At 44.0% G+C, this 109238-nt stretch overlaps 6 protein-coding genes across 9 annotated transcripts; 4 read left to right on the top strand and 2 right to left on the bottom strand.

Annotated features, from left to right (window-relative positions):
* The first annotated feature begins 940 nt into the window (after window positions 1–940).
* Window positions 941–9202, top strand: LOC144277180 (zinc finger and BTB domain-containing protein 8A-like). The gene is made up of 3 exons (XM_077837820.1): window positions 941–1766; window positions 6355–6518; window positions 8061–9202. The coding sequence occupies exons 1-3, from the start codon at window positions 941–943 to the stop codon at window positions 8388–8390; spliced, it is 1320 nt and encodes a 439-aa protein (XP_077693946.1). The 3' UTR covers window positions 8391–9202.
* Window positions 9203–13198: 3996 nt separating this feature from the next.
* LOC144277321 (zinc finger and BTB domain-containing protein 8A-like) lies at window positions 13199–24412 on the top strand. The gene is made up of 4 exons (XM_077838043.1): window positions 13199–13367; window positions 14422–15392; window positions 18476–18645; window positions 20797–24412. The coding sequence occupies exons 2-4, from the start codon at window positions 14453–14455 to the stop codon at window positions 21127–21129; spliced, it is 1443 nt and encodes a 480-aa protein (XP_077694169.1). The 5' UTR covers window positions 13199–13367; window positions 14422–14452; the 3' UTR covers window positions 21130–24412.
* Window positions 24413–33144: 8732 nt separating this feature from the next.
* Window positions 33145–39859, top strand: LOC144277327 (zinc finger and BTB domain-containing protein 8A-like). 3 transcript variants are annotated; one of them, XM_077838053.1, is made up of 4 exons: window positions 33145–33346; window positions 34345–35336; window positions 37629–37798; window positions 38986–39859. In XM_077838053.1, exons 2-4 carry the CDS (start codon window positions 34376–34378, stop codon window positions 39310–39312), a joined length of 1458 nt encoding a protein of 485 aa, XP_077694179.1. In that variant the 5' UTR covers window positions 33145–33346; window positions 34345–34375; the 3' UTR covers window positions 39313–39859. The 3 variants fall into 3 exon arrangements, with proteins under 3 accessions (XP_077694179.1, XP_077694182.1, XP_077694181.1); XM_077838056.1 differs by having other exon boundaries at window positions 37629–37744; XM_077838055.1 differs by lacking the exon at window positions 33145–33346 and adding an exon at window positions 33795–34094.
* Window positions 39860–45152: 5293 nt separating this feature from the next.
* Window positions 45153–59382, bottom strand: ZBTB8OS (zinc finger and BTB domain containing 8 opposite strand). The gene is made up of 7 exons (XM_077837817.1): window positions 59252–59382; window positions 54376–54400; window positions 51102–51223; window positions 50799–50881; window positions 50332–50384; window positions 48662–48698; window positions 45153–47445 (listed from the first exon to the last, which is right to left on the bottom strand). Exons 1-7 carry the CDS (start codon window positions 59337–59339, stop codon window positions 47359–47361), a joined length of 495 nt encoding a protein of 164 aa, XP_077693943.1. The 5' UTR covers window positions 59340–59382; the 3' UTR covers window positions 45153–47358.
* A 4826-nt stretch (window positions 59383–64208) lies between these two features.
* On the top strand, window positions 64209–74973 carry RBBP4 (RB binding protein 4, chromatin remodeling factor). 2 transcript variants are annotated; one of them, XM_077837810.1, is made up of 12 exons: window positions 64209–64350; window positions 65786–65933; window positions 66670–66815; window positions 69227–69400; window positions 70352–70467; window positions 70589–70749; window positions 70853–70979; window positions 71103–71180; window positions 72517–72593; window positions 72696–72753; window positions 72842–72952; window positions 73912–74973. In XM_077837810.1, the coding sequence occupies exons 1-12, from the start codon at window positions 64215–64217 to the stop codon at window positions 73975–73977; spliced, it is 1398 nt and encodes a 465-aa protein (XP_077693936.1). In that variant the 5' UTR covers window positions 64209–64214; the 3' UTR covers window positions 73978–74973. The 2 variants fall into 2 exon arrangements, with proteins under 2 accessions (XP_077693936.1, XP_077693937.1); XM_077837811.1 differs by having other exon boundaries at window positions 64210–64350; window positions 65789–65933.
* Window positions 74974–76590: 1617 nt separating this feature from the next.
* Window positions 76591–86785, bottom strand: SYNC (syncoilin, intermediate filament protein). Its single transcript, XM_077838130.1, has 4 exons — window positions 86736–86785; window positions 83273–84242; window positions 79785–79909; window positions 76591–76651 (listed from the first exon to the last, which is right to left on the bottom strand). Exons 1-4 carry the CDS (start codon window positions 86783–86785, stop codon window positions 76591–76593), a joined length of 1206 nt encoding a protein of 401 aa, XP_077694256.1.
* Window positions 86786–109238: the final 22453 nt, after the last annotated feature.

Consider the following 109238-nt stretch of genomic DNA (forward strand, 5'->3'; position numbering starts at 1 on the left):
GGACTGGGTAGTGAAGAGAAAATTCTGGTGGTAAGGACATAGTTGACTGCTGCTTATATTTTCTTTTAATATAAATTGATATTAGAATACCAAAAATGGGATAGCACTTTTAAAATATTCTATTTCAAAATAACAGTGTTATTTCAGTGGCTAAATGCTGACAGTTTTATGTTCCAGCACCACCCACCCTTTATAAAAGACTCTTCACTTTGGACACTTCTAAAAAACATTACTCAACTAGATTTTTTTTGGTCACTTCTTAGGCAACAACGTTGAGAAATTACTATTTGTGTATTAAAAGTTACATTTGTGTAGCGCCATTCATCCCACAGGAATCGATAAGACCTTTCCAATTTATATATTCAGGAATAACTTAACCCACTGGTAAGTGTTACACAGCAGCTTTTTACAAAACACATCAATAATGCATGACAATTTAGAATAGGAACTGAGCAATAAAATTATCCACTGAAAATGGAGGGTGATTTTAGGAAGGCGGAATGTAAATATCCCAGTGGGAATGTGACATGACTCTACAGGCTAGGACCATTTAACTCCTACAAAAAAAGGAATATTAGTGATCACAAATGGTCAGGTTCTTCTCTGAAAGGCAACACCTTCCACTGAGAGTCCCATAGCATCATGCTAGTTCGTTGTTTCATTATTGGTTTTGAAAAAAGATTACCACTTACTGAAATGACAACATCACTTGTGGCAGTACCTGGATTTTCCCCAGTTTCTTAACCAAGTACTGACAAAACCCAGTCCTGCTTAGTTTGTGAAATCTGTCAAGATCACATCGTGAGGTGGAATGGCCACTGGAATACCCACAGAGGTAAAATCTTTGCTCTGCCAATCAGATTACTTCTTTCATGTTGCACATTTTATAAACATAATTTTCAATTTTTCTTAGAGTAGTGCTTGTTTGCCCTTCTCTGGAATGGAGATTTCTTCTCGTCCATCTCGCCTCCTACAGCAACTGAATGAGCAGCGCAGGCAGGACTTATTCTGTGACTGCAGTATCCTGGTGGAGGGGAAGGTCTTCAAAGCACATCGAAATGTGCTGTTCGCCAGTAGCGGTTATTTCAAAATGCTCCTTTCTCAGAGCTCAAAAGACATGAGTCAGCCAACAACTGCCACCTTTCATATGTTCTCCCCTGATACTTTTATGGTCATTCTGGACTTTGTGTATTCAGGCAAGTTATCTCTTACTGGTCAAAATGTGATTGAGGTCATGTCAGCTGCCAGCTACCTACAGATGACAGATATCATTAGTGTTTGTAAGACTTTCATTAAATCTTCACTAGACATCAGTGAGAAGGAGAAGGATCGCTACTTCAGTCTTTCAGAAAAAGATCTGAACGGTAATGGAACTGAGAGTCCAGGCTTATATAGCACAGAATGGAGAGTAGAAAGCAGTCCCCCACATTCTCAAATGGACTCTGACGTAGGGGTATCTATGGTGGGTGGAAATTCCTGGAGTAATTGCACCTACTACTCCGCTTCACAAAGGAACACCCAACGATCTAACTTGATCAAACAGACTCAAAGACGGCATTCCATAAAAAAACGTATGAGGCAGCTTGGATTGCCACAGTCCACTGACGTCCCCCCTGGTAAATCAAGGAAACTTGGAGATAGAGCTTCAGAGCCTACTAACCACATTTCTCAATCTGAAGAGCAAACTCAGCTTGATACAGAAGTTGACTTTGCGGATGCTGGGTATCAACATGGTCTGGGGTCAGAGGTGTTGCCAAGGAGCTTGCTAGAGACCCAGCAGGAATATGAATCATCTAGATCAGCCAACAAGTCTAAATCATCAAAAGCAGATGAGCTGTATGCAAGTATGCCCACAATTTTAGGTGTTATGGGGAGTTGGATTGAAGGTAAGAGTGAACTAAACATTTATTCCTTCACTATTAGGGGGTTCTTAAATGTTTTTTTCTGCTGAATTTTTGGTCCAGAAATTGATTGAACATTTAACTCAATAAAAATGATCAGCTCTAGAAACTGAAAAATTAGTTACAGTTATGCACTACAGTGAAATCTAGAATCACCTTTTTAACTAATGCCCGATAGTAACTCCATGGTTATATTTTCAGATTGCAAATCATTCAGACATTCCCATATTGATAAATCATTGTAATGGCTTTCAATTCCTGATAAATGAGGCTCCCAATAAAATAACTAAAGTTGCCTTTTATATTGCTATGAACAGATTTTTATTTATTTGTCCATATTAATTTATAAATTGTGTCAGGCTCATTTTAAAAATTGCTATGAATCATCATGTGATAATTCTTACAGTAGCAGCGGCCAGTCAGTTTCTCATTCTAGAAAGACATTATTAACTTTCTATCTTGGATTCCCTTTTAAGGAAGTGCTGTTGCCTCACTGAAAACTTTAAAAATAAGTTCCCTATAGAAAGGATTATTTTAATAACAATTGTCCTGCATTTGTTACTTCTAAGGACAGACGCAACAGACCTTTACCAATACTGAATGCCATGATTAGTTAGCAGTGCTAATGGGGTGCTGGAACTAGGGGTGCTGGGGGTGCAGTAGCACCCTCATCGCTTGAAGTGGTTTCAGACATATATAGGGTTTACAATTTTGTTCAATGGCTTTCAGCACACCTATTACTAAAATTGTTCCAATGCCACTGAGTGCTAATACCAACGTCTACAGGAGGAGTTGTAAATTGATGGACTACTACATGGAACAGCTTCTAACAGAAAGATGATCCTATCAGAAGACTAAACATCTAGTTGATAACAATGAGTGAAAGAGTGCATTGTGTTAAATGTAGCTGATATGTGTCTTTGACTAGAGCAGAATGTAAACTGGCCACTAATTAGTTTAAAGAGAGTCTTCAAACTTGTAGGTTCTCTCAGGTATGCTGTAAAGATAGCTGAAAAAATACATAGCACTCCTTCAGGAAAGAATATTTCATGTTGTTGACCTTAATTTCTTAACAGGATTCTGCAAATGTATAGTTGCCATGGGGAAAAAGCACCTTTCAATTGTTATCAATGCATGTACAAATATGTTATTATATGACCCTTACAAGCAGAAAAACAACTGTACCAGATAGTGCAAAACCCTGTTGTGATTCTTTACTACTTAGAGTTTTATAGGCTCTTTTTGACTTCTTAATTAGACAAGATTTCCTGCTAATTGTTTGAATTTGAGGAAAATTAATAATTTGTTTTTGACAAATCATCCAGTTTTAGCAATTAAGGGTGGACTGATCCTCCAATCTACATTGTCATATCTCAGTGGATGACTGGTGCACTTCACTGACCTTGGGTTCAATAATAAAAATAAATGTAATCAATTTTTTTAAATTATAAAGTATACTATATATATATATATATATATTTTAAATCCACACAAATTTCCCTTTAGGGAGAAAAAGGGAGAATGAAAGAACCATACATGATAGATGCTAGTCACATCACTTAATGCGCTACCAGAAGGCACATACACCACAGTGATGTGTGCGATATAAGAACCTGTATAGGTTGGAGTTGCTACTTTAAAGGCATAAAGTTCTGTTCTACAACTAACTGAGCACATCATTACAGGAAAGGCAGTCTTAATAAGGAGATCAAACTACTGTACCTTTGGTTAGAGTTTGTAATACCATATCTAACTTTCAGGTGCTAAAACTTGTCAAGTCCTAGGTTTTTATAGCTTTTGCTGCTTTCAAAAAGGGAGTACCATGGAGTTGCAACAACCTATGCCCAACTTATAAAGAGTTCATTTGTCAGGTAATTAATACATTTGAAAAGATTATATATAATGATGTCTTGATGACTCCTTGCATAAGTCATTCCTTTGTCTTTATATATTTTCAGGATTTTTTCCTATTATGTAGCTTGAATTTTCCTTTGATAAGAAATTAAGGGTGTGGACATACAACTCCAGGTAGACCTTCTATATACTTCCAAAATTTAAAAAACACTATATTTAATAAGATCTCGATGTCTTCTTTGGCACTTCATTCCCCTGTGTATGTGACCTCTTTTACTAGACACTGCCTCCTAGAAATTGACCAAACCCTTTGCAGTGAGAAAGGGTTCAGTCATACTCTTCTGTTGCAAATATGCATCAGGCTGTTCTTATGACTGATATATTCTAAATCCAAAGTTTTCAAACTGCAGGGCGTGCCCCCCTGGCGGTGCGGGGGGACAAGGAAGGTATTCTGGAGGGGCATGAGAAGTTGCTCTGCCTTCAGAGCTGGGTGGCCAGAGAGCAGGAGCTGCTGGTGGGGCACCCAGCTCCGAAAGCAACACTGCCACCAGTGGCACCGCAGAAGTAAGGGTGGCAAGCTGCTGCCCAACTCTGAAAGCAGTACCACTGCCAGCAGCAGCAGAGAAATAAGGGTGACAATGTCATGCCACCCTTCCTCAGTAATGCAATTTGTGCATATGTGCGGTGTACTGAACTTTCACAGTAGACAGAGCTCCAGAGAGAATGACACTAGCAAACTGTCTCTGATTTGACGGGCAAACTCAGGAAAGTGGTACAAAACTAAAACTAACTTGGCTGCAGAATAAAATGGGTTTATGTTTTTTTGTAATGCAAAGTTAGCAGCCATTTCACTGTTGCCCACAAAAAAAAAAAAAAAAAGGGAAATATATGTGTTATTGAATATGCCTGGCAATGCTGTAGTTTGAATTACTCATCTGGTAAGACAGAGAACAAGCTGTATAGAACTTCTCAAATAGGACAGGAATTGACCAGTTCCTTCTCTGTCTCACCTGCTAGCAGGAAGGTAAGTACATTTTTCAAAGTTTTCCATGAACAGTCCACAGTTCTTTTAAAAAAAAATCAAAAGGATAATAATGGTCCTTTCCTGTTCATTTATTCTCTCATCCTTCTTTGGTATACAGACTACTAAAGCAAGATTTGTCACTTCATCTCCTTGAGCTGGTAGGGACTGGCAGCATTGCAGAAGCAGTATGTTCAGCCTCGGGGTTACCCTCATGATTGATACAGTAGTGTCTGACTCCAGAAAATTCCTTCTGCCTTAGTAAGTGTTACAGGGTCATCTTAGTCAGACCTGCATCAGATGCATGGCAGTGCCTCAGTTTCCTCTCTTCTGTGCCTCTGGGATAACCACGCAAATAGAATTTCAAAACAAAATCTCCCTTCTGTGGTCTGGTTTATTAATATACCAGTTGAATTCCAGTATTTGCACTGGAAAGTCTTTCCTATCCATACCTCATCCTCTGACTTCTACAGCCCTCCCACTGAGGTCTGTGAGTAGTTATTCCATTTTAACCGGGTTCTCGACAGCCTTTCTGCCAGGGTCTATGAAAAGTTATTTCAGTCTTTCTTGGCTGCGGGGGTCCACAGTATTTCTAAGCAGTCCCTGCCCCACTCAGGCTCTCTCCCCAGTCCCTTGGCAGTGGAGGCTTAATAGCCATTCCTCTTCCAGTCTGCCAGTGAAGAAACTCCCTGATCCCCCATCCAGATCTCTTTCAGACTCTTCTGTCAAAAGGCCTTGCTGTCCTCCTAGTCACATGTCTCCATACTATCAAAGGGACTGAAGCCCTGCAACAAATGTTCTGGTGAAGCTTGCCCTTAGTGGCCCACCATGATGCTACACTTGGCTTCAGAAGGTTGCCATTAGGTACATCTTGAGGTGAATTAAGGGATGGATGGCAGCAGGGAAGTCTTATACTGAGGATTGAGAGACAGAGTTTCATGATTTAAGTATTTCAGAGAAGACAAAAACTGTCATCATCTTACTGGATTTCTTTTTCTATCACTTACAATCTCCAAGACTTTTCTGTGTGAACAGAAGCTATTTTTTATCTATTTTATTCTGTTTGCTTGATTCATTTACTGTTGTCACTATCTAGTGTTCATTATATGACAATTGCTTCTATAGTAACAAAATCCAATGTCAGAAACCTTGGATTGTGTCAACACTACTGTACACAATACAGCAGGGAGTAAGGCTGTCTAGAAAAAGACTTTCTGTGTACAAATATGCTGGTAAAACACTGTGGGGAAAATATCCCAGATTGGTATGTGACTAGTTAATGAGGGTTTTTATAAAATATATTATCTAAAGGTATGCAAGTAAGACTGTGATTCTTTCATGCTGTGGGTAATTGTTAGAAATTCAGTGTTGATTGGAAAGATCTGCAATTATTTCAGCTTTAAAAAAAGTTGTTTTCCTCCTGCTGTTCATAGTCAAAATATCATTTATACATCAGAAAATCTGATAAATGTGGTAAGTCTGATACACTTCATTTGGGTTTGGAACTTTAGTTATTGCTTTTCTCCCACTACTAAAAAGAGCATGAAACTTTTAGAAATTAACAGGACTGTTTTGTAACAGATGATGTGAGGTTCAAGTGCCCATTTTGTACCCATATGGTGAAGCGGAAAGCAGACCTAAAGCGTCACCTTCGTTGTCATACAGGGGAGCGACCCTATCCATGTGAGGCATGTGGGAAAAGATTCACCAGGCTAGAGCATCTGCGTAGCCATTTTCGAACAGTATGTATATTTTTTAACATATAAGAGGTTTTTTAAAAATGTTTGTAGCATAAACCTGCCAGTCACTTCTGTAAATAATCAATAGGGTGAACTTTAGACTATTTGCTTCTAAACATTTCTAAATAAACTATTGTGTTGTGATTATTGCTTGGATTTGAAGAACTCTGATTATTAAGATGAGCATGGTGCTTGTGTCTTCAGAATACCATGGTCAATTATTGTACGTTATTCAAATACTGAAAAAGAACACATTGAATAACTAATGCTCAAATTAAATGATAGAATGTTTTCCTGTTCCAGTCTGGTATTTTAAAAGGTTTCCCAATGTTTATCTTTCTCCCTCTTGCAAAATGTTATGTCCCTGAAATGACCCCGTTTGTGGGCAAACTCCTTTTAAGCTTCTCTGCATCATTCTGACAAAACACCTCAGTGTCAAAATTCTGTTATTACAGTTCTCTGTCTCTTTTGAAGAAAGACCACTAATTATTCACAACTGTGAAGTTGTTTGTGAAGTGGACATTTTATTTTTTTTATAGGGATTATGATGAGACTACCAACCAAAACAAGATTTAATTCCTAGTTTTCACAGAGGAAAAAAAGCACTGAATGTTGTTGACTAGCTCCCATCTCTTTCCAGTAATTTTTGCATTCTTTCCCACCCGAATCATGTGGTCCTAGTAACAGCCTTTCATCTCAACAACACTAGTTCACATCTATCTCATTTTGATAGTGACCAAGAGACATACCATTCCAAAGCTGTGTGGTGATCTATGATGAAATTAACTGATTTTCTCAGTACTGTTCAAAAAAATCAAAACCAACATTTGTACTAATTGAAAATCTTGTTGGAAGTCCCAGCATAGAGACTGAGGACTTAGTAAGTGTGGAAACTGAGTTAGTCTCTCCAGGCCAGACTCAAGAGCTTTTATTACTGGATTGTCTAACCTTACAGAAGAGTTAGATGACGTAACTATAGAAATTCCTATCTGCCTAACCCCACTTCTACACCATAGCTTCTGTTGTTGCTACAACTGGTGTAACTCACCAGTGGCGAATTATAAGTAGAGCCTGTCGCGGATACAAATTTATATCCATGGAAGGATAAATTTGTATCCACGCAGGACTCTAATTATGAGCCCTAATTTACTTAGTGTAGACCAAGCTATTGGCAAGATGAGTAGTGCTGGGAAATTTGTGCCACTCCTGTTTTTGGATTAATAGAGGACTTATACCAATAGTGCTGACAATCCAGCATTTTTTTCAGAAGCTCTACATCCTATTTAGAACGTTCAGCAGATATCTTTCTCAACTTAGATGCGGATACAGTACTCATTATACCGTGCAATTGATATTCTTCTCAAAGATTCTTCCCTGAATATGTAACATATTTATTAAAGTACATGATGTAGTTTGTCTCTCCTTTGAAAGGAAACTGGTTCTATTACATCACAGAATTGTTAAATTTAAGATATAGAATCTGAAAAATAACTTGTATTTTTGTGCTGCTATTGGATAATATTTTTTATAAATTTAAATTTTCAGATTCATCAGGCTTGTAAGCCAATATGCAGAAAGTGTAAGCGCCACGTGACTGACATGACAGGGCAAGTGGTGCAAGAAGGAACAAGGCGCTACAGACTGTGTAATGAATGTCTGGTTGAAGCTGGCATAGAAAGCATTCCTATTGACTTGGAGGCTGAACAATCACTTGGGTTTTCACCAGAAGAGGACAAGGATTCTAGGTGGCACTTTGGTGAAGAACACAGAACTAAGGAAGTTGTGGAGGAGGACTCTGTTGGCTTAGTCATCCAGGAAGTTGATGATAGTGAAGATGAGACTGAGAAAAAGGAAGTAAAGCCACATATTAGTTAGTTGTGAATTAATTGAGAATTAGTAAATCTCACCATTACATTAATTTTTTGTGTCTTGTCCAGGAATCCCTATATCCCCAGACTCTGGTTAACAAGCAAAGTTCTGTCATTATGACTGTGATACGATCTTATTTGCATGCTTTGTATTCTTCAAGACACCAAGATCTGTGACATTGCAAAGAATTCCAAGACAGAATAATGAACAATTCACCTTTGAACTACTAGAGGGATGAATAACTTTTTTATTAAAATATTCCTTAAAGACTTTTAAATGAAGGAAAAAAAGATTAAATTCTCACCAATATTTGCTCTCTCTTTAAGAAACATTACACCATTTAAAAAGCAATCATTTTTGCACAAGTTCTAAGTGTAGTTACTCTTGTTCATATTTTTTCATTGGATGCATTTTTCATCCAGCAAAACAGAATGAGAATTAAAATACTCTGCCACTGTGAAGCAGGAAGGGAATTAGAGGTTTCAGAGTAGCAGCCGTGTTAGTCTGTATTCGCAAAAAGAAAAGGCAGACTTGTGGCACCTTACTCACAAATTTATTTGAGCATAAGCTTTCATGAGCTACAGCTCACTTCATCGGATGCATTCAGTGGAAAATACAGTGGGGAGATTTGTATACATAGAGAACATGAAACAATGGGTGTTACCATATACACTGTAACTAGAGTGATCAAGGGAATTGTGTCACTCAAACTGCTCTGTAGACAAGGGATCCATTAAACTTTTCTTATGTTTTGTATTTTGAAAGAATCTCAGTATAAGCATATGGTACTTTTATTTTCTTATTTTGAAAAAATCTGTTACAACTCATTCATCAAATTTATCTTTCAAATAAATGAGTTTATGTTAATCTTCCTTATTACAGCAATTTGTGTTTATTAGCTGCAGAACTTTTATTTAACAAATATTACATAACATTTAAAGAAAAAATATACCGTATTTGAGTTCTTGGATTTTCAGGACAAATATACTTTACATAAGGCAGAGCTCTTTTAACTTTTTCTGGTGTTAATTCTACTTTTATGATACCTAAGTGAAACCAAGAAAAAGACACCTTGTAAAATGTATGCTAATATTTTTTATATTAGCAGCTAACTGAAGAGAAGGAGATTTTAATCTCCTTTTTCTAGAGCTAGTTTACAAGATAAGACTATCTGTCTGGCCTCTGAGCTACTACTCCTCATATTGTTGCAAGGAGTTCCACCCCCAGCAGAGCTCTTCCTACCAATCAATCCTCTCTGACTCCCAACTCCAGGAGAAACTTTCTTAGCCTAAAACACTAACTCAAAATTGGAGAAATATGAGACCTAGCACTAAATAAAACAACTATACAAACTAATACCTACGTGGTCTCCTTTGCAGAAAATTTATGTACAAAGTAAGAACAAAAATCTCCCTGTCTGCAAGAAGCCCAACAGTTCAGAATGTGGGCTATTCCTAGCAGGTTTACTGAAACCCTTAGCAGGTTTACTGATTGAAATAAGAGCTCTAGGAAAGTTGTCTTAATCTACAATCCCTGGGACTCTGAATGCAAAGGGTACAGATGCTAACATCTATTCTGTAATGTTGAGTGAAAGTGTGGATTGATCACCAGGGTCCTGTGTGACAGATTAGTGCCATGGAAAAAGTAGTCATGCTTTAAGGAGAATGGAACCTTGCGCGCAGAAAGCAAAAGTATTCCCAAAAATCTTCCTGAATATTCTAGTCAGGCACACAAGCACTAGTTCCTCATCCCCACAACCCTTGCTATCTGTGCACAACTATGTGATTGGATTTTCAGAACAGTTAGACACAACGTGACTCTTGAAAATTTTAACCAAAACAACATGTAGATATCTATGTGCTTATCTACTGGTTTAGATGCACCCTGTTCAGTTCCTGATAAGTGATGAGCCCCCAACTCCATTGACGTAGATGTGAATTCTGGGTGTTCAGCATCTTTCCAGATCTGGGCCCAAGTACTAGGGCTTTGAAAATTCAGCTGTTAATTTCCAACCTAGATTAAACCTAATATAGAAAAGTATTGAGTGTACAAACAATTGGTTTCAGAGGGAAGTTCTCCCTACATGATGATGATTTTTAGCATAGTTTTAAAAAAGAACTAGGTAAGTTCATAGAGGTTAGGTCCACCAATAGCTATTAGCCAGGATGGGCAGGGATGCAAAACCATGTTCTGAAGTGTCCCTAGCCTCTGCTAGCCAGATGCTGGGAATGGGTGACAGAGGATGGATCACTTGATGATTACCTGTTCTGTTTGTTCTCTCTGAAGCACTTGGCATTGGCCACTGCTGGAAGACAGGATACTGGGCTAGGTGAACCATTGGCCTGTCCCAGTGTGGCTGTTCGTATGTTCTTAAAAAATATCAAGATATCATTTAGAAAGATGAGTACTGCTTACCTAAATTTACAGACTAAATTAAACTGTAGAAAAATGAACTCACATGCTACAAAAATCTGAGGACACATAAAAACGGTTTAAAATTTTGAATGGATAGGAATGAAAGATTCTCAAGTATTACACTACCTTTAACATGTTGAGTAACCTTTAAACACTATCACAAGGTGCCCCAGTTTTTGTGGAAAGAGAGAGCTTATTCTTCCTGTTCTATGACATTACTTCGTTTCTGCTGCATAATACAATGGTTCTTTTGTTGCAAGTTTAGTTGAGACTTATGGTCCAAGGCCCCAATCCCGCAAACTGCTCTAGGCCTGCACAAAGCCCCACAAACATCAGGAGGCTCCTGATGGGTGGAAGGGGTCTACATGCACAGAACAACTTGGAGGATACAGATTTCAGAGTAGCAGCCGTGTTAGTCTGTAACTGCAAAAAGAACAGGAGTACTTGTGGCACCTTAGAGACTAACAAATGTATTTGAGCATAAGCTTTCGTGGGCTACAGCCCACTGCATAGGATGCATGCAGTGGAAAATACAGTAGGACGATTTTATATACACAGAGAACATGAAACAATGGGTGTTACCATACACACTATAACAAAAGTGCTATTACCAGCAGGAGAGAAAAAAAAAACCTTTTGTAGTGATAATCAAGGTGGGCCATTTCCAGCAGCTGACAAGAACGTGTGAGGAACAGTAGGGGGGAAAAATAAACATGGGGAAATAGTTTTACTTTGTATAATGACCCATCCACTCCCAGTCTTTATTCAAGCCTAATTTAATCTGATATTCCTTCATTTGTATTATACAAATATTTATAAAAAGAAAAGGAGTACTTGTGGCACCTTAGAGACTAACCAATTTATTTTAGCATGAGCTTTCGTGAGCTACAGCTCACTTCATCAGATACATACCGTGGAAACTGCAGCAGACTTTATATATACACAGAGAATATACACAGAGAAAATATTTATAGGTTTCAGAGTAACAGCCGTGTTAGTCTGTATTCGCAAAAAGAAATGGAGTACATCTGATGAAGTGAGCTGTAGCTCACGAAAGCTCATGCTCAAATAAATTGGTTAGTCTCTAAGGTGCCACAAGTACTCCATTTCTTTTTACAAATATTTATGATGGCACACTACAGAACCAGGAAACTGAAGTTGTGGAGAACAGTAGTTCTGTTAAAGCTTCCAGTACCACTGTTTTCTTGACAAGTTTCAGAGTAGCAGCCGTGTTAGTCTGTATTTGCAAAAAGAAAAGGAGTACTTGTGGCACCTTAGAGACTAACCAATTTATTTGAGCATAAGCTTTCGTGAGCTACAGCTCACTTCATCGGATGCACGTTTTCTTGGGTCTATCATTTTTTTGGCACTTGCAGATTGATTATGCAGATGATTTTTGACCTTACAGGGCATATCCATATTCTGCAGTCTTCACTCGTAAAACCCCCCATTTGAGTAAATATGAGTTGTTTTGTTTGAGGAATTTGTGAAGATGATACTAATCTAAGTACTTTGTGTTAATTTACTTTACCACAAACAAAGAATTATTTCTCCTTTTGTCACCAGCTGCCCATCATTTACACATACATACAGGAACTCACAAAGCAGTACCCCTAAGGGTTGAGTTAGCAACTGCAAGTTGTGTTTTTTTAAACAGATACAGAAAGAATGTGCTCTGTAGAACTAGATATATGATTTTGCATACAAGGATTACACTGATATGTCCAATAAATTTAACATATGTACAGTCTCTGTATCTTTTCTTTGCCAAACAAAATGATATAAAATCTGGCCCTTCTGCTGGCAGCTAATGCTTTCATCTCATGTACAAAATCATATTAAACTTTTATTATGGCAGGAACTGGGGCATCCCACCAACCCTGGGGGCTCAGCTAAGAGCGAAAAGTAAGGAGTGGGGCATCACAGATTCTCTTGAAGTGTCTGGAGTATGGGAAGGATGCGAAGTAGAGCAAGCAGGGGGTGAGAAAGGACAGGCCCTCAAAACTCTACTGAAGAGCATGTCAGGAAGAGAAAGAAATGGGATATCAGGGCCTAAATCATAAAGCGTGAGGGGATTAAGAACAATTTGAGGCATTCTGGTGCCTTGAGGGGCAAGTGGGCGTGAGGCAGGACAGGGCATTACACTCCCTCAGGGGAAGAGGCGGGTGTGTGGCAGATGGATCTTGGGCACCAAAACCCCTATAGTACACAAAGGTGTGAGAAGGAAGAATCTAGGGCATCACGTTTCCCTCCTGGGGAGCATGTGGGGCTGTGGGTGTGAGAAGAGGAAAGCGCCACCCTGGAAGGGAAGCTCAGGCAGCGGAAGCTGCTGGGTTGTGCCTGCAATCGGAGCGTTGCCCCTTTAATTGTGTCCCCAGCCCTCGGGCGTCTCTGTCCAACGCCCACGTCAGCAAATACCTTTTGTTTCTCTCACGTTCGGGCTTCCAGGGTTTGGGGCGGCGGGACCCGCCACTTGCACTGAAGCCACACGGAGCCCGGCCCGCGGGTTTGGGGATCCCGCCTCCTGCTCTCTCCGGCTCGGCAGCTGCCGCCCGCGGAACCCAGCCGGTAAGTGGCGGCGGCGCAGCCCGCCGGCAGACCGGCCTGGGCGTTGGGGTGCGGGGGCTGAAACGGCCCCAGAGCCAGCCGAAGGCCGGGGGCGGCGAGCCGCTCCCGCGGGCTCTGACACGAAGCGGGCCGGGGCCCTTCGGCGGACGCTCCCGGGCCCAGGCGCTCTCCGGAGCCGAGCTTCAGCCCCGCGTGAGCCGCGTTTGCCGAGAGACCGAAGCGGGCGCCATTTGCAGCCCCGGGCGCGGCTGTGAGGGGCCGGGGACGGCAACAAAGGGCTGGCGGGAAGCGGGTGCGGGGCGAGAGCAGGCGGAGGGGGAGACGGGTTCGCACGCAGGCAGCCAGACCGGGATCGGGGCCGAGCGAGGCGGCGCGGGCAACGCCGGGCGCGGGCGGCAGGTCTCGGGGGGGAAGGGGGGCGGGGGCCCGGCGGGAGCCGCACAAAGCGGGAGGCTTGAGCCTGAGGAGAACCCCCGCCGGGGCGAGCGGGTGTCGGCGCTGCAGCCGCCCGGGCAGCCCACAGGGCCCTGCCGGGCTTGAGCCCCACGGCGCCTGGCCCGCTGGCGGCCGCCGGCTGCCCCCAGCTCCTGTCGGGCACTGGCGCCCCGGCCGCTGGGGAGGGCGGCCGGCACTGCGGGCTCCAGTCGCTAGGCGCTGCTGCCCCTGGTCGCTGGGCGGGCGTGTCTCGCGCCGTCGGGCGTCCCTGGCTCCCGATGGCTGAAGGACCAATGCGGACTGGCCGCGCGGGTGAGTGACAGCGCCCTCCGCCAATGTCACGGCGCGGGAGCCCGGCCCGGCGGCTTCGGTGCCCGTGGCGAGTTTGCTGCCGCGGCTGCTGGCCGCGGTTTCGGTCTCCCTCCGTGCAGAGGATGTGACCGTCGTGGTGCTGGTCTCGCCCCTCTCGTCCCTGTGCTGATGTGGGCTGTTCCTTCGGAAAAAGAAGGAATGGTCTCCGTGCATACTGTATTTCCGAAAGACCGCTGCTTTTAGAATTGGGTTCCGCAACTCTGGTTTACATGTAGCATGTCAAGATTGTAATTATTCTTTATTGTAGAGCAACGCTTCCTGTTACCCTTTTTTTTGGAATGGAGATTTCTTCCCATCAGTTTCATCTCCTGCAGCAACTAAATGAGCAGCGCAAGCAAGATTTATTCTGTGACTGCTGTATTCTGGTTGAGGGGAAGGTTTTCAAAGCACATCGAAATGTGCTGTTTGCCAGTAGTGGTTATTTCAAAATGCTCCTTTCCCAGGGCTCAAAGGAGACAAGTCAGCCAACGACTGCTACCTTCCAGGCATTTTCTCCTGACACATTTACAGTTATTCTGGATTTTGTGTATTCTGGCAAACTCTCTCTCACTGGCCAGAATGTCATTGAGGTCATGTCAGCTGCTAGCTATCTTCAGATGACTGATGTTATTAGTGTTTGTAAGACCTTCATTAAGTCATCACTGGACATCAGTGAGAAGGAGAAGGATAGATATTTCAGCCTGTCAGACAAAGATGTAAATTCCAATGGTGTGGAACGCTCATGCTTGTATGGTGCTGACTGGAGAACAGAAAACAGTCCCCCTCATTCTCACTTAAATCCTGATCAAGGGACTTGTGTGATGAGTGGAAATGCTTGGAGCAATTTCAGCTACTATCCAACTTCTCAAAGAAATTCGCAGCAGCAGCTGGCCAAACATGACCAAAGGCAGGATTCCATTAAAAAAACTAGACATTTAGGATTGCAACAATCCTCTGACATTCCCCATTATAAATCAAGCAAGCTTGAAGACCGATCCTCAGACCCTACTAGCCACATTTCTCAATCTGAAGAGGAAGTCCAAATTGACACAGAAATTGACTCTGCCCATGCTGGGTACCAATATGGTCAGGGGTCCGATGTGATGCCAAGGAGCTTGGCTGTGTCACAGCAAGAGCATGAATCACCCCATTCTTCTAGCAAGTCAAAGTCCTCAAAAGCAGATGAGCAATATGGCAACATGCCCTCAATTTTAGGTGTAATGGGGAGCTGGGCTGAAGGTAAGAGTTGGTCATTTGTACCTCTCCCCTCAGTTTCTTTCAAAAATGTTGTTGAATCTTTACTGTATGAAAGTTACAATGGAAAATTTATATAACAATCTATTATATCACCAGCTCTGTCAATGGGGAAGTATGTGTGACTGCACCCAAAATGCAGGGGGAGGGAATACATTCAGCTGCATTGCCTAGAAATGCAAGATTGGAAAGTAACATTCCCTAAGTGGTACAACTCTGTTACGGCTGCCTACAGTGTCTTTCTACTTTAAGTCACTAACTTTTGAATTGGTTCTCAAGCTTTGGAAGGATTCCAAAATGGGGTGAGTTTCACAAAATTAGAGCTCTCACTTCTTTTCCTCTCCCACTGTAATTCTGTTGCATTAACCCCTATGCCCTTAGGTAGACACAGAAACAAAAGCCATGTATTAAAGGTATACTAGGGATCTTGGGATAGGTTCTCAGCTGGAGTAAATTTGTAGCTCCATTGACCTATATTCCCTTTATTTTTGCTATATCTTTTTTAAGATATGGTGACCAGAACTGAACACTATTTCCTAGTGCAGGTGTACCATCCGACAGTATTATCTTTTTACATTATTTTTCAGTCCCGTCCTTTTACATTCTAATACTTGTTGCTTTACCATTGACTTCTGCTCAGTATGCAGCATTGCTGAGCTGTCCATCATGATATCCAGGTCTTTCTTTCCTGAGGGTTTACAGTTAATGTGGAGCACTGTACGGTGTACACACAGTTCCAACTCATGAACTATGAGCTGTTTGTGAAAGCACACTCTCAGTAGTTGATTTTAGCCACAATTCTCTTTTTAGTAGAGAGAATATCACAAGAGGCTACTAGTTCAAGCTGGAACCAACGTGGGGTTGTTTTTTTCCTAGGAAAGGTATGTAGGGTCAAAGTCTTAAGTTCTTATAGAAGTATTAGAATTTTGGCAGAGACTGGCAGCTAAATCAGGCCAGCCTTTTCAGGTCTCAAACTTTGTGATTTTTTTTTTAAATTTATTTCTGTTGATTAAAACTTCTCATATGTCCATGTTCCCAAAACATCTTTTGAAATTATACTGTAATAATTGGACTCTCTCGTGAGTTTTTGCTTTATCACCTCTTCCTTTGGTCATAATTATTGTGCATTACTAATTGTAATGTAATGTTCTGCTAACTACTGGGCAATATAGGCAAAGTCTTCCAGAGAATACATAAGTTTACAAAATTCAAGTTTTAAGTGGCAGGCAACCAAACACTAGAGATCAGATATATGATCTCTTACCAACCAAAGATTCCTGTGGAAGGTGAAGGGTGTCAGAATGCAGTTTATTTTATCTTGTTTCACATTCTGGGAAGGCACTGGCTTCTTTGCTCCTCACATTCATGCAACAGAGCAGAAGTAGGTGTTGGGATTCTGTCCAAGACCTCTTCCACTTGACTTATCCAGAACAACTCATCCAATTCTAGAAGAAAACTTCATCCAGTTTTCTGGAATCCAAAAACTCAGTCTGACTCTAGCTGGTCACTCAAGTTACTTTTTTAGGATGTAACAGCTCTATGCCCACACTAGCTAGGCCCAGACACAGGGGTTTTAGGTACAAGATTATACCATGATTCTACATCATATCACACAGTACACAGTTTCCTAGCTACTAACATTTATGCTTCTTGAATCTAATCGGTTTACACATTGTACGGATCGAGTAAGGACCAATCATGTTGCAGATTGTGTAAAGACCAATCACTTATGTCCTCACCTGATTTACATTTCAAGCTTATCAGTTCAGCATGTTCCCACTTATCTCATCTAGCCCAAAAATACCATCTCCAGCATAGCTTGTCACACCCTTGTTTACAGTTTAGCCTTGCACTAAAATCAAGCTATATGCAAGTTTACTCATGCCAAGCAAAATCTATGCCAATAGTAGGGAATCTTGTTCCTCAAAACTACTTTACTGTTAATTGCAATCACCAGTCAAGGAACACTCCCCCTATCCCCATCATGCTTTTTTTTTTAAAGAGCCTGTGGAGGAAGCGAGGAAGGTCATGGTGATGACAACTTTATAATGTGGTGGAAGGGCATAGCAATAGGAGAAAAGATACCTGTGTTCTGTTTCCAGCGGTACTGCTGACTTGCTGTATGATCTTAGGCAAACCATTTAGGTCCCAGTCCTGTAAATACTGAAGTCAATAGGACTATCCACATGCTTAATTAACTGTAAGTATAAAAAAAGGGTTGTGTGTTTTTTGGTTTTTTTTTATTAAAGGATTGGGGCCTAAAGCTGTTTATCTGTAAAATGGGGATAATAATGCTTATTCCCTGGTGAAAACCATTATGAAAGTGCTATGTAGTTGTTTGCCATTGTTAACCTAAAAATTGGGGGCGGGAATTAATTCCCTGACATATTTTGTTAATTACTGCTTTGGCATTTCAAGCTATTTTATTTTTGAGGCATGAACTTTGTATATTTACGCCTCAGTTCTTCTGCCTTGATCTGCTGGCAGTGGAGCTGTACAGTATAACTACGAAAAAGAAAAGGAGTACTTGCATCTGATAAATTTGTTAGTCTCTAAGGTGCCACAAGTACTCCTTTTCTTTTTGCGAATACAGACTAACACGGCTGCGACTCTGAAACCTGTCAGTATAACTAGTAGAAATGCTAATCTTTCAGACACTAACATTACAAAGGTAGTTAATTTTGAATGGCTGAAATAGCTATCTTATCAAACTCCATTGTTACTATAATCAAAGTGTTTGTCCAGGCTGGCTTATAAACACTAACCCTTCAGTGGCTCCCTAGTTTCATCCTGCAAGTTTGGTCACTATCCTTTATTTTTATTCTTATCCATTCTAGTATAGCCAATTGTTGAGTCCTTTTCTTTTATTCCACTGCTACATATTTAACATGAAAAAACGATGACATCCTGTGGAACTGAAGGGTTGACTTTGAAAGATTTGTGATGTTAATTCACTGCTTTTTATAGTCAACATAACTTATAAATTAGAAAAAGTATTTTAGAATTTGTCATATTATTAGATCTGTTATGATATTTTTCAGGTTTTTAATAGGATTGTTTTGTAACAGATGATCTGCCCAGGATGAGATTCAAGTGCCCATTCTGCACCCATGTGGTGAAGCGAAAAGCAGACCTAAAGCGCCACCTTCGTTGCCATACAGGAGAACGACCTTATCCATGTGAGGCATGTGGAAAAAGATTTAGCAGGCTAGACCACCTAAGTAGCCATTTTCGAACAGTATGTATTTTAGACAAAGACTGCATGGTTTCATTTAATGCATGTACAAGTGTATGTCTTGGAGTATAATGTATGGATGCATATTATTTTACATTACTCAGTCTGCTTGGCATGATTATGCCATTTTTTTTTTTTAAAGCAAGGTTAATATAAAATGGCACTCTTGGTTTAAAAACATGTCAACGTGAAATTTAATCCTTTTGAAAAGGGATGAATTTCATCCTTGTTTAGAGGGCCTGCAAAAGGGCTATGTACAATTTAAGACCTCCAGATAGGGTATAGGCCTTGTGTGAGCCCTTTGGAGATGGGTGAATGTTGCTCAAAAGGAACTGAAAGTAGTATTTGGCACTACTCCTACCCCTTTCCATTTCTTTGTCTTAAAAATCACTTCTCCCTCTTCCCTGTTGCTCTGTGAAAGACTCCTATAAATGAGGAAACAAACTGACTAACCAATTTGACTATACAAAAAGTAAAACTGAAAATACAGAATTTTTCTTAAGTGTTAGTACAGTAATAGGTAGACTTACACACAAGTGTAGCTCTTTTAAATTTTGGCTTTGTTCCTTTAATCCCTATTTAATTGTCTTTTAAAAATAAGTTCAGGAATAAGGTAAAACTGGTGGTACTGGGGGAAATAAGCTGTAATATTTGAGAAGGGATCTGGCAGGGTGGATGGAGAACCTAGAGCAGGGTGGGCAAACTTTTTGGGCTGAGGGCCACATCTGGGTGGGAAAATTGTATGCAGGGCAGGGGGTTGGGGTGCAGGAGGGAGTGCAGGGTGTGGGAGGGGGTGTGGTGTGCAGGAAGAGGCTCAGGGCAAGGGATTGGGGCAGAAGAGGGGTGTGGGGTATATGAGGGGGCTCATGGAAGGCGGTTGGGGTGCGGGGTGCAGGAGGGAGCTCAGGGCAGTGGATTGGGGTACAGGAGGGGTGTGGCGGGGGCTCAGGACAGGGGGTTGGGGTGTGGCGGGGGCTCAGAGCAGGGGGTTGGGGTGCGGGGTTCAGCAGTGGGCGCAGGGCAGGGGGTTGGGGAGCAGGAGGGGTGCAAGGTGCAGGCAGGGGACTTAAGGCAGGGAGTTGGGGGGTGGGGATGCAGGAGGGGTTCGGGCTCCGGCCTGGCACCGCTTACCTAAAGCAGCTCCAGGGTGGCAGCAGTGTGCACCCGGGCCAGGGCAGGGGCCTCACGCCACACCACCCCAGGAAGCAGCTGGAACCACTTCCCTGTGCCCTTCCCCTTCTTCCTCTGCCTTCCCCCCAAAAAAGACTACCACTCAAACCAGAGGACTTCATTAACTGTCAACTTACCTCATTTCAGGCCCAAAGCTAACTGTTTTCCACACACATTTGGCACCTTCTCGTTTATATTGTTGAAAAGTTACAACAGAAAAATAATAATGAAACTTGTTATTTACCCTTAAGGAATTAATCCGACATCCATCTTAATGAATGAATAATTATTTTGTGTCACCTATTTATTAGGTTCATGTTTTTGGACCCTGACAGGTTGAAAATTATGTGTGTCAGTAACATATAGATCTGTAGGACGATTACAGAAAGATGAAATCAGATGATCTGTGACAGAAATCTTTGGTATACATACACACAAGCCTGTATGCTCTCCCTCTTCGTATTTTTATTTAGTAAATTTTGTATTTGAAAGTGAAATCTGAAATTGTTGAATGAGCACAGTTCTGTCATACTACTTAAGTAACAAATCACAATTTTTTGTTGCAGATTTTTTTAAATTCCCAGTTATGAAATAATAAAGCCAGAACTCAGTTCACTGGGGGTGGTTAGAATTTTCCTATGCTGCCTGGATTCTTAACATTAAAAGTTTAATTTCTCAACCAGGCCTGTCCTTGAGGACAGAATTATAAACTTTAAACTGAGACAGAACTTTTCAAAAAAGGCAAGTGCTCTGTAGTGTTGAGATCACAACACAGGGTTTTCAGCTCCCCTGTGAATCTCCTTTTGGGCTACTCAGTAGGTTTGTTTAAATCAGCCTAAATTAATTTTTTTTATAAACCTGTGAAGCACAAAGTTGTCAAATGATATCTGACTGCCTCTTCACAAAACAAGAACACAGAACTTGTTTGGCTATCCTACTCTTATGGAGGAAAATACCAGCTTTTATCCATTTCAATTTTCACAGATTCATCAGGCCTGTAAGCCAATCTGCAGAAAGTGTAAGCGCCATGTGACTGAGCTGACAGGGCAAGTGGTCCAAGAGGGGACAAGACGTTACAGACTCTGTAATGAGTGTCTGGCTGAAGCCGGCATAGACAGCATCCGCATTGACTTGGAGGCTGAACCACAGCTTGAATTTCCACAAGAAGGGGATAAAGATTCCAGGTGGCACTACAGTGAAGACAACAGATCGGATGTGGAGATTGTGGAGGATGGGTCTACTGACTTGGTCATCCAACAGGTTGATGATAGTGAAGATGAAGCAGAAGAACAGGAAGTAAAGCCAAATATTAGGTAGTAGTGAGTGAACTGAGAATTAGTAAATCTCCCCTCTTACATTGACTTCCAGTGTCTTGACCATTAGCCCCAACCAGCCTGTTGTTAATATACAAAGATCTACTATATTGGCTTCTTATGAACTTGTCTAAACTTGCATGCATTTATGGACATGCCATTGAGTCCATTTTGAATTTTGTTACTCAAAATATCAATATTTTGCTTCATTAGAAAGAATCCATCCTGCGATGGAATAATGGATGAACAATGAAACTGAACTACTACGATAACTTTATAGCAGACAGTGGGTCCCTTCTCAAACCTTTTTCGTTGTGGGGAGGGGTAAAAAACACTTTAAAATTTCACATTTCACTGTAAATTACCCTATTTTAAAACTTTTATAGGCGGCGGGGGGGAAGAGAGCGCGGAGTTTATATCCAGTATCGCCTGGTGACAGCTAAGTATAACAGGGTAGCCCAGTATAGAACATAAACAAAATTTTCTTTAAAATCCAGAAATGAGGGTGCCCTTCCATGGAATTTAATAACTTCTTGATATCAAGTTTAGAGAAGCCAGGAAAAACTTTCAGAAATATTGTATATAAAATGTTTTAGATGTGATAGCACATATCTGGAAAAGCACTTTTTTGTAAAACTTCTAATAAGAAAAAAACAGTAGCAGACCATTCATTCAGGAAAACTTTTTCCCAGAAAATAAACAAATGGATATAACTTCTAGTCAATGCATCACAGATCAAGTGATGTCTGAGAGAAATCATTCATTGATACTGCTAAATGTCTTATTCACTTTGAAAATCGGGAATACTCGTTCTTTCCATCAAAATCCACTCAGTCTTTTGTTAACTACCGAAGGAAAGCAATTTTTTAAAATAATGAATTTTTGTACTTCTCAAAAGTGCCAAATTGACATGACTGAGAATTGTATGTAGTGTAGTTGTAGCTGTGTCAGTCCCAGGATATTTAGAGAGACAAGGTGGGTGAGGTAATACTTTTATTGGACCAACTTACGTTAGTGACAGAGACAAGCTTTCGAGCGACACAGAGCTCTGACCTGAAGAAGAGCTCTGTGTTGCTCAAAAACTTGTCGCTCTCACCAACAGAAATTTGTTATAATATAAAATATATTATCTCACCCACCATTACTGAGATTTGTTAGTTATAAGAACAGGTACAACGCTACCAATGGCAGTTCAAGCTTCCCAAAACTATTGTAAAGTAAACACCTTCAGGGGTGAAAAGGGTTGTTTTAGCCTTCATGCTAGTTCCTTCCTTGTCCCCTCATTACATTCTCAACAATGGTCTCACAGCTAACTAACCTGTACACCTGGTAATTAGAAACTGAACTAATGCAAACTAATTTTAATCTAAGCCACCGAATATTTTGGTCCATAGTGATCTGTACTCAATTTGAACTGGTAAGTTAAAGGTAATGTTCCCAATGTCATTCAGTCACCAAGAGGACCTTGTAATCTTCTTTTCCTAAGCTTTCTCAGTGAACAATATACCCTGAAAACATACATACAATTTGTTACTTTGTCTACAATTAGAATACAAGAGGTGATTAGTGCCAACCAGAGAATGTTGTTGAGACAAAATAAGCCACTTTTACTCTCTGATATAGTGAGTTAACCAGCACTGCAAACATGAAACAAACACATGCATGCTACTAGTGTGCTTTTCTACAATCTCATTTTGGACAGAAATAATCTGTAGTTGGATGATTTAAAGATAATTGGACATAATTATTAAAAGCTTCATCCTGCCCTCATGGAAATTACAGGTGTTATCATTTATTTCAGTGGGTGCAGGATTATGCCCTAAATTTCTATTTTCCATAAATCCTTGCTTGTCTGAATTTTTCTCTGATAGTAAATTGCAGGTTTTATCTCTTTGCACTATATCAATAAGCATGCTTGCCTGACGTCTAGATTAACTACAGCAACGTTACAAAAGTGTACTATTGTAACTTCTCTACCCATTTACATCTTTACATAAGTGGATTTCAAGTAGTGCTTTTAAAGATGCGTAATCTTAATTTAATATCTGCATTACCTGAGAGAGCAGCATTTTCTTTTTGGGATGTTGATAGCTAGCAGGAATGTTAAATGAAAACCTGGGCAATGCCTTCCTGGAGATCATAGACTGGGTCCTAAATTTCTATACTGGCAGAGGCTGAGAGCAGTCCAGAAGTAGCATGCTCATCTTCTAGGGAGAAGAATACCCTCTTTCACCTTTGTCTGCCTCAGAAACAGTGTTCACTGCCTCAAGAGAAAGCCTTGTCCGTTCTTTTTCATATGGCAGAATGGGATGACCAGAGGTGGGCTCTGATAAAACAGGGAAGTGAAAGGAGATTGCTTATGGGCTCCTATAGCTGATTTTAATTTTAATTATAATTATTCCAGATTTTCTCCTGCTATCACCTGTTTAAATTTGTTTTATGTTCCTTTTCACGCAGAAATTTGCACAATGGGTTTGCTCTGAAACTGCACAGAAAACTCTTAAAGTTTTCCACTTTCCACAAAATTCCTGTAGTGGCTGGCAGAGGCAAGAAATCCAAGCAGACTTCTTCCATTTCTGCCAGAACTCCTAATATACTACAATTAAAACTTTGTAAAATATTCCATGACCAACCTGAACTAACTTTCAGACCTAACAAAGGAATGAAAATAGAGAGACTGAATGGCTTCAGAGAGCAGTTAATTTAGTAATTTGCTCACAGAAACCTGATTTACAGGTAAGAGGGAAAACTCCTGTTCAATCAGTAGTCAGCCACAATAAATTCCAGTTAGTAATAAATTCCACTGTGCCAGAATATTGAGCAATCATAGGAAATGATGGGGAGAGGGCTTTAGGGCCACGCACATAACCTGGGCTACATCTGCTGAGGATGACATCTAGTGTGTAGCCTATTGCAATGGTTTTCAAACGGCAGGTCGTGACCCAGTACTGGGATGCGGCGGCTCTGGTCAGCACTGCTGACTGGGCCGTTAAAAGTCCTACCTGTTCTGATGCTTCGCTGTGCCACAGAAGCAGCCAGCAGCAGGTCCGGCTCATAGGCAGGGGGGTCACGGGTCTCTGCGCGCTGCCTCTGCGTGGGCAATGGAACCTGGGGGGTGGGGGTGCCTGTGGGCGAGCGCCACACAGCTGCTTGTGTGCCTCTGCCTAGGAGCCGGGCCTGCTGCTGGCCGCTTCTGAGGCGTAGTGTGGTCCGCAGTGCCAGGACAGGCAGGAAGCCTGCCTTAGCGCTGTCGCTGACCAGGAGCCGCCTGAGGTAACTCCAATCCCCAGCCCTGAGCCCCCCCAAACCTGGAGCCGATTCCTGCACCCCAAACCCCTCAGCCCCAGCCCAGAGTCTGCACCCCCACCCCTACCCCACCCTGAGCCCCCCAAACTCAGCCCCCACCTGCACTTGAATCCCTGGCCCCACCCCAGAGCCCTGACCCCCTCCTGCACGCCAACCTTGGCCCGGAGCCCCCTCCAACACCCTGAACCCCTCACCCCAACCCTGAGCCCCTCCCACACCCCGAGCCCCTCCTCCCCAGCTCAGTTGGGTCACGGGCCATCAACACTTTTCTTCAACTGGGTCGCCAGAGAAAAGGTTTGAAAACCACTGGTCTATTGGGTATGTGGGGTTTTTCTTTTTAGAGCATAGACATGCTGGTCTGAGTCAGGATATTTGATTAGGTGGACATTTATCTATCTCCAGGAGTGGTCAATAGCAGATGCTTCAAAAGAAGGTACAAAACCCCTGTAATGGGCAGGTCTGGAACAACCTGCTCACATGAGGGAAATTTCTTCCCAACACTAGGCAGTTAGTGGCTGGCTGTGTCCTGACGCACAAGGGTTTCTACAGTTTTAAATACATTTATCCAAGATAATGTAACCAGATGTTTTTATCTGTCATGTCTAGTCCATTTTGAAAATTTTATTAAGCTATGAGACTATCTTGAGGCAGTGATTTCAACAGGTAAACATGTTTTGTATTTTAAAGTATGTTTTATACTTGCCTTTTTAATTTGATTTATTCACATATTTTTGTACTGCAAAACATGGTAAACAGAAGTGCCTGACGCTCTTTATCATTCATCATTTTACATACTTTATCATGTTCCCTCTGTTCCTTTTCTAAATGTAAATGGTCCTAATTTTTTAAACATCTCCTCTCATGAAAACCTTTTGCTTCTAATCACTTTCTTTGCATGTTAGGTAGTAATGTCATACAATTCTTCTCCAGGAGCCCCCTCTCTTTATGCCCAGAAAAAAAACCATAGCCTGGCTGAGCAAATTTTAATGGAAATGGGGCTGATATCCTGCTGGCTTCATAGGACTGTTCAATAGAAAAAGTAACCTATCTGGCAAAATCAACTGATTGTAATACTCCCTTCTTGGTACTCTGCCAGACTACAGATAAGTCAGCTGACTTCCTGCACTTCTAAACATCTTGAGAAGCTGTTCACAATTGTCGCATTGACTTCCTCTCCTGTCAAGGACATGACTGGGATGTTGGCGGTCATGCCTAATGGTCAGAGCTACGGGAGTAGCCAGGCCTGGAGGTTAGAATGGAGCCAAGTTGGAGTCAAAATTCAGGGCCACGGGACATGTAGGGACAGAGGCAAGAGCAGAGCTGAGGGGCACAGCCAGGGGTCAGAAGCCAAATGTCAGATCCAATGGGTGAGCCGGAGATTTGGTCAGGAAGCGGACCCAGACTTCTCAAGGGCAGGGACAGAAGCGGGTACAGCAAGCAGGATCAAGTGCAGTTGCAGTTAGGGAATGCGCTGAGCAGTCAGCAAGGTCTGGGTATTGCTGGGTTAAACAGTAATTAGCTCTACCCCTCCATCAATTAGGTAGCCTGTTAAGATCAGCTGTGTCCAGTGTGGTGTTAGGAGACTGTCCCTGCTGCAACTGGCTCCTTGACAGTACTTCCCCCATCCAAGGGCGTGGTCTTTCTGGCTCCTTACCTTTCACCATGAGTATGAGCTCCAGAGCATGGACATTCCCTTCTGGTTCCCAAGATTGTTCTTTGTGGCCATAATTCTCCCCCTCCACCAGGTAGTAAAGTCAATCTCGGATTCGCTTAGACTCCAGGATTTCTCAGACTTTGTATTCAGCCTGACCCTGAACCTTCATGGGAGGATAGTGGAGTGGAGCAGCCAGGGAAAGGATTTTCTGTGTAAGGTTTCAGGGGGTCATGTGAAAAACTGGGTGGACTTTCAGGTATTTGGGCAGCTAGCTTTGGCATGCTACCCAGCTGATTTGTTCAGTAATCTTGAATGGACCCATGTATTGACAGTCTAATTTGGCATATGGGCAGGAGGATTTGAGATTTTTAGCAGACAGACTTTATTCCCCCACAGTAAGTGTTGGTGCAACTTGGTGGCTTTGGTTAGCATGATGCTTGTATGTTTCCTTGGCAGCTTCCAGATGCTTTGTAAGTTCCTGGAGAACTTGGTGAAAGTGGATAATGAGATCTGTTGCAGCAGGAACTTGAGTCTGCAAGAGTGACTAGATTGAGACAAGGGTGAAAACTAATGGGTATAAAATCGACTGTATTTGGAGGTAAGGATCGAGTTACTGTAAGCAAATTTGGCATATGTCAGGAAAGTGACCCAGTCTTCTTGGCGGTAGTTAAGGAAGTATCGACAGTATTGCTCGAGGATTTGATTTTACCTGCTCTATCTGCCTGTTGGCCTGCAGGTGGTAGGCTGAGCAGATGAAGAGTTTAATTCCAGGAGTTTAGAGTTTGCCCCAGAACTGGCAAGTGAATTGTGGGCCCTGATCAGATACTATTCTAGATGGCAATCTGTGGAGATGAAAAACATGGTTTTGGAAAAGGGAGGCTGTTTCCTCAGTGGTGGAGAGAGTGAAAAGAAATAGTGTGCCATCTTAATGAAGAGATCAACTGCAACCAGGATGACAGTGTAACCTTGGGAGCGAGGTTGTTCTACAATGAAGTCCAACAAGACCACACAGCAGGGCTGAGGTGGGGTGGGCAAAGACAAGAGTAGAACAAGCAGTTTAGCATGTGGGCACTTGCTCCAAAAGCACAGGTTGCAGGAGCTGACTTTTTTTTTTCTTTTCTTCTTCCCCTCCCCCACATCACTACTCACCCCTGGCCATCAGAAACTTCATACCACCAAATTCTGAGTTTTATGGAAGCCAAAATGACCAGCCACTGGCATACCCTGGCAAATTCTCAACACTTCAAGTCTGGGTTGACATTTTGGAATGTAAAAGCACTTCTCATGATACAGTAGACCATTGAGCAAATGGAAATCCGAGTTGAGCAGGGTGTCAGAGGTATCCCGCCTCTGACAGATTTTGGCCGCTTGCTGGTCTTTTGGGAGTAGCGTCTGAATAAGGGACAGCAAATCCTGGGCTGTGGTTCCACAAAATTAACTGATCGTAGCACAGTGGCTCGGGAAGCAGTGTTCAGTTCGGCATATTTGTCTGTGTGGGAAAGGGCATCTGCTTTCCCATTTTGTGACCCAGGGTGGTAGGTAACGATGAAATCAAACCTGATAAAGAAAAGTGGCTAATGGATCTGCCATTGATTAGGATTATGGGCCTAAAAGATATTCTAAGTTCTTTGAATCAGTAAGACCTGGACTGGGTACCAACCCCCCTCCAAAAGATGTCTCCATTCTTCGAATGCTCTTTTGATTGCGAGCAGCTCCTTGTTCCAGATATCATAGTTTTCTCAGCAGTGGTTAGTTTGTAGGAATAATATACACAAGGATGGAGTTGGTTATGGGGGCCTTCATTTTGCAAAAGTACAGCCCTGATTGTGAAGTTTGAGGTATCTGCTTCCACAGTAAAAGGTTTGGCAGAGTCTGAACGCACAAGAACAGAAGCTGAAGTGAAACCTTTATTTAGCTGATCATATCTAATCATATCTCTGCCAATCAGACAAAACAAAATCATTTTTGGAGGAGTGCAGTTATCATTGACGCTAGCTGGGAAAAGCCTTTCAAGAAGTGCCAACAAAAATTGCTAAACTTCCTTGACCTCCTTTTGGGGCATTCCACCTAGCGATGGCAGACACTTTCCATGGGTCCATTGTTAGGCCTCCTGGAGAAATTATGTAACTGAAGAACTTGTCAGTGTCCTTGTCAAATTCACATTTTTTCAGTTTGGCATAGAAGTCATTCTGGTGAAGTCGGACAAGGAAAACATGTTGCTCATGTAGCTTCTGGTCTTTGAAGAGAAGAATATCATCTAAATAGAGAACAATAGAACCAGCATGTCCCAGAAAAATTTGTTTTCAAAATGCTGAAATGTGGCCAGAGTGTTACACAGCCCAAATGGCATATCTAAATACTCAATGTCCATATTAAGTGTGGAATGCTGTCTTCCATCTAGCATTGGCCGCTAAGAGCCAGAATTCCACAGCAAGCCTGGTGACTGGCCTATTCACCTGGCATAGGTTCTGAAGCACACTCTCGGAAGTGCAGGGACAATTCAGGTAATCGAAAACATGATCTTGGTCTGCAACCTCTGCAAGGTGTCCATTACCTCTGTCAGGAAGAGAGAAGCCCTAATGGATTCAGCCTCACAGCCAAGCCCAGTCTTTGGTCTTTCTCTCTTGAGCTTCTCAAACTGTCAAGGACACAACTGGGCCATGGGTGGTCAGGCCTAATAGTCAGAGCCATGGGGGAAGCTAGTCTGGAGTTTAGAGCAAAGCTGAGCTGGAATCAAGAATTGGGGCCATGGGACATGTGGGTGCAGAGTTGACAGCAGAGGGTCAGAACCAGGGATCAGAAGCCAAATGCCTGAGCCAATGGGTGAGCTGGAGACTTGGTCAGGAAGCCAGAACCACGGGTGTCCGGGATGAAGAAGAGTAGGAGCTGCACTGGGCACAAAGAGCAGGTGAGGCAGGAGCAGGCACAGAAAGCATGACCAACCACAGCTGCCGGCAGGGAATGCACTGAGCAGCCAGTGAGCTCTGTCACCGAATTAAACAATAGGTAAGTCTGCCCCTCCATCAGTCAAGAAGTTCTAGCTATCAGACAGCCCCTGTCGGGATCAGCTGTGTCTAGTATGTTACTAGCAGACTGCCACTAACTCCTACACCCACCCCAATTGGGTTTCTGTCCTCTTCACTCAAACTGCTTTCACCGAAGTCTCCATTGACCTCTTCCTGAGCAATTCTCCATGCCAGTATTCCATCTTGTTTTGACTTGATCTTTTCCACTCCCTTTTGATACTGTTAATCGCTCCCTTCTCATGGACATTCTATCCTCCCCTGGTTTTCTTCCTACTTTTTTTGACCAATCCTTCAGCATCTGTTTCAGCAGATTCTCTTCCTTTCCACTACTGCCCTCTATGGAGGACCCCCATGGCATTGTCCTGAGCCCCCTCTTCTTTTTCACCTACACTTTGTCATTAGACCTCATCTATTCTTCTGTATGCTGATTGCTCTCAGTTCTAGTGTGGCAAAATAGACTCCTCTTCCTCTATTCAATCTCTCATCACTCACTGGCATTTCATTGTAGGTGGCCTGCACTCCTTTCAAACTTCGTTGCCAAAACTGAATTCTAAACCTTTTCTCCACCCCACCCCCCATCTCCATTCCTGAGCAACACCTCCATTCTTCCTGTCACCTAATCTGCAATCTCCAGGTCACCTTTAATATATTTTTTTCACTGTCTCCCTGCACATACGGTCCATAGCCAAATCTGTCACTAAAATTCTGTCTTTCCTATCTCAGCAGCCAGATCACTTGTCCATGCCCTAGAATTTGAAGAAAAGATTGGGGAAAATGACCACCAACCACAAGAGGAACGAGAGACAGTGAGCCTCCCTCTGACTTCTTAAAAGTGTATCCTACTTAGTGAAAAGTATAGAAATCAATGCAATGAATGGTGATTTAGTGGGTTAATGGACATAGTCCACATAATTCTCAGTGGAAAAAATTGGTAGATACCACTGGTAAGTCTACAAACCTACTGTTTTCTCACACATATCCCATTGTCCTCTATATACCCATCACTTTTTATAAAGGCTAGACACACACCATGTTTAAGGGCATGCCCCAATTGCTAAATGATTAGTTGGGAAGAAGCTTCAGCTTTGAGCAATTTATTTCATAATTGTTCACTACAGGGCTTCTTGCTCCATCCTCTGAAGCATTTGGTGATGCTGTTCACTTTGAGTGACTAGACGGATTATCTACTGGTTAGATTCAGTATGTTAATTCCTATTTTCCTCTGTCTCCCTCTTTCTCCACATCTCTCTCTCTCTCCTTTCTTGGCATAATCGCAACCATGGTCACACAGGAGTACTAATTTGGAGCATCTTGCAGTATGCAGAGGAGGATCATGCTATTTGAACTATCTGTACAGTAGCTATGGTTCACAAGCAGGCTGGATGTTAAATCTATAACAGTCTCAACATCTGAAGATCTTTTAGTATGCAGATCTCAGCTTCATTGTTTCCAGGACACCTCTAACAAAATATGTTAGAAAGCAAATGCAGAGAATAGCCTTCATAATAATTTTTGTTTCCTAGCCTCAGAAGAGATGTTTGTTCTTGATTTTTCTTAACAAGAAACTGTCGTCATTTTAAGTAATGAACATACTTTGGACTTATATAACCTTTCAACAGAGTGTTTTAAAGTGTTTCAGGAATTGTTATGTAACTAACATCCTTCAATTCCAATCAGATTAATAGTTCCACAAAGGGTAACTTACTTAAATTGACTTTTAAAGATGAGTTGCAAAAAACAAAACAAAACCGGACACTAACTGAATATAGTGATATGCTGAATTCCTTACATACTAAGGATAAGAGGAGTGTTCAGCAAAGTTATTTTGAATGCATCAGTTGCCCTGAAGCTGCACATTATTATTCCTTCTCTTTTACAATGTATTATATTATACCTGCTGTATAAGTTCACTAAAAGAGAGGCCTTTTCTAGACTAGGAGAAAAAGGTGCTTTTTCTCCATCAAGTTATCTTAACTCTATTGAAAACCCCACTTAAGACTGGTTTCCCTTTGCACTGAGCAGTTAGCCAAAATTCAGGGATTTGCAGAGTTTTTAGGATCAGAAATTGGTGATATTGTTTTGCAAAAAAATACATAATATCTTGTTTCCCTGAACACCGTAACAAACAACAACAGTTTCTTTTCTCAGAAATCCCCAAGTCTGCCACTCCAATCCCCAAGAAACCACGTCCCTCTGCTTCCTTTCAGGGTCATATTTGCAACTCCTTGTCCCATCTGGCTTTTTGTCTCCAACACACACTACCTGTAGCTCATATCCTCACCTAGAGCCTGCATTTCCAACCAGGGTTAGCACTCTATACAAGTTTCAGAGTAGCAGCAGTGTTAGTCTGTATTCACAAAAAGAAAAGGAGGACTTGTGGCACCTTAGAGACTAACCAATTTATTTGAGCATAAGCTTTCGTGAGCTACAGCTCACTTCATCGGATGCATCCGATGAAGTGAGCTGTATGTCACGAAAGCTTACACTCTATACAAGTTAGCCTTGACCTGCCATGTGATGTGGTAGCTGGGGCAGTAGCCGCAAACCTTGTAGCTATTCTTACTACATAAAGGGGCTTGATTGCCCCTCCTTTTGATCTTGAAAATGCTTGGCACACCCATTGGCTTCAAGGAGGCCTGAGATGGTCTATAGACTCAAGACTCCAACACAGGTAGCCATAAACACCTTTCAGCATAATTTGAATACAGGTTTTAATATTTAGGCTATAACTTGACCTGCAAAAATCAAACTAAAGGTGTTTGACTGTATCTATGTTGGTATTAAGTGGGGTTTTCAATTGATTTAAACTAGCTCCATTAAGCTAACTTAATTCGGGGAGGGGGGGGGAAAACCCTTTTCTCCTAATCCAGACGAGGCCACAAGTAAGGATCAGAGAAGTTAAGATGGGCTGTGGGGTTTGAAGACTAAATTAGGGTACAACAAAATAAGGTAAGTAAAACCATTTGGCTTCTGTGGACTATGGGGGTCAGACAACACTAATACATTGCATGATTTTGTTCTACATACAGTAGGAGGCACATGTGTGATTTCTGACCATTTAAAAATAAATTTAAATTATACACTGAGTGCCCAAATAGTTTATTTTGTGTCTTTCAGCGTTTATAAACACTGAATCTAAAAAACAGTTGTCAGTACAGTACTTAAATACTTTTCAAACTAACTATAACATAGATTATAGGGATTCCAGCTGAGACGAAGCATTAAAAAGGGAATCAGCTGTCAATTTCTTAATTTATATAGAACATTTTAGGAATGATCAAGGAAGATGGTCAGAACACTACTACTACTGCGGGAACACTACAAAAGAAGGGCTGCATGATCTGAATACCCATTTGCTAAACCAAAATTATGGACAGAATGAAAATGACCCTTTTATAATTCTAGCAAGAAGTGTACAGCTGAGAACCTGAAACTTCCAAATCTCATCTACTAAACTGTGCTTCAATACAATCTCTCCCCTCCCTGTGTGTTACTAAGAATTTTTGGGTCATTATTTTATACAGTGCATGCATGTCAATTGTCCATACTTCTGCAAAATCAGAACTAATCGTTATGCTAATGAGCAGAGGTTTTTATACCATGTTACTTGTCCAAGAACTGTTTCCAGTATTGTTTTTTCAAAGAAAAGAAATACCCAACATCAAACTAGCACTGTCCTTTATTATGCACATAGTGACACCTGAAATACAAAGTAAGAAGGATAAACTTTCGTGAGCTACAGCTCACTTTCCGATGAAGTGAGCTGTAGCTCACGAAAACTTATGCTCAAATAAATTTGTGGGTCTCTAAGGTGCCACCAGTCCTCCTTTTTGTATTTGACACGTACACTCTCCCCACCCAAGAAACCCTGGATATTCGACATTTTCACCTTGTTCAACAATGACCGCGCTCCACCGATTGCGGGAAACCGCGACCTGGGCTCCCCGGGGGGAGGGAAACCGCGCGGGCCAAGGCGAGCGCAACCCGAGCGAAGCGGCAGGAAGCGGCCGGGCTTGTGCCCGCTGCGAGCGGAGCGTTGCCCCTTTAATTGTGTCCCCAGCCCTCGGGCGTCTCTGACCAACGCCCGCGTCAGCAAGTGCCTTTTGTTTCTCTCCGCTTCGGCCCTGCGCGTGCGGGACCCGCAAACTGCGGAACAGTGACACGGAGCCGAGCCCGCAGCACCCCCAACCCCGCCCCGGCCCGGCTCGGCGGCTGCCGCCCGCCGAACCCCGCCGGTAAGTGGCGGCGGCGCTGCTATGGCCCCGGCCCGGCCTGGCCCAGAACCGGCCGGGGGCAGCGGCGGGCTCGGCGGACCCGAGGCGGGCTGGGGCCCTGAGGCGGGCGCTCCCCGCAGCCGAGCCGCGCTCGCAGGGAGACCGAGGCGGGCGCCATTTGTAGCCCGGGCGCCGCTGTGAGGGGCCGGGAAGGGCAGCCGAGGGGCTGGCGGCTGCGCAGCGGGACGGAGACCGGGCAGGGGCGGCAGGTCCCGGGCGGAGCCGCACGAAGGGAGGCTGCTGGCCGCGGGGCTTAGAGCGCCCCGTCCCGAGCCGCCTGGCGCGGTGGCCGGGTCACGGGCAGGCAGCCGGGCGAGAGAAGGCGGGGCGGGGGGGTTTCCCTGCGTCGGGAGCCCGCCCGCACCGATCCCCGAGCGGGCGTCTCGGGCCGTCAGGCGGCCCGGGCTCCCTGTGCTCGAAGGGCCAATTCGGACGGGGCGTGCGGGTGATTGACAGCGTCCTCCGCCAATGCCGTGGTGCGGACGCCGGGGCGGTAGTTTCTCTGGCCGCTGAGATTCGTGCAGCTGGCGCTGGCGCCCTGGTCCTGCCGTGCAGAGGGCGCAACCGTGCGAGTGACCGGGGCTGGAGTCGTAGCCCGGTGGCCTTCTCTCGGGCCTGAGCCCTATTGAACCGTAACCCTCATAGCTGTGAAAGGGATGGGTCTTCTTTCCCGTTGCTGAATCCGCAACGGGGCTTGTAAAGTTTTCCCGTGAGTTTTTTGTTCGGTTTTAGGATATAAATGCACAGAGCTGGAGCCTCCAACTGCGGCATCTCAACTGCTCTATCAAAATAGTGTCTCTTCTCTCTTCCTTATGCTAACGCGGGCCAACCCTGCGGGGCGGGGGGGGGACTACATGGTCTCACTGTATCCCTTTATTAAAGAAAAATGTTCTTGAAATTGTGCAGTAACTTTGGGTTTACATGTAGCATGTCAAGATTGTAATTATTCTTTATTGTAGAGAGACGCTTCCTGTTTACCTTCTGTTTGGAATGGAGATTTCTTCCCATCAGTTTCATCTCCTTCAGCAACTAAATGAGCAGCGCAAGCAAGACTTATTCTGTGACTGCTGTATTCTGGTTGAGGGGAAGGTCTTCAAAGCACATCGAAATGTGCTGTTTGCCAGTAGTGGTTATTTCAAAATGCTCCTTTCCCAGAGCTCAAAAGAGACTAGTCAGCCAACCACAGCTACTTTTGAGGTCTTCTCTCCTGCTACCTTCACAGTTATTCTGGACTTTGTATATTCAGGCAAACTGTCTCTCACTGGGCAAAATGTGATTGAAGTAATGTCAGCTGCTAGTTATCTGCAGATGACAGATATTCTGAGTGTATGTAAGACATTCATTAAATCCTCACTGGAGATTAATGAAAAAGAGAAGGATCACTACTTCACCCTCTCAGCCAAAAGGGTCAACAGTAGATTAGACTGCCCACCTTTTTATAGGTCAAGAAGGAAAGTTAAAAGCAACCCCATCCGTTCTCACTTAATTCCAGATCAAAAGGCAGGCACGGTGAATGAAAATTCCTGGACCAATAGCAGCAACCACTCATCTTCACAAATGAATGTCCAACAGCAAGAAACACAATTATCCAAAAGAGGCCAAAAGCTTGGCTCAGTGAAAAAACGCCAAAGGCGTCTTGGACTGTCACAGCCCCATGATTTTCTGAAATATAAATCAAACAAACCTGATGAGGCTAGTGGAAGTTGCAGTGCTTCAGAGACTAACTGCACTTCTCAATCCAAAGAGCAAATTCAGTTTGACACAGAGAATGACACTGCTCATACTGGGTACCGATGTGATCAAGAATCAAAGGTGATACCAAAGAAATGGTCTGTTGCTCAGCTGGAACAAGAACTTTCAAGAACTTCCCCTGTGTATATGGATTTAAAAGCAGATGAACTGTATACCTCTATGCCCACGATTCTAGGTGTAATGGGTGGTTGGAATGAAGGTAAGAGCAGATATAATTGTATACGGTGTTTGTCTTGAGACGTTTCTCAGGGTTCTCTTGAAAAAGATTCTGGGTGTCTGCAAAACCTTGGGAAAGACACAATCATGTGTATATGCCCAAACTTTAAGCTTCATTACACTTCCTTAATTCAGTATAACACCTAAGGAATAAGGAGAGAGAAGCAATATAGTCTAGTGGGTGGGCAACTAAATTCTGAGCCAGAAGACTTGAGATAGATCCTCAGCTGGTGTGACCTCAGTGGAGCTATGAGACAGTTTTACACCAGACTGAGGATCTGCGCCCTAAACTGAGCCAGTTTCTATTCCTGGTTCTACCACTGATCTGCTGTGTGACCTCAGGTAAGTCACTTCATCCCTTTGTCCTTTCCCTCTTCCCCCCTGCTTTATTGGTCTTGTTTATTTAGAGAGTTCCTGCCCCAAAGAGCTTGCAGCTTTTCATGCTAATGTACCTATAGCACAATGGAACCCCAAACTTGGTACCACTAAGTGCTACAGTAATAGCTTGTGCATTTAAATTATTAGACCTACATCCTTCATATAAGTACACGAGTTATCTTATTGACTTCAGTGGTACTGTTCAGATGCATAAGTGTTTGCAAGATGGGGTTCGAGGTTTACCGTATGCAATCAACAGTAGAGATAATATAACAAGTACAGTATAAGAAGAAAGCAATCAGTGTGACCAAAAAAATTAACAGTAATTTGCACTAAGCTATAATCACATTATTGATGATCCACACTTTGCAAAATGCAATATTTACTATTAAACATTTGAAGTCTATATTCATTCATATTGCATATATTTAAGAAATTTTGCAATTCACAGTAAGTTATGCTTGTCAATAATTCTGACGGCAAAAGCTACTGAAACCGTTGAAGGTTCAGAAGCGTTCCTCAATGAGTTACGCTGCAGGAAATGTCTTAAACATTAGTAAAATAAGGAGTACCAAATGGGAGAGGGAAGAGAAGAGTTCTCTATATTCATGTGTACAATTTTAAGGGGAAACAAAACAAGTTGTTTTAAAAAACAACAATGGGGTCCTTATGACCAAAAGTCCATATTAACTGTTGTGGCAGTATGATTGCTGACAGGCTTAAATCTGCTTAGATCTGAGTCACAACTGTGCCTAAAGGAAATTTAGAAAACAGCTTAGTATAGTTTAGTAGTAGCATGGTGCACCATCACAAGTAAGAACCAGACTTGATTCTTGGGTTTAGCCTTTTCCTGAATTGGCACTGGATTGCCATTACTCCAAGGGAGAAGCACCACATTAGCCATTTAGCTGTTTCTGTCTTGAATGTCAGGCAGATCCCTTCTCCATATAAGGCAGAGAGGGAATTGAATGTGGGTCTCCTACATCTCATGAGTGCTCTTGCGACTGGGGTAAAAGTTATGATAGTTATCTTTCCTCCCACATGGGAGCTATTTGGTGAATTAATGTCAAATATGTGAATAATTTCAGGTTGACTGAAACTACATTTTTTGACAAACTACTCATCTGAAAAAAATTCAGTCAGCTCTACCTGGTACCAGCCTACTTACTACCTGAGGGATTGCCTCTCTCTCCATGCCTGCTGCAACTGCTGTGGTCATTAAAAGTGCTTTAGCTAGACCCTCTTCCTACCCCCTCCCTGCCCCCCCCCATTATAAAAGAGAAGAAATGTGAGGGCTCAGACTTAACTTGCTTCCGCACCCTTGGTCCAAAATTGTCTGAATTTTATGACTTTCTGGATATACTGCAAAAGACCTCTGTTTAGGAGGACTTTTGGAGAGGCTTAGAATATGCTTTCTTGAGGAACAGGGAATAGGTGGCTGGCAAAATTCTGTGTAATTTATTTTAATGCTGCTGAGATCTAATTGTATTTTTTGTATAAATTATATTAAGGCACCTTGAGTCTTGGAATGTCGTCTTTATTTCAAATTAAACAAATATTCATCTGGATTCTAAAACATTATCTGAAGCAAAAGTCCAATCTGTAAGCATCTGAAAACCTATGCATGTTAAGGCACCGCTGTATGTAAATAACCTAGTTTAGGGTCAGTCTGTCTAGGACAGAATCCGCTATCTAGATCAGTTCACCAAGTATTTGACTTTTTATTAAGTTGGAAAAATAATGCAGTGAGAGAGCAGAGAAGGAGGGTTGTGGTTGTGTTTTGGATTCTTTTCTCTCAAGTTACAGATTATAGGAAAAGCTAACTTTGCTTCAACAAATTTGTCTAGGGAAGAGACTATTGCTGTTTACCTAACTAATAGGATTTTCTCTGTAACAGATGATCTACCTAAGATGCAATTCAAGTGCCCCTTCTGCACCCATACAGTGAAACGGAGAGCAGACATGAAGAGGCATCTTCGATGTCACACAGGGGAACGACCTTATCCGTGTGAGGCATGTGGGAAAAAATTCACAAGATTAGAGCATCTACGTAGCCATTTCCAAACAGTATGTCATTTGACTAAAGACTGGCTTTCTTGAAAAATGAAATTATGTTCGCAACAGCAGTTTGTTGTCCAGAACCAGCCCCAGAGAGTCACTCATCTTACTGCTCTTCAGTGGCCAGTATAAAATAATTTAGTCGTCTCACTTGTCTCCGTTTAGGAACTGGACAAGCATCTATATCACAACACTAACCATCAAATTTACCATTAAAATTAACGTCTTTGGTGGTAGCATAACCATGGCTTTTGTGGTAAAGAGAGAGACTGAACTACTCTATCTTGCCCCTAAATGTTAAGATGGATGAGGCCTTTTGGCACAATGAAAAGAAACTTGTACTGTAGCTGCATGTGCTGCACCTGTTATGTGCACAAATAGGACTGTACTCTCAAAACTTATGGACTTATTCTTCAGTGGAGACAAGTGCCTTTTACATGTAAGATAATATTTAGAAATAACAAACTGTATGATAACATAGCATTTTCTAAAAAAAACACTAAAGCAGTATTTAAAAGAAAGGGCCATAATAAGCACAACGGGTACAGTTTAGAAAAATTGTCTTCAAATGACTGAGATTGAGTTGTGGAGGAGAACAAAGTAGCCACAGATTGAAAGTAGAAAGCAAAAACTAGCTTTTAATCTACTTAAGAGTTGGAAAATGTGAGTGTAAATCACATTTGAAGTGCTGAAATAATAGTGTGGCATTTTCATTACTTTTTTTTAAGTATCCCATCTTTATTTGTCTTGGTGCACACATACACAATGCCTATGTGAATACTTGGACCCAGTTAATAACTTGGTTTCTAGTTTAAATAAAAAGATGGTTGTAGCACAGAAGCAGTGCATCCTGTCCTAGGTATGCATTTTGTTGCATAAACACATCTGGAAAGAAAAAAGCTTTCCCCTTTTGATAAGCAGATAGAATACTCACTTTATTCGTTGTGTAAGAAACAAGATGAAAATCAAAGATAGTTAATGATCCAGTGTACTTGTACTATAGACTTTTAATAAATGAGTGCAGATCTGTTGGTTCTTGCTCTAGAAGTCTCATTTATAATCCCCTTACTTACTTTTAGGGTGATCTAATGCATTTCTCAGTTTATAAAAATATTACTGTAGATGTTCTTAAAGAAAAAACATTGTATTAACCCTTCTTTGGATGAAAGCTGATTTTCCATTTTAAATCTCTATAGATACATCAAGCCGGCAAACTAATCTGCAGAAAGTGTAAGAATCATGTTACCGACTTAACAGGACATGTGATTCAACAAGGAACAAGGCGCTACAGACTATGTAATGAATGTCTAGCTGAAGCAGATATTGACAGCATTCGTGATGACTTAAACGCAGAACATCCTCTTACTATCTCTCTAGGAGACAAAATTTCTGGGTGGCACTTGGATGAAGAGCACAGATCAGATGTAGAGATGGAGGATGAACCTGATAAATTTGTCATCCAGCAAGTTAATGATGATAACACAGATGAGACAGATGAAAAAGTGAAATCAAATCTTAGATAGTTGTATTTGGAGTGAAATCTATTAGTGCTCATCTCATCACGGACTTACTACATCTTGCCAATTAAGAGACTATGATCTACTTAATCATGAATAGATCCTTTTTAACAATACTGCATGGGAGCAAAATAAGGTCTACAATCTAGTGTGCACATAGTTCCAGACATTCCTTTGTGTCCATAGGAACTTCTTTCCAACTACATTTTTTGCTACAATGTAAAGATCCCTGAAAGTTGGCCAGAAACTGAACATCTGGAGAGCTATTAAAATGACTTATTTTAAGGTAAGCCAAAGACCACCTCAAAGTTCTTATTTAAATGAAAGCGTGAACCATTTTTCTTCCTTTATTTCAAAGCCTTTGTTAGAACAAAGTTGTTTAAGATGTTCTAAAAGGCATTTCTTCATAGGTTTAATGTTCTGCCAGCTGCATCAAAGTAAGAACTACTGAATCAGTTACTATGAAAAACTTACTAAAGCCAGTAGTTAAAATACATATTTTCTGTAAATACTGTATTTAATCTATGTACACTTACGAAAAATGTACATTTGATACTTGTAATAAAATTTTAAAAACTAATTAGAATCTGACTAGTCTGCTTACTAGAATAGCATTTTCTCAAAAAAATGCTACCCATTACTGGTTACAAGAAAAGGCATTTTTAAGAATATCTATATAGAGTAGGTTACGGGATAGAACAGCTACATTTGGATGGAGTGAGTTTGCATCCTCAGATGAACAGGATTCACACTACTGAAGCTTTTTAATTTAGACTACCTATAAACAGAGTTGCTTTAAATAAGAATATTAGAAGAGGTTTTTTTTGTTTTGTTTTTTTTAAACAAAAAAAAGTGTTCAGGACTTGCATTAAACTGCCAGAGGGGATTGGTTAGGCACTATAGGGGAGATTTTCAGGCACCTACAATTTAGGAACACAAGTCCTACTTTCAATTGGACTTGTGACATAAATCCTTTCATGCATATTTGGAAGTCTTTGTTTTCAGTCTATAAGATGTCCAAAGGCCATTGGGCACTCAAAGCAAAAACCATAGTATATTAAGTAAAGTGACAAGTGAGACTCTGAGGGCTAAAACATAAAATTTAAAATACAATTTAAATTTTAAAATTTTGTAAACTTAAATACAGATCATACTTCAAGAATTTGATTTGACTACACAAGGCAAATGGCAGTAGAGAATTGAGCCCCTAATCTACATTGCTGAGCTATGTAAAAGGCAACTTTCCCTGTTTCTGGATGTCTTTTTAATCCTTAAGAACCATCTTTGTAGAATGCTCAATTATGTGGACTCAGCAAAACCTTTAGATCCTAGAAACACTAAATTCTTAGTGCTAAGTGCTACAACACTTCAAAAGGGAAATGCAAAAAAGAAACACTAGCAGTGCAGAATGGGGGAGCTCATGAGTGGGGAATGTCAGCCATATCAAGAGAAGCCATAGCTGTCTCCCATACCCACTTCCTAGTTTTCTCTTTTCTCCCAACATAACTGCATCCGATGAAGTGAGCTGTAGCTCACAAAAGCTTATGCTCAAATAAATTGGTTAGTCTCTAAGGTGCCACAAGTACTCCTTTTCTTTTTGCAGGAGAACAATGACTTTCATGAGTTAAAGGTAAACAAAAGGTTCTTGAACAAGCTTTGAAATAGGAGGCTATAGACTAAGTATCAACAATGGGCCTGATTCTCAGCAGTATCCCAGCCCCCTTCACACTGCTCCAGTGACCTAAAGTGACAGCAAACCTGGCAGAAATGGCCTTTAGAGAATTACACCCTGCTGGCCCCGGGACAGTTCTATGCCACTATTTCCTTATAGCCCCCAGTGTAGGAAATGTCAGGACAGAGATGGAGTGTGGCCAGAGCATGCTTGTGCTGTGGTTATCATCAGGTGCTGAATTGCCCCTACGGGGCATATCTATTGCAGCTGGAGGCTGAAAGTAGACATGATATGGCTAAATTTCAACAGGGGCCGAACAGGCCTTCAGACAGTCGAAGTGCTAGTCCACACTAGAAGTGCTGCAGCTGCGCCTCTGGTGAAGACACTCTATGCCAACGGGAGAGAGCTGCTCCCACCAACATAGCGCTGTCCACACTGACACCACTCGGGGTGAGGAGGCCTATTCATGCTCCTGAGCAACGTAAGTTATATCGACATAACCTGTAGTATAGACAAGCCCTTAGAATACAAGGAGTGCAAGTAGAATTTGAACCTGTTTTTGGCATGTCCATTCTCCATTCATTAAGGCCTATATATTTTAAATGAGTATTTAAAATATAAATTGGTTTGTTTCTTACCTTCCAAAGTTTTACCCAGCAAGTGTCAGCCTCCTAAAAGCAAAGCATTTTCTTGCATTATTACAATAACATTTTCATATAGTATCTTTTACATACTCTCAAAACACTTTTACAGTTAAATGAAAGTTACATAGAAAACTGGAAAAATTAACTTTTAATTTTAACAGGTATCAATTATGGAGATATACTTCCAGAAGAGACTTAAAAATAGCTGAAGTTCAGGTGAAAAGATACATAAGGCTGTTCTAAACTCAAGGAGCTGCAAATGTGGTTCTTACCTACAATAGCAAATTTCTTATCCATTGTTCAGCTGCTCCTGTGCTTCCAATGCATAGACCAATATAGACCACATGCATACATCTTTTTAAAAAACTATATTATCAAATACCAAAGTGGCTAGATTTTATGGAGGGGCAGAGGAGACCAGTGCTAAGATAAGTGAATAAAGGGGAAAGAGAGAGAGAAAGCATGTGAGGTTGTTCACAGTAAATCAATAGAAGGCTTTGAAATCAGGATCCAAATTAGTCAATGGGGTAATTCTATTGAAGTGAGTAGATGGAGTTACTTCATGGATGAGTTGGGCCACAGAGGACATTTTTTCCACTATGCACTGAAACAGATGAGGATCTAATAGTATCTGTGATGAGTATGGGGTTACACTTGTTTTAATGTGTGAGAAAGTAGACAGAAGCATTCTGCACAAGCTGAAATCTATCAAACCTACACTATCTGTAAATGCATGAACCATGCTCTTTTCAAAGATTCAGCCTTCCCAAAAGGTAATGCATATATTTAAAAATAAATATGAAATACAATTAAGAGTATGCCCCAAAATAAAAAAGTGAGACACCTATTTATGTTTAATCTGAGCAGGAAACTTTTATTTTTTAAAAATAGAGCATTCCTTTTGCATCTAAAACTATTTATTTTTAACTACCAGACTGGAGAGGTTTCATTTTGTTAGATACATATTTACATTTGTGTAGTCATTTGTCATTAATAAAATCAACTACTTTTATTTTAAAATAGTGAATTTTCATAGTTTTCAATTCTTTACAGATAAATACACTTTGACAAAAGATTTTTTTAAATTTAAATTATTGCTATATTGTATATATATTTGAATTCCTTTCAAATGTACTATAATAAGTATGGCATGAGTGAAATATAAGTGGAAAAAAGACTGTCCTTTAATATTAAAGATATAACAAATGTCAAATTTCACCCACAAACACAAGCCCTTCTTCATCTGCAGGGGAGCTACATATGCACCTGTGAAGTCAGCACTTTCCACCCCTCCCAAAAAATAAAAGTTATTGCATTTAAATATTTTAAAATATAACATGTTTTCAGAGTATAGATTTTTTCAAAGCCAGAACCGGTTGAGTATGATCAAAAATCCGACAGATCTTTGGAGTTTGAGGAAGGGGGCTCAGTCCAGTTGTTGGTGAAAATGTGTACGTCATAGGAAAACATCAGAATTGGCAACCATGTTGATAGTTTCAGCAGTCTAAAGACTGCATGGGAACAGAAGCTGAACTACCTTCCCCATTCCTTGAGAAGGTCCCCGTGGAATAGGCCTAAGCGACCATCCCGGCTTGTGGAAGAAGCTTGTACTGCTATTGGCTGTGGTGCATTTATTTTTACAGACTGTTTCACTCTCCAGAGATTTTGTTCAGGAACCAAAATACACTGAAAAAGACCTTTGCGGAGGGTGCCCATATAGTGGTGAGAGAGAGCCCTCATTTTCATATTTGCAAGCAGAGCATTGCACAGGAAATCCATTTCAACTTTAGCAGTGAGGTGGGCCCATACAGATGCCAGGGAGTGCCAGTTCGCTCATTCAGGGCCCAGCTGAATGATTCCAAGAGGCACCAATTTCAAGTCTCTCCTGACTTTTTCAGATGGTTCCACTGAATGCCCACCATTTTCCATGTTTAGAAAAATAAATTAATATCTAACATTTCACATTTTCTCCACAGAAAACATTATTCCCCCCCCCCCCCCCCCCCCATGATTTGAGCTCAAGCACCACCCACTCCCTGCCTCTCACAGGTAGTGCCTTTTATTGCAGGAGAAATACCCCAGCCTCCTCTTAGGACACCCTGCCCTTCTTACAGCAACAGCCCTCCCTCCTGCCCTCTGCTTAGCCCACCACCCTTCACAGGGGCTCTGGCCACCGTCTAGGTACAGGGGCAGGAGGCCCCCCCCTCAAATACTGTCATACAGAGATAGTACCTCTAATTCCAGCACCTATAGGTGAGGCTGCACCCCCTGGCTTTGATTTCCATCAGGCAAGGGTTTAGTTTTGTTCAATGACTTTCAGCACCCCCCCCCCCACCCACCCACCACATACTCTAAAAATTGCTCCAGCACCACTGGCCTCACCCCACCTCCCCCATTCTTACCTCTAGCCCCATCACGGGCTAGCCCTTGCCACCCTGCCCCCTCTATCCCCTCAGGATGGGCCCCAACCTCCCCTACAGGGCCTTCCGCTCACGCTTCCACTGCTGCTGCCCCTTTAGCTTTCCTCACACTGGGGACCGTGCTACCCCCCTGCCCCATGCCAAAAATCGACCCGACATGCCACATCCAGCCCCACCTGAGACTCCTTCAGGCACCAACGGGAACCGAACCCGACCCGCCTGAGGTTGCTCTGGTGACAGAATTCCAACTCGACGCACCATTGGCTGAATACAGCCACCTGACAGCCAATGGGAAGTTGGGCTAACTATCCTGTCTTCCTTCCCCCTCCCCTGTGATAGGTCAATTAAGATGACTGATTGACAGCCAGATGGTCCAATAGAACTCCTTCCTGATTAGCTGCTTTGAGTGGGTGGGACCTGACCCAGTGCTCAAACAGCTCTGTGGAGTAAAAGCTCTGCAGAGCTTCCCGCCAGCCCCGCGTCAACTCCACGCTGCTATTGGCTGAACAAATCAGCAGACCGTTTTTGCCCAATGGGGTGAGGAGTTGCCTCGAGTGAGGGACAGGGGCTGGCCTGGGTGGGAGATTGTCCCCGTTCACCCCCTGGCCCTCAGAGAGGTGATGTCTTTTGGTTCCACTCTTATGCTATAAACCCTCTGCTCTCTGGCTCCACCCCACTAGCCAGCGTTGGCCCAGCCATGTCCTGCTGGGGGCCGGCTTCCCTCATGGCCCGGGCTGGTTCCCCCACCTCATATTGTACACCGTATTACACACCCACGCCACTCGCATCAGCTCAACTAGTTCTCAGGCTCACACATGCACACATCCTCACTCCAACAGGCAAACGGGACATCACCCCAATGCAGCCAGCTCTGGGGTGCAGGGCAGCAGCAGGCAGCCAACACAACTGTACATCTTGCAACAGCCTGAGGGAGGGGCAGTTTAGCCAATATGTCATTGCCCATGTGTAACAGAGTTGCAGAGGGTCAACTGGAAGGAGAGGGAAGGAAAGTGGTGACGGTATTTGCCCTGCTTCACCTACAAAACTAACCCCACCACTCTCTCTCACCTCCAGGAGATGCTGCTCTCCGTAGATGGTTATAAACACCTGCACAATTAAGTCAACTTTATTTCACACTATACATGCAACTAAATTGAAGAGATTTTTAAATGGTCATGTGCACAGTAACATGATTGTAAGAAAACCCGTTCCTCCCTTTAAAGGTGATCTTAAGTGAAACATTTTAAAAAAGAAAGCTGCTTGAAGTGGGCAGCCCTTTCTACACTTTGTAATTATTTTCTCAAAATACAATGGAAGAAGGGAAGGGTACTAAACAAAGTATTAACCTTTCCTAGTTATAGTACAATACACTCTTCTTTTTTGAGGTAGTGGGCAGTGGGGTTCGTTAGCGTGATGATGTCCCAGTTTTATAGGGACAGTCCTGATATTTGGGGCTTTGTCTTATATAGGCAACTATTACCCCCAACCCCCATCCCAATTTTTCACACGTTGTCTGGTCACCCTAGTTCTGACATGCTATACTGAGCCAAACATAGACAACTGCAGATAAGATGTTACTGATACCTGTCGGTGATTTGCTCCTACCCTCTTTCAAACATCCCACTTCCTATGCTGATAATAAAAGGAGAGCTAGTAAGTGGTCATTTCAAAAAGATGACAATTGTCCTGCATGGATCCTATATGCAATAATGTTCAAACAGCAAAGAACCGTTACTCGCACAGTTAACTTGTACACTACTGTGAAAGATACGGGTCCCAATTCTAGTTTGCCCCTGGCAGCATGAAGGTGCCTTAGAGCTGCTGAAAATATAATTTACTCACTCCTGCCCCCCAAAAAACTCCACTTGCTGTAATTATTCTCTTTTTCCTCCCCACTAACACACCCACAACCATCCCTTGCTAGTAAAGGCCAACCCAAAATATACGTTAGCATTTAAAGAAAGACATAGGAACTTTCCGCACTGTTTACATGCAAGGTCTCAGAACTGTATAGCACAATGAAGAACGGTGAAGTTTACACACACTTCTCTGTAGGAAAGGTGTTCAGTCAGAGTTTGCCTCCTGCATGACAATGCATTGTCCTACAATGGAGGAATGTTCTGTACCGTTTCTACGGTCTTAAGAAAGAAGTAGCCAGTTTATTGAGTGCCATCATGGGAACAGGAGAGAAGTGCCCTTCATATGCCAAGATCTAATTGTTCTGGGACATGCAAATCCTGGTAGACTCCCTTTCTACCCCAGAAATGCTGAATGCAGCCTCTGCTTGTGGGAAGGGCAAGAGGAAACATTAGTACCGTACTACACTCACATGGACACATGCTTCATTACAGTAGGAGTTTACCCGTGTTCTATGGAGGAGATCCAGTACCACCTAGTGGCATCTTTTCACTTTAACACAGACAGGTCAAGATGGACTTTTAGCATGGTAAATCCTTTCATTAGGCCAGACTAGCAGCAGAGATCTCAAGGTATGTCTACACACCAACTAGAGACTTGTGGCTTACCCGTGCCAGCCGACTCAGGCTTGCAGGGCTCTGGGTGTGGGGTCGTTTCACTGCTGTGTAGACTTCCAAGCTTGGGCTGGGGCCCAGGCTCTGGGACCCTGTGAGGTAGGAGGGTCCCAGAGCCTGGGCCCCAGCCTGAAAGCCTACACAGCAATGGAACAGCCCCACAGCCTGAGCCCAAGTCAGTTGGCATGGCCCAGCCATGGGTTTTAGTTTGCTGTGTAGACATGCCCTCGGAGGCTTTAAATAAAGTGAAAAAGAGATGGCACTTTGGAATGAGCAAATTAAAATCTATATCAAAACAGTACAAAACAGAGGAGAGGTAGTTTCTCTAAAAGAAGGCAAAAGTATTCAGATCTATGACACTCTAGTCTTCTCCTGCTCCTGCTAACTCAATAAAATATATTTTTGGCTAATAAAAATAACCCCCTTTTGATTTCCCCACCTACATTCAAAAGGAACCCAGTACCAATGCTGGCCTTTAAAAATCGATATAAAAGTATCAGTGCTACTGAGAGACTCCCTACAAATCCCTTTCTTTTCACCAGAGAAACCTAGCTCTCCTTTCTGGATATGCAGTTCCCAGCCTGGTTCACCATCCTCAGAGTAAATCATAGGTGGCTATTCCCTGTGATTCCTCCTCCCAGCTGATGGAGCATCTTATTGGGTCTAAGTATTACAATACATTTATAGCCAATTGTTCCATTATTTCCAGACGGATGACAGAGTTCATTTAGGATCTTTGCCAGCAATGACAAGTATTCACTCCTTTCAGCAGTTTTCTTCTTGTTTTAGATATCGATGATCACAAACACTTCTGGAGTCTCTTCTTCATAGATCTGCATTGCTGAATAAGTTATTGCCTTGACCTCAGTACCCTAGAGGGAATGGGCACAGGAAATTAGAGTTTGTAAACCATGAGCCCCAGCAGTGGCTCTGTATGAATCACAGCAATACATGAATATTTACTGGCTTCCTGGGAACGCTATTCAGTTTACAGTAGTTTTCAAACTGGGGTATATGTACCCCTAGGTGTATGTGAGTTCTCGTTAGGGGGTACATAAGAAAAATCCTGTAGTGGCAGACAACGCATTTTATTTAGTACAGAGGTTTTCAAACTGTGGCGGGGTGCCCCCTAGGGGTGTGTGGAAGAACATTTGGGGATGAGCGGGGACACAAGGTGGCTTGGGCCAGCCACGCCAGGCAGCTCAGGGGGGTAGTGCCACCTCCACCCCCTGCCTGACCTCTGTGTAAATGGAAAGCAGAAATTGGGGAGGGGCACATGATCCCACACACCCTCCCCCACCTATGTCAGATAGGGGCATGCAGTAAACTATATTATTTCGAAAGGGGTACAGAGCCTAAAAAGGAAAAGGAGGACTTGTGGCACCTTAGAGACTAACCAATTTATTTGAGCATCAGCTTTCGTGAGCTACAGCTCACTTCATCGGATGCTAAGGTGCCACAAGTCCTCCTTTTCTTTTTGCGAATACAGACTAACACGGCTGCTACTCAAGAGCCTAAAAAGTTTGAAAACCGCTTAGTTTAAAAAAAAAAAAATCCTTCCCCAGAAGCACAGCTGTGCTGCACTTGTTAGGAGTGTAAAGGTTGGGACATCACCATGTAGTACCTGGTCTAGGTGATGGGAAAGTAGCAGAACAAAGTTACTTTCTGCACAGCACCAACTCCCATCGACTAGCCACAACAGAACACAGTTTGGGTGATGTGGGAGGGAAATCAGGAAGGATTAGATTAGTTTATTACTGAATCTCTAGAGAATTTACAACAGAGCAACCTAATAACTATCATGCCAGTGTAAGCACCCTGACTTTGGATTGGTTTGCATTTCATTGGCTCAACTAGACAACGGACTTCTCATTGCTGCTAGCTCATGAGTAATCACCCAGACACTCAGTTTCAGGAGTGCTAATTGCTGCATTCACAAATGGCAGTTAGTGAGCAAGAGCTTTGGTATCAGAGGCAAAACTGCATCTAATTACGCAGAAAAGTTTGTAACTGGCTCTCTTAATAACTTAGGAGAAAAGCCTTTGTCATACCCATGAAACCGTAAGACACAGAGCAATTGTTACATACCTGAGGGTGTTTGGGTAAAGAGAACTCTTCCCCCCACCTTAGGGAACAAACAAAAAACAAACCCACAGATAAGTGTGAGGAGATTGTTGAAACTTTGGTTTAATTCAACAACTATCATTGCTGGAATCACCAGTGCAAGTGAGTCACTTAGAGGAAATCCACTTTGTGGAAAGGTCAGATTAACTCTCCTCAGTAGTTCTCTCATAGCGTAACTACTGAGGTGGTGTGGAGGATAGTTACTATCTCAGAGAGCTGAGCCATCCCATCAAAGATACTAGTTATTTGTACCTTGCTTGTTTAAATATATAAAAAGCCTCCTGTTCCAGGCTCTAGCCTCTTGGGCAATTTTACAAGCTATTAACAGAAGAAAAAAAAAGAAAAGTAATTCAGGGAACATACTACACCCTCTCTAGTAGTTAAAACGCGCAACTCCCACTGTAGGGGAGAGAATGGTACACCATCCCTCGTGCCCCATGGAGGGGAATTTTTCCAACTAATTGCTGGAAAGGTCACTCCCATAACCCAGGGTTGCTAGGAGAGGTGTGGGTGGAAGAGAGAAAGCATGAGCCAGTGGTTAGGCAGCAACCGATGACATAAAAGAATAGGGGTGGGGCTCTTCTACAGAATTCCTCTGTGATCTTGGGCAAGTCACTTAGCCTCTCATTGTCTCAGTTCCCCGATCTGTAAAATGGGGATGATAGCACTTCTACACCTCACAGGGGTTTTGTGAGGATAAATAAGTTATAGCCTGTGAGGCACTAAGATAAAGGGCCCCAGAGAAGGACTTAAGATAGATAGAAGGGAGAGGAGAAGAAACAAAGCCCATTTTCCTTTCACTTATGCATTAGAGATTCACTCTTAACAGTTCCCCTATAGAATTGGGAGGATTGAAGCTATTCTGGTCCTTCCAAGTCTCCTCATGCAAGTACAATACACACAGTGTACCGTCAGCTACAACACTGAAAAGCTAATCCCTCCCAAAAAATCCACTGAATCATCAACATGTATGTAAATGCTATAGTTGTCGTCCAGTGGGAGTGAAACTGGGCATCTATGGCATTGTCTAGACTAGGGCTACACCCACACCAGGAAAATGTATTAATTAACCATGTGCTAACATCCTAATCTTAATAAGGCTGCTATAGTTCAAACACTTTAAACTGGTCAAGATAAAACTTAAGGGGAGTCTAGGGTTTAACTCCATCAGGTTAACATGTTCTGAAGTACAACTGCTTTGTCTCAATTAGAATTTTAGAAGAGGTTAGTTAGATTGAGCTAGCTCAATCTAACATCACACCTTTAAATCCTAGTCTAGAGAAGGCCTACAAAATAGGGAGAAGGAAGCGGAGAGACGTTGATTTGCCTACAGTCCCTGTATTGTATTAAGTAAATCCCTGAAGTTCTGGCCTCAGATTATTTTTATTTCCGGTCTGCTTCCAAGTCTTTGATAGCAACTGGCTGAAACACATCAGAATAATAAGTAGTATTATACAGTTTTACAAAGATTAGCTGATTAATCCTCATGAGAGAGAGCATGATAGATACTTAAATTTTATATACAGGACAGACACAGATAGAAGGACTTGCCCAAGGCCCCCCCACTCCTTCCTAGTTTTTATTCACTGGTTTTCAGAATTTCGCTCTTAAATGAGATGGTGTTGATTACTCACCCAATGGACCTTATTTTGTACCTCATTCGGTCAATGTGAAGCACTTTCACCTCCTGCAAGGAAAAAAGAAACAGGGGAAAAAGTTGCCATTAAGAGGACTTCTCATATTGATTTATACCACCGGATGAAGACTCCCAGTGAACATGCCTCGATACAAAGCCAATATTCACATCACCATGGGAACCTAAAGCCAGCGTTTGAGCAGCCTCAGAGACACACTGGTGTTCAGAAGTCAGATGTACACAGAACAGTTATTATGGTATAATGGCATCTATTCATTAGCCTTTACAACAGCAAAACTAAGAATATGTGCCTTGCCTCTCCCTATCCTTGTGTCTACAATCCCCCTGATGTGTTGGCGGGTCTAAGTGTTTTGTTGGTTCCACCTTTACTGCCCCAGATACTGCTGTACCTAGGGCAGGTGTTGGTAGGGAACAGTCCTGTCCTGTAAGATGGAAGAGACTTACCCTGGGTATGAAGAACTGGTCAGCACTGAATTTATACAGCCACTCATTCAAGAAGTTATAGAGAAGAGAGAGCAGGTCATGTCCTACAGGATAGAAGCAGAGAGAGAAAGTGACACAACTGGGAGCTCGGTCAAGAACTTCCCAAACATTCTTTCAGTCCATATCAAAGGGGCAGTTTCCTGATGACAAAGTACTAGAAGATTCAGCCAACTGAGATTGGCTCCTTAGATGTAGTACTGACCTTTTTATTTCAGTGCACTTCTCTTTCAACGAGTTCATACAATAGGCTCACTGCCTTCTTACCTTCTGCCTCCACTTCTATAGTATCCAAGGGTTCAACCGTCTCTGTATCCGTCATGTAGCCAAACATGGCCATAGCACACTGCTCAAATGTCTCTTCCAAGGTATCTCCCCAGGCATGTAACCTACAGACAGCAGCATTTCTCCATCATACAATAGTAACAAAGAAAGTGGGGGGATGCAGATGAAAGATTGGGGTGCTAGTATAAGTGGGAAAGGAAGTGAATGCAGAGAAGTGCAGACCTGCCATTACCTATGAATAGGGGCATTTGGGAAGAAGATTAGAGAAGCACTGTTGAAATATTGCAAGAGGAAAGGAGCTTCCTTTTGGAGGGACAGAGTGGGAAAGTAGAAAATATTTTACTAAAAGAAGTGATGTCCTTCCTAAATATGGACAGTTAGCATGCATGGAAATAGATCACTTGGAAATAAAGAGGTAGCATGAACATCTGAGGTTGAAGAGAAGAGACAAGGAGCTGAAGAATTAAAACACCTCCATGTAGCTTAGACTTATTTCAGGAGCACTCTAGGCATACCTTTGTGACATTCTGTACCTTGGAGGAGCACCCTGTAACCCCCCATATTCCTCATCTGTGTACAATTGTGATATTACATATAAAACATGCCTTGTAAGGTATCAGTGGGAAGGTTATGATCTGCTGAAAGTCATTTCTCTATGCATTAATGATATACATATATGGATGTGAAGTTATGAGAATTGTGTTGTATGGCTGTCACTAAAACATGCTGTAAATTGGGGAATTAGCCAGATGATAGCTCGCCAGAGGAAACAGCAAGGAAAGTAACTAACACCCGGGCAGGATGTCAAACAACCCATCAACCACCCTTGTCCAGCAAGGGAGCTACAATTCAATGACTCACTTGCATGAGGCCACACCAGAGGAATTGCTCAACCTTGCCTGGAGACTCAGCAGTGCCCTGAGACATGCCTGGACTTTTGTTCTACAACACAGGGGGCCCAGGCTTGGCCTTTTACTCCTTCACCCACCTATGCTGCAAGCAAAAGGGACACTCTGAAGACTCCAACTGAGGAGACTGGTCCAGATGTCAAGGGTGAAATCTGTGTACTTTGAACTGCAATATCCAGTGGGGTGAGAAAGACACCTTAAACTAGTTGTTGCCCAGTCTAATAGGGTTGAGAGTTTAGACTGCATGTTTATATTTAATTTCTGTTGGTAACTAATTGACTTTTTGCCTATCACTTAAAATCTATCTTTTGTAGTCAATACATTTGTTTTACTGTTTATCTTTACCAGTGAATTTGCCTGACGTGTGTGGTAAATCTGCTCAGGTTTTGCAAAGACTGGTGTATGTACACTTTCCATTGATGAAGTAGTGAACCAGTTACTAAATTTGCACTGCCCATCTTGAGCAGTGCAAGATGGTATATTCCTGAGGTCCAATGCTGGGACCTCCTGGCTCAATGCTGTCACCCCACCAGCTCCTGAGCCCAGGCCCCAGTCTGTCCCCCCAGCTAGCTATTCTGAACCCTAGTCTGTGACCCCTAGCAGCCCTGTGTGCCCCACTCTGTCCTAACCTGGCTCTGCAGGCAGGGTGCAGTGATGAACTTCTACTCCTGGGGGAATTCTGCTCCACTATGCATGCACAGAAAATACATTCTGCCCTAGAAGTGCTGCAGTTCCACCTTTTGCCCAGCAGAGGCTGCTGTGGCGCCAGAACAGCCAGCTGTGTTCAGGTGCTGTTGGCGGTTCTAGCGCCACAGCAGCCTCTGGTGGGCAAAAGGTGGAACTGCAGCACTTCTGGGGCAGAACGAATTTTCTGTGTGTGTGTGGGGGGGAAATTCTGTGTATGCACAGTGGCGCAGAATTCCCCCAGGAGTAAATTTCTGTGTGTAACCTCACTAAGATTAATTCTTCTATCACATTTGATGTAAATCAGGAGTAACTGAAGTCAGCAGGGTTGCATCTATGTAAACTGATGTGAGAGGAGAATTGGGCCAAATATATCCCCTTTGAGCTTATGGAATGCATACCTAAGCATGCTGGGATGCAGGGGTGCTGGAACTAGGGGTGCTGGGGGTGCAGCAGCACCCTCTGGCTTGAAGTAGTTTCTATCACGTACAGGTTTTACAGTTTTGTTCAATGGCTTTCAGCACCCTCGCTATAAAAGGGATTCCAACGTCACTGCTGGGATGCTAGATATTCTTTGTTTCATTTCAACAATATGGTTTCTCTTTGGAGGTCATGGGGGGCGGATATATTTATCTATTTCTCTTTTGATAAGTTTGTAATGGGTTTCCCGGGGTGCAGCCTGGGACCGTGGGACCGCTGTGCCCCCTAAACTCTCCAGCCTGGGCTGTGTCTCATAATGCCTTGCTAGTGACCAGCAGCAAACCCCTCTAGGAGCTGTGATCACTCAGCACAACCTCATGTGGAGGCCCACAGCCAGCTAGATTGCATGAATGCTCCCAGAGCCACTCATGAATCACGCAGGGAAAGGCACCAGCCAAATCCCTCTAGCTGAATGGGAATTGGGATGCAAGGCCACATAGGGATTGGGGGAGAAGGGCTGCAGGGACACATAAGGATGGGGAAGAAGGCTGCAGAGACCCATGGGGATGGGAGGTGTGGGGAGATGGGCAGATGTGCCTGACTGAATGAGAGAGGATTTGGGTCAGCAAGGGTCTGCATGAGGGAGGCGTCCAAACTCCCTTACAATCCAGCCTGCCCCTTGCCCCCCAAACAAACAAACTGTTCCATACTTCTTCCAGCCACATCCAACAACCCTCCAGGTTCACTTCAGGTTCCTTCTCTCTCCCTCAGCTCCTCCATTACCCCTGACTCCCCCAAGCCTTTGCACTGCTTCTGACTGGTGCAGGAAATACAGTTCTGTATTAAGAAAAGGAGTACTTGTAGCACCTTAGAAACTAACAAATTTATTTGAGCATAAGCTTTCGTGAGCTACAGCTCACTTCATCGAGTTCTACTTCTGCTCACTACTCTGAGTTCTGTATTGTAATTTAAATTAATTACTCAAAGTTCTGTGCTAATATGCTTAGTAAGGAATCTGTTTGTCAAAAAAAAATTACCAGAATCTTTTTTTGGTTACAGACAAACTTGCTGACAGATATTTTGAAATAAATTACCAAAATAATTGAAACTGGCGTGATTATACTGTGATATTTTGACAAATAAAATATGCAGAATTTTGCAGAATTTTAAAATATTGGGCACAGAATTTAATTTTTTGGCATAGAATTCCCCCAGGAGTAGAAATTGCAGCTGTAAATACTCACTGAACGTCAGCTGTGTGATCCAGATCTGAGGGAGTAGAAGAAGAATAGTTATGAGATCATCATGGTGGTTTAAAAATAAGCAATAATATGGAAGAAAAAGGTCAGGTCCTGTTAATAACAAGATAATTTTTTGTGCTTGTTTTGACACCGAAGCTCCAGCTAGTGTGTTAATCTGATTAATTAACAATGACACTTGAAAAGATTTAATTCAGTGTCATCAACACATGTCAACAGAACAGGTTTTTAAAAGAAAAACCACAAAAAGCTAACTTGTTTCTAGTGAAACCACCGATAACATGGTACAATTCAGGGCAGCTGCAACAGTGTTCCCCTTTTGTGGTCCACCAAGGGCACTCACTCTTAAACCTCCAGCTCCCAGCCATCACCTCTCCTGGGGAGAGACCCGCATCTCTCTCCCTCTCCTGAATGGGGTTTTTCCAGGTGGCACAATTCCCTACCTACACGGTGTTATTACCAGCAAGTCAGACTGCCTAAATAGACCAGGGTCTGTGATTTGCTCTCATTCCAGAAGCTATAGCCAGCTTAACTGCCTACAGTTATGCTCTTACACAACTCTAGGTCAGCACTTTTATTCAAGGTGAAAGCATTACAGAGAAAAACACAATTAAAACAATTCTACACATGCAATAATAAGTTTACCAAAGACCATTCCCACCCCTACTCCAGCAGAGGCTCTGGTAGGAGTTAGTCCTTCAAACCCCCCCCAAAATGTTTTGTGGTTACAAGTTCCTAACAGCTTCAGCTCAGCACAAGCACATCCATGCATAGGTCAGTCTTTCCTTTATGCAGCCAGGTTGTCTAACTGTATCCAGCGTTTTTTAAAATCAGGTTTTTTTAATTAAAATGCTATTCTAGGCCATTCCACCTTTTATCCCCCTCCAATTAATCCATTCTTTGGGTCAGCTCATCAACATTCAGCCCCTCCCTGTGCTTGTGCTCTGACTCCCACTTGCAGAAGTCAAGCACAGACAACGTAACCAAGTTAATTTTACAATTAAAGTGTACTCCCACCTCCACTGTAGGCAAAATACCCCAGAGAGGACTGAGCTGAATAAGAAAAAAGCAGCCAGTGGTACAGAATGTATTTTGCTGCTTGCATACAACAAGGTGTGGTGTTGTAATTGATAATATTCTACACCATAATTTTGAAGCATAATGTTGATGGATCAGGACTGGATACAAGAAGTTGGGGAGAACTTAAGAACGGCCATACTGGGTCTGACCAAAGGTCCATCTAGCCCAGTATCCTGTCTTCCGACAGTGGCCAAAGCCAGGTGCCCCAGAGGGAATGAACAGAATAGGTAATCATCAAGTGATCCATCCCCTGTCGCTCATTCCCAGCTTCTCGCAAACAAGAATCTAGGGACACCATCCCTGCCCATGCTGGCTAATGGCCACTGATGGACCTATCCTCCATGAACTTATCTAGTTCTCTTTTGAACCCTGTTATAATCTTGGCCTTCACAACATCTTCTAGCAAAGAGTTCCACACGTTGGCTGTGCTTTGCGTGAAGAAATACTTCCTTTTGTTTGTTTTAAACCTGCTGCTTATTAATTTCATTTGGCGACTCCTAGTTCTTGTTTTATGAGAAGGAGTAAATAACACTTCCTGATTTACTTTCTCCACACCAGTCATGATTTTATAGACCTCAATCATATCCCCCCTTAGTTGTCTCTTTTCCAAGCTGAAAAGTCCCAGTCTTATTAATCTCTCCTCATACGGAAGCTGTTCCATCCCCCTAATCATTTTTGTTGCCCTTCTCTGAACCTTTTCCAATTCCAGTATATCTTTTTTGAGATGGGCCAACAACATCTGCATGCAGTATTCGAGATGCGGGTGTACCATGGATTTATATAGAGGCAATATGATATTTTTTGTCCTATTATCTATCCCTTTCTTAATGATGCCCAACATTCTATTCGCTTTTTTTTAACGGCCGCTGCACCGAGTAGATGTTTTCAGAGAACTATCCACAATGACTCCATGATCTCTTTCTTGAGTGGTAACAGCTAATTTAGACCCCATATTTTATATGTATAGTTGGGATTATGTTTTCCAATGTGCATTACTTTGCATTTATCAACATTGAATTTCATCTTCCATTTTGTTGCTCAGTCACCTAATTTTGAGAGATCCTTTTGTAGCTCTTCGCAGTCTGCTTGGGACTTAACTATCTTGAGTAATTTTTGTATCATCTGCAAATTTTGCCACCTCACTGTTTACCCGTTTTTCCAGATAATTTATGAATATGTTAAATAGGACTGGTCCCAGTAGCAGCTCCTGGGGAGCACCACTATTTACCTCTCTCCATTCTGAAAACTGATGAGTTATTCCTACCCTTTGTTTCCTATCTTTTAACCAGTTACCAATCCATGAGAGAACCTTCCCTCTTATCCCATGACAGCTTACTTTGCTTAAGAGCCTTTGGTGAGGCACCTTGTCAAAGGCTTTCTGAAAAATCTAAGTACACTGTATCCCCCCTTGTCCACATGCTTGTTGACTCCTTCAAGAATTCTAGTGTATTGGTGAGGCATGATTTCTCTTTACAAAAAAAAGAAAAAAACCATGCAGACTCTTCCCCAACACTTGAGCACTTGATTCCCACTGACACCAGTAACTCAGAGGATCAGGCCTAAATGCCTTCAATTACATGGTGGCTCCCTAGTATAGCTGCACTTTGTAAGGCATTAGGTTTACATTTAAAAGTGTCGTTAAAAAATAAATTTCCAAACCTGTGCAGTTAAAGCAGATACATGAACAGTCAAAATACTGGTCATCAGCCACTAACTGATCCAAAAAAAGTGTATACATGGACTGTACAATCCATTGCAGACAGATCTTTGTACAGAGTCACGTACAGAGTAGTCCAGTGAAAGGGCTAACAAGTCGTGCTCTGCGCACTTACAGTGCAAGATGCAGACATTAGGCCTGATCCTACAAATACTGCCCGTCAGCTCTCAGACAGCTGCTGAGTGAAGAGCACTCTTGAAAATCTGACCAATAATTCTTACTACCTTTAGTAGTCTTATTGACTTACGCCTAGTGTCAGCGTGATCACGCCCAAGATGGCACAGTTTCTCCATTTTATTATTGCCAGTGCGGTATGCTCCAAATCCTGATTCCCCCTTAAGATTATGAAAGACAATTTTAAGCAAAACCTCTCTCTTTCTTAAAAGGCTTTTTACAGCTAGGTTTTGGGATGTGTGTGTCAATAACGGTTTTAAGAGAGGACAGTGCACTTAACAAATAAAGAGTACGATGACCCTAAGTAACAAAAATCTAATTGAGAGCAAAGTTAAGGGACAAAAGTAAGTGAGCTAGCGCTTGAGTGAAAACATTAGTTATTAAAATCAATAGGGGAAACCTAGAATTGGTGTATCAGTGTTGTTGCATTGTCAAACAACATATAAGTTATAGAACCAAATTTCAAAGCAAAGATGAATACAGTCTATACCTCCTATCTCTAGCTAAAACAGATTTCTGACAGCTCTTATGAGATATTAAAGGTGTTTACTGCATCAACACAGCAAACATGTCTGTGACAGTTTCTTCTTTTCCCTCAAGGCTGAGAAGTGTCATGTGTCCGTATTCTGCAGGCTTAGTGCACAAGCCTTTTCTGTTCATTTATAGCTTTTAAGCGGCCAACACACTAATATGTGGCATTGACTTTTAAACCATTAAGAAGGATTACAAAACGAGGAACCCACAATATAAAATTGATCTTAAATTATGCAATATTAATTCTTTAAACACATATGAAATTTTCTACATCCACAATTTAGGGATCTAGAATTTAAGTCAACTCACAGTAATACAAAAGGTGTGTGAAATTGTTGGAGACAGATTTAAACTTAGGTCTAAAATAAGTAACATACAACAGATCATTACAGCTGAAGCCACCCTCTTGGTTCCATAATCACTTACCTGCTTTGTAAATAGTTTCCCTACCAACTATCTCTAACAAACAACAGCCATAGAGTCTAATTCATTTCAGCCAGAGAATAAAAATCTTCTCTGATTACAGAAAGAAGATTGCCTCCCTTTTGACTGGTGGAACATGCTGCTGTCATTAGCCTATACTAGGCTTAAGAGCTGAACAAGTCCTGAAACATATGTTAATAAATTACACAAACTACTCTCTCAAACAGGCACAGCCTAAATAAAACTAGTTAGACCCAGGCTGCTTCCTGTAAGCACCTAAAGCTATTAAATCAAGGCAGGAAGTAATTCCTGGGGAGGGAAGGGGAAAAAAGCCCAGGCAAAAAAGTCTTAAAGCAGCAGATTAAAGCACATAATGCAAAAACAAAACAGAAAAACATGTAGCAAAGAAGATGGAAAAAATACATTATCTCAAGCATTTGTTTAGAGACAAGAAACAGCTTAGAAGGAGTAAAAAGAAAAGGAGTACTTGTGGCACCTTAGAGACTAACCAATTTATTTCCACTGCAGTTTCCACGGTATACATCTGATGAAGTGAGCTATAGCTCACGAAAGCTCATGCTCAAATAAATTGGTTAGTCTCTAAGGTGCCACAAGTACTCCTTTTCTTTTTGCGAATACAGACTAACACGGCTGTTACTCTGAAACCTTAGAAGGAGTGTTTCCCTGGATGCTTTTGATGAATAAGTCATTGTATAGTTATTTACATCACAGAAAGGCACAAAGTAATTCAACAAATTAAGAATCACAAACAACCCCTACAGCTAATCTACAGGCACACACCCACAATCTGAAAGTGAAAACAGCATGCAGCACCCATATATTAAGGAGACTCACCTTTCCAGAGTCCCCCTCACCCCCACCCCATGCCCAGCACCCCATAGACTATGTCTAGACAAGGCTAGGAATACTCACACTCATATTTCTTATTGAGGGGCGGGTACTTGGCTTTAATGGCCTGCTGGTCCGCTGTCAGATTATAGTCCCTGTAGTTATCTGCCATGATCACTTTAGTGTACACTACTCACTTCCTGCTTTATAAAAATGGCCACCCCCTTCCAGGCTGTCAGGGAAGTTTCCACACGTGATGCTGGTGCTTAAAGAGAGAGTTCTCTTTTTATCAGGCCAGTCTCTGAGGACTATCAATAGCAATTTTGGAAGAGATCTTTTATTGTAACTAAATGTAGCTAGCACCATAACTGTAGGAGGCTATGGAACTGTGATATTTCAAATGTGCCTCTCTGAATTCCCATGCCACCAAATCCTTCATTCATGGGGAAAATTTAGACCTTGATTCTGCAAAGATTTTACATGTGCTTTTAACTTTATGCGCTATGAACAGTGAACATGAACAGTGGGTAAAGTTAAGCATGTGCATAAGTCTTTGCAGGTTTGGGGCCACAAATTGTTAACTCTTTGGAACAGGAATAATGTCTTCCTTTATGTTCTGTACAGCCCCAAGCATGCTGTCAATGCTCCATAAATAATAGAATGATATTAAAACCAAAGTAACAAGTCAGTTGTATAGGAGGACTGCCTGAGCTTCCAAGTGTCAAATGCTTTCAACTCCCCCTGAAGTTAATGGCATCTGAGGGTATTCAGCACTTTACAGAACTATGCCCAGTGTGCATATGGAAATCTAAGCATAGACATGTTACAAAACAAGCCCCTATAAAGCCCACCAAAATCACAGCAGCTGGCACAAATGCAGACTCTCAGTAGCTCTCAACCATGTCACTACAGCAGATAAAAGTTAAATCTGTTCTTTAGGGCAGCAACTGTTTGTTAGGCCCCAATCCTGAATCCCACATGCAAATGCTTAAGTCAATGGGGCTCTGAATAGGATCTGGTCCCTAGTGAACAGGGTTGTCAGGGCCCAGTGAGGAGTACAAGTTTCCTAAAATCAGCCTGTTTGCAGTTTCTCCAGACTTTCAAGCCCCGTTTTAATTTGAAAGGTAAATGGAAATAAACTTCAGGACCAGAAAACACGTGTCAACTGCAGGTTCTGTAATCAAGTATTTATCCCCCAACTGTATCTTCCACTTCCCCACAGAGTGACCAGCCTTGCTCTTTCCTTAAATTGCTTGCATGTGGAAGGAGCTATCTGCAGCTAAATCCAGTTAGCATCCTCAACAGCTGATGGAAATTGTACTGGTTCAAAATTGTCAGCTCTTGTGATTTTATCATGAGGGTCTCACATGTGTAGCGTCTTCTTAAAGGCCCAGGTTCTGGAATCATGATATTGCATAATACACCTCTACCCGATATAACGTGACCTGATATAACACGAATTCGGATACAATGCAGTAAAGCAGCGCTCTGGGGGGCGGGGCTGCGCGCTCCGGCGGATCAGTGCATCAGCATGTCTGGCCCTGACATGCTGCTCTGAGCGGTGTGTTAAGGGTGCCGGGCCGGGGCCTAGGGGCTGGCTAAGGGGCAGAGGGTCTCGGGGGCCGGTCGGGGACAAGGAGCGGGGGGGGGGGGTTGGATGGTTCGGAGTTCTGGGGGTGGGGCAGTCAAGGGATGGGGAACGGGGGCGTTGGATAGGGCATAGGAGTCCCGGGGGGCCTGTCAGGGGGCAGGGGTGTGGATAGGGGGCGGGGCAGTCAGGGGACAGGGAGCAGGGGGGGGTTGAGTGCGTTGGCGGTTCTGAGAGGTCAGTCAGGGGTTGGGAAGTGACTATTAATAACAGAAATGTTTGAGGCCAAAGCAAGTTCAATATAACGCAGTTTCACCTATAACGCGGAAAGATTTTTTGGCTCCCAAGGACCGGGTTATATCAGGGTAGAGGTGTAATTTCAACTTTAATTTTTTACAGTAAATTTCTAGCCCTTGTGGTTGCAGAGAAAATCTTGAAAATGTGAAGCAAGGGATCCCTAAAGAGCCAAAAGGCAAGAAAAAGTACCGAACATTTAATATTTTAAAAAACCCTCATGATTTTTAAAACAATCTCTCCATTTTTATGGGCCAAATTAATTATTTTTCAATGTTTGGGGTTGACAACGCAGGGCTAATAATGTTCTGAATGAAAACGTAAGAGACGAAATCTATAAATAAGTGCATATGTGAAGTAAAATAAGGGCATACCTTTTTACTTTCAGTAGAAGGGAAGGACTTTTTGGAAGGGCTAAATAAAAAGCTCTCATAGTGCTTTTTTATCAGGAGATTTTAAAAGAGGTCAGTATCATTATCTCCACTTTAAAAATGAGGAAATGGAGGCTCAGAGATGTGCAAGTGACTTATCTAAAGTCTCCTAGTAGAGTCAGAAACAGAACCTGCATTTCCTGAGTCCTAGTCTAGTGTGTACACCTCTAGACCACATGCATTTAGTAGCAGCTAGTCTGCTTTTTAAAATTGGGATTAAGGACAGAGTACAGTCTGTGTCTATCCAATGTAGTGTTTTCTATAATGTCCATCTCTGTTCCATCTAAGTGGTATATATGGAAAGGGTGAAGTATTGACTAGGGTTGGATATAGTCCATTTATGTCTTGCTGCCATGGAGAGAACTAAGAAAATAATCAGGAGACAGGAAAAATCCAAACATACAGGGCACATAATCAAAAAAACCTTAATTTTGTCTGTAATGTTTTAACTCTTCGGTGAGGAAGGGCAGTAACAAACTATCTAGGAAGCAGATTAAAGGCTGAATTTGAACCTTGTTTCTCAAATTCCATAATTGTCTGGATTTTAGGGTGTTCCATACTATTATCTGATAATAGATTGCAGTGACTTGTAGACAAAAACTTTTATTCCTAGGTATATTTACTTCCCTTAGATGTAGTATGTAGGGACACACAAACTTTATAAAAACAGAGGTTTATGGGCAATTAAATTTGCATAAAGTGGAGCAGCTAACAGTTTTTCTGCTCTCTCCTAGATGCAGCATGGAGACCTCAAATGTCTGATGCAGCACCTCATTAAAGAACATCTTGGAGCACTGCATGGTGGGGCCTCTAATCTCTGTGGTGTAGTGCTGCACTATTTAAAACTGCTTGGACCAACATGCAGCATTCCATACTGGGACCATCTGCCTGTATTATAGATGGGTGGTTGTTCATTGCATATTCCTCCTTAGTGCACCTTAGCCAGTACATGATACAATACTACTCTTTATCATGGATCCACAGGATCAGTGCTACACTCCCAGTTTTGGAACAGCATCTTGGAGGAATCCCTTTGAACTGCCAGACCCCAAGGGGTCTCACTTGACTCCCAGGGCAGGCCATGCATCCTTACCATCTCCTGAGACTAAGCTTCTGGGGCTTCATCACTTCTGCTTCATACTGAGCTCTGTACAGCAAGTCCAAGTGAAACAGGGTCCTGATAGAGACTTGTACACTCTTCAGGGACTAGTGCACTTTACCAAGTAGTTACACTGACACTAACATTGCATTTTCAATACAGGAGGGTTTATTAGTCAGCTGGAACACAGAGTAGGAAGTCCTTAGGTTGGCATACAGAAATTAAGGTTAAAGCATAGTCCATTATGGTCAGCCCAGAGCACCAGCTAAGCAGTAGTAAACCCCATTTTCAGACTCTCTGTCTCTGACTTCCTTCCTCAGCTCCCAGGTAACAAAGCCCCAAGCTTCTTCCAGGAACCATCTCTTATGTCCCCACCTCACACCTCCCAGTCCTTTGTTCTCCAGCTTGGGTCTCTGCTCAGCTTCTCTGCTGAGGCAGGGAAATCCTCCTGTCTCTGGGTCATTGGTTGCTAGGTGTCAGTGTCCTGGTGAGTGACTTTCCATTGGTTCCATTCCATTCTCTGCCAGTCCTTTTTAATGACACTCATCTAGTCCACTCAAGTGACACAGACACAGCTATGTCTTAGGCTATTTGTACACGACCACTTCTGTCGGTATAATTTATATCGCTCCTGGGTGTGAAGCCAACCCCCAACCAACATAAGTTACACTGACATAAGCGCCGGTGTAGACAGGGCTATGTCAGCAGAAGAGCTTCTCCAACCAACATCGCTACTGCCGCTCACTGGGGGTGGATTAAGTTGATGGGAGAGCTCTCTCCCGTTGGCTAAGAGTGTCATTGGTGCAGCTGTGCCACTGTAAGCTCTCTGAGAGCAAACACAGTCCTTTCCCCACAACTGGGTAGCCACGCAAAGAATAGGGGAAACTGAGGTATACAGAGGATTCGTAGGTTTCAGAGTAGCAGCCGCGTGTTAGTCTGTATTCGCAAAAAGAAAACGAGTACGTGTGGCACCTTAGAGACTAACCAATTTATCTGAGCGTAAAAATGAGGATTCATAAAAATTTACAAAAAATTTCCCACTGTGTCACGCTGCTCACTATGGCGGTGGTAGGGCTGGTTGTTGAGTGGCAGGAGTTACACGCAGGCTTTACCCTTCGGTCACTCACTCAGCTGACCCCCAATAGTGCTGGCGAATAGGGCACACCTGTGCAATGAGATGGGCCAACCACTGCCATCCGCGAGGGGACCAATGTACATCATGCAGTGCCAGGCCATAGGGTTGGAGGGCGGCCCATCTGGAAAGGGTTTTGAGGGCCGGGCTGGTTTCGATGGCCGCCACAGCGTCACCTGTGGCATGCAGTGCAATCGCTGATCCCACCACCCAGGGCGACCCCAACCAATGCACGGACGTGGGGCTCGAAGCGGACAGTCTGCGGTGCCTGTATGCAAGTGGCCACTGCCTGGTGACTGGCCCTTTAAGGAGACCTGGGCGAGGAAAAGGGCCCAGGCCGCCCAACACTGGAAAATGGCGGCTCCCAGGGGAACTTCAGCGGCACCTTCGCCACCCACGTGACCGGAGAGCCCGCTCGCCGCCCTCTGGGCCCGCCCACCCGAGGTCGCCTCGGCGCTACGATTGGCAGCGGGGGCCCGGCCGCGGGCTGTGATTGGCGGCTGATGGCGCGAAGGGCGCGCGGCGCTGGAGCCGCACGCAGCGGGCAGGAAACAATAGAGCGGCGGCTGGCGGGGACGGAGGGAGGCGAGGAGCCGGCTGGCCGCACCGCCTGCACCGACGCCATGGCGGACAAGGAGGGTAGGCGAGAGCGCGCAGCCGACGCGCGCAGGCCCCGGCCGGCCTGGGGCCCCTCCCCCCTCTCTGTGGGGGGGGGGCGGCGGCTCGGCCCCTTCCCCGGCCTGTGGAGAGCCTGCGCCGGGGGGCGGGCCCGGCTCCCGGTAACGGGGACCGGTGCTGGGTCCCCCTCCCCGCCCGCCGGAGCCGGTCCCCCTGGTGCGAGGCGGCCCTCCCCGGAAGGGCTGGGGGTGGGGCCCCGCTCCCAGGCGGGCTGCTGTGGGGGCGGCCCCTGGGTCCGGGGGGGCGGGGTCCGGCCCCGGGGTGTCAGGCCGCGGGCCCCGCGCCGCGTAGGGCGGGCGGGCGGGGGGGGGGCTTGTCCCTAGGAGGCCCGAGCGGGCGCCTGGTCGCGCTCCGGCCCAGGAGGCGCCTGCTCCCCTAGGGCCCCCGAGTCTGGGGGTGTCAAATGGGGAGGGGGGCTCCCGGAGGGGCCCTTCTGGGGTTCGCCTCCGCCCTCGTAAGGTCACTGCTGAGTCCCGCCCCTGTGAGCGTCAGGACCTTCCGCACCCTCGGCAGGCTCCCCGCGAGCTGCACTCGGCCCTGGGGCTGTCCGGGGCTGTGCTTTGCTCATCCAGCCCAGCTGCCCTGGGATTCCCATTTCTTCCCTAGCCGCCTGCTGCTGCTCCCTCTGCCCGTCTGTGAGGTGGCTCTCTGGGGCACGTTTGTCCAGTGAAGAACTTCCTACCCTCTGCTTACAGGGGTTCGTTCCTTGTGATTCCCCAAATCGCCCTTATCGACTAGTTTAACTCTCAAGGGCCCCAGAAACTCCCCTTCTACACACAGGGAAGTATCTTTGCTCTGTCTGGGTTCTAACCCCATCTTTACTACTGCATTTTTATAGGATTCCTGGGTTGCTCAAACCTAGATAGTATAAAAGGAGGAAGATTTTGTTTTTCATGTTTGGTGACAACATTAGAGGAAAGAATGCCATTCTAAATTGTGGAAAGCTTTTGTGCATTATCTTTAGCGAAGGGTGAGTTGGTAGGTTTAAATTCAACTCCTCTGTCACACAAGGAGATGCAGAGGGATCTATTAGCTGACTTAGGGCTACATAGCCTTGTTGGGGATATTTCTAGTATGAACTGAGCCCAGCTAGGCACTGCTCCTTTGTATTCCAGGCATATTTAATTTTTATTGCTTCCTACATCTGTGTGACAATGGATCTTTAAGTGTTGGTTCTGAATTAGTCTTCTTTATCTGAAGAGAGAGAGGTGATCGCATGTGCTGCAGGGGATTTTTAATCTAATAGTTGTCTTTTTGGTAGACGTATGGTGTAAGTATCAGCAGTGTGACAATGTAAGACAGATAGCTAGTTGTTAAATGCCCACTCATTGTATTGTTGCTAGCTTATAAATGTACTTGTCCATATTAATTTTGTGCATTTTAAAAAAAACTTTAGCAGCTTTTGACGATGCGGTGGAGGAGCGTGTGATCAATGAGGAATATAAAATTTGGAAAAAGAATACTCCTTTCTTGTATGATCTGGTAATGACCCATGCTCTGGAGTGGCCCAGCTTGACTGCTCAGTGGCTTCCTGATGTAACAAGGTAAATTGAGCCTCTTATTTTGAATGAGGAGGGAGAAGGTGATGGAAGAACAAATTTGCTATCACATCTCATATTGCAGTGAGACTGTATAATTGCTGTCTTCCATGACCCAGCTGTTTGTACTCTTGCCTTATGAGTAATGAGTTGAGGACTGTGATGGCCTGCAGACTATTAGCCAATACCTCTGCTCCTCCTTTTTGGTTTAGAAACAAGCTTCTGTGTGACGGTATCTTTTTTTTTTTTACCTGTATTCAAAATATCGAGTTGTTTTCTGCTCTTCCCCCACCACCCTACACCAGACAAAAGCTTCAGAGTAAAAGTAAACCGTTTACATATGTCCATTGCCTGCTTCCTTGTCTGAACGCAACCGCTGTCCTCCCCTTAATTTCTGAGCCAATTTATTTTCCATCTGCTGCTTGCAGAAAGTGCTAATGAGCCTCAAGGTTTTACTCCACTAGAAGCTCCTTGGGCGGTATATCGGGGACACTCTAGAGGGGCAAAGAAAACAAGTAGGTTTTGGTGTTGTGAGGACTCCAGTATGGGATCTGGAAGCAACCTTGTTTGAAGTGAGGGGATTTCCTATCTGAGTAGGAGCACAGGGACAATGCTAAAATGAGTGGGTGGTTGTGTTGGTTGTTTTGTAAGGGATAAGTTCCAGGCAATGGCTCATTCTGACGAGCTGGTTACAGCTGGATATCTCTCCCTTGATTACTCATGTAACTTCCTTTTGTTGTAGACCTGAAGGCAAAGATTTCAGTATTCACCGACTTGTCCTGGGGACCCACACTTCAGATGAACAAAATCATCTTGTGATAGCTAGTGTTCAGCTGCCCAATGATGATGCACAGTTTGATGCTTCACACTATGATAGTGAGAAAGGAGGTAAGAGATAAAGGAGATGAACAAAGTGGAGTTTTAACCTTTTTCTCACTAGCTCTTGGCCTTTTCTTAGCTTTGGGTTCATAAAGTACAGATATAAAAAAAATTAAACTCTCACACTACTAAATCATCAGGAAAGGATTCAGCTTCTCTCTCATGGATTTCTACACAGTACCTCTAATCTATATGCTACACTGAGTGAAATTTAATTTTCACTTAGTAAAATGTAACCTTTTTTTCTTGTAACTGTGGTGAAAAGAAAGGGGGAAGGTTTAATGCAAAATGGTGGGGTACAACTGTATATCCATTATGAGATGACTGAATTCTACAGGTTGACTTTTACACTGCATAAAGTATTCCTTTGTAGTGGCTGTTTTCTTAACCTGGTGAAAGTGTCCTTTTCCTCTGCCCTAGAGGGGGTGTAACGTTTCAAATGTTCTCTTTAGTTTGAATCCTGCTGACAATATTTGTGCCAGCCCCTTCAGAATAAAAAGAATGATTGTACTTTTGTCCAGTTAAATAGTCAAATACTTCGGGTTTGGATCCCATGTTTTCTGCAGCCTTGTTTGGCTGCCAGTGTTCCTATTTGTTATAAGGAATGGCTATTTTAGTCAGTTTAATCAATTGTTCTGCATGACATATATCATTTCCACTCCTGTTGTTTGCTGTGCACTGTCTTGCTAGAAGCCAGGATTGTGCAATTGACATTTTGATCTTTGGACTTCTCAGTATTGCTCATGAACAGGAGTCTATCTAATATACTTCATTTTAGTATTTATTTTCCAGAAATGTCAAATCTCAGTAAAGCTGCTTCTTTTCTCCTTTGTATCTTAATCCTTTTTGTTTTTCATGATGGGTATTGAATCACAATATTTGAATTCTACTTGCAATTTTAAGTGAGATAGGAAGTCTGTAGAGAATCTCTTCACCCCAGAACTTTTAATCATGGTCCTAAAATGGTTTTAGTTTTAATTTAATGACTTTCACATTAGTGTCTCTCAAGGAATATACCGCACAATACTTGTTCTCAATTTTGTATTCAGATGCCAAACAGCTTCAAAAAGTTATCAACTGATTTTTTTAGTCATCTGACTTTCTATAACCCTGATATATTTGCTACTCCTCATTCTTCCACATGAGGCAGTATGGCCTATTGAACTGAGCACTAGACTAGAAGCCAAGAACACTTGACCTAATCCTAGCTGTGGCACTAATGAATGCCTTGTCTAAACACCCATGGCAAGGCCTCCTATTGTGGCCTTGGGCACGTTGCTTAATGTAACCTTTCTACCTCAGTTTCACTCTGTAAAACAGATTTGTTTGCTATTATTGTTCATCTAGTTTCTATTTTAAGCATATTTTATTAGTTGTAAATGAGAGGAGCATAAACAAGAACTTTGTTTAACTTATTACAAGAACATTAACAAGGACTATGAACTTTGTTAGTTAGTTTTTAATGTCCCAGTACTATAAAGTACATTCATCACAAAAGAAAACCTTGCCATTTTACTGTGAGTTCAGTTGATGAGATTTAGTGAATTAATAGTTTTCTATCTAAAAATTTTAAAATTTCTCTGAAAGTCTCATTTCTTGCATTCATGGGCCAGATTCCAATGTGGTTTCATTATCATTCAGAAATGGAAGAGAAATCTACTGTGAATCCACTCATAGGAGTAGGTAGATTGATGCCAACACTGTGGAAGAGAGGTCAGGAACTCTGTCCAGGGATTCTGTCACTCTGACACCTTTCTCACCTCTGGTCCCCTGCTGCCAGATCAATGGTGGTAGGTCCTATTCTCTTTCCTAGACTTGGGGTTGCCTGCCAGATTTTTCATACAAGGTCCTGTATCTTCCTCAGGGAGCCTTGGGGGTAGGCTGAATTGGTCCTGTCTGCAGAGGCAGGCTGAACTGTTGAACAAAATTGTGCTGTAGCTCCAAGCCTTAAAGGACAGTATGATGCTTTGTTAAATAAAGTTTGGTACCATCTAACTGGGCAAGACTCGAACTGTGTTGTGTTTAGGAACAGATGTGTTCTGATGGATCTCACAACATACATCACCTATTTGTAGAACAGAGAGGCTCTTTTAAAACTATTAGTCTTGAACCTTCACCAGTAATAGATTTGTGAGTTTCTTAGCTGAAATAATTAGCAGAAGCTTCTAGTAATAAACTGACTTGGGGGTTTGGGAGCTAGTTAGAGCCCTGTTGTGTTGATGTAACAACAACAAATGCATTTTAAAATGAAGTATTTGAAAATCAGCTTCTCCTGGCTTATTTTCTATGAATATTGCTTCAGAACAATACATTGTCCTATAATCTATGTGGATACTTCTCTGGCCTTGTTGAGTTCTCATATTCTGTTTTGAATGACATGCTCAGTTCACTATTAACAGCTATCTGTTCCTTATTTCCAGAGTTTGGAGGCTTTGGCTCTGTTAGTGGGAAAATTGAAATTGAAATCAAGATCAACCATGAAGGAGAAGTGAACAGAGCACGCTACATGCCCCAAAATCCATGCATCATTGCCACAAAAACTCCATCCAGCGATGTCCTGGTCTTTGATTACACCAAACACCCCTCTAAACCAGGTGTCTGTAGCTCTCCTTTGCCATAGTCCAGAGCTGAGCACAAACTCTAGTGGCTAGGCCGTATGAATCTGTGTGTGTGGGAAGGGTGAAACAGGCCAATAGAAGCTTAAGGGTTTGTGTGGGATATATAATTCTTAGAATTAAAAACCTGATTTTTGTTTCTTATGTAGAAGACTTCTCCAAGGAACTAGTTGATATGTGTTCTCAGTGGCTGCCTCACTGAATGCTCTGTCATGTCTTGTTTAGAATCTAATTTTTAAATATTTATGTATTGTCTGAGTGGGGCAACGCTAGCAGTTTCTCACTAAGGCAGTGTTGGGAGTTCACCTGTTGTGGTAATGGAGGATGCTCAGTGACCAGCTGGAAGCTGTTTTGTTTGCTAGGTGGCTGAGCTGCTGTCCTGGCTAACAGGGATGTAAAATCATCAGCAAACAGCCTAGGGAAAGTAGGGAGAGGGGGTAGCATTAAAAACTAATTTGGCCTCTTTTGGGGGAAGCCAACGAAGATCATTGCGAATTACGAAATGAGTGGGTTACATTGCACCATCCAGCCTGACAAATTACTACTTGATTTACAGATTGTAGACATGGAGCAAAGACCGTCTTTGTTTTGACGGCACCTTAGCATAATGGAACCCTGGTCCAGAATTAGCTCCTCAGTAATAAATGTTTTGAAATATTATTCTTCCTTTTAGCAGTTTAAGAAGACATTAGTTCTAACATTTTTCTTTAGCCTTGTAGATTGTCTTGGTGCATTCTACAGCTTTTCTTAAAAATGAAATGGTCCCACTGCTGCAGAAAATACTCAAGAGACTAAAGTGGAAATTCTGTTTAAAATGTGAAAGCAAAGCTTGGGGAAGCAATGTAGAACTCTTTTTTTCATGGTGGTCTGGGGTGGGCTTGCATGAGTGGAGTTGTTAGGAACTGAAGTTTTCTGACACTGCTTTTGCAGACCCTTCTGGAGAGTGTAACCCTGATCTGCGTCTTCGTGGACACCAAAAGGAAGGCTATGGACTATCATGGAATCCAAATCTGAGTGGGCATTTGCTTAGTGCTTCTGATGATCACGTGAGTATTCTAAATATATGTAGAATGCTGTGCTTTAGTTGATTAACTATTGCTTTTTTGGGGGTGGGTGGGGGGAGGTGAGGAGAGTTCCTCTATCTTAAAGATACACTTTTTCTTTAAGACCATCTGCTTGTGGGATATTAGCGCTGTTCCAAAGGAAGGTAAAGTGGTGGATGCAAAGACCATCTTTACAGGGCATACAGCAGTAGTGGAAGATGTATCTTGGCACCTGCTCCACGAATCTCTTTTTGGATCTGTTGCTGATGATCAGAAGCTCATGATGTAAGTGGGTAGTATCGTTATTTGTAAAGTTGAGAACATTCCCCCTTTCTTTTGATGTTGGACAGGAAAAGTTTATATCCCATCACGTTCCCTCTCTTTGTAGTTGGGACACCCGGTCAAACAACACCTCCAAACCCAGCCACTCTGTGGATGCTCACACAGCTGAAGTGAACTGCCTCTCTTTCAATCCCTATAGTGAGTTTATTCTGGCTACAGGATCAGCTGATAAGGTATGGTCTGTCTTGAATGTGGACAGATGACATCCTTTAAGCTCATATTCACACAACTATATATTGCTAACTCTGTAAAAGTATCTCTTGCCTTTAATTTTATTTTTTCTTCTTCCTGAATAGACTGTTGCTTTATGGGATCTGAGAAACCTAAAACTGAAGCTGCATTCCTTTGAATCTCATAAAGATGAAATATTTCAGGTACAGTAAAATGGTATATTTTTATGGAATTACTTTGATTTTGTTTCCTGCAGTTGAGGGGCCTCCAACCTACTGACACCCTGCACAGTGTTAACATATATTGATTAAAAATTAGTCCATTTCGTTCCTTTCCTTCCACTGTCCTTAGTACTAAGGATATTTGCATTAAAAATTTGTGGCGGTTTTTGGCAGCTTTATGTGACTCTCTCCACAGTAACTAGTTGCAGTGAGGAGCTGCAGCAGATAGTGAGCCCTTTAAATGTGGAAGAATACCAAACCTTTACGGGAGTTAAAATGATTGGGAGAAAGGAACAGGTTAGATGAGAGGTAGCTTTAATGGCCTTTCCTCATTATCACTAAAAAGAGAAATGTTAGCAATACAGAGTAAAATTAAATTATTCATGGTAGTAGACAGAAACAAGGTGGTGTGCTGAACTGTCTGCAGCATGTTCATCATCTGGATTCGTCCCTCAAGGAACGCTGCACCATCTTAGAGTACAAACTGGTGACCAATAATGGGGATCTTCAGGGTCAGCTAGAGACAGTGAGCAATTGGGAAAGCAGGACACCTTTTTTAGACAGGTTAGCATCTTCAGCATCAGAAGAGATGGCAGGTGATGATAATTGTTCGAGAGCAGCAAAATGGAAGACTCTTTCGAAAGAAAAGAATATGCAGGGGTTTGTTGGGTAAGATGTTTACTATCATTGAGAACTATAACAGTTTCTAAATAGAACACTTGATGGCTTTTACATGCATTGTTGAAAGACATGTGCTTAGAACCCAACACTCTTCCCTTGACCTCTGGCCCAGCTGCTGGATTAAGTAGCATTCCCAGGAATAGTTTGTCCTCCAGTTGGAGGCAATAGCTCTAGTATTTGGGCCGATATAAACAGGATTTTGGGACTTCTTCCTTTTTCCCTTCTGTTCTGCTTTTTCTGTGCTCCATGTAATCTTGCATCCTATTTCACATGAGTGCATGGTTTGTTGTGTAAGTGTAACCCTCATTATCGCAGATGGGAGGGAAAGCAGCCTCCTTGGAGGATGCAGTGCTTTTCAGTAAGCATCCCACATGAGAAGGAAGACTGGATGTTGCAGCTCCCTGGAGTCTGAGTACATCACCTCATTCATGCTTTAGGCATGCCGTTATGCGTGTTCACAAGCCTCTCTTCCATGTAGAAGCATTATCAATGGAAAATTCATATTTTGAATTGATGCGTTTACAACTTGAAACTGGAAAATTGCATTCATGAGATAAAGCAGATGTAGCTCCACTAACTGTCTCATGCATCGCTTCTTAAGATTCATCTCCTTTCTGATGTGCTCTTATTTGTGCAGGTTCAGTGGTCTCCTCATAATGAGACTATTTTGGCTTCCAGTGGTACTGACCGCAGGCTAAATGTCTGGGACTTGAGGTAAGTCCTAAACTGGCAGTGTTACCTGCTATTGTCTTTCCTGAATCAATTCCCTTGTGTCCTCTGAAAACTGTTTACATTTTGCTCTTGTTTCTACTACAGTAAAATTGGAGAAGAGCAGTCCCCTGAAGATGCAGAGGATGGCCCACCGGAGCTGTTGGTAAGTTTCTCAGACCATAACGCTGGATCTGACATGCTCTACGCTGTAGACCTGAATGCTCTGTCTTTTGTGTTTTCCCCAATACTAGTTTATTCATGGTGGTCACACTGCAAAGATATCTGATTTCTCCTGGAATCCCAATGAACCCTGGGTAATTTGTTCTGTATCAGAAGACAATATTATGCAAGTCTGGCAAATGGTAAGTTTCTTTGTGGTTGGCTGGTGTGTGGGGGGTGTTTTTTGTTTTCATTGTTTGGTGGCTGTGTGGGGAAATGACTCTATCTCAGATCTATTGAGCAGAGTAGAATTCCCTGCTCTGATTCAAACTTGCTGTGCAGTACTGAAGTTGATTTAGGTTTTGTTTTTTTACAAACGTTAAAGAAACTACTTCATGTTTCTCAATTCCAAAAATGTGGGGGTTTTTTTGGGACGATATAAACCTTCCCTTCCAGTATTTGGAACCCACACATTATATTAGTGTGTGTGAGAGCCAAAGGAGAAGTTGAAAACTGATCAGTCATTGTCCAAAGTGAGTGAAATGCTTACAAATGGTAAATAGAATAAATGGGGCTGGGGAAATTAATTTTATATTTTACATAACTCCACTTAGAAGCATAGGAAAAGAAAATAGTGTTTTTAAGTGACTTATACCCTGACAGTCCCTTTTTTACCTCCTGCTTATCCACCTGGAAATGGATGGAATATCCACTTCATAGGGGCTTTGGAATGATCGTGTTGAAGTGCTTTGAGATCTTCTGAAAGGCACTGTCTGAGAGTAGTGCATGTTAAATATATGGAAAAGATCCTTTTTTATTGTTTTTAAAATACAGTGGGATTCTTGGTGATCTTCACTTACACAATTAGGGACTTGCCTCCTTAATTGTATTATGTACAAACTACGGTCTATATAATGAGCCTTTGTTTAAGGAAATAATGTAGAAAACATGACCATTATGAGAAGGTTGTCATATTTATAGTAACACTTCTGTAAATGCTAAATGGTCTTGAGGGATCTAGGGTGAGAGCTCAGTATGTGGAGATGAGCAACTGCTAGAACTGCAGTCCTTGGGAGTGCTCCAGTTGAATCCCTTTAACTTGGATAAATGTTGTCCTATTAAGTGCTTCTCCAATTCCCCATCCTCTGTATCTGTCTTGCAGGCTGAGAACATATATAATGATGAAGACCCTGAAGGAAGTGTGGATCCAGAAGGTCAAGGGTCCTAGATGACTGACCTTTTACTGTTTTTAGTCCTCTTTCCCTCTCTTCCCTTCCAGTCCTGATGTTGATTTAACACTGGTTTTGAAACACACATAGACTTTGTGTTCAGCCTTCCTTATGTAGATACCATCAACAATGCTTTTAACTCCAATAATGAGGACCCTAACTTAAGGGCTTGGCCCAACTGAGCTGGTACTGTGCTGTAGCTCCTTGTTTAAATTTCCTACAGAAGTTGATTGTGTATCGAGCTGGCCTAAGATGCCTTCATGAAGTGGAAAAAAATCACTTTTTTTTTCCTCTCTTCTGCTTATATGCTACAGCTGCAGGTTTTCTGGTTAACTTTAACCAAGGTTTGAGGGGTGGAGCCACCTAAGTGTGCCTGAGATGATGCAGTTCAGATGTTGCAAGGGGTTTTAATCTGTGAGCAGTTGATAAGTGGAGAGTGGTGTCTCTTGTCCTCTTTTTGGTAAAACTCAGAATATCGGGATCCTTTTCGTCTGTGTGCCAGTATTTTCAAGTGCAGATTCTGACTTCAACCAGAACTAGAGTTCTTTCCTTAATTCTGGATTTTCACTTCCCCATCTGGTGGGCAACACAGAATTTTGGATACGGTAGCTATTCCTGCAGATCATTGTTCACCACCCATGTAGTTTGCTCTATTGTGTGTTCTTGAGCTGTGTTTTCATACTATATTTTCTTTCCTTTCTGTGAAATGGTTTTTAAAACTTGGGACCACCAAGTTGTAAAGTTGTATGTTTTTACCTGACTGACTTACCACAGATGGCATGCCCAGTAATCTGAAAACACCATTGGTAGCTGGTATATGTAAAACAAAATATTAAATGTGGATGAGCAACTTTTTTTTTTTTAGGAGTTAGTCCTTGACCACTAGCTTCTGCACATCTCCCACTAGGGTGACCTGTTCCACCAGTAGGCTGTTACTCTCCAAGACTAATTATGTGTAAGTGCTTCAGATGGAATAAATTGTTTTTCTACATAAATGGTGTGCTGCTTTGATTTTTTTTTTACGCTTATCTTCAAGAAAAGTGCATTCTCAAGGCAAAATTGTACCTCTTACAATAGAGGTGCTTTCTGAGCAGCAGTGTATGGAGACCTTATACCTTCCAGGAGGTTCTTTAAAAGATGTGACCTGTAAATGCTGCCAGAAGAATGCTGGTGTGTAGGAGGCAGGAGTATGGCTACTCCTCCACATCAGCCTCTGGGGCTATTAGCATTGGCAGCAGTATCATGTAGCATCTTCTTTGTGCCCCCTGCAGCCAAAACATGGCTGTTGTATTAGGGGAGGAATGAAGGGTGCTCTCTTGCCCATTCCTTCTAGAGTACATATACAGAGCTATCCATAATTTTAGCCTTCAGAAAGTTCTTCTGTTCACACCCTCTCAAGGACAAAGTTCTAATGGTGTGGCAGCCTTGGGTGGGGGAAGAGTCCCAAACCTTGATATTCATGAGGTCAGAAAATCAAGGTTTTGTAGCATGGATTACCTTTTTATATAAGGCTGTGTGGTTCTGATTCATTCAACATTAAGGTAAAGCTTGGCCTTCAAGAAGGCATGAGCAGACTGTAGTAACCCCTTTCAGAATTACACCTCAGAGTCTGAATCTCCCCGGGTGCTTTGAGTGGGGCTGTCTCTACACTGCAGATGCTGTGGTGCTACAATGATGGAAGGGGGTTCTCTCTTGCTGTAGTTAATTCACTCCTCCTACAGGCAGTAACTAGGTTGATGGAATAATTCTTCTGTTGACCTACCTGTGTGTACACAGGGGCTTAGCGGTGTCCATTAAGTCACCCTCAGGAGTGAAAGTTCCACACCACTGAACAACATAGGCCCGCTTAAGTTTTAGATAGAGACCAGGCCTGGGTCTTAAATCCCCCTAACAATTGTTAATAGGCTGTTAGGTCTACATCCTATGATGATTGTTAACGTGTGAACAAATTTACGGCTGTTTTGATTTGACCATGTGAGCATGTTGCAGTCTCCATGAGGCAGAATGTGCTTTGGGATATACAAGCAGCCTTTAAAACCTGAATCCTTATTTTCAAGGTGAGATTTTTATATAAAGTGGAAACAATTTGTTTGGGAACTGAGTTTATGGACCCTACTAAAACATATCACAATACAGCAGTCATCTTTTGAGCTACAAAAGAAACAATCCTGTTTACGGTGCAACAACAGTAGTTCTCTGAAGTGTTTCTTTGAAACAAAAAAAAAATTGGCTTTCTATATGACCCTTTCTGTGCAAGCTTATACGATCCACCTACAAAACAAGATCGATATGCTTTCCAAACACACAGCAAAACAGCTATCATTCCTCTTTATATGTTCATTGTTTAGTACAAGTGTACTTTTCTGTGCCCTCCTGGAGGACAGCAGCTTTATTCTTTTCTACCGTGCTAGAAGATCAACAGAGCAGCACCTCAAGAAATATAAACAAGCAAATGATTGTCTGGTAGTCCTGACTTTAAATAGTTGCTATGCATTATTTAGGAGGGGGTGACCAGGAAGAGGGGAAAAGTAAGTGTCCACTGCAGATACCTCAGTCCTTCACATTGAGCTCCTCTGCATTTATTTTCTGATAAAATAAGGAAAGTCCATGGGTCAGTCCTGGTCTACTTTTTCTTCTGAGTTGCAAAGATGACCATAGATTTCTAAGCAGCCCCTGCAAGGGAATAAAGTAAATTTAGGCCACCAATTCTATGAAATAATGATCTGGAGAGTTATGGGAGGAAGATTTTATTTATGAAGAACACTCTAGTGCTGCAAGGTGTGCACGAATAGCACTGGATAGCAACCAGGTTCGCCAACTAAGCATGTAGAACTGTGAGATTTGCCTCCAGAATGCAGATCAACTTATCCTCAGCACAGAGTTTGACAAACGAGGAACTACTGCTATGGCAGAGAGAAGAATGGAGTTGACATGTAGGCCACAGGCAAAGGAGCAGATGACCCACACTTTCAAATGTGGGTGCCCAATTTTAGGTTTCTTATTTAGATATCTCAATCCATATTAAGTGGCCTAACTTTTAGTGGTGAACACCTGCAGCATGTGTAAGTATCCAGGAATTCTGACTATTAGGCAACTTTTATTTAGGTGCAGATATGGACTTAAGAGTCTAAGATTGATCATTCACGTCTGAAAATGTTGGCCTTTGAAACCTGTGATTCAGAATAATCTGGCCTACATCTGTAGTGTCCTAAAGTCTTTGCTATCTGATACCCCTTCAGAAGGGCCCAGATAAACTTCATCCAAGAATATTAAAGGAATTGGCACATGAAATTGCAAGCCCATTAGCAAGAATTTTTAATGAATCTGTAAACTCAGGGGTTGCACCATATGATTGGAGAATTGCTAACATAGTTCCTATTTTTAAGAAAGGGAAAAAAAGTGATCTGTGTAATTATAGGCCTGTTAGTTTGACATCTGTAGTATGCAAGGTCTTGGAAAAAATTTTGAAGGAGAAGGACATTGAAGTCAATGGTAAATGGGACAAAATACAACATAATTTTACAAAAGGTAGATTGTGCCAAACCAACCTGATCTCCTTCTTTGAGAAAGTAACAGATTTTTTAGACAAAGGAAACACAGTGGATCTAATTTACCTAGATTTCAGTAAGGCATTTGATACCGTGCCACATGGGGAATTATTAGTTAAATTGGATAAGATGGGGATCAATAGGAAAACTGAAAGGTGGATAAGGAATTGGTTAAAGGGGAGACTACAACGGATCCTACTGAAAGGTGAACTGTCAGACTGGAGGGAGGTTACCAGTAGAGTTCCTCAAGGATCGGTTTTGGGACTAATCTTTTTATTACTGACCTCGGCACAAAAAGTGGGAGTGTGCTAATAAAGTTTGCGGATGATACAAAGCTGGGAGGTATTGCCAATTTAGAGAAGGACAGGGATATCCTACAGGAGGATCTGGATGACCTTGTAAACTGGAGTAATAGTAATAGGATGAAATTTAATAATGAGAAGTGTAAGGTCATGCATTTAGGGATTAATAAGAATTTTAGTTATAAGCTAGGGACGCATCAATTAGAAGTAACGGAGGAGGAGAAGGACCTTGGAGTATTGGTTGATCATAGGATGACTATGAGCCGCCAATGTGATATGGCCGTGAAAAAAGCTAATGCGGTCTTGGGATGCATCAGGAGAGGTATTTCCAGTAGGGATAAGGAGGTTTTAGTACCGTTATACAAGGCACTGGTGAGACCTCACCTGGAATACTGTGTGCAGTTCTGGTCTCCCATGTTTAAGAAGGATGAATTCAATCTGGAACAGGTACAGAGAAGGGCTACTAGGATGATCTGAGGAATGGAAAACTTGTCTTATGAAAGGAGACTCAAGGAGCTTGGCTTGTTTAGCCTAACTAAAAGAAGGTTGAGGGAAGATATGATTGCCCTCTATAAATATATCAGAGGGATAAATACCGGAGAGGGAGAGGAATTATTTAAGCTCAGTACCAATGTGGACACAAGAACAAATGGATATAAACTGGCCACCAGGAAATTTAGACTAGAAATTAGATGAAGGTTTCTAACCATCAGAGGAGTGAAGTTTTGGAATAGCCTTCCAAGGGAAGCAGTGGGGGCAAAAGATCTATCTGGCTTTAAGATTAAACTTGATAAGTTTATGGAAGAGATGGTATGATGGGATAACATGGTTTTGGTAATTAAATATTCATGGTAAATAGGCCCAATGGCCTGTGATGGGATATTAGATGGGGTGGGATCTGAGTTACCCAGGAAAGAATTTTCTGTAATATCTGGCTTGTGAATCTTGCCCACATGCTCAGGGTTTAGCTGATCGCCATATTTGGGGTCGGGAATGAATTTTCCTCCAGGGCAGATTGGAAGAGGTCCTGAAGGTTTTTCGCGTTCCTCTGTAGCATGGGGCACTGGTCACTTGCTGGAGGATTCTCTGTTCCCTGAAGTCTTTAAACTATGATTCGAGGACTTCAATATCACAGATATAGGTGTGAGGTTTTTTGCAGAAGTGGTGGGTGAAATTCTGTGGCCTGCGTTGTACAGGAGGTCAGACTAGATGATCATAATGGTCCCTTCTGACCTAAATATCTATGAATCTATTAAAGGGTGGATACAACTAACTCCTTCTTTGGCAGTCTGAGGAAAACATGATATTTCTCTGGAGTGAGGGAATATTTTCTGAAACTGTACAAAAGGAAAAAGTGTGGGGGAAATGAATGCTACAATAAAAAGGAAAATTACTAAACACCTCCAGAGCCTGAACAGCCCAAGGAAGGGGTAAGATGTCTCAAAGTGAAAACCTTGAGAAGCGAGACCAATGATTGTACTGATGCAAATCAATGCATTTTTGTTTGAAATTCTCGGCATTGTGGAGTATTCCCGTAACAAGATGAGGCGTCCTGAGGAAAAATTAGCAGTAGCGGTATCTTGGCTAGAAGGGGAATTTCCTCCCCTTGCTTGTGGTGATGGAGACTATCCACTGGTGCATTTCCCAAACTTTTCCAAAACTGGGGCTGCCTCCAGGAAACTCTGCCCACACTACAAGCCTTCTGTGTTGTTAAAGGTCTATCCATTTTACTTTCTATCCATCTCCTCCTGCTCTCTGGTAAATACTTGAGTTCCAGTCCCTCCTCTTTCTGGCTGACACTAATGGTATTGTGCCTAGTTTGTACAGTAAGTGCTTTCCATCGAAGTAGTACTACTTTGGCCCCCTGCTTGTATAGGAACTAGGAGCCTTAGGCTCCTACTCAACCAAAGTCTAAGGCTGCCCTTGAGAACGACTTAAAATTAAAAAATAACTGACTTGTAAATAGATAGCTCCTGGTGCAGGCTGGTCCTCAGCTCTTCTAATTCTTGGTTCTTACGTTGCTGAAGTTGGACCTCATTTTTCAGCTCCCTTAGCCTCTCTTCCATCTCTTCCACCTGTTCCTGTGGACAAAGAATATGTCTGATGTGTAACTCTGAAACACAGTGCCTGGGAGATGAAGGTTAACCAGCTCTTAGTGTTGCTTTCATGGGGAGGGGTGGAAGGGAGAGGTTTTGCCCTGCTTACAGCTATCAGTATAGCAGGTCTGCCTGGTTACATTATGGGTTTGCACAGTTGCAGCTATACTGATGGCTAGCGCCACCCATTGATTGATTTCCCCGGTATAAATAAGGAACCCAGTTTGCCTAGGGAGGAAGTTCTGCTCTTGGCTGAATGTGCTAATGCATGTTCACTAGGCTCATCTGTATGTATGGGATGTTTCTCAGCTCATAGTGCCTCAAGAAGCAACAACTGACGTGTAATACAAACAGGAAAATTGTGTGTTTCAGAGAGATCTAATCTGTATTTTTATCTTCATGTAAAATTTCCAGGAGCTGAAGAAGAAATTAATGGAGAAAGTATGCCCTGAGTTCTTGTGTGATGTGGAAATAGTGGAAATCCAAATCAATTTTCAGCAAGCCCTGTCCTTTCAGAGCGCTGAATAGGGAGAAAAATCTAAAATGAAAAGTTGATGTAAAGTCATAAGCTGATCTGGACATAGATGGCTTGACCTCTTCATACAGAGCCTGCAGCATCTGTTACCTTCATGCATGATATGGGGAACTTGCCAAAAGCTTTTCAACAGCAGCATTCAGAAAGGCTATAGGGATTGAAATCCAAGTCCAGTTTTAGAAGCCACTGGCTGCCTTGGCTTGCTTTAATTGAGCTGAAAAGCTGTAAAGTGAAATGGGGGTAAATGTTGTGGATCATCTTCATCTAAATGCACTCTGCAGGTATTTAATTGCTTTTCCTTTCCTTACAAAATGGGGGAGAAATGCTTAACATTGGACATTTCTCTTGTCTTTATAGATAACCTGTGGCAAGGGAGACAGCCCAACCCTGTGGCAGAGTACTTGAAACTGTTACTGTACTATTAATGCATGAGGAAGTCAGCCAGGCAGTGCTTTCACTGGGACCCAACATGTTAGGTAAACAGCTGTATCTGGGCATTCAGAAAGGCTTTTACTCGTAAAGGAGCACCAGCTTCATTTACTAGATGGCATAGACTCTATTAACAGCGGTGTTAAGAAAAGCAGAGAGAACAATACTGAAAATAGTCTGCCATTATAGACCTTGACAGTACATTCTCCCCTTTAAATTTTGTGGGTTTAGGTTTGGTCTCAAAAAGCATATTCTAGAAATAGAAAAAACTAGGGGAAGTGTTTTGTTTAAAGACAGGGAAAGTATTTGTATAGGAAGAGATTAGAATTGGACTATTATGTTTAGAGAGGAGGTAAATATGATAAGGTATAGAAACAGGGTCAGCTAGGGGGCTTCTGTTTATCCTCTGTCCTAATACAAGAACAAGATAAAGGAAATGCAGCAGATTTTAGAATGGAAAAGGAAACTTACACAACTTACTGAACCTGTGGAACAGTGCTAAAAGAGTGTGGCAAATAACTTAGTAAGATTCAGAGAAGGAGTAGTCACTTATCTGAGTAATATCTGCTATTGCACCAACTGGGATAAAAAATGTTTAAGAGGCATAAACCTTCACATTTCAGGGCATAAATCAACTATTAGCTGCATTTGCTTAGAAAGAAATTCCCTCTCCTTTCCATTCCCCTGAGCAGGTTGTTGCATAAGTAGCCATAATGAAGGTTTATATCTTTCTTTAAAGCTTCTAATGTTGGCCATTGGAGGATACCGGATACCAGACTGGATGGGACATTGGTCTAATCCAGTATGGGAATTTGGAGGAAAATCATTTTTCTCTCTAGGGGGGGAAAATGGCCCTACTTGAAACAATAGAGAGGGGTCTATAGCTCTTCCCATCAACATCAGTAGTTTAGTATTAACAGTGTGTTTGGCTTAGGCATTTATAATGGTGCCAAACATCTCCACAACTGGTCCTTTGTGTTACTCAAACCAGTTGCTAGCAAAGGCTTACGTTTTCAGGATATTTGACATCCACTCTCTGGCTTTGCCAATGATGGACCAGTGAGGGCAATTCCAATGTGTCTTACACAGCAGCCTGAAGCTCACCAAGTTAGCAGCCCAGTGTCCTGCCAACAAGGTGACAAGATAAATAACAGGCGTAAACCATTTAAGGCTTTATAAACTAACCAGCACCTGGAACTAATCCCAGAAGCAGACCAGGGTATTCTGAACACTAGTGTCTTCGTAGAAGCTCGCTCATTATAAGAGGAGCTGCTGTATTCAGCACAAAGTGAAGCTAATAGGTGCTTCTCGAGTAGCCCAGGCAGAAATGTGATGTGCTGTAAGTTGGACTCTTTAGATACATCTCTCTCTCTTTGTTTTGATGTGCTTATCTCTGTGGTATTTGAACATGCATGTCTCTAAGGCAGAAATAAATCTGCAGGAGTGTGTTACATACCTGTAGGCTAGTGTGTGTCTGTATATTGGATATGCAGTAGTGTTGTAGTCCTGTTGGTCCCACTTTATGCCTGTGTATCCAGTATACATAGACACGTTCTCCTGGGACAAATCTAAATAGAGAGAGGGTCAGATCCTGTGGTGGTGTTAATCGGTGTCACTTCATTGAAGTCAATGGAGTTTCACTAAATTATACAGAGGATCTGTTTCATTGTGTCTAATAAGTCAGTCAAAGCTTGGAGGCTTTTAAAAAAACAAAACTTTTAGCAGGACTTGTATTGGACATCTGATTTAAATACAAATACATAAGACAACTGCTGCAAGTATAAAAATCAACAACTTGGGCACTACACTGCTTCGCAGGCTTTAAACGAACTCCTTGACAATGAATATGCATGTGATAAACTCATGGTGGTGTGCTGTAGGCCCTTAATTAATATTTGCTTTTAAAGTAACACAGCTAAAGTTATTTCTGCTCCACTGTGTTTCACACAGTGTGCTAGGTAGGGACTGGCTTTATTTGGAGGTGTTATTTAGGTGCCTCATGTCTGAAGAGGAGATCAGTAACTGATCCGGTTAAACTAGAAGAATATTCCCTTTGGCTGCCCATGGTGATGAAGCCATAGCAATATCGCCTGGTGTCCTCTTTATTTCTAACCTCTTTTCTGCCTACCTAGCAGCTGCCATTGCTTTGCCTTGCCTCCATAAAGGAGAGGGGACATCTGTCTTTTCTGGGCTACTAAATGTATCGGCAAGTAGAGGGTGTCTGACTGTTCCCAACTCTTGTGTGTAAGGTACTTGTCTAGCACCAATCACCGTAGCATGCAGTTGCTGAATCCAGGAGCCCCAGACCACCTACAAGGAAGCAGCACAGACTAGGCCTATACTAGAATGGTGTTTAAACTATTTTATAGGCCCGTAAAGCATACCCTGTACTGGAGAACTTCTTCGTCCCGTTTTTGCTTAACGAGCATGATCTGTTCTTCCAGACTTCTGTTCTGCAGCCGCAGCCTGCTGGCCTCTCCCTGCAGTGGTCGCAGTGTCTCCTTCAGCCCCTGAATCTCTCCCTGTGTTTGTTGCAAAGCCTTAGCACTGGCTTCTCTCCTTTCTAAAAGGCACACAAGCTGTGGCTCATAGTGTTTCTCTAGGCCCTGGCGACTCTCTGCCACAAAGCTCTCGAACTCCATGGAAAGCCTTCGGCTCTCCTGCAAGTAATGGCTGTCCCCCCGGTATTGGGGCATTTCTAGGCGCTGCCTGAACTGTTCCTTCTGTTTTTCACAAGTCTCTCTCAGCTGCGATATTTCTTCTGAAAGCTGGCTGACCCTGGTTTCCAGTTCAGCCCGATAGACTGCATATTGGGCCATGTCATGCCGTCTGGTTTCCAGCTGGTACTGGCAAGCCACGCACTCTCTGGTTACCTTGAATAGCTTGTGCTTGACTTGTCGGATCTCGTTCCTCAGATTGTCCCGCTCCAGCTCCCCCTTGGCCTGCAGTCTGTAGGCTGCCAGTATCTCCTCATGAGCTTGTCTAATTTCTTCAAGGGCAGGTTCCCGGAGCAGCGTGAGTTCCTGGATGAGGCTATCTCTCTCCTTCTCCAGCTGCTCCACTGCTTCAATGCATTCCTGGAAATGCTCTCCTAGCTCCTCAATGCTGAGAGTCTGGGACTCTGCAACATCTAAGTCCAAGGGAGCGTCTGCGCCATCCACATGCTGCTCCAAGTGTGCATCTGTGTTGTTCAGCTCCAGGGGGGCGTTTGTGACATCCATATGTAGCTCCAAGGGGGCATGTGCAACTTCAGGCTCCAACGGGGCATCTGTAACATCTCCCTCGAGCTCTAAGGATGTACCTGTATCATCCACATGCAGCTCCAAAGGGGCTTCTGAATCTGCCATCAGGTCTCTGGAGATGAGAGATGAAGTGTGAATCAGAACAACATTCACTGCGAGTTTCAACCTTCCCTTTCCCTCTCCGAAATGTTAAGGAATGGTTCCTCAAACTGGTTCCCCTGAACCAGGAACATTAATGGTGTGTTAACCTAAGCACCTGCTTCTGCTGCAAAGCCCCATCTCTGCTGCTCTTAGCTGCCTTTGCACAAGTAAGACATCCTTCCTGTCCTTTACAAGAAACCATGCTCTAAAATTCACAAGCCGCTTCAAGCATGAAGGCTACAGTATTGGCTGGTATTGATGCATTGTGCATGGTCTTACAAGAAGTTTGCCCTTAAAAAATCTAAGATGTTTGAGAAATAAGAAGTGACATTGGCTCGGATGGACTGGGAAGAAGAGATTTGTAGCAGTAATTTGAAAACCAGCTGAAGTTCCAGCCTCCCAGAACTGTACAGCCACTTCTTCATCCAGTGGACCTGCAGGGAGTTACAGAATAAACAGCCCAGGACAATACATTGCAAAGTTGCACTACGATAGCTGGTCAGGTAGTAAAACTTCACTAATGATGCAAACCGTTATCCCATGGCAGGATGTGACTAGTGAGTGACGGCTGAGACAGTGGCACATAGACACTACGGTGATTGTTGCGTTGTAAATACCAAGGTAGCTATATCCTTTTTGTTTCCTGGTTGCTGGTAGTAAGACACTGTTTCTGATCCCTCCTTGTTGCTTCATAGGGACTAGACCAAATGATCCTGATCCATTTACTCATTGTTTCTTCACACTGCCTTGTGCCACAAGTACAGAGAATCCTACTGGATGTCTGACTATGGCCACATGTACCCCTAGACCAACACTCTGCTAAACTTTTTTTGTTTACATGAGTGAAGGTGTTTGCTGATAGAGGTTGGGTGTGGAAACCCATCTCTCTTTTTCTTCCGTAGTTGACACGTGAGCTGGTGGCTAGATGCTGTAGGGATGGGTGCAGTGGATGTGCCTAGATTCATATTATTGCTTGTCAAACTATATTTCTGTCAGGCTAGGTCTATACTAGAAACTTCAAAGTGCTGATGCGGCAGCGCTTTGAAGTGTGAGCGTGGTCACGCTCGAGCGCTGGGGGACAGCTCTCCCAGCGCTCCTGGTAATCCACCTCCATGGTTTTTCACCCCCCTGCGCGCAGCCAGTTTGAGCGCGATACAATGTAAGTGTAGACGAGCCCTTTGGAATTAAAGCTCTTTGAGGCAGGGACTGTCTTCTGGCCTAGCACAGTTCCCAGCCTTGGTTAGGATGCTGAGGTGCTGCAGTAATACAAAATAATAATAATCGATGTGTATTCCTGCCTCTCCCACATGCTGTGACTGGACTATACGTGCTAAGTCTGTATCTCTTTTATTTTTAGGAGAGAATTTACTCCTCAGAATGATAGAAAGTCAAATGAGAGGCTTTTACTAGATGCTGTTGCATCGAGAGCTCGTATACAAAATGTCAGGCAGACAGCGGTTTATACAGTACTGCCAAGCTATAGATTTTTTTTTTTTTCTTTCTTCAGTAAAACCTGCCTGGTTTTTGCCATGCTGACACAGCCTCCGAGGGAGGGAATGTGCTGTTAGACTACATCCAGGCTCTCCAAGATGGCTGAGGATGGAATACAACATTTAACACAGAGTAGAGAAGCTTCAGCTTTCCCAGGAGGGATTCTTAACTTGCCTCTGCAGCTGTGAGCTGATCATTCATCCACTACAATCTGTGTAAGTCCTCAGTGCACGTTGTTACAAAATGCTTCAGTCATAACTAGTCTAAACGTATGTGCTTTGGGGTCGTGAGGAGAGAATGATCTGTTGCAAAAAGGCTGTTACATTGTTGGTTTTTTTTAAAAAAATTACACCCTAGAATACGTTTGGTGGGGAAGCTACAACCACACCCAATTTGGAGTAGAGTCAGAGAGGAAGAAAGCATGCTCGCTGCCAGCATGGATCTGAGCTAACGTCTAGTCACCTAGAAATAAATTAGCGTAGGCTGGCACAATAACAGCGCTCCCCCCTGTTCACTAAAACAGTTCTAAGATGAGAGAACAGATTATTTTAATGGATACGCTCCCTCTTTCCAAATAAGGCAGTTTTCTGAATTCATGACACATCCCTAGCCTCAGAAGCAGAGTGAGTGTCTCTTATTTCCTAAGGGAGAAGGGGAAAAATCATGAAAAGGTGAGGACAAAAGCAGAGCCCTTTTTCAGCTGGTACTATCAACTTTTTGGCTAATTGAACCCCTTGGTGCTCATCTGCACGTGTGGGACTAAAATCAGGAAATAACCCCTGCCACACCTGTCCTGCTGATGCAGGATTTAATCCTGAAACTGATCAACTGCCCAAGACCACACACTGCAGTCCCACCCTTCCAGATCTGGGTTTAGAGATTCACACCCACGCACCATGCCACCCCTCTTCTCATTTGTGTGTGTGTGTGGACTCCCTCTGCCTCCCTCCAGTTCGCACAAGGAATCTCTTACCTGGCACATAACATCCCTTCCTTATCGTCCTGTGGTGAAGTACCACACATTCTTCAGCACAGACCAGAATGGCTGGTAGTCTGACCTACATGTATTGAAGAAGGCAAACTCCTGGCAGATCTTCTAACCCTGTCAAATGAATGAAGCTCCTGCCTGCAGGAGCCCTGCTGCCCTACATCCTGAGCAGAGCTGCTGGACTTTCTGGGTTAATCCCAGCATGAACGGTGAAAGTGGCTCTGCTCAGGGAAGACCCGTCCCCACCCCTCCACTTTTGCCCCATTTACCCCATCTGGTCCCAGACAAGGGAAAAGCACAGCCCCAATTTACAATTGTTAGCTCTCACCTTTCTCTCCAGGAGCCCAGTTCCTCGTGTTCTGGACTGGACGTGGGTGTAGCATGGGAGTGTGTATTTGCTATTAATAAACTGTTGGAAACCAGAGCCCTCTGGCCTCCAAGCAGCAATCTCCCTTTCTTTGCCTGGACGCCAGCTGCAATGCCAGCTGCAGGCTGACACTGGATCCCTCCCAGTGTGGTCAGGGACGAGGAGGAGGAGGAGGAGGAGGGCGGAGAAAGGGAGAGCTGGCTCCTTGCTCCAGATCATTTTTAGCAGGCGGCAAGTAACAGCAAATGAGGCTGGGTCCTTCCAGAAGTCCAAGGCAGGCTATGGGCCGGGAGTCTGGATCTAAAGCATGCCCATCCTGGGAGGCATTTGCCAGGGAAGGTGGTGGCTGGAGTTATCCTGTTCGAGACAGAGCACAAGCTCTGGGTTGCTGTACTCCTTTGATTTTTAGAAGGATTTGAAGTGATGGTTTTTGTTGTGCAGCCTTAAGCCCGCCCCTTCCCTGCCCTTATTGGGCCCTCTTCCCTGACTGGCACAATACCCTTACCATCCCAATCCAGCCATGGCGATGCTTGCACAGAGAGGCAGCTGTCTGGTGAGCAGGACATGAGAAAGCAAATGCAGTGGAATGGGTGGGATCAGTTGGAGGGTGAGGCGTAAGGGTTTGTGATATTCGTTCTGAGTTCTTGGCCTGTGATCAGTTTTAGTTGACTGGAATAGAAAATACTACAGAATTTTTTTTAAAAAACCCCAGCAAATCAAATATTTTGAGATTAAATGGACTTTAGGGATGGGGCACTGCTAGGGTGACCAGACAGCAAATGTGAAAAATCGGGACAGGGGTTGGGTGGGGGAGGGGGGTAATAGGAGCCTATATAAGAGAGACCCAAAAATCAGGACATCTGGTCACCCTAGGCACTGCCCACGGCTCCGGCTAGGATACCGACCTGTGAGTCAGGCTCCCGGGTTCTACTCCCACATCTGCCACAGACTCGCTAGTTGATCCAGAGCTAGTCACTTTAGATAAAATTTTCAAAAGCACCTAAATCATTTAGGAGCCTAAGTCCCGCTGATGTTCAGTGAGATTCAGGTCCCTAAGTTCCTCGTGACAATGAGGCTATGTCTACACTACAGACACAGTTACCGCACTGTAACTCTGCCTCTGCGGCACAGTCGTATAGACGTTTCTTACAGGGGCTGGAGGAATTTCTCTGTCACTGTAGTTTAATCCACCCCCTCAAGAGGGGGTAGGCAGGCGGTTTTTACACCAGGGCTTAGGTTGGCTTAACTACATCTCTTGACTGTGAATTTTTCACACCCCTGAGCGATGTATCTAGGTTGATCTAAGTTTTAGGCCTAGACCAGGTCTTAGACTTAGGCCAGGTCTATACTTAAAAGTTAAGTTGACCCAGTTACGTCACTCAGGGATGTGAAAAATTCATACCTCTGAGCAATGTAGTTAAGTTGATCTAATGCCAGGTGTAGACAGCACTAAGTCAACAGAAGAATTCTTCCATCCACCTTCCATCCGGCAGGTAGATTGACTACAACAATGGAGATCCCCTCCTGTTGCTGTAGTGGGGTCTGCATCAAAGTGGTGCAGCTGCAGCATTTCTAGTGAAGACATAGCCTATGTCCACACTACAGCCTTCTGCCAGCATAGCTCTGTTGATCGGGAGTCTGAGATTCCCTGACTGACTGACTGAGCTGTGCTGGCAAAAGTTTGCTGTGTGCACACAGCTGTACTAGGAAAACGACACTTTGATTGGGTTAGTTTGTTTTGCTCATGGGCGAGTGGAGTTACCATGCTGGTATAAAGCACAGCTTTGCCAGTACAGATGTGTCCACACTAGGTCTTTGCTGGGATAGTACTTGTAGTCCTATGCTGGTAAACTGCTCCTGGAGTAGACACAACCTTAGGCTCCTAAGTCACTTACATGCTTCTGAAAATTCTATCCTCTACCTTTGTGCCTCTCTGTCCCCATGTGTAAACGGGATTAGAATAATGACTGCGGTAAAGCACTTTGAGACCTGCAGTTGAAAAGTGACTACATAAGTGCCAGGTGCTATTATTATTAGGAATAATTAAGTTCTGCCTCCTTTGTCACTGCACTTCGGTCTTCCCCTCCCAGCTGGCGCAAGAGGGAGCTCAGCTGTGGTTCACTAATAAACCTGCCCACCCCCGTAGCGCTGCTCTGACAGTAACATTCTCCCTGCCCTTTGGAATGCAAGGGGCTTTGTTGTTTCAAGATTGCACCCTTTCAAATATATTCCCATTTGCTAACATTGAATATATATATATATACAAATGTGCTCCCCTCATGCTTAGTCTCCTCTGCAACGTGGCTATTCTGAGTGTAATGCAGAGAGCGGGAGGAGGGATGAGCCAAGCGGTGCCCACCAGGTTCTGCTGCTGCAGATGCCCTTTTCTTTCCAGTGGTGGTAACTCTTAGCCTCAGTCCCTGACCTGGCAGCTGTCTCTCTCCCCCTCCAAGTTCTCAGGGCAGTCTTGGCCTTGCTCACTGTATCAGCTGCAGCAAACTCAGAAGTGGAAGAAGGTGCCAGCTACTCTCTAATGGTGATTGCATAACCCTGTGATGATAGTCTTCCCAGTATAAAGGACTGCTCTATAAAACCATCAGCAAAGGAGTGGAAAGACATAAAACTATAGATGTATAAAGATTGTCACAAGGTATACCTAGCCCCAGGAAAGAGATATATCATACAGTTAAGTCTATAAGAAGCCAGAGTTTACCCTTTGCATTTGCAGACCTGACGAGTCTTGGAGTTTCTGCTTTTTGGATTAGTTTTAAGACCGTTTTTAAAGACTCTCCCTCTTGCAATTAAGGGTTTTGTTGTGTTTCAGTGAGATGTTCACAGCCTCACTAATGACTTCTCAACACCTCCTTCACTTTGAGATTATCAGGTCTTGACAACCTTGCGTTCCTATTGTACTGATAGGCCTTGTGATCTGTGTGCCTTTACATTTTAAAAAAATACAAATCTGTAAATCAAGCAATAATCTATGGTGGGAATTAAACTAGACCTTACCTTTGCTGTAACAGCCCTGTTCATGCCCAGTCCTCGACACCCTCCCCAGCAGTTGCTAGCTGGCTCTGCTTATCTACCTACGAATTGCCAAGCAACACCCACCACACTCTTGAAACATTCATAAATGTCAACGTAGTCCCGAATGTTAGCTTCCCCAGTCTTGCTAATCCTCCCTGGGCCAAACACTAGTGCAAGGATCAGGTTACCCATCCCTTGTTTGCCTTCAGGTTTCTAAGTTCCAGTGAAATAAGGGCTAAATCAGGCTTGCCAATATAAGCACTGAAGGAAACACAGCTTTAAGTGACAAATATTTTTGTTAAAAAAGATCCTTTTTTCAGTACAGTCCACGCTCCCCCCCCCCCCAAAAAAATTCCCCTGTTTGTGGAGTGCCTTTTGACTCAATAGCACAGGAATGCTATTAACTTGAACAAGTTGTGTGTGTGTGTGTGTGTGTGTGTGTGTGTGTATAAATATATAACTGTCCAAAGCTGCCAGGGGGATAAAACCCGTGGGTCATGTGCACTGCGTAGAAAAAGCCTTGTATGGGATTAAATTAAAAAAAGGTTACTTCTGAAATGCCTGCTTTACACCTCTTTCTGATTTATCCATTAAATATTTCAGGGGAGGGAGGAATGTGGAAAAAGTTCAGCTGTGCTTTCCTTCTGGACTGGGTGCGTTTGCAGCTCTTCTCCTGTTGGGGATCTGTTTGTGAGTATAGCTAGGCAACAGTCAGCTAGGGTGTCATCAGGAGAGGAAGGGGCATTACATCTGATATGCCCAGGGCTACTGATACAATGCAGCTTGTTACAGCAAATCCAGAGAAGAGATCTCAGCAACGTTGTGACCCCTCATAGCTGCAGAGAAATGATATCTCTTTTTGGGTTTGGTTAAGTAAGACTCCCCACATGTGCTTCTTTTAGGCCTGGTTGTTTGTGAAGTTAATTCAGGTCTGAAGGTTGGGTGGATTCCTGTTTGTATGGAGCAATCCGAAAAATGCTCGTGTGTGTGTGTGTGTGTGTGAGAACTAGAATAGTCTGTACTTTGCTCCTGTAAACAGCACCAGTGAGGACTTATCAGGAACACTACTGAAACCATGAAGGAGAAAAGAAAACACATGAGCATATTGCAAAGACTAAATGTTCCTGCTTTTTTAAAAAACTGCAATGTCCCTGATTTTCCGTCTTGTGGTTGCAGATTTCTCTGCTTTGAACCTGATGACCTACTAAAAATAGCTAAGCACCACAGAGCACAAAAATAATACTTAGTTCACTCTCTCTCCGTCTGAACCCCAGCAAAGTGGGAGGGGGAGACATTTTTTCCTTTGAATTGTGCCTTTTTTTCTCCTCTCCCTCTTCAAAAATTTCACATCTTCTCCAAATCCAGTATCTGGGTAGTAGGTTTAATAAATGTTAGACTAGAGAGACATGGTTCTAGGCTCCTGGGTTCTGGACCCAGCTTTGCTACTGACTCACTGAAAGATCTTTGAAGAAAGCATTTAACTGTTTATGTCTCAGTTTTTACTCATCTCTCTAAAGGGGATAATACTTACCCCACAGAAGTGTTAAGAGGTTTAATCAGTGTCTCCTCTTTTCTCCCTGGTGGGACCATTTATCTCACATGGTAAATACAGTAAATACTATCCATATAAAGTCATTCTGCCTAAGTTATTTTCCATTGTCCTTCTTTCTTAGGTTAAGTTCATGTCCTCTGTCTGCTTCTTGTCTCTGACACTGACTTGAACAATTTTGCAGCCCATGTCTTGTCTAGTCCCAACAGAATTTCATACACCTCAGTGAGTTCTCTTCTAATGGCCTATCCTGCTTCTCACTGGAGTTTCCCCATTGATTTAAATGGGAGTAGGATGGCTTTCTTTCCCAAAGAACAGGTTTCAGAGTAACAGCCGTGTTAGTCTGTATTCGCAAAAAGAAAAGGAGTACTTGTGGCACTTTAGAGACTAACCAATTTATTTGAGCATGAGCTTTCGTGAGCTACAGCTCACTTCATATCCGATGAAGTGAGCTGTAGCTCACGAAAGCTCATGCTCAAATAAATTGGTTAGTCTCTAAGGTGCCACAAGTACTCCTTTTCTTTTTCCCAAAGAATGCAGGGCTTTAAGGATCCCTTTCCCTCTGGACTACAGCCATTGTCCTTTTCTCTGAATTATCTCAATTTCTGTGCTCTGTTTTCCCCACTGTGTCCAGGGGGGCAGAGAGTTTTCCTTGAGAGGCTTGGGTAATCCCTCCAGCAGGGGTAGCATCATTTCCCCATCCCTGTATGTAACCTAGCAGTTCTTTTGTTCTTTTACTGCATTCGCAGCCTGTGTCAAAGGTTTTAAGATCTTATGTGCCACTCCTCCTGATTCTTCTGCTCCTCAGTGTTTCATAGCATATCGTCTTGTGGATCTGTTTATTCCCTTCCCTCCATTGTATGTCCCTAGCATCATTGCCGTGTCTGTTTCTATATTGAATAACATCATCTGTAGTGACCAAATCATTCTGAATTTTACTGAAAGCTCCCTTCCTCCCTCCCAGCCTTAACATCAGCAAATTCCACCAGCCAACTGCACTTTCCTTCTTCCAGGTCGTTAAACAAAATTGATCCTTATTTACTGATCTCTGTGGCTCTGCACTAGCTAGCTGCCTCCCTTCCCAACTGCTTCCATGTGCTTGAGCTGTATGTGTTTGATAGCTAAACCTGTTCCTAATGTTCTCAAGCAGAGATGCTAATTAACTGTATGGATTAGTCTTTTGCAAGGTGCTGTCTCCAGAAATGGCCTAAACATTCAGGAAAAAGATGTCCACAGCTTCCTCCTCCAAACTCTTCCACCTTCCTTTTCAGACCTCACTCTCTGATCTCACTTTCTGAATTAATGTGGACTGTTCTTATCCTATTAGTCTTTTCCTTGTCATGCCATCTGCTGAAGTCAAACTCACTCGTCACTCTGTGCATTTTCCTTCCACTTCCTTAATTCCATTCTGCTTGCCCTGTCCAATCCTCCTCTATATCTCACAAAGAGACTCTTTAAAATCTCTTGACGCTTTCGTTGCTAGCTGGGACCCCCCATCCTTTGGACGTAGCAATTCTGTCCTTTAAAACTTTCCGTTTCCTCTCCCCGCTTCTAGGCTGGAGGGAGGCCAGCTTTAGGGGGTCTTTACCTTCCTCTGCCCCGGCCTTGTGCTACAGCTCTTAGTTCCTTCCTCCCCTAACCCTCCAGTGAGAAGTGCTGAGCACAGGAGGTGAGGAGCCCCTAGACCTGCCCCACTCCACTGCAACCCTCCTAGGCCAGAGGGCGGGCAGAGGAATCCAGGAGAAGTAGAGATGACTCTGGGGGGCCTGAAACAGTGGGATGGAGCGGCTGATCTGCTGGGTGGAGTCTGGGGGACAGGATTGATTGCTGGGCACAGGACAGGCAGACATGGGGGTGAGAGTTCTTGTAGCAGGGGCCAAATTATCTTAACCAATACATTTGGGAGTGTTGACAACACTGATTGTCACACATAGACACCAAGTGCGGGGGTGGGGGATTCAAAAATCAAAAGGCTGACTGAAAAAACAGTAATTTTGTTTTTTTTAATTGAGTTTTTTGAGGTGGGACTCATGATTTGTGATCTCTTGAGGTTGGCAATCCTGGGTCTGTGGACTGTCGCTGACTCCTCATAGACCTGGGCCGGAGCTGGGCTGGAAATGAGCCCTTTGGATTTTGAATCTGATTCTGTGGGGAAAATGTGACTCTTTCATCCAGCCGTGCGTATATTTCCATGGAAGGCAGCACTCCATGGGAAGGCTTTTTTGCATGATGTCCAGGCTCCTGCATCTTTCTCCATGGGGATTTCCCCTTCTTTGTCCCTAAACAAAAAGGCCCTCCACAGGTAGGTCTTTCTGCCTTGGCAACACTTGACGTAGTGTGTCATGAGCGATGCAGGGTGACAGGAGTGAACTGATTTACTGTACGGGGATGTTCTGCAGAAGTGTAAGTTCGTCCCTTTGGCCGCCAGAGGCCGCCAAGAATGCGAGTTACATTTGTGATTTGCCTGGACAGGAGGCAGGTTTAAATATTAGTCAGAGTTCCAAGGGGGAGGGGCAGTGCTGGGCCTTGAGCCTTCTTGTTTTCCAGTTAAAAATTACATCGGTTTGAGCTAATCACTGATAGATTAACTTCAGTTTCCCCCCCAGCTCTGCTCCTGCTGAGTGACATGCACTGTACTGCTCCCATCTGTTCCAGACCACTGGGCTCAACAGACATAAATCCCTAAATGCTACCAGACATCATCCGGACTCCCTTTCAGTCCTGACTGTGTTACATTCCAAGTACCTAGCAGTTGTGGCAGGGACTTTCCAAACCAATGGGCCTTATCCCACCCTCTGGCTATCTACAGGAGTAAATATTTGTAAGGAACTGTAGAACTAGATTCCCTACTTCCCGCCCCTCGGACAAACAGGCTCTGCTAGGTACGAAGTGGGATTCTTGGGGGATGCTGTGTGGCGTAATGCATATTCTAGAATCAGGACTACTGGGTTCTATCTATCTACCTTATGGGTTTCTACAGCATTCATCGCCATAGTATCCATCCAGCTCTGCCACTGAACTGCTGTGTGACCTTGGGTGAGTTACTGCTGCTCTCCGTGCCTCAGTTTCCCTGTATATAACACAGAGACGGTTGAACTGCAGCTGCTTTGGTATGCCTTGGTATCCCTGCAAGGTGCTGTCGATGTGCAATGCAGCATTATTACTCGGAGAGAATGCCCCCTCTGCTGAATTGCCTATAGCAGCCATGGTTTGGATCAGAGAGCTACTCTCCTCCCACCAACTTCCTTCTTCCCTGACTCCTGCAGTGACACAACTGGTACTGCGGGAGGGGGGATCTGGCTCAGATTTGATTAGAGCAGCTGTCTGTAAACAACCAAATTACAACAAACAGTTGGGCTGCAGCAGCACATGCCTGAGGTATCCAAATTCTGTGCAGTGGTGCTGTCTGGAGAGCTCTGATCAGGAATCTGGAAGGGCTGGCATTCTTACCCTGCTTTGGTGATTTTTTTTTTTTTCTTTTCACCCCTCCACCTTCTGCTTTCTATTTGTTCTTTCCCACAGAGTTAGTGTAATTTGAGGGCTAGCCACAGAAAACCAACAGTTCCAGCTTAGAAATTGACACCCACATCCTGGCTGGAAGGGGAGAGAGGATGGGAGCAGCATGGCAGGGGTGACCATCAGGATCCACACACCCCAAGGGAGAAGAGGGGATCTGATCATTATGAGTGATGTATACAGACTGTGATTATGAACTTGGGGTAGATGGATTTGGGGAGACTCTGGAGTGGAAAGGCTGTTAGGGTCACCCTGCTAGGAGTAACGAGGCTGGTGGAAGTCAGGATGAGCCCTTAGGCTTATGGGTTGGCTACTGGTGTCTGGGCTCTGAGCCACAGCAGCATATCATTAAGGCACCCAAAGTTACAAGGAAGGTGGTTGCAGAGCCCCTTGCTAATCTGGGTGATCCCCAAAATGTCACATGGGGCAAAGGGGCATTTCTATAGGTTCACGGGCAAAGCAGGGTTTCTGAGGACACAGTAGATTGAAAGCAGTCACATCTCATCAATTCCCTGAGTAAAAGAGCTTGTGAGGAAGAGTATACTGTACTCAAGGCTGTACACTCCAGTAATGGCCTCTCTCAGCTGGAAAGAAGAAGGATGGCTTAGTGGTTAGGGTACTAGTTTGGGACTCAAGACCCTCAAGACCTTGGGCAAGTCACTTAGGGCCAGATCTTCAAAGGGATTTAGGCCTCTACCTCCCAAGTTAGTCACCTAAATACCTTTTAAGGATCTGTGCCCTAGGCTGGTCTACATTACAAAGTTTGCAAACAATGTCATGCCCTCTGTGATGTAATTAAGATGACCTAATCCCTGGTGTAGACACCACTAGGTCAACAGAAGAAGTGTTCCCTCAACCGAGCTACCTTCTTTCAAGCTGGATTTATTCCAGTGATGGATGTAGTACGGGTCTATACGACAGCCCTAAAGCTGCACCACTGTAGCATTTCTAGTGTGGACACACTTAGTCTTTTTGTGTCTCCCTTTCCCATCTGTACAATGGCAATAACAGAACTGCCCTACCTCGCAGGAGTGTGGGGAGGATAAATACATGAAAGATTGTGAGGTGCTCAGACACTATGGTGACAGATGCCAGAAAAGTACTTTTTAGCTAGTTAGAGGCATGACAGGGAGGGGCCAGAGCACTGGCTCTAAGGGTATGTCTAGACTTGTAAGTTATGCCGGTATAACTTTGTCAGTCAGGGGGTGATTTTTACCTATATAGTTATAGCAGTAAAAGTCCTAGTGTAGACAGAATTATACTGGTATAAAAGTTATGCTGGTATAACTTATTCTGCCTCCAGAATTGGAATAAGCTATATCAGTATAACTGCATCCACACTAGGTAGGGTTTGTCACTTTACCTCTACCAGTGTAGTTAAAGCAGTCCATTTTTTACCGCAGATAGAGCGTAAGGGAAGTCATGGCTCTTCCCATCCTATTCTTCTACATCAAAAGTCCTGTTGTAGGGAGTTCCCAGCTCCCCCTGGAGGAGTCACTCTTCAAAATGGTGTTGCTTCTCGCAGCAAGAAGCTGCAAGAGCAAAGGTGCCCCCAGCTAATCCTACCCCAGCCTTCTGTGGCAGCTGTCCCTGTATGGATCTATTCAGGAAGGCAGGCTGTGGGGCACTCTAGCTACCTCAGATTCAGCTTCTCCCTGCTGGAGTTAATGTAGGGAGTATTGTTAAAGGTGCTGGCTGTGGGGAGAACACATTCCCAGCCTCTGCTCTATCCCTCTTGATTAGCATTGATCTGTCTCCACTGAAATGTCAGCCTAAGCCCTGATGAAATAGTTAGTAATGGAGAGATAAGGCTTGAACATAATGTGTGAGAAAGCAAGGAAAGGGTTAAGCTGGGGAAAGATTGATATGATAGGCAAAGCAAACATCCCAGAGAGGATAGGCTGTGGCGGCTGGCAGGGCCTGGCCAGGTCCAAAGGGGAAAAGCTTTCTAAGAGCATATCAGGATAAAGACACTTTCCTCTTTGAAGACAGCTGGGGTGGGGCTCTGGAGAGGAAGGAGAAACTTACAATTTCACCAGCTTCCAAACATTACTTTCAGCCTTATTATTATTTATTATTTTATGTATTACTGTTGCTCCTGAAGCCTTAGTCCTGGACTAGGACCCCACTGTGCTGTACAAACACAGAACAAAAAGACAGTCCCTGTGGCTGCTTGCGGACACTGCAGGAATGAGGCTTCCACTGCTCTGGGATATTTGCTTTTCATATCTTCCTGCCTGGCACTGACAGGGCACTACTGCCAGGAAGCTCGCAGCCCAGTCCTGCCCAGCACGGACAGGGCACCGCTGGGCGGAAGCTGGGGTCCTGGCTGGTACTTTTAGAAAGCAGGCAGTGCCGGAGCATAACCAGCCAGTTCAAATAAGCAGCTAGAGGCAGCCGTCTCCCTGCACAGCAGGTTCACTTTAACAGCAGCATGAATCTTTAGGCTCTGCTACTCTTGAATAACAGACAAGCATCCCAAGCTCTGCCCTCCTGACTCCTTGGCCTGGCATGTCACATCAGCCTCACTAGACAAACGGCTCTTGCATTTTCAGTTCATTTCAGGCTCCATCCAGGGCACATTACGCTCAGAGTTAAGAAACACCTGGCAAAGTGTTGCCACATGGGCAGGCTGAACATTCCCTGTTCCTTTTGGGGTGGGTGTGGCAGCTGGAATTCTACCTTCCCTGCACTCGCTTTCAAACCTGTCCTAAAATTCATCCAGAAGAAGGCAGCTTGGTAGGAATGAAGGTTTCCGGCAGCTGGATGAGCGATCGGTTGGAGGGGGAAGTGCATGAAGTGATAGCTATTCCTTTGGAATCTTTCAAGGCCAGAGAGTGCGCATGTTGGCACCGACCAGGCAGGGAGCTGGGAGCAGTCTGGGGAGGAGTCTGGCAGAGCTCAGCCACCTGGCAGAGAGGCAGCAGCTGGATACAGAGGCTTCAAACCGTCAACCTAGGTTGACTAGTTTATTCTGGAACAGGGAGCCATAATTCTCTTGCCTGCCCCCCTCCGTTCAGGATCTCACCTCCTCATTATTGCCTGCTTCTACCTCCGCTCCCATTTGCCATCAGCTGGCCCTCACCTCCCTTCCCATTCAACCCCATCATAACCTCCTCATTTTGTCCCCCTATGAGTGTTTTATGGCTCTGACCATAGGAGATGGGGGTGCACCCTACTTTGCAGGCCTGGGCCTTTAGAAAGGGAATGAGGCAGTCTGCTCCTCCTTCTACAGGGAAGCTCTCCTTTAACCAGGTCGTCTTCTTCCCCAGTGAGCTCTTGCTATCTGAATAGTGTTCTGCAGGATTTCCCATTGAGCTGGACGCTGTCTGTAACTCAACATGCAGGATGAGTTTAGAGCTGCTACAATAAAGACCTCTTCCAGCAGGTGGCGCTGTCAAAGGATGGTATTTGAATACTGGTGGGATGTGCTCACTGCTATACGGGTCCCATCATTTTCCAGCAGGAGGCACTGTAGGGGGATGGTTTAGGAGCTCTAGCTATTGGAGAGCTGGCAGTGGCTCCCATCCCAGCAGCAGAATCCCTCTCAGAAATGGTGCAGGCAGAGTGTGGTGGGCTCCACGGACTATGGCAGTCGGTGGGAGTGGGAAGCATCCAACAAGGACCAAGAAAAGCTGGGGGGCGTGTCCTCTCCTTCTACTGTGCAGAAGAGAAAATGGATGAGGTGCCCCTGAGGGCTCTTCAATGAAGTCTCCGCTTGGGGCACATGCCGCAGCTCTGACACGTCTGCATGTGATCTCTCTGCTTCCAAATACTTTCTCTCAGACAGCAGCTGAAAACACAGGCCTTTCCCCTGCCCCTGGGACATCCTAGCACCTCGGCAGGGTCGTTTTAATTTTAAAGGGATACTGCATAGCCGTGCTCATGGGATGAGGGGAGGCTGAGGAAGCAGAGTGGAGTCCTTTGCTTGCAGGAAACTCATTTCTGCCCCTGGCTTGTCCATGACTGGCCGCCAGGCAGCTGGTACTACAGTAAGGCTTGTGGCAACCTGGGAACAGGGATGTTGGGGGTCTGATTCATCCTCTCCCCAGTGTTCTGCATAGTCTGTGCAGTATTTGTGGTGCATCTTGTGACGCATAAGAAGGGAACATTACTACCCCAAGGAGCTTAAAATCATCCTCACACTGCAGCTTCTATTCTGGGTGCCCATGGACATCACATAAAGCTAAACTGCTGTCAGGGCAGTTTTGGGGACCGGACTGCTTAGTGGAGAGAGATTTCAGGAACAGGGCACCCCTGGAGTTTGTCCTGTGCAGCAGCTCTCGCTTTGCTGAGGTTTGCTCTGACACTGAGAGGTGAGAAAGATCCTTTTGCGAATCCTGACTCAACGCTGAGAAAAGACCAGCCAGCTAGATGGCTTCCCGTGGGCATAACAACTTGGCACTTGGTATCGGCATGCCTGCGTGCATGACAGCTCCAGTGCTGGACACTTGTGTGTATGGATGTGTAAGCCCATGCACCTCCATTACTCTGTGTGTGTGTGTGAGAGAGAGAGAGAGAGAGCGCGTCCCTGACTCTGCATAGGGTTCCTTGATTGTGGGTCTCCTTGACTCTGTGTGTTTTTGTCTGGCACATACTCAGTGTGTGACCTTGATACTGTAGGTGGGAGGCCCTGTCTATGTCTCTACTTGCCTTGTGTGTGCCTTTGTGTGTCGCTGTGGATCTCCTTGGTCATCTCTGTGTGTTTCCCTGTGCACCTCCCTGACTCTGTATGAGTGTCTGTTTCCTACTTCTAGTTCAGTGTAAAAAGAAAACGAGGACTTGTGGCACCTTAGAGACTAACCAATTTATTTGAGCATAAGCTTTCGTGAGCTACAGCTCACTTCATCGGATGCATCGGATGCAGTTCAGTGTGTTTCCCTGGTTCGTCATGTGCTTTCCTGACTGATTCTGTGCTTCTGTGCATCTCCTTGACTGTGTATGTTTGCCTCCCTGATTGTGTCTTTCTGCTTCTCTGTGACCCTCTGTGTCCCTCTGCCTCTGTGTGTGCGTTTCCATGACACTCAGCCTGTGTTTCCATGACTGTTTTTGCGTCTCTGACTGTGTGTGTGCATCTGGGTGTTTCCCTAGCTCTGGCTGTGTGTGTGGCCGCCTCTTTCCTGCACTGATACCAGAGGTCTCCCAAGACCTCATGGGGGAGAGCTGAGTGATGTGACTCAAATAGTGCAGCCCTTGTTCTTAATTCCAGGGTGTGGCCCTCATTGGCTCCTTTGTTCTCATTCTGTGTGTATTTCTCTTGGCATGCGAGTGACTTTGCTTTCCCAGTGCAATACAATATCGCAACATCCGCTCTGCTGGCGAGGCAGCAAAGAGGAATGGAACAGTCCCAGCAAAGCCTTTAGCTGCTCACTGCGATTCTGTTCTAGACTCGTCTGCTACCCGTCTTCATGGGTCTGTTGTTACAGACCCATTCCCATCCCCACATATGACCCTCTCTCCTGTTGCCTGCATCATCCTGATTTGCAGAGATTGGCCTATGCAATCTATGACCCCCTACCCCTGTCCATTATTGCCTTCTGCTGGTTGGCCCAGAGCTTATCTCCTGTGTTTAAAACAATCCCTTATGATTGCTATAGCTCTCAGCATGGGTGATGTGTGAACCACCGGCCCTGCCTCTTCTGCCTGAGGCCCCACCCCTCACACCAGAGCCCCCACACGGCCACCAGGCCCCCACCCCAGCCCCAAGCCACCCGAGTGCCCCCAGGCCCGGAGCATCGGTCAGGTGGGTGGCATGGCTCCAGCTGTCCAGAGTCGCACGCTACAGACCAGCCTCACCTAGCCCCTGCCCCAGCCTGGCCCCAGGGGAAGAGTGCCCTGGGAAGCAGGAGGGGGCCTTGGGGTGGAGTGTGGGTGGGGCTGTTTGGGAAGGCTCAGCCTCCCCTGGCCTGCGACACCCTCCACCCATGCCTCTCAGTATCTCCTCTATCTCAGCTGTGGACTCTGCGAGAGGCTACTCTTCCTCTCACTGATCTGCAGGAGAGGAAAGTCCGAGGGTTCAGGAGAAAGTTTTCGTAAAAGTCTCTATTTTAGAAAATCAGTACAGTTTGTTCACCACTCCCATCACCCTCTCCCCTGGGATTCTAGTGAGAGGGTGTGGCCAACCTTGTGTGAGCTTGTGGTGTGCATGAATCTTTAAATACACCTTTTGTACATGTTCCAACATGTGAGTACACATTGATGCTGAGATAGGGCACTGATGGGTGCGCTGTGAACGAACACAGACAGATAGATACAATTAGAAAGAGGACAGTTTGCAACCGTATAACTCGTAAGTACTATAACTAGTTAATTAGTTTAAACTCTTTAACCCCCCCAGGCAATCCATGTACAAAGCAATATGGGCCATGTTGATATCTGGTGTAACTCCATTGCCTTCATTTGTTACATCAGGGATGAATGTGGTCCAATATATTAAGGCTGTGCGGTGAGGAGGCAGTGCTTATCTAATGCACCAAAGCGAATCCTCGGGGGGCCCTTGCTGAGGATGGGGGGTTTGTCTGAAGCATCACCTTGCCTAGATCTGTTGCTTCATGTCACAGACTCATCCTTATCCAATGGGCGTCATCCCATCCCTCTGTGCGTTTGGTTGCATGTGATGGGCATAATCGTGTTGTTGATTTGCTTTAATGTCATGTGATTTGCAGGAAGGGAATGTAAATGCAGTGTTGAGATGATGGGAGGTAATCAGAGTAGCTGCAGGCCCTCCCTGATGGCTCTAGAAAGGGGCAGGGCGAGCTAACCAGACTGATAAGATAGGAAGGTATTTGGGAACCTCTGAGCAGAGCAAACCCTTTCCCAGAAGGCTTAGAACCAGCTGAGGTTAATTCACTGAGCAGGGCAGTGGTTAATTCTAGGAGACAAGGGAGTGTGGTGTTTCCACACCGTACAGTCAGTGCAGCCCAGGCTGAGGGGAACGCCTTGTCCTAGAGTGAGAAGGTCTACGCAGCTCCCATGTTCCTTCATCCCAGGACTCCTTTGTGGGGAGTGGGCCTTGTGGTTACAACCTTGGCTTGGGAAGTGGGAAGAGGGGTTCTGTTCCCAGCTCTGCCCCTTTCCCTGCTCCGTGCCTCAGTTTCCCCATCTGTGACTGAGGGTGATGCTTACCTCCCTCACTGGAGGAGTTGTTTGGGATTAAATCAGTAAAACACTTTGGGATCCTCCAACAGAAAGGGGTAAATAGGATTAATTGTGGTGAGGGCTGCACCAATGGTCCTTTGCTCTGCACCCTCTGTAGCAGACTGGGAGGACAACTGTGTCCATGTTCATTCATGGGCATCTCCACACCCCTGAGGCAACGTAGCCTGATGTGGATATTAAGGGACCATGCTCTGGCTCCCTGCTCCAGTGGCTTGGAGCTGCCACCCTCCCACCCCCAGAGGAGCTCGCTCTCCACATTTAATCATGGAATTCATTTCCAGCAGCTGTTCTGAATTATGCCAAAAATCCAGAGGAGTCCTATTGCCACTGGCTGGGCGAGTTGTTTGTAGCTGGTCTGCAGGAGGCTTCCTCTCCTGTGCTGGGGGTTTGGCATCCAACCCTTCACTACAGAGACTTGCAACCCGGTTCAAAACTTCCAACGTGTATGTGGGAATCAGATCAAGAGCTCTCGGGTAGGCGCCTGGACTGGGAGACCGAGCGGATGGAGACCCCAGGAGGACACTCGGGAGACAGGGGGAGGAGGAGGAGGGGGAAGGAAAAGAGGAGAAAATAGACTAAAAACTCATCTGGCCGTGGTGGAGGGGGGGGTGAAAGATGAAAGGGAAGAGGTCAAGGCTGCCAACCACCCACTATTTCCCATGTTCCTGAAGGAGCTTGTAGCTTGTCTGTGTGCAGACAATAGAGTGACTGTGGGGAACGGGGCACCCGGAGCTGGGGCCCGCAGGGAGGTTACAATCACGGGCGTTTTTTAGCTTCTCCCGGTTGCCTAGGCCCTTTCTGTCGTCCCTACTGGCTTAAAAGGAAGGGAGATGCAGAAAGGGGCTTTCTCATGACAACATTTGCCAAGTGCAAAGGCAGCCCCTGGGGAGAGTGGGGGCTCAAGGTTAGGGGTAGAGGGAGAGCTTCAGAGGAGGAGAAAGGGGGCTCTGGGGTTTACAGGGGCAGAGACAGCCCCCTGCCTGGGTGAGACAGGAGGGCTTGGGGGATGAGAATCAGAGAATCAGCCCCCTCCCAGAGTAAGGCAGGGGGATCTGGGGTTGAGAGGGGCAGAGACAGCCCCCTCCCACCGTGGAGGTGTTAATAACATTTCCCATTGCTGCATTTGCCCAGGCTTCTTTCAGCCAAATCCCCTCCCATCCCCACCCACCCACAGCGAACTGTTCTCAGCGACCCATGTGGCTGGCTGGGGAAGCTCTTTCCACAGTGACTGAGGGAGAGAGCTATGAGAAGACTCAGTGAGGGGACGGGGACCCTGAGAGCACTGGGGCTAGGGCTAGGTGGGAGCCCACTTTGCAGCTCCTCTAGCCTGCTCTAGCTCAGCCTCAACTCTCGGCAAAGTGGAAGGGCGAAATCTGGCATGAAGGGTTGGAGCCACATTTTTCTCCAAGAAAAGCAAAAAAGCTGCAGCAGGGAGGGGCTGACCAATGGTCCAATGGGTAGGGTAGTGGGCTGGGACTCAGGAGACCTGGGTTCTGTTCCTAACTCTTCTATTGACCTGCTGGGTAACCCTGTGGCAAGTCACTTCTCCTCTGTATCGTCTCCCATCCTTTGTCTGTCTTGTCTATTTGTGCTGTAAGCTCTTTGAGGTATAGACTGTCTCTCCCTCTGTGTCTGTACAGCACCTAACACAATGGGATGCTGATATCAGCTAGGGGCCTCTCAGTGCTACTGTTATACAAATAACAGTAATAGCCATAGTCGCTACACCACAGAACTCCTGTGTCTTCTGGGTGGGGGTCTGCTCACACTGAGGCTGGGCAGAGCAAGCCCCATCCCTTTCCCTTGTGCCACGAAGTATCCTCCACACAATCCCTTTGCTCATGTTGGTGGTACTGAGGCTTCGCCTTCCCACTGCTTCCTTGTCCCGATGGCTCCACACACTTCACAGAGGCAGGTTCAGGCGCCAAACTGTGTTGTGAGGATGCTCCCAGCCCTGCAGAAAGAAGAGGCTGCAGGAGGCTGGGAATTGGTAATGTTTGACCCCCAAACACATGGGAGAGAAACTTACCTCCTGTCTTAATTCTTACAGTTTTGCTTCAAAGCTGGGACACCCAAAAATCAGATAAGGCCATGCACACGAGTTGAACTTCTATTCAGTGGATGACAGTGGTAGGTCCAAAATCAAAATGATGTTCTCTTCCCTTTATTTCTCCATGCAGAGTGTATGTCATGTTTAGATTCTTTTGCAAAACGTTTGTCGATGCTCTTTTGTCTAAAGCAGCCAAAACCTCAATGCAATCTCTGGTACTACAACCCCAAGACCAACCCCACAATAATAAACGTGAGCGTGTATAGCCCAGCAATCACGTACAACCCTACACTAATAAACGTGTGTGCGTGCAGCTCAGCACGCATGAGCAACCCGACATGACCAAACTGCTGAAGACAGAGCCCAGCGCTTGGTAACAACCCCACATTATTGACAACCCACTGTGCTCATAAGAAGTGTGCACGGATGGAGCTAGCAAAGAGCTTTCAGGGTCATGCTGCTGAGGGAAAGTTTGGAACAACAATGCCTTGATTCCAAAATTATGAGCTGTCTTTTGACAATGTCCTCCTGATTGCCATTCACTAATAATGTTCACAGACACATTTCCCAAAGCTTTCTGAGCCCTCCTCCTCACTGCAGCTGCTTGTCTTTTGTCTTGCAACTTGTGGCTTTGCAGGAGTTTCGGCCACACTCACCGTTCATTCCAAGGGCTCATGGGAGGGTCATTTGCGTAAGCCATGTCCCAACGGCTAACCAGCTCCTGGCTGAAACAAAATGGTGCAACATCAACACACCCCAGGCCTGATTCAGGAAGGCATGTAATTGACTTTTCCACTTCAAGCATTCACTTAAGTTCCATTGAAGACAGTGGGGCTTAGTCAGATGCTTAGGTGCTATCCTGAATAGGCATGTGTTCTTGGATCGGGGCCAGGCTGCACAGATGTCCACGTAGCTGAATGACAGCAAGCTGGGGGCAGATGCTAGGCAGCCCTGCTGCTTTGTCCCTCGTTTGGGAGCTGCACCTTAACCTAATTCAAACCCTCACTATTAGGCTGTAGCAAACTTTAGAAAGTGTAGACATTTGATGTGTCAACAATAGCGTGTTATCAAATCCCATGCCCATCAGATCCTATAACATCTAGATACTATACTGATGGGCACATGGGAAATGCCTTAGACTAGTGGTTTTCAACCTCGGGTCTGCAGACTCCTGGGGGTCCACAGACTATGTTTAAGGGGTCTGCGAAAGGTTGTCGTTACCATAATACAGTGGTTTTCAACCTGGGGTCTGCAGACCGTGTCTGAAATTTCCAAAGGAATCCGCAAATGAAAAAAGGTTGGAAACCACGGCCTTAGACGGACAGACAGCCCTTCTAAAATGTCATGTACTTTTCTGTGTTTCCTGCCCCCTCTTTACTGAATGACAAGCTATTTGTGTGTAAACAGAAGCTGTGTCCTCTATGATCTGCTCCCTTGGCCTGAATGATTCATGTAGCGATGATGCTATTCAACAACTGTGACAATACAGGTTTCAGAGTAACAGCCATGTTAGTCTGTATTCGCAAAAAGAAAAGGAGTACTTGTGGCACCTTAGAGACTAACCAATTTATTTGAGCATGAGCTTTCGTGAGCTACAGCTCACTTCTGAGCTGTAGCTCACAAAAGCTCATGCTCAAATAAATTGGTTAGTCTCTAAGGTGCCACAAGTACTCCTTTTCTTTTTGTGACAATACAATCACTTACCTGGCTATAAAGTGGGGCATCAGCAGCCCTGGCTTGCATATCACTGAATGGAGCAGTCTGATTAGAAAGGAAAACGCTGCTGTTTACGCACTTACATCCTGGTGCAATCACTAGAGATGGGGAAGGAAATAACGTTTAGCACTGATATGGTGCTTCTCATCCAGAGCTCCCGAAGCACCTTACCAGAGAGGGGCCAAGTCATTATCCCTGTTTTACAAAGGAGCACACACAATGCACATGGCAATTGAATGGGATGTTTTTCAAATGTTCTTTTCTAAAACACCTTTCTAAATTGCAAACTTTTATCTATCATTCCAAACCCCTGACAAACCCCTCCCTGTATGTTCATCACGGGTTACAGTGTGTTTGCTTTGTAATGAAAAACCTGTTGAGCGCTTAGCGTGATTACTTAGGGATCTTGGCTAGTGTGCCTGGTGCTGTACAGAACCCAATGAAAGACAACGTCCCTGCAACAAGGGGCTAATGTCCCGAATAGACCACGTACAAAATTCCTGAAACAAGAACGAAAGGCCACAATTCTTCGTTAGTCTGTCCCTGAGCTGAGCACAGGGATAAAAAGTGGGGGTGGGTGAGGCAAAGGGGGGCTTTAACTCTCTTTTACACTCCCTGTGTTGTGGAGCCTCTTGGGGACCATGCAGCTTCCTCTGTATTTAGGGTCTTATGGGCCTTGGGAAGTTGAGAATAGCTGTAGTCCAGTGTGCTCTGCTTACCCCGACCCTTCCTGACACTCCTGCGGGTGGGAGTTGGGCTAGCAAACAGCTGCTCCAGATGTTCCTTGCTGGTGGCAGTGTTGCCACCATTAATCTCACGCTATTTGATGTTTGCCTTAAGGCCCCTGCTATTGGAGTGAGGTGAGTACATGAGTCTCAGCCTCCATTTAAAAAATAAACAGTAAATTTCTAGTCCCTGTAGTTTGCAGAGAAAAGCTTGAAAATGTGACCCCAAGTTCAGCCTAAAGGCTCCAACACCAGAAGGCAAAAGGACAAGAATGTATTATTTTCCTCCCGCAAAAAACCCTCCTGAATTTGAAGTTAATTGCATGATTTTAAAATGCTTGGGAAAAACCCATTCAGATCAGAAGTTAGAATGGCCTGCGGGCAGCTCCAATTTAGCTGGTAATGACTCACACAGGGCTGCTAGATCAGATGGGGCTCACCAGAGAGCAGCAGTGGTCTAAGCACTCCCCCTCCCTGTCCCCACTCCCCAACCCCGATACTAGTTTGGCCGGACTGCGGTGTGGAGTCCCTTTCACAGGGAGTATTCCATTCCTGCCCCCGTCAGTGTCTCTATGCCTTGCAGCACGGAGAATCATCACCAGAGTTTGTAAAGCTTGCCCCAAGTGACAGCGGTTCTGAAGAACTAAGCTGACACATCTGTGATTGCTTACTCCGGGGTAAAGGAATCAATTCTTTTTTGTCAAGGTCCAAGTTTCTTGGTCAAGGTATAGTCAAGTTCCAGACTCCAAAGAAAATAATACAAAAATAATAACAATAAAGATGATAAATAGGTAAATAAAAAGATTTTGTGGTCTGTTCAAAAGCATCTGGCGGTCTAGATTTGGCTCCCCGCCTACCTATTGACTACCCCTAGCTTGATTGTCAGTTCTTCGGGGGAGGGTCCGTCCTTTTGTTTTGTGTCTGTATCGTACCTAGCAGAATGGGGTTCTGGTCTATGAGTGGGGTTCCCAGGCACTAATGCGGTACACTTAATAAATAATCTGTGACTGACTGAAAATGGAGTTTTAGGCCCCAATAAATTATACTAATGATTAATTGGTTAGCATTAATTATTTAACCTCCATGCTCCTGTGAAGTAGTATTGTTTCCATTTAACAAATGGGTAAACTGAGGCACAGAGCGAGTAAGTGGCTTGTCCAACTCAGGAACAGAATTGAGAAGAGAATCCAGGGATCTGACACCCAGGCCCCCTTGCTCTAACCATTAGACATTTCCCCTCCCAAACAACCGCAATGATTCATGGATAGTCTGAGCTCAGCTAACAGCCACTGTGGTGCCTGAGTGCTTGTGTAAAAGGCTCTTAGCTAGGTTTTTCCATCTCTTGGGGCAACTGTTAGAGCAGATGCACAGACTGGACCACTCCCATCACTGCCAGGTTCCCTTCGGCAAAAAGTTTGTACTCAAAACAGGCACAGAAGTGTCAGAAACACCTCTCAGGCCCTGGAAGTTGCCATATCATTTTTGTTCCAGCCGGCACACCCAGCTGTGAGGGAGCCCAGAGCTAGTGCCTGTCTGGGCAGGACACAGATCAAGATACACTTTCCACACACAGCTGGGTGAAGAGAGAAATACAGGTAAAAATTAACAGGAACCTTGGGGTGGATTCTTTCCAACTCCTGAGACTCCGTGAGTTATAGCTGCGAGGTGTTTGCAGTGACCTAGGAGATGAAAAGCTGAGGTGTCCTGAGCAGATTAGTTAGGCAGGACTGCCCAGGTCAGAGGGCAAGAACAACTGTGCCTCCTGATCTGAACCTTATAGTGCAGCCTCAGCTCAGGTACAAAGAACGTGTTACTGAATCTTAATGTGGCGAGATCAACAGAGGAGAGACAGCTGGCCCAGGGAGAATGGCCTCTCTGGTGTCCACATGAGGGAGGAAACCAGAGGCACAGGGAGTTCAGCATCTGAATGGGATTCATTTGAGGGTGGGCTGTTCTAAAAGCACATATTTAAAGGGGGAACATCTAGACTGATGGAGGAGAGGGATCACAAGGCCAGATCTGGCTCATGCTATGGCCTCTTTTTGCCACTCTGGAGAAATCCATAGCTGCCCGGCTAATGTGGAGACAGGGGACAGTGAGGGGAGTGGTCAGAACACTGCTGCTCTCTGATGATCCCCACATGATCTAACAGCCCACTGGGGGCAATTTCAGCTGGCATAAGTTAGAGCTGCCCTGAGGCTGCTCTAACACATACTGGGGGATGAACTGGCCCCAGCATCAGAGAAAGGGTATAAAGGCGACATAGTCACTTTTGCACCCCCATCCTGGCCAAGCACAGCTCAGCTGGACCTAAGGCTCAAGGGCACACACCCCACCCTGGACACTGGTTTAACCTGGTATTTTTGCATTAATCAGGGAA

Source organism: Eretmochelys imbricata, chromosome 19 (genome assembly GCF_965152235.1).
Source record: "Eretmochelys imbricata isolate rEreImb1 chromosome 19, rEreImb1.hap1, whole genome shotgun sequence".
In the NCBI taxonomy this organism is placed as follows: domain Eukaryota; kingdom Metazoa; phylum Chordata; order Testudines; family Cheloniidae; genus Eretmochelys; species Eretmochelys imbricata.

Coding starts and splice junctions, on each gene's coding strand:
- SYNC (XM_077838130.1), bottom strand. CDS start 86,785: ATGTGTGGTACTTCACCACAGGACGATAAGGAAGGGATGTTATGTGCC. Junction 84,243..86,735: donor GAAGGGATGTTATGTGCCAG/GTAAGAGATTCC, acceptor TCTCATCTCCAG/AGACCTGATGGCAGATTCAG. Junction 79,910..83,272: donor AAGAAGTTCTCCAGTACAGG/GTATGCTTTACG, acceptor CTTTGTCCACAG/GAACAGGTGGAAGAGATGGA.
- RBBP4 (XM_077837810.1), top strand. CDS start 64,215: ATGGCGCGAAGGGCGCGCGGCGCTGGAGCCGCACGCAGCGGGCAGGAA. Junction 65,934..66,669: donor TGGCTTCCTGATGTAACAAG/GTAAATTGAGCC, acceptor CTTTTGTTGTAG/ACCTGAAGGCAAAGATTTCA. Junction 69,401..70,351: donor CAAACACCCCTCTAAACCAG/GTGTCTGTAGCT, acceptor CTGCTTTTGCAG/ACCCTTCTGGAGAGTGTAAC.
- ZBTB8OS (XM_077837817.1), bottom strand. CDS start 59,339: ATGGCAGATAACTACAGGGACTATAATCTGACAGCGGACCAGCAGGCC. Junction 51,224..54,375: donor GATCACACAGCTGACGTTCA/GTGAGTATTTAC, acceptor TGCTGTCTGTAG/GTTACATGCCTGGGGAGATA. Junction 48,699..50,331: donor TACAAAATAAGGTCCATTGG/GTGAGTAATCAA, acceptor TTGTTCCCTAAG/GTGGGGGGAAGAGTTCTCTT.
- LOC144277180 (XM_077837820.1), top strand. CDS start 941: ATGGAGATTTCTTCTCGTCCATCTCGCCTCCTACAGCAACTGAATGAG. Junction 1,767..6,354: donor GGTGTTGCCAAGGAGCTTGC/TAGAGACCCAGC, acceptor ACTGTTTTGTAA/CAGATGATGTGAGGTTCAAG. Junction 6,519..8,060: donor TGCGTAGCCATTTTCGAACA/GTATGTATATTT, acceptor TTAAATTTTCAG/ATTCATCAGGCTTGTAAGCC.
- LOC144277327 (XM_077838053.1), top strand. CDS start 34,376: ATGGAGATTTCTTCCCATCAGTTTCATCTCCTTCAGCAACTAAATGAG. Junction 35,337..37,628: donor AATGGGTGGTTGGAATGAAG/GTAAGAGCAGAT, acceptor TCTCTGTAACAG/ATGATCTACCTAAGATGCAA. Junction 37,799..38,985: donor TACGTAGCCATTTCCAAACA/GTATGTCATTTG, acceptor AAATCTCTATAG/ATACATCAAGCCGGCAAACT.
- LOC144277321 (XM_077838043.1), top strand. CDS start 14,453: ATGGAGATTTCTTCCCATCAGTTTCATCTCCTGCAGCAACTAAATGAG. Junction 15,393..18,475: donor AATGGGGAGCTGGGCTGAAG/GTAAGAGTTGGT, acceptor GTTTTGTAACAG/ATGATCTGCCCAGGATGAGA. Junction 18,646..20,796: donor TAAGTAGCCATTTTCGAACA/GTATGTATTTTA, acceptor CAATTTTCACAG/ATTCATCAGGCCTGTAAGCC.